The sequence below is a fragment of the Gorilla gorilla genome, chromosome 1, assembly GCF_029281585.2.
Source record: "Gorilla gorilla gorilla isolate KB3781 chromosome 1, NHGRI_mGorGor1-v2.1_pri, whole genome shotgun sequence".
Taxonomy (NCBI): Eukaryota; Metazoa; Chordata; class Mammalia; order Primates; family Hominidae; genus Gorilla; species Gorilla gorilla.
The window spans coordinates 101,598,742-101,733,733 of NC_073224.2; the positions used below are offsets into that span (position 1 = coordinate 101,598,742).

General features: G+C 52.2%; 10 protein-coding genes, 1 long non-coding RNA gene and 2 other non-coding genes across 51 annotated transcripts in view; 5 read left to right on the forward strand and 8 right to left on the reverse strand.

The window, feature by feature from the left end:
* The first annotated feature begins 1,766 nt into the window (after positions 1 to 1,766).
* Positions 1,767 to 8,949, forward strand: LOC101127437 (lysosomal acid glucosylceramidase). Its single transcript, XM_063694461.1, is given in 13 exon segments — positions 1,767 to 3,930; positions 4,299 to 4,386; positions 4,730 to 4,789; positions 4,792 to 4,815; positions 5,405 to 5,538; positions 5,749 to 5,921; positions 6,157 to 6,394; positions 6,989 to 7,124; positions 7,127 to 7,212; positions 7,612 to 7,645; positions 7,648 to 7,720; positions 8,090 to 8,206; positions 8,301 to 8,949. Coding segments are annotated over 13 exon segments (1,296 nt in total). The 5' UTR covers positions 1,767 to 3,903; the 3' UTR covers positions 8,407 to 8,949.
* Position 8,950: 1 nt separating this feature from the next.
* LOC101151730 (metaxin-1) lies at positions 8,951 to 13,950 on the reverse strand. The gene is made up of 8 exons (XM_019023756.4): positions 13,423 to 13,950; positions 12,354 to 12,423; positions 12,142 to 12,221; positions 10,550 to 10,642; positions 10,202 to 10,384; positions 9,999 to 10,075; positions 9,383 to 9,537; positions 8,951 to 9,290 (listed from the first exon to the last, which is right to left on the reverse strand). The coding sequence occupies exons 1-8, from the start codon at positions 13,948 to 13,950 to the stop codon at positions 9,076 to 9,078; spliced, it is 1,401 nt and encodes a 466-aa protein (XP_018879301.4). The 3' UTR covers positions 8,951 to 9,075.
* A 604-nt stretch (positions 13,951 to 14,554) lies between these two features.
* THBS3 (thrombospondin 3) lies at positions 14,555 to 27,148 on the forward strand. Of its 8 annotated transcripts, none has more exons than XM_004026872.5 (23): positions 14,626 to 14,939; positions 16,338 to 16,544; positions 17,426 to 17,682; positions 17,783 to 17,885; positions 19,197 to 19,223; positions 19,431 to 19,513; positions 19,598 to 19,649; positions 19,775 to 19,923; positions 20,334 to 20,474; positions 20,701 to 20,778; positions 21,166 to 21,318; positions 21,531 to 21,641; positions 21,731 to 21,838; positions 22,125 to 22,284; positions 22,622 to 22,740; positions 22,879 to 22,931; positions 24,131 to 24,324; positions 24,513 to 24,691; positions 24,805 to 24,853; positions 25,074 to 25,270; positions 25,520 to 25,692; positions 26,610 to 26,749; positions 26,837 to 27,148. In XM_004026872.5, exons 1-23 carry the CDS (start codon positions 14,861 to 14,863, stop codon positions 26,893 to 26,895), a joined length of 2,871 nt encoding a protein of 956 aa, XP_004026921.1. In that variant the 5' UTR covers positions 14,626 to 14,860; the 3' UTR covers positions 26,896 to 27,148. The 8 variants fall into 8 exon arrangements, with proteins under 8 accessions (XP_055217162.1, XP_004026921.1, XP_018879272.1 ...); XM_019023727.4 differs by having other exon boundaries at positions 14,701 to 14,939; positions 22,622 to 22,753; positions 22,883 to 22,931; XM_055361194.2 differs by lacking the exon at positions 14,626 to 14,939 and adding an exon at positions 14,978 to 15,766.
* Positions 17,880 to 28,408, reverse strand: LOC101127792 (uncharacterized). Of its 2 annotated transcripts, XR_010129447.1 has the most exons (7): positions 27,364 to 28,408; positions 24,115 to 25,885; positions 22,424 to 22,563; positions 21,909 to 22,035; positions 20,850 to 21,016; positions 19,465 to 19,612; positions 17,880 to 18,537 (listed from the first exon to the last, which is right to left on the reverse strand). It is a non-coding gene; the product is annotated as an uncharacterized lncRNA (long non-coding RNA). The 2 variants fall into 2 exon arrangements; XR_002005288.3 differs by lacking the exons at positions 17,880 to 18,537; positions 19,465 to 19,612; positions 20,850 to 21,016; positions 21,909 to 22,035 and having other exon boundaries at positions 22,163 to 22,563; positions 27,364 to 28,407.
* On the reverse strand, positions 27,453 to 27,560 carry MIR92B (microRNA mir-92b). Its single transcript, NR_106333.1, is given in 1 exon segment — positions 27,453 to 27,560. It is a non-coding gene; the product is annotated as a microRNA mir-92b (primary transcript).
* Positions 28,409 to 28,505: 97 nt separating the features above from the next.
* Positions 28,506 to 34,595, forward strand: MUC1 (mucin 1, cell surface associated). Of its 12 annotated transcripts, none has more exons than XM_055361240.2 (8): positions 28,957 to 29,955; positions 30,460 to 30,560; positions 32,139 to 32,261; positions 32,361 to 32,416; positions 32,566 to 32,702; positions 32,848 to 32,969; positions 33,050 to 33,199; positions 34,210 to 34,595. In XM_055361240.2, the coding sequence occupies exons 1-8, from the start codon at positions 29,898 to 29,900 to the stop codon at positions 34,282 to 34,284; spliced, it is 822 nt and encodes a 273-aa protein (XP_055217215.1). In that variant the 5' UTR covers positions 28,957 to 29,897; the 3' UTR covers positions 34,285 to 34,595. The 12 variants fall into 12 exon arrangements, with proteins under 12 accessions (XP_055217191.2, XP_055217199.2, XP_055217215.1 ...); XM_055361250.2 differs by having other exon boundaries at positions 28,958 to 29,955; positions 32,193 to 32,261; XM_055361246.2 differs by having other exon boundaries at positions 29,739 to 29,955; positions 30,469 to 30,560.
* An 854-nt stretch (positions 34,596 to 35,449) lies between these two features.
* On the reverse strand, positions 35,450 to 47,098 carry TRIM46 (tripartite motif containing 46). Of its 7 annotated transcripts, none has more exons than XM_055361155.2 (11): positions 46,391 to 47,098; positions 45,149 to 45,235; positions 44,774 to 45,035; positions 44,190 to 44,533; positions 43,344 to 43,487; positions 43,129 to 43,224; positions 42,164 to 42,417; positions 41,806 to 41,927; positions 40,485 to 40,787; positions 38,270 to 38,567; positions 35,450 to 36,624 (listed from the first exon to the last, which is right to left on the reverse strand). In XM_055361155.2, exons 1-11 carry the CDS (start codon positions 46,451 to 46,453, stop codon positions 36,231 to 36,233), a joined length of 2,367 nt encoding a protein of 788 aa, XP_055217130.1. In that variant the 5' UTR covers positions 46,454 to 47,098; the 3' UTR covers positions 35,450 to 36,230. The 7 variants fall into 7 exon arrangements, with proteins under 7 accessions (XP_055217130.1, XP_055217115.1, XP_063550542.1 ...); XM_055361140.2 differs by lacking the exon at positions 46,391 to 47,098 and adding an exon at positions 45,339 to 45,691; XM_063694472.1 differs by lacking the exon at positions 45,149 to 45,235 and having other exon boundaries at positions 46,963 to 47,098.
* Positions 47,092 to 51,022, forward strand: KRTCAP2 (keratinocyte associated protein 2). Of its 2 annotated transcripts, XR_010129450.1 has the most exons (6): positions 47,110 to 47,199; positions 47,528 to 47,682; positions 47,792 to 47,855; positions 49,743 to 50,410; positions 50,562 to 50,628; positions 50,870 to 51,022. XR_010129450.1 is itself a non-coding variant. In XM_055361160.2 (5 exons), the coding sequence occupies exons 1-5, from the start codon at positions 47,118 to 47,120 to the stop codon at positions 50,988 to 50,990; spliced, it is 489 nt and encodes a 162-aa protein (XP_055217135.1). In that variant the 5' UTR covers positions 47,092 to 47,117; the 3' UTR covers positions 50,991 to 51,022. The 2 variants fall into 2 exon arrangements, 1 of the variants encoding a protein (XP_055217135.1); XM_055361160.2 differs by lacking the exon at positions 49,743 to 50,410 and having other exon boundaries at positions 47,092 to 47,199.
* Positions 51,023 to 75,219: 24,197 nt separating this feature from the next.
* On the reverse strand, positions 75,220 to 75,281 carry LOC129529566 (U7 small nuclear RNA). The gene has a single exon (XR_008675112.1). It is a non-coding gene; the product is annotated as a U7 small nuclear RNA (small nuclear RNA).
* Positions 75,282 to 77,946: 2,665 nt separating this feature from the next.
* On the forward strand, positions 77,947 to 78,656 carry DPM3 (dolichyl-phosphate mannosyltransferase subunit 3, regulatory). Of its 2 annotated transcripts, none has more exons than XM_055361124.1 (2): positions 77,947 to 78,056; positions 78,302 to 78,656. In XM_055361124.1, exon 2 carries the CDS (start codon positions 78,307 to 78,309, stop codon positions 78,583 to 78,585), a length of 279 nt encoding a protein of 92 aa, XP_055217099.1. In that variant the 5' UTR covers positions 77,947 to 78,056; positions 78,302 to 78,306; the 3' UTR covers positions 78,586 to 78,656. The 2 variants fall into 2 exon arrangements, with proteins under 2 accessions (XP_055217099.1, XP_055217105.1); XM_055361130.2 differs by having other exon boundaries at positions 77,977 to 78,056; positions 78,276 to 78,656.
* Positions 78,657 to 79,693: 1,037 nt separating this feature from the next.
* Positions 79,694 to 82,757, reverse strand: SLC50A1 (solute carrier family 50 member 1). 8 transcript variants are annotated; one of them, XM_055361047.2, is made up of 6 exons: positions 82,558 to 82,757; positions 82,172 to 82,249; positions 81,596 to 81,719; positions 80,825 to 80,986; positions 80,449 to 80,568; positions 79,694 to 80,367 (listed from the first exon to the last, which is right to left on the reverse strand). In XM_055361047.2, the coding sequence occupies exons 1-6, from the start codon at positions 82,635 to 82,637 to the stop codon at positions 80,266 to 80,268; spliced, it is 666 nt and encodes a 221-aa protein (XP_055217022.2). In that variant the 5' UTR covers positions 82,638 to 82,757; the 3' UTR covers positions 79,694 to 80,265. The 8 variants fall into 8 exon arrangements, with proteins under 8 accessions (XP_055217022.2, XP_055217027.2, XP_055217036.2 ...); XM_055361052.2 differs by having other exon boundaries at positions 79,694 to 80,385; positions 82,558 to 82,740; XM_055361061.2 differs by having other exon boundaries at positions 82,577 to 82,724.
* A 934-nt stretch (positions 82,758 to 83,691) lies between these two features.
* EFNA1 (ephrin A1) lies at positions 83,692 to 90,723 on the reverse strand. Of its 2 annotated transcripts, XM_055361099.2 has the most exons (5): positions 90,490 to 90,718; positions 86,926 to 87,221; positions 84,964 to 85,029; positions 84,752 to 84,802; positions 83,692 to 84,577 (listed from the first exon to the last, which is right to left on the reverse strand). In XM_055361099.2, the coding sequence occupies exons 1-5, from the start codon at positions 90,579 to 90,581 to the stop codon at positions 84,465 to 84,467; spliced, it is 618 nt and encodes a 205-aa protein (XP_055217074.1). In that variant the 5' UTR covers positions 90,582 to 90,718; the 3' UTR covers positions 83,692 to 84,464. The 2 variants fall into 2 exon arrangements, with proteins under 2 accessions (XP_055217074.1, XP_055217085.1); XM_055361110.2 differs by lacking the exon at positions 84,964 to 85,029 and having other exon boundaries at positions 90,490 to 90,723.
* A 38,735-nt stretch (positions 90,724 to 129,458) lies between these two features.
* EFNA3 (ephrin A3) overlaps positions 129,459 to 134,992 on the reverse strand; it is an 8,738-nt gene continuing 3,204 nt past the window's right edge. For 2 of the 4 annotated variants that reach the window (XM_031010586.3, XM_063694544.1), the window contains exons 2-5: positions 131,598 to 131,911; positions 131,060 to 131,125; positions 130,797 to 130,874; positions 129,459 to 130,583 (exon numbers count right to left, since the gene is read on the reverse strand). In XM_031010586.3, the coding sequence (XP_030866446.1) occupies positions 130,453 to 130,583; positions 130,797 to 130,874; positions 131,060 to 131,125; positions 131,598 to 131,911 (589 nt within the window). In that variant the 3' untranslated portion in view covers positions 129,459 to 130,452. The remainder of the gene's footprint in view (positions 130,584 to 130,796; positions 130,875 to 131,059; positions 131,126 to 131,597; positions 131,912 to 134,992) is intronic. The other 2 variants (XM_031010587.3, XM_063694546.1) reach the window with 1 other exon arrangement.

Here is a 134,992-nt window from a genome sequence, read left to right on the forward strand (position 1 = left end):
GTCTCTCTATGTTGCCCAGGCTGGTCTTGAACTCCTGCCCTCAAGGGATCCTCTTGTCTCAGCTTCTTAAAATGATGGGGTTACAGGCATGAGCCACCGTACCAGGCCTTAGCAAACTCTTTTTCAAGTGCTATACAAAGGGGACAGAGGAACATGATTGTGGCCACCTAGTATGCCCCTATTGGCCACTGCAGTGAGGCCTAGGTGTTTGAAGAGAGGCACCTAAGGTAGTGGCTCTCAGGCACACCCTAGGGGCATTTTGGAAATTTTGGGGCATCTTTAATAGAGACAATGATTAGGAGGCACTTTGAGAATTTAGTGGATGGAGCCCAGGAAAGGTAGACATTCTGCAACATGTAGTACATTCATACACAAGGAAGAATTCACTCATTTCACCTGACTTACAAATATAAAATCAAATATAAATCAGTAGGACTTTATTATAAAATATTGCAGAAAAGTTTCACAAGAATTTTTTGTAGAAGAAGCCCAATCAGGGACGGGCATGGTGGCTCATGCCTGTAATCTCAGGACTTTGGGAGGCCGAGGCGGGTGAATCACCTGAGGTCAGGAGTTTGAGACAAGCCTGGCCAACATGGTAAAACCCCGTCTTGACTAAAAATACAAAAAATCAGCCAGGCATGGTGGTGTGCGTCTGTAATCCCAGCTACTCGGGAGGCTGAGGCAGGAGAATCGCTTGAACCCGGGAGGCGGGGTTTGCAGTGAGCCAAGATCAAGCCACTGTGCTCCAGCCTGGGTGAAAGAGCAAGACTCCGTCGAAAGAAAGAAAGAGAGGAAGGGAGGAAGGGAGGGAGGGAGGGAGGGAAAGAAAGAAAAAAGAGAAGAGAGGGGAGGGGAGGGAAGAGGAGAAAAGAAGGAAGGAAGGCAGGAAGGAAGGAATCCAGTCGAGATCGTTAAATTTGTTGTAATTTTGTCTTTGGCACAATAAACATTAGTCCTTATTAAAACTAACTTTACTTAGAAAATAAAATAGAAAATCCTCAAGGACAAATCACATTGTACAGGAAATATGAAATGTGAAATAATATCCACCTTGGAAATTTTTTTTTTTTAAAACAGAGTGTTACTCTGTCTCCCAGGCTGGAGTGCAGTGGCACAATCTTGGGTCACTGCAACCTCTGACTCCTGGGTTCAAGTGATTCTCGTACCTCAGCTTCCCAAGTAGCTGGGATTACAGGTGTGCACCACCACACCCAGCTAATTTTTGTATTTTCATTTCAGATGGGATTTTGCCATGTTGGCCATGAACACCTGTCCTCAAGCTATCCACTACCTCAGCCTCCCAAAGTGCTGGGATTATAGGCATGAGCTACCGTGCCCAGCCACCCTGGAAAAATTTTACAAAATGAAGTATAAAAAGAAGAAAAGAGGGGCGGGCATGGTGCCTTGTGCCTGTAATCCCAGAACTCTGCAAAGCCGAGGCAGGAGATCCTTTGGGTTTAGGAGTTTGAGACCAACCTGCGCAACATAGCAAGACCCTATTTCTACAAAAAATACAGACACTAGGCTGGGCGTGGTGGCTCACGCCTGTAATCCCAGCACTTTGGGAAGCTGAGGCCAGCAGATCACGAGGTCAGGAGATGGAGACCGTCCTGGCTAACACAGTGAAACCCTGTCTCTACTAAAAATACAAAAAATTAGCTGGGCGTGGTGGCAGGCGCCTGTAGTCCCAGCTACTCAGGAGGCTGAGGCAGGAGAATGGTGTGAATCCGGGAGGCGGAGCTTGCAGTGAGCCGAGATCGTGCCACTGCACTCCAGCCTGGGCGACAGAGCAAGACTCCGTCTCAAAAAAAAAAAAAATTTTGCTCAGTACCTGGCCAAAAAAGAAGCAGCTCACTCCCTGTACACAGAGGGTAAGAGAAAGGAGATGGTTGAACTTCTAAACTCGCTAAAGCAGGAGAGGCAAATGTGGAATGTGCTCAGGAAATATCTGTGAGATGAATGAATTTGAGGGAAGTAAGGTACTAGATAATTACCTGCCCTACCCAGAACAAATCCTGTGCAACGTTTCCTTGAAGAGCAGGAAGTCAGGCTGGGTGGTGTGGCTCACGCCTGTAATCCCAGCCCTTTGGGAGGCCAAAGCGTGTGAATCACCTGAGGTCAGGAGATTGAGACCAGCCTGGCTAACATGGTGAAACCCTATCTCTACTAAAATACAAAAAGTAGCTGGGCGTGGTGGTGCGTGCCTGTAGTCCCAACTACTTGGGAGGCTGAGGCAGGAGAATTGCTTGAACCTGGGAGGCAGAGGTTGCGGTGAGCTGAGATCGGCCACTGGACTCCAGACTGGGTGACAGAGTGAGACATCATCTCAAAAAAAAAAAAAAAAAAAAGAAAAGCAGGAAGTTTGGAAGGGGTGGCTACTGACATAGTGAAGCAACTAGTTCAATTCTACAACTTGACAACTACCCCTGTGCCGGGCTGTCTACAAGGATATTTAGAATGTGTGAGACATTCCTTCAAGGAACTCCAGGAACAGAGGCCTGACATGTTGCAATGTTTAGTGTCAAGCAGTGTACTAGAGACACATTATCACACTCAAACCTCACAACAGTTCTATGAGGTAGGAGTTATCACTCCCCTTTTATAGATGAAATAGAGGCTTAGAGTGATTGATTTACTGAAGGTCAAACAGCCAGTAAATGGTGTAGCAAGGATTCCAACCTTGCCGTCTCACTAAAACTGTACAAAAAAAGATACAAACAACAGACAAATAGTTCCCAGGCGCCTCCCAAGTTGCCAGGCACTGCGTTTACCTCACTGACTCCTTTGAGGCTGTGGCATTGCCTCCATTTTCTAGGCGAGGAAATAGGCTGAGAGCTGGGGTTAGTCTGGTCATGACTGTGTGTGCCACTCCCACCAAATCTCATTTGATGTGGTTCATGAGGCAAATGGCATGGACAACTTCCTTCACATGTCCACTGAGCATATGGCCTTTTACAACACTTTCTGGTTTCTGAACTACTTTACAAACCTCGCTGTCCTGTGAGGAAGGAAGAACAGTTATTACAATCTGCATCTGGAAGCCAGTTGCCCTTTAGAGATATGGCTGCAATTGCCTCACTGCCTATGTCATGTGACTCTCCGAGGCCCTTAATGAGTAAATGAGGGGTGCTGCAGGGGAGTCACGCTGACCACTCCCCTCCCTCCAGGCCTGCCACCCCACTGCCAGTGTCCCACCCTCCTTGCGCCCTACACTTCACTGGCTAATAACCCCCCTCACTTTTTCCTGTGTTGAAGCCATCCTGGATAATTCCCCACCCACGAATGGTCCCTCCTCATCTCAGAGAGCTCTCCATGCACACCTGTTACTGTTTCTGTTTTTACCTGTAAATATCTGTGTCTGACTTCCATGCCTCATGCACCTCTATAGGGCAAAGACTGTGTCTTAAACATCACGGTAGCCTCAGCATGTTGTGCAATGAAGGTTTTTTTGTTTTTGTTCTTTGTTTTTTTTTTGGTATTAGCTTTATTTGTATCATTTTGAAATTTTTATCAAAAAAGCAGTGTGCCTGCTGTGGTTCCCATCCTCTGGGATTTAGGAATCTTTACCCGATTCTCCATCCAAGTCTGTCTTTCATATTCTAGGCTCTTCCTAAAGTTGTCATTCACATATACCCTCCAGAATTTTATAGGGTGTATAATTTGTAACAACTCGGAGGAAGCCAATTGCCCTTTAGCAATTGCCTCACTTCCTGTGTCATGTGAGTCTCCTAGTCATCACATGACCCATCCACATTGGGAAGCCAGAATTACTTGCAGGACTAACCTAGTGCCTATAGCTATGGCAGGTACCTGCATCCTTGTTTTTGTTTAGTGGATCCTCTATCCTTCAGAGACTCTGGAACCCCTGTGCTCTTCTCCTCATCTAGTGACCCTGAGGTGATGGAGTTTTCAAGTCCTTCCAGAGAGGTAAGAGAGAGAGCTCCCAATCAGCATTGTCACAGTGCTTCTGGAATCCTGGCACTGGAATTTAATGAATGACAGATTCTCTTTGAATCCAGGGCCATCATGGCTCTTTGAGCAAGGCACAGATGGAGGGAGGGGTCGAAGTTGAAATGGGTGGGAAGAGTGGTGGGGAGCATCCTGATTTGGGGTGGGCAGAGAGTTGTCATCAGAAGGGTTGCAGGGAGAGCTGCACCCAGGGGTCTGTGGGCCTTGTCCTAATGAATGTGGGAGACCGGGCCATGGGCACCCAAAGGCAGCTAAGCCCTGCCCAGGAGAGTAGTTGAGGGGTGGAGAAGGGCTTGCTTTTCAGTCATTCCTCATTCTGTCCTCAGGAATGTCCCAAGCCTTCGGGTAGGGTAAGCATCATGGCTGGCAGCCTCACAGGATTGCTTCTACTTCAGGCAGTGTCGTGGGCATCAGGTGAGTGAGTCAAGGCAGTGGGGAGGTAGCACAGAGGCTCCCTTCTGCCTCATAGTCCTTTGGTAGCCTTCCAGTAAGCTGGTGATAGACTTTTAGTAGGTGCTCAATAAATCCTTTTGAGTGACTGAGACCAACTTTGGGGTGAGGATTTTTGAAACCGTCTTCAGTCTCTCCAAACAGCTGTGTCCGTTCTCCACATCCTTGTCAGACCTCACCTCTGCTTGTGCTCCCTCCCTCCCAGGTGGTGCCCCTGCATCCCTAAAAGCTTCAGCTACAGCTCGGTGGCCTGTGTCTGCAATGCCACATACTGTGACTCTTGACCCCCCGACCTTTCCTGCCCTAGGTGCCTTCAGCCGCTATAAGAGCAGAAGCAGTGGTCATCGGATGGAGCTGAGTACAGGACCATACAGGCTAATTGCACCGGCACAGGTAAACATTACACCCTTCACCCCCCCGGGCCAGGCTGGGTCCTCCTAGAGGTAAACGGTGTCAGTGATCACCATGGAGTTTCTCCCCTGGGCACTGATAACCCTGTGGATGTCCTCAGGCCTGCTACTGATCCTGCAGCCAGAAGTTCCAGAAAGTGAAGGGATTTGGAAGGGCCGTGACAGATGCAGGTGCCCTCAACATCCTTGCCCTGTCACCCCCTGCCCAGAATTTGCTACTTAAATGGTACTTCTCTGCAAGATGAGGAGGAAGGGGACAAGATGACATAGAGCCACTGACAATTTTCTTTGCCAATTCTTTGGACCCTGACTTCTGCCCATCCCTGACATTTGGTTCCTGTCTTAATGCCAGTGAAATAAGATTTCGCTGCCTATCATCTGCTAACTGCTACAGACTCAGGCTCAGAAAGGCCTGTGCTTCACACAGGTGCCAGCCTCCACAGGTTCCAACCCAGGAGCCCAAGTTCCCTTTGGCCCTGACTCAGACACTATTAGGACTGGCAAGTGATAAGCAGAGTCCCATACTCTCCTATTGACTCGGACTACCATATCTTGATCATCCTTTTCCGTAGGAATCGGATATAACATCATCTGGGTACCCATGGCCAGCTGTGACTTCTCCATCTGCACCTACACCTATGTAGACACCCCTGATGATTTCCAGTTGCACAACTTCAGCCTCCCAGAGGAAGATACCAAGCTCGAGGTAGGCATTCTAGCTTTTTCAGGCCCTGATGGCCCTGATGTCTGGGGGTTGAGAAACTGTAGGGTAGGTCTGCTTGTAGAGACATTTTGTCCCCTGCTGTTTTGTCCCGGGGGTGGGAGGGTGGGGGCTAATGGCTGAACCGGATGCACCAGTTGGGCTAGTATGTGTTCCAACTCTGGGTGCTTCTCTCTTCACTACCTTTGTCTCTAGATACCCCTGATTCACCGAGCCCTGCAGTTGGCCCAGCGTCCCGTTTCACTCCTTGCCAGCCCCTGGTCATCACCCACTCGGCTCAAGACCAGGGGAGTGGGGAATGGGAAGGGGTCACTCAAGGGACAGCCCAGAGACATCTACCACCAGACCTGGGCCAGATACATTGTGAAGGAAGGGATCAGCAAGGATGTGGGATCAGGACTGGCCTCCCCTTTGGCCATGCTGATCTGTGTCCCAACCCTCAACCTGGTTCCACTTCCAGATCTGCCTGTCCTCAGCTCACCTTTCTACCTTCTGGGCCTTTCAGACTTGGATCTGTCAGTCTTGCCCACTCCATCAGGCTTCCTGTTCTCTCGGTCTGGCCCACTTTCTTGGCCGGATCATTCATGACCTTTCTCTTGCCAGGTTCCTGGATGCCTATGTTGAGCACAAGTTACAGTTCTGGGCAGTGACAGCTGAAAATGAGCCTTCTGCTGGGCTGTTGAGTGGATACCCCTTCCAGTGCCTGGGCTTCACCCCTGAACATCAGCGAGACTTCATTGCCCGTGACCTAGGTCCTACCCTCGCCAACAGTACTCATCACAATGTCCGCCTACTCATGCTGGATGACCAACGCTTGCTGCTGCCCCACTGGGCAAAGGTGGTAAGGCCTGGACCTCCATGGTGCTCCAGTGACCTTCAAATCCAGCATCCAAATGATTGGCTCCCAAACTTAGAGGGATTTTTCTACCCAACTGTGGATCCTAGAGCACCATTCCCCGGGACCTCCAGGGTGCCATGGATCCCACAGTTGGGACTTGAAACCTCTCTAGGCTGGGGGTGGTAGCTCATGCCTATTATTCCAGCACTTTCGGAACCCAAGGTGGGTGGATCACTTGAACCTAAGGAGTTCAAGATGAGCCTGGGAAACATGGTGAAACCCCAACTCTACAAAAAAAAATAGAAAAGTTAGCCGGGTGTGGTGGTGGCACGCCTATAGTCCCAAGTATTCTGGAGGCTAAGGCGGGAGGTTTAGTTGAGCCTAGAATTCCAGGCTGCAGTGAGCTATGATTGTGCCACTGTACTCCAGCCTGTGTGACAGAGTGAGACCCTGTCTCAAAAACAAAAACAAAAAATCCCTCCCAAAACCTCTGTAGTTGCATTCTTCCCACCACCTAATTCAGGATTCCTACAAGAGGAACTAGAAGTTCCAGAAGCCTGTGGGCAGGGTCCAGGGTCACTTGTTCTTCCTTTGCAGGTACTGACAGACCCAGAAGCAGCTAAGTATGTTCATGGTATTGCTGTACATTGGTACGTGGACTTTCTGGCTCCAGCCAAAGCCACCCTAAGGGAGACACACCACCTGTTCCCCAACACCGTGCTCTTTGCCTCAGAGGCTGTGTGGGCTCCAAGTTCTGGGAGCAGAGTGTGCGGCTAGGCTCCTGGGATCGAGGGATGCAGTACAGCCACAGCATCATCACAGTAAGCCACCCCAGTCTCCCTTCCTGCAAAGCAGACCTCAGACCCATTAGTAGTCTCACCAAAGACTGAAAGAAGCCCTTCCTGTCCAGCTTTCCCCAGCTAGCCTGCCCTTTGGGCAACTCTGGGGAACGATGATTCCCTGTCTTGCCTTTCCTTCACAGGTCTGCAAACCTCATTGCCCCTTTTGCAACTACTGAAGCACTTGCAGTTGCCTCAGACTTCTCAGCTCCCCTTGAGATGCCTGGATCTTCACACCCCCAACTCCTTAGCTACTAAGGAATGTGCCCCTCACAGGGCTGAGCTACCCACAGCCGCCTCTCTCACATGTGACCCTTACCTACACTCTCTGGGGACCCCCAGTGTTGAGCCTTTGTCTCCTTGCCTTTGTCCTTACCCTAGAACCTCCTGTACCATGTGGTCGGCTGGACCGACTGGAACCCATCATTGTAGACATCACCAAGCACATGTTTTACAAACAGCCCATGTTCTACCACCTTGGCCACTTCAGGTGAGTGGAGGGCGGGCACCCCCGTTCCATACCAGGCCTATCATCTCCTACATCGGATGGCTTACATCACTCTACACCACGAGGGAGCAGGAAGGTGTTCAGGGTGGAACCTCGGAAGAGGCACACCCATCCCCTTTTGCACCATGGAGGCAGGAAGTGACTAGGTAGCAACAGAAAACCCCAATGCCTGAGGCTGGACTGCGATGCAGAAAAGCAGGGTCAGTGCCCAGCAGCATGGCTCCAGGCCTAGAGAGCCAGGGCAGAGCCTCTGCAGGAGTTATGGGGTGGGTCCGTGGGTGGGTGACTTCTTAGATGAGGGTTTCATGGGAGGTACCCCGAGGGACTCTGACCATCTGTTCCCACATTCAGCAAGTTCATTCCTGAGGGCTCGGAGAGAGTGGGGCTGGTTGCCAGTCAGAAGAACGACCTGGACGCAGTGGCACTGATGCATCCCGATGGCTCTACTGTTGTGGTCGTGCTAAACCGGTGAGGGCAATGGTGAGGTCTGGGAAGTGGGCTGAAGACAGCGCTGGGGGCCTTCGCAGGATCACACTCTCAGCTTCTCCTCCCTGCTCCCTAGCTCCTCTAAGGATGTGCCTCTTACCATCAAGGATCCTGCTGTGGGCTTCCTGGAGACAATCTCACCTGGCTACTCCATTCACACCTACCTGTGGCGTCGCCAGTGATGGAGCAGATACTCAAGGAGGCACCGGGCTCAGCCTGGGCATTAAAGGGACAGAGTCAGCTCACACGCTGTCTGTGGCTAAAGAGGGCACAGCAGGGCCAGCGTGAGCTTACAGCGACGTAAGCCCAGGGGCAATGGTTTGGGTGACTCACTTTCCCCTCTAGGTGGTGCCAGGGGCTGGAGGCCCCTAGAAAAAGATCAGTAAGCCCCAGTGTCCCCCCAGCCCCCATGCTTATGTGAACATGCGCTGTGTGCTGCTTGCTTTGGAAACTGGGCCTGGGTCCAGGCCTAGGGTGAGCTCACTGTCTGTACAAACACAAGATCAGGGCTGAGGGTAAGGAAAAGAAGAGACTGGGAAAGCTGGGCCCAAAACTGGAGACTGTTTGTCTTTCCTGGAGATGCAGAACTGGGCCCGTGGAGCAGCAGTGTCAGCATCAGGGCGGAAGCCTTAAAGCAGCAGCGGGTGTGCCCAGGCACCCAGATGATTCCTATGGCACCAGCCAGGAAAAATGGCAGCTCTTAAAGGAGAAAATGTTTGAGCCCAGTCAGTGTGAGTGGCTTTATTCTGGGGGGCAGCACCCCGTGTCCGGCTGTACCAACAACGAGGAGGCACGGGGGCCTCTGGAATGCATGAGAGTAGAAAAACCAGTCTTGGGAGCGTGAGGACAAATCATTCCTCTTCATCCTCCTCAGCCATGCCCAGGGTCCGGGTGCCTGGGGCCCGAGCCGGCGTTGCCCGCTGGATGGAGACAATGCCGCTGAGCAAGGCATAGCCCACCATGGCTGCCAGTCCTGCCAGCACAGATAGGATCTGGTTCCGGCGCCGGTATGGCTCCTCCTCAGTCTCTGGGCCTGCTGGTGTGTGGCGTTGCGGTGGTACCTCAGCTGAGGGTCAAGGAAGGAAGGTGTGTTAGGAGAACTAGTTCTTGGATCCCTGCCCACTCTCCCCAGGGCTGCCCCTCCCATCTGCCCCTTACCTCCATCCCAGGGGAAGTAGAGACTGAGAATGTGGGTACAATAGGCACAGAGGTTGTGCAGCCCACGCAGGTGGACCTGCAGCTTCCCACTGGGCAGCTTTGCTTGCAGCAGCAGGGCCAAGTAGCTAAAGACGAAGGCGTCCAAGGAGGCAGGGCTGGAGCAGAGAGAGAAGGGAGGGATGGAGGAGAACCACTGGGGTAGAAGGGGTAAAGATGGAGCTGGAGGAAGAGTCAGCCCTGGGAGGTGGGCTCTGGGCAGCAGGCGGCCACCAGGGAAGGACAGGACACACAGTTCTAGACGTGGTATGGGGAGAGATCCCCAGGTGGCGCCAGCCTGGCCCTGAATAGGGCTCTATCCCAGGGCTGCATAAAGGGCACACTTAGTGCCCCACAGCTCTTCAGGCCCCTCCTGTGCCTGGCTGCCCTCCCACCCTACCCTTTTGTACCTCTGAGAAGGCTATGGCCCCACACACAGTAACACTGTCACTAGGGCCAGTTTCTATCCCAGGAACCTGCTATCCAGAGCCTAAGCCAGCCCCAGCCCCAGCTTCAGCTGCTCCATATGAACCTGTATCTTCTTCCAAGCCACCCATTACCCTCTTGGAGTCAGACTCACGCATCTCCAAAGAAGAACTTTTGAGAGCCCAGGCGCTGAGAGAGCAGGGTCAGACACTCCCGAGCCTCTCGGTACAGCTGTAGGGGTGACACAGGTAGGCTTGCAGCTGCGGGAACAGTGCCACCTCCCCACCTAAGCACTCCCATTCCTGGCCAGCATCCTTGGGGCTCATCTCATGCAATAGCCCCCGGTCTCAGAGCTACCTCCTTCTCCAGCTCTTCCTCGTCCTCAGGCCTGTGCTCCCCAGTCAGCAGCTGTAACCATTCCATGTACTGCCGCTGCATGCGGCCAGGCAGGAAGAAGTTGAGAGGAAAGGGCATAGCCTCTGCATACCACTTCCGGGTCACTTCCACGTAGTTCTTGGTGTCTATCCAAAAAGTATGTACCTGGATTGGGTAGGCAGGAAGAAACAGGCAGGTCTGAGCCAGTGCACCTGTCTGATTCAAGGTGGGCTTCTGACCCCCATGCTGTCCTGAGCCTGTGTGTGGGTCTGTGTGTTCCCGAACCCTCCCCGGCTGGCCATGGATGCTGGGAGGTCTGGGCACACTCACCAGCACCGGGAGCAACTTCTCCTCCAGGAGAGACATGAAGGCCAGGGTATCTGCCCCTTGCCGAGCTGACAGATCATAATCAGCATTGTATTTCTGTGGAGGAAATATCCATGGCGTGGACACTGGGGAGCTGCAAGGGCACTTCACCAGGGAGGAAGGAGTCCTGTCTGGTACCCCCCTCACTGGCCTCTGAGTGCAGTGGAGGTACAGCAAGGAACTTTTCCTGCCAAGGCCCCCTTGCCTGGGCCCAGCCAGTAGCCTGTTGCTGTTGGCAAAAAGCCTGGGCCTTGGAGCCTCCTGGCCGTCAAGGTCCAGCGCCCAATGCAGGGAAGGAAGGAAGGCTCCGCCGCAAACTAGGAGCAGCTCCCAGAATTTCCATGGAAAGCTGGAACAACGCCTGCTGACGGCAACTTTCTAACAGTAACTTCCCCGACCCAGACACCACAAAGCTAGCACAACGGAGCTCAGATGCAGGCTAGGACTCGGTCCATGCCTCAGGAACCAGGGAAAGCCATCCTCACACTCCCTGGATCCAGGGAACCCACGCCCAGGGCCCCCCAGCTTGTTCCCTCAGTGCCCAGCTCTTGGCTATTTCTTTCACTTCATTCCATCGCCCAGACACCATTACCACATACACATTCCACCCATACCCCCAGGTCTCAGCCTGCCCTACCTTCCCAGGCTCCAGTCCCTGTTCCTCAGCATCCCCCTCCACATCCTGAGTAAGCTTTGTCCCCAGATAACCTCTTCAGCATGATCCTTAAATCTCCCTAAGCCTCAGTTTCTCCCCTGTGGAATGGGGGTAAGAATCTCTTTCTCTGAATGCCCCTGTGTTAGGAAATAATTTAGAATACTTCGGAGACAAAAAGCTCTGTTCACACCTAAGGAATCAGGGCAGTGGCCCTGGCCTTGCCAGGAACTTTGGCTTTTATCTGGATCCTCTCTTTCCAGGCCTCTCAATTAATTCCCCAGGTCCTTAACCTTTGGGAAATTAGAAATGAGGAAGAGTGTCCCACTTCTGACACTGTGTTCCCTCTTGGAACCTGACCGTCAATGCTAGAAGAACCCTTGGAAAACATGCTGGCCCAGCCCTCTAGTTTTACAAATAAGGGAGTGCACAGCCCTGAGAGGTTACATGGCCTGCCCAAGATCACATAGTCAATGGCAGAGTAAAGAGCATAGCCTAGGCCTCCCCACTCCTCTAGTAATGCTCTTTCATCTTCTCCAACTTGGCTGTAAGCCTTGTCCATCCTGAGCCCCATATCTAGCCCAACCTAGTCCCTGAAAACAGGAAGTGGCCCTTAGAAATCTCTCTCCAGTCCCACCATCAGAGGCCAACTGCTGTCCTCCACTCTCCTTCAGCCTGTGCTCCTCCCCCTCCCTGCCTCACAGTGCCCTAAGTTTCATCTCTTGCCCACTGCTTTAATACATCACAGTGACATTGTGTGTGTCTCTGCCACGAGACTGTTGCTCCTTGATGCTCTGGGTCACCTGCATCTAGCATGGCATATATCTGGTGCTCAATAAATGTGTATTGTATAGAATTGACTGAACTTCTCTCACTGGCAGCCCCCTCTATCCAAGTCACCTACCTCTTTTCGAAGGTGGGTGATGATCTTGTGTGGAACTGAGATGACCTCTCCATGACTGGTCCGAAGGGCAGGCAGAGTTCCTGATATTGAGAGAGAAGTATACCAACCAGACCCTTAGCTGCCTAGTCATACATAGTTGCAACACATTCCTGCCTATTTCTTGCTTCTCCCCTTGTACACACCCTTCCTTACCCCCAAGGGATACTGGGTACCTGAAGGGCTCTGCCAGGGGTTGCTGATCTTGTGCACCTTCAGTGGAGCACCAGTAAATCTGGCATAGGTCTGCAGGGAAGGAAGCAGAAGTCAGAGAGGCAGGGCCATGTCCCCCACAGTGGTATCAAGAAGAGAAATAACATTTATTGAATACTTTATGTGCCATTCCCTATACTTAGTATCTTAGTCTCGAAAAAAAAGAGGGAGTCACTACCATTTCACTACACAGGGCTCAGAGAGATTCCGGACATGTCTGTGATTACAGGACAGCCAGGAAAATCCTTTCCTCTATCTCCTCTCTTGCCATCTACCTGGTGAACATCTATCCTCAGAAGCTTTTCCTAACCAGTATCCCTCTTCTTGGAAGCACTGATAATGCCCTTCTCTTTGGCAGTATCTGTGGTCTGTTCCTACTTTAACTTATATGTGAATATTTTATTATATTTATTTGCTTACCTATCTGCCTTTCTGTAAACTCGAAGGGAGGAAACAAATTTTATTCATCTTTGCCTAGCAATGTTTAATATTTGGAAGAAATCTAATAGATCCTCTTTGAAGCAAGGAGTCAATGAATAAATGAAGCAAAGGAAGTCTGATTGCTAAGCTCTTTATACAAAGCCTGGCTGTGAGTCGTTTGGTCTAACAAACAATAGCCTCAGTAAATGCTGTTAAGTGAGGAGGAAGAGGAGAAGGGGGCTGAGGAGAAGGCAGGAATTCCAAGCTAGAGTAGGTCCCTGAGACAGTCCAGCCTAGTAAACCTCAGAATGGAGGAAAAAAATGCCCAAAGAGAAAGGATCTCCGCAAGGTCACACAGCCAGTGAATGGATGAGCAAGGACTAGAACCCATCACCTGAACTCCCAACCAGGCTTCTTTTCATTGCTGCATTAAGCCTAGAAAACTACAGCATAGGGCACTGAGGCCATATCGGCCACGTACGCTCTTTGACTGCCTCAGTTTCCCCCACTGCGCCCGTGCTGAGTAGCCCTGGCAAAGTTTGGATGCTTGGCTAGTTCGGCCCCCTCCCCAGTCATCAGGGCACAGCAGAGGGCGCCGGCGCCACCCCTCACCAGCACGGCCAGGCAGTCCAGGTCCACTGACGGCAGCCCCCAGCCCCCTGACCAGCAGAACAGCTCCATGGGCGCCGCCATCTTGCCCACCCTCTGTCCCGGAAACACTTCCTTGTGTGCTTCTGCCCTCCCCTGCCTGGGCCCGCCCCCCGCCACCGCCCCTCCGATCGTTGCGGTCAGGGGGCCTGGGGAGGTCCCCGGGGAGGCGAGGCTTCTTCTGGCCCGACTGGCAGCTGAACTGCGGGGGACTGGGCCGCGGGCCTCGGGGGAGGGCGGCCGCCGGCCCATCCAGAGGTGGCCCACGTAGCGGGACAGCGCTGTCGGCCCGGCGCGCCTCGGAGAGTCACGGCGCTTCGGCCAAGTGGAGCCCCGAACCCCTGAAGGTGCGGCAGGCTCTGGAGAGCGGAGCCTTGTGCGCCTGGGCCAGGTCTGGGGGCTCTTGCCAAACTGCACGTGGCCTGTACTGCTCCGGGGCCCCTTGGGGCTCGTCCCCGAGCGAGGACTGCGGGGGGGTCCCCCGAGCAGCATGTTTTCCACAGCGCGTTATGTTTGGAGCGGGCCCTGCGCCGCCTGTCGCCATGGAAACAAAACAGGGGCGGTGGCGGAGGCCGGGCTGGGGCTTGGGTGGGGGAGGGGAAGAGAGGCTCGCAGGCTGTCGCTTAGGTGACGGGAACTCAGGCGCCCCTCTGCTTCATCCGGGTCACGGCCCGTCCGCTAGTACCCACAGTGTTCCACAGTCTGGTCCTTGGCTCCTCGCCTGTACCCCTGGTCTTCTGCGCCTGTCCCTGGTGTCCCTTTCCTCTTTTTTGGTTTCTTCAATCTGACCTCACTGACCACTGCTTTAGATTCTCCCTTCAGTTCCCGTCAGACGCTTCCAGACTCCCAAGCTTTCCTAGGAATGAGGGAAAATGGAGAAACAGGCACTTGTCAGGGGACCTCCCACCCTAATAAAGAGCACTTGCTCCGCCAGAACAGCAAACTTCATGCCATGTGGGCATCCCTGGGCACTATAGCAAGCTAGTTGCGGCCACTCCCTTGGCATCCTTTCCTGCCAGCTGTGGAATAATGCCCACTGTCTAGCACTGCCAGGGGTTCTTGCCTTCCACAATCGTGGCTTCCAGAAAACAGTGGCATTCGGTAGCGCTGTATGCCGAGACCCCCAACAATGATGACTGCGGAGAGGGAGGCACCTGGGGGAGGATCATTAGGGAGAGGTAGAAAGCAGGGAGGCCTCCAGGATTCTTTCCCAGTGCCCCTAGTTCCCAGAGCTGATGATGCCTCCAGGGTGATTGGCAGCTCTTTGTTTCAGCCCCCCCTCACCCGCCTGCTGGCCCCCCCTCCAACTCTGTCCCTCCGCCCCCCGGCTCCTGCTCTCTCCGCCTAGCCTTTTCCCCTCCCAGCTGCCTGCCTGCCAGGGGTAGTGAGCCGGCTGAGAGGCATGGAGACGCAAGAACTTCGGGGGGCCCTGGCTCTTCTCCTCCTTTGCTTTTTCGCATCTGCCAGTCAGGATCTGCAGGGTAAGCCTGTCTCCATCCTCTTAGACCGCTCTCTGCCTCTTCCCCATTTGCCCTCAGCCCAAGTAGCAGAGAACATGTGGGCAAGGGGAGAGGGGAAGAGTCCAGAAATTGAGCCAGACGAAAACTTAAGACTGCCTAGAGTTGGTGAAATTATGGCCTGGTGGAGAGGAGTGGGCACCGGAGAGTAGTGGGGGAGTTGGAACAGGACAGGGTCAGGCATGAGGCCAGGGCAGAGGACTCAGGAACTGGATGCTCAGGCTGCCTGGCTGGGGTGGTTCCTGAGCATCTGTAGGCACCCTAGGGTCTGGGAGAGCAGCCTGAAGGTGGGCGTACTGTAGGTCCCTGGGCTTCGTCCCCCTGGGCTCCTGGCTGCCCAAGGACAGGGCGGGGGTGGGGACCAAGAAGCCCGGGCTCTCCCGGAGGTCTGGTGGTGGGATGGGCCGATGGATGTGGGAGAGGTAGCTGGAGCAGATGACACAGGCATAGATTCTTTACTGGCTGGAGGGAAAACCACAGATTGGCCAGGACACAGGAGGCAGAGGAGCTGGGTCCTACATTCCCGTGGGAGATAGCCCAGATGGTGGGAGGGTCAGAGTCCTCAGTGGGCAGCTGTTCTTATCCAGAGCGAGTGTGCTGCGCCCCTAGGATGGGAGGAGGGGAACTAGGGTGTGGAACGAGCCAAATCCAGGAGTGGAAAGAGAAGCTGCCTCCCATTTCTACGTTGTGGACACCAGGTGCCACTCCTGTGGGGGATCAGCACAGCATCTCCTTTGCGCCACCTGGTGGGGGCATCTCAAATTTGCGGGGTGCTGTTTCTGTGTTTCCAAGTGAGTCTCAAACCTGCAGGTTCCCGGAAGATAGTAATAGGCAATAATGGGGAAAGGAAGGCACAGTGCCTCTGTCCTCTGAGAGCAACAAGGGTTGAGGTTTTTTTTTTTTTGTTTTCGTTTTGTTTTTTTGAGATGGAGTTTCACTCTTGTTGCCCAGGCTGGAGTGCAATGGCGCGATCTCGGCTCACTGCAACCTCCACCTCCCAGGTTCAAGCGAGTCTCCTGCCTCAGCCTCCTGAGTAGCTGGGATTACAGGTGCCCGCCACCACGCCCGGCTAGGTGGTTGTTTTTTCTTTTTTGTTGTTGTTGTTTTTGTATTTTTAGTAGACACGGGGTTTCACCGTGTTGGCCAGGCTGGTCTCGAACTCCTGACCTTAGGCGATACACCTGCCTCAGCCTCCCAAAGTGTTGGGATTACAGGTGCGAGCCACCATGCCTAGCCAAGGGTTGAATTTTGAGGTGACTAACGCTGCCTGGTGGTGGGGGTAGCGGGTGATGTGGGCTCAGGGTAGGGCATACCTTAGCATTTGATCCTATTCTCTAACCTTGATAACCCCTGCCTGACCAGTAATTGACCTGCTGACTGTGGGCGAGTCTCGGCAGATGGTAGCTGTGGCAGAGAAGATCCGGACAGCCTTGCTCACTGCTGGGGACATCTACCTCTTATCCACCTTCCGCCTGCCCCCCAAGCAGGGTGGTGTCCTCTTTGGCCTCTATTCTCGCCAAGACAACACTCGATGGCTGGAGGCCTCTGTTGTAGGCAAGATCAACAAAGGTGACTGGTGGGCATCTCCTTTCTTGTAATGGTGACCTCCTTAAGCACTCTCCCTCATCCCTACTTCCCAAGTGCTTCCTCATTCTCCTTGGCCTCCACTAGGGACCAAGATCCCATCAGGCTGTGCCCAGACATCAGGGGCACCTGGTATGGGGTGCTTATAAGGTGCTTTAGGAGCCCATGTACCAAACAATAGGGTGAGGCTTGAGTCCTGATATTTATAGGGATGGGAGGTTGTACTTGGGGATGCCTGGAAGGAAGGTGAGGCATGTCTCTGCCTCAGCGGTAATACAGAAAGGTCTTTCAGATCCCTGGAACAGGTCAGTGGCCACAAAACCAGCTGTCACCCTAGGAGAGGATACAGTCATCTGATACCAATGAAGACTAAGAAAGTATTTGTCTCTAAACCAATTATTTTTTTAAATGGAGTCTTGCTTTGTCACCTAGGCTGGAGTGCAGTGGTATAATCTCAGCTCACTGCAACCTCTGCCTCCTGGGTTCAAGCAATTCTCCTATCTCAGCCTCCTGAGTAGCTGGGACTACAGGTGCCCACCACCATGCCTGGCTAACTTTTGTATTTTTAGTAGAAACGGGGTTTCGCCATGTTGACCAGGCTGTTCTCGAACTCCTGACCTCAAGTGATCTGCCCACCTTGGCCTTCTAAAGTGCTGGGATTACAGGTGTGAGCCACCGTGCCTGGCCTCTAAACCAATTTCAAAAACATTTATTGTGTACCTATTAAATACAAGGTGTTGAGAGCCACATAGTAGAATTAGGGATAGGGGCCCTAGAGATGTGATATCCAGCAGAGTTGATCCAAGGCTCAGCTGGGAGGCAGGGGGTGGGGGGTAGCGCCCATACTGATCTCCCCTCCTGGGCAGTACTGGTGCGATACCAGCGGGAGGATGGCAAAGTCCACGCCGTGAACCTACAGCAAGCAGGCCTGGCTGATGGGCGCACACACACAGTTCTCCTGCGACTCCGAGGTCCCTCCAGACCCAGCCCTGCCCTACATCTCTACGTGGACTGCAAACTGGGTGACCAACATGCAGGCCTTCCAGCACTGGCCCCCATTCCTCCAGCGGAGGTCGATGGGCTGGAGATTAGGACTGGACAGAAGGCGTATTTGAGGATGCAGGTGAGCCGGGAGGAGCCTCTGAGTTCTGTGGAAATAGTTTGCACCAGCTGGGGAAGGGGTTGGTGGACCTTCCCACCTTACTCTGCTGCTATCCCCCCAGGGCTTTGTGGAATCTATGAAAATTATTCTGGGTGGGTCCATGGCCCGGGTAGGAGCCCTGAGTGAGTGTCCATTCCAAGGGGACGAGTCCATCCACAGTGCAGGTAACACAGAGACTTGTTTGCTGACATTGGACCACGGATCCTGTGGCCTTTGGTGACTCCTGTCTTCTTGATCTCCCTCTCCCTTAAAACCCATTCCTTTGGCTCACCTGTTCCTAGGGTTTCTAACCCTGTTATTCCAAATCTTTCACCTGACTCCACAATCTCCAATACACCCATCCCAGAAAAAAAGCGATCTAAGATAATTGGTTAATTGCTTGGCCTTGGCTGACCAAGAGATACTGGTCTCGAGTATTTTTTTTTTTTGGTGATGGAGTCTTGTCCTGTTGCCCAGGCCGGCGTGCAGTGGTGCAATCTGGGTCACTGCAGTCTCCACCTCCTGGGTTCAAGTGATTCTCCTGCCTCAGCCTCCCAAGTAGCTGGGATTACAGGCGCCCTCCACCATGCCTGGCTAATTTTTGCATTTTTAGTAGAGATGGGGTTTCACCACGTTGGCCAGGCTGGTCTCAAACACCTAATCTCAAGTGATGCACCCACCTCGGCCTCTCAAAGTGCTGGGATTACAGGCGTAAGCCACCGCGCCCGGCCTGGTCTCGAGTCTTTTATAGTTCTCACTGGCAGCTGTCACCAGCAATTTCTCTGAGCGTTGCCCATCTGCCTGGTCTCTCTGACAGGGATGTTCAGAAGCTCTCACCTAAATAAAAGACCCACCTTTCCCAGATATTTGAGGGAGAGCTCTTGAAGAAGGGAATGGGATGGCTGGGTGTGGTGGCTCACACCTGTAATCCCAGCACTTTGGGAGGCTGAGGTGGGCTGATCACTCAAGGTCAGGAGTTCAAGACCAGCCTGGCCAACACTGTGAAACCTCCTCTCTACTAAAAAATACAAAAAATTAGCTGGGCATGGTGTGGGCACCTGTAGTCCCAGCTACTCGGGAGGCGGAGGCAGGAGAGTTGCTTGAACCCGGGAGGTGGAGGTTGTGGTGAGCAGAGATCACGCCACTGCATTCTAGCCTGGGCAACAGAGCAAGACTCCGACTCAAAAAAAAAAGGGGGGATATACTGGGTCCCTGGCCCTGCTTTGGGTCCATCCCTTCTGCCACTACCATGCCTAGGAACCACGAGGATTTGGATTTTAACTTCCTGTGAAGCAACTCCCTTAGAGGGCCTTTTGCCCCATAGAAGGAGCTGGCACTGCTTGTCTGCCAGCTCTGCCCTCCCAGCATCCAGCACCCCATCTTTATTCTGGGGCTCCAGCCCTGTCCCTGTCCTCACCTTCCTTCCTCCTTCTCACCAACCAGGCCTCTCTTCACTTCACCTCACCCCTCTGACTATGTTTTCTTCTCCTCTCCAGTGACCAATGCACTGCACTCCATTCTAGGTGAGTAGGCCACACTGAAGTGGAAGTGGGGAGTGGGGAGGAGACCCCAGGCTCTGGCAGCTGCCTGAAACTAAGTCCTCTTCAGTCAGGAATGTAGTAGGTTTAAAGGCAGGGGTGGGCAGCCGTGGCAGGTACTGGCTTATTGCCCATGGAGGGCCCAGGACTGGTGCTCCAGTACTGAGCCCCTCACACCCTGGGTCCCGACAGGGGAGCAGACCAAGGCGCTGGTCACCCAACTCACCCTCTTCAACCAGATCCTGGTGGAGCTGCGGGATGATATACGAGACCAGGTTTGGGTGGGCTGGCGAAGGGTGGCACTGATTCTGGGGTAGGGTGCAGATGTCAAGTGCTGACTCCTCCCCATCCTTCTCCAGGTGAAGGAGATGTCCCTGATCCGAAACACCATTATGGAGTGTCAGGTGTGCGGTGAGTGGGAGAGCAGGGGAGGCTCCACATGACCATGCCACGTTCCCCACCCGATGGCTTTGGCTTTCCCTTCTGGTGGCTTAAATAGTGACCACCGGGTAGCTCTGACTGTGTCCACCCCTCAGGCTTCCATGAGCAGCGTTCCCACTGCAGCCCCAATCCCTGCTTCCGAGGTGTGGACTGCATGGAAGTGTACGAGTACCCAGGCTACCGCTGTGGGCCTTGCCCCCCCGGCCTGCAGGGCAACGGCACCCACTGCAGTGACATCAATGAGGTGGGGGAGGGCAGAGCCCAGAAGGGTACAGAAAACTGGGGTGAGGATGTCAGGAGGCGCCCAAGAGGGTGGGATAAATGCTGGTCCGGAGGAGAGGAATCTGGAGTTTAGGAGAGGTCAGAGGCAAGAGAAATGCAAGATGGGAGAGACAGAAGGCCTGGGGCAAAGACTGAAGGCCATACAGGGAAGGAGCTGGGGAAACTGCAGGGGAGGCTTGAGATGGCGACCAGTGGCATGGGGAGGGACAGAGGGAACCCCGAGGGAAGCGGGGTGGGGACCAGGAGCACAAGGCAGTTGTGTGGGGAGAGCTGCACAAAGGGGAGACCTGGAGCAATGGTTCCTGGATCACAGGCAGGGACCTGAGTTTCCCAGAGGGCGGCCTGACCTCTGCCTTCTCATCTGGTCCCCAGTGTGCTCATGCTGACCCCTGTTTCCCGGGCTCCAGCTGCATCAACACCATGCCCGGCTTCCACTGTGAGGCCTGTCCTCGAGGGTACAAGGGCACACAGGTGTCTGGTGTGGGCATTGACTATGCCCGGGCCAGCAAACAGGTCAGACTGGGTAGTGTGTGTGGACAAGGGATCTTGGCCTTGTAGAGGCCAGGGGCTTCTGGGTTGGACATGGGACCCTTGTGATGAATGGGACATGGATGGCTTTGCATCGGCTTTGGGTCTGGGCTTAATGTTGATGTTCACAGATAAGGCCATACCAGTGTCCTCTGCTGTATCTGAGGAGACCCACCATAGGTCTGGTTCCACCCAAAGTCTGCCCCTTCAGGTCTGCAATGACATCGATGAATGCAACGATGGCAACAATGGTGGCTGTGACCCAAACTCCATCTGCACCAACACTGTGGTGAGCTGAATATCCTGAGTGTATTCTGGGGTGGTGGGAATGGTAAAACCCCAACCCCCGCCCCTTCTTACCTTCAAATTTCCTGCTGCCTTTCCTCCTCCCCAGGGCGCTACACAGATTAGGTGTTCACATGGACTTGGTTTGGAATACTGGTTTGCCTCTTGCTAGCTCTTTGGCAGGTTATTTAACTTTTCTGAGCCTCAGCTTCCTCATCTGAAAACTGAGGCTGTTATCCACCCTGAAAGGTTGTCATGAGAACCTAAAGGAGATACTGATATGCCTGGCATAATTGAGTGCCCAGCCCACACCCCGCAGGTGGAGCAGTGCTGGTCCTGGGTGCCTGGTGGGCTCACCCTCCTTCCTAAGATGCTGCCTCTCCACTCTTAGGGCTCTTTCAAGTGTGGTCCCTGCCGCCTGGGTTTCCTGGGCAACCAGAGCCAGGGCTGCCTCCCAGCCCGGACCTGCCACAGCCCAGCCCACAGCCCCTGCCACATCCATGCTCACTGTCTCTTTGAACGCAATGGTGCAGTGTCCTGCCAGGTGAGCTAGGCTTCAGGCGTGGAAGGAAAAGGGAGGGTCTGGGGAAAGGAGTAGGGCTATGTTTAGGGCCTGGGTTGGGGGCCTTCATAGGAGAGAGGTGGGCCTGGGCCCAGGAACTGTTTGGTGGGGAGAATAGGACCTGAAGCAGGGAAAATAGAGGGAGGAGGGGAGCCAGACCAAACTGCTAGCTCCTACTCTTTGTGTTGCCCTAGTGTAACGTGGGCTGGGCTGGGAATGGGAACGTGTGTGGGACTGACACAGACATCGATGGCTACCCAGACCAAGCACTGCCCTGCATGGACAACAACAAACACTGCAAACAGGTGCAGGGAGCAGGCGGGCAAGGGGGCGTAGTGGGGAGCCCAAGCTGGGTCAGGCCAGAACTCATCCATCCTCTTCCCCTGAACTTTAGGACAACTGCCTTTTGACACCCAACTCTGGGCAGGAAGATGCTGATAATGATGGTGTGGGGGACCAGTGTGATGATGATGCTGATGGGGATGGGATCAAGAATGTTGAGGTGACTCCCAGACTGCCCTGCCCCTTGAAGCTCCTCTCCCCTCCTCCTGTCCTCTCAGTGCCTCACTTACCTCATCTGGCAGCTCTCTAGTAAGGGCCCAATACTCCAAATCAGGGAGGCAAAAACCTCGTGCCCAGGACAAGGAGGCTGGGTGGGTGGGACTGTACTGAGCAGTTTGTCCATCACAAGGGTGTGATCTTAGAAAAGGATACAGAGACAAGGTAGGTGCAAGATGACAAGTGATTTAGGGGAGACCTGACCCTTCCCCTCCCACCCCTCTGCCCAGGACAACTGCCGGCTGTTCCCCAACAAAGACCAGCAGAACTCAGATACAGATTCATTTGGTGATGCCTGTGACAATTGCCCCAACGTTCCCAACAATGACCAGAAGGACACAGATGGCAATGGGGAAGGAGATGCCTGTGACAACGACGTGGATGGGGATGGTGCAGGCCTGGGGCTGAAGGGGTGGCTGGGGGACCTGTGAGAATTTGGATCAGGTGGGGATGAAGCAGGGAAGCTAGGAAGTCTCTGTGAAGTAGGGAGGCAGGCTTGTGGACGTTGGCCTGGGTGAGGAGAGATTACCTGCAGCAGATGTCAATAGGAATGTGAGGTAGGGCGTAGCGTTAGGCAGAGTGTGGACTAGAGGGTGAGACAAGAAACAGGCAGATTTCCTGGCCAGTTGTCCTCTGGGTGGGGAGACAAAGTTCGGGACTTTCACCAACCTAGAAGAGAGAATATGGCATGTTCTAGTAACAACCTTGTGCTACCCATGTCTTCTAGGCATCCCCAATGGATTGGACAATTGCCCTAAAGTCCCCAACCCACTACAGACAGACAGGGATGAGGACGGGGTGGGAGATGCTTGCGACAGCTGCCCTGAAATGAGCAATCCTACCCAGGTACAGGGAGATGGTAAGGACAGGGGAGGGATGAGGGTACTGATGGATGAAGCCCCAGCCCTTTGGATGGAAAGTGGTCAGATCACCCTCTTCAGAGTTATCAAGAGGAGATGGTGAGAACAGGTCCCTCTCTCTCAGACAGATGCAGACAGCGACCTGGTGGGGGATGTCTGTGATACTAATGAAGACAGGTAAGGTCTTGGTCAAGAGATGCAAGGTCTTTCTTTTTTTTTGTCTTTCTGAGACGGAGTCTTGCTCTGTCACCTAGGCTGGAGTACAGTGGCACGATCTTGGCTCACTGCAACCTCCGTCTCCCAGGGTCAAGTGATTCTCATGCCTCAACCTCCCTGAGTGGCTAGGATTACAGGCGTGTGCTACCAAGCCCAGCTAATTCTTGTATTTCAGTAGAGACAGGGTTTCACCATGTTGGCCAGGCTGGTCTCGAACTCCTGACCTCAGGTGATCCGCCAGCCTCTGCCTCCCAAAGTGCTGTGATTACAGGTATGAGCCACTGTGCCAGCGAAATGCAAGGTCTTATAGGGGATATTTTACTTTCCTCTAGTATATCCTTTTTTTTTTTTTTGAGATGGAGTCTTGCTCTGTCGCCCAGGCTGGAGTACAGTGGCGTGATCTCGGTTCACTGCAAGCTCCACCTCCTGAGTTCACGCCATTCTTCTGCCTCAGCCTCCCAAGTAGCTAGGACTACAGGCGCCTGCCACCACGCCCAGCTAATTTTTTGTGTTTTTAGTAGAGACGGGCTTCACTGTGTTAACCAGGATGGTCTCGATCTCCTGATCTCGTGATTTGCCTGCCTCGGCCTCCCAAAGTGCTGGGATTACAGGCGTGAGCCACCGCGCCCGGCCTCCTTTTTTTTTTTGAGATGGAGTCTTGCTCTGTCACTCAAGCTGGAGTGCAGTGATATCGGCTCACTGCAACCTCCACCTCCAGGGTTCAAGCAATTTTCCTGCCTCAGCCTCCCGAGTAGCTGGGATTACAGGCGCGTGCTACCAAGCTCAGCTAATTTTTGTATTTTTAGTAGAGACACGGTTTCATCGTGTTGGCCAGGCTGGTCTCGAACTCCTGACCTCAGGTGAATCTGCCCGCCTTGGCCTCCCAAAGTGCTGGGAATACAGGCATGAGCCACTGTGCCCAGGCCATAGTATATTCTAAATTCCTTCTATGATTTAGCCTTAATTCTCTATTGCTATTGAGCAGGAAGTTATTCTTATAGTCATCCCTCCATTCCTACTGCCAGACCTTCACCTCACCTGGCTGACTGCCAGGGGTCTGATTGTATGCAGAGTAGGCTCCAGAGACTCCCAGGCAGAAGCGAAGGGAAGGACAAGGAGTACCTTTAAATCCTTTATTTGGTACCTGTTCTTCTGATTAGCGATGGGGATGGGCATCAGGACACCAAGGACAACTGCCCACAGCTGCCAAATAGCTCCCAGCTGGACTCTGATAACGATGGACTTGGAGATGAGTGTGATGGGGATGATGACAATGATGGCATCCCAGATTATGTGCCTCCTGGTCCTGATAACTGCCGCCTGGTACCCAATCCCAATCAGAAGGACTCAGATGGTAAGCCTGGGGACCCAGAGCACGTTAGACTGGTGTTGCCTTTGCCCCGGTGGAGGCAGCAAGCCCTGTTGGGAAGTGAGGAAGGGCAAGGTGGGGAAAGATGTCAGGAATGCAGGCCCAACAGATGGTATTGTTGCCTAATGGCAGTGGCCGGGGCCTTCCTGAGCACCCAGCCTCACTCTGCCCAGGCAATGGTGTTGGTGATGTGTGTGAGGATGACTTTGACAATGATGCTGTGGTCGACCCCCTGGATGTGTGTCCTGAAAGTGCAGAGGTAACGCTTACGGATTTTCGGGCCTATCAGACCGTCGTCCTGGATCCTGAGGGTGATGCTCAGATTGACCCAAACTGGGTTGTGCTCAACCAGGTAACTCGGGGCAGTGGGCTGGGCAGGTGCTATCAGACAGGGCTACTGGGGCGGGGGGCCTGGGAGCGATAGCACACCTGCATCACAGCTTTTTCTTTACTATACAACCCCAGGGCATGGAAATCGTTCAGACCATGAACAGTGACCCTGGCTTGGCAGTTGGTATGTAAGGGATATGCAGTTCAATCACTTCCAAATGGAGGAATCCTATAGGGGCAGAGGGTAGGGGAGGAAACAGACAGGGAGAATGGGCAAAGTGGCGAGAGAGAAGGCAGTGGCACAAGCTGGCCACATACATAGCAGGCATCCCTTCCCAACTTCACCCCATGATGGGCTGCCAGTAGCTTTGCTGCCCCTGACCTTTATCCCACCCCCACCCCAGGATACACGGCCTTCAATGGTGTGGACTTTGAAGGCACCTTCCATGTGAACACAGTGACTGATGATGACTACGCAGGCTTTCTCTTCAGTTATCAAGACAGTGGCCGCTTCTACGTAGTCATGTGGAAGCAGACCGAGCAGACCTACTGGCAGGCTACACCCTTCCGGGCGGTTGCCCAGCCCGGGCTGCAGCTCAAGGTCCCCAGCTGCTCAGATTCCCCAACCCAGGGCCCTTTCCCAAAGCTCTCCTCTGCAGCCCCAGGGCCTCCCCCACTGCTTGACTGGGAACCCTCTTACCCAGACATCTGGCTTGGAGGCCGGCTCTCTGGGGCCCCAGGGCATTTTCATGACCGCCTTGACTCCCTTTCCCACCTGCACTTACCGACCTGTTGTCTCCCCTCACTCCAGTTCTGCAGTTGACCCACTGTCTTTGCCAATGTCTCCTAGGCAGTGACATCAGTGTCTGGCCCAGGTGAGCACCTCCGAAATGCCCTGTGGCATACTGGCCACACCCCCGATCAGGTACGACTGCTGTGGACAGACCCACGAAATGTGGGCTGGCGGGACAAGACCTCCTATCGCTGGCAGCTTCTGCACCGGCCTCAAGTTGGCTACATTCGGTAAGGAGAGGGGCTGAGCCCACCTGTGGGACTCAGGCCGGGCCTGTCCTTCCTCTTTAGCTGGGATTCACCAGTGACCTCTCCATGGGTGGGGACTGCAGCCACTTCTCTCCATCACCCTTCTCACCAGGGACACAAGCACCTATGAGTGATGTTGGTGAAGTCACTCCTCCTCCATGACCCATTTTCCTGTCTGTAAAATGAGGGCATTGGGTTAGATGCCCTTTACAGTTCTCCAGAAGCCTCCAAACCCAGGCCAATCTGTGAAGGGGCACATCACATCTGGTCCCTTAGTTGGTATGACCTGGAACCTGTCTTATCAACCTGGATAGGGATCATCTGACCTGGAAGGGATCATCATTTACAGAAGAGAAAACCAAGGCCCTGACTTCACAGGCCTCGGTTCAGCACTTTGTCCACAACTTTGCATTTCTCTCCAACAAGTAGCCCTAGTTGGTGGAGATGAACAGGAAGGGAGGGGAAATGGGTCTGCTTAGAGGCTGGACTTTCCATGGCCAAGAGCCCAGAGTCCAGGAACCTGGGTTGGTTCCCCTTTAAGGTGCCTGGGGCTGTGGGGTGCCAGGACAGGGGATAAAAGGGGGTGGACTAGAGCCTGGGAAGCGGGTGACTTCACCCCCCAGCCCATTGTGCTTATTGTCATGGCAACCCAATCCTCGCTTGGAATGCGGCTGGTGCTTTGAGATGCAAAAGGAGCCGGACAAAGAGCTAGGGGCCCCAGGCCTGAGAAAAGCACCCCCCTTCCCTCTCCTTCCTGCCTCCCTTTCCCTCCCTCCCTTCTCTCTCAGGCCTGGTGAGCTCAAGGGGGGCTAGGGAAAAGCAAGGCCCCAGGCATGGTGGCACAGTGCCCACTGGCACCCTAGCACCAATGGATACTCCTATCCTGGAATCCTGGACAGGGTGAAGCTCTATGAGGGACCCCAGCTTGTGGCGGATTCTGGGGTGATCATTGACACATCCATGCGAGGGGGGCGTCTTGGTGTATTCTGCTTCTCCCAAGAAAACATAATTTGGTCCAATCTCCAGTATCGATGCAATGGTGAGGTGGCTGATTGAGATCAACCTAATCCTTCATGCCTTGTGGGAGAGCCACATCCTCTGACCTTACTTATTTCCCCTTCTTCAGACACAGTGCCTGAGGACTTTGAGCCATTCCGGAGGCAGCTGCTCCAGGGAAGGGTGTGAGGAGGAGGCCACCAGATTCAGAATTCAGAATTTTAGACCCTTTGGCCTTGGGGTCCATCCTGGAGACCCTGAGGTCTAAGCTACAGCCCCTCAGCCAACCACAGACCCTTCTCTGGCTCCCAAAAGGAGTTCAGTCCCAGAGGGGTGGTCACCCCACCCTTCAGGGGATGAGAAGTTTTCAAGGGGTATTACTCAGGCACTAACCCCAGGAAAGATGACAGCACATTGCCATAAAGTTTTGGTTGTTTTCTAAGCCAGTGCAACTGCTTATTTTAGGGATTTTCCGGGATAGGGTGGGGAAGTGGAAGGAATCGGCGAGTAGAAGAGAAAGCCTGGGAGGGTGGAAGTTAGGGATCTAGGGGAAGTTTGGCTGATTTGGGGATGCGGGTGGGGGAGGTGCTGGATGGAGTTAAGTGAAGGATAGGGTGCCTGAGGGAGGATGCCCGAAGTCCTCCCAGACCCACTTACTCACGGTGGCAGCGGCGACACTCCAGTCTATCAAAGATCCGCCGGGATGGAGAGCCAGGAGGGCGGGGGCTGCCCCGCTAGGGGTAGCGGGGAGGCCGGGGGGCCGGGGGGGCCGGAGGCCGGGACGAGTGCAATATTGGCGGGGGAAAAAACAACACTGCACCGCGTCCCGTCCCTCCCGCCCGCCCGGGGCCCGGGATCCCGCTCCCCACCGCCTGAAGCCGGCCCGACCCGGGAACCCGGGGCGCGCTGGGGAGTTGGGTTCACCTTGGAGGCCAGAGAGACTTGGCGCCCGGAAGGCAAAGGGAATGGTAAGGGGGAGGGGGGAGGGAGAACGGGAGTTTGCGGAGTCCCGGAAGGCCGCTTTCCGTCGCCCGGGCGTTGCGCGCGCTTGCTCTTTAAGTACTCAGACTGCGCGGCGCGGAGCCGTCGCCATGGTGACGCGTGTCCCAGCAACCGAACTGAATGGCTGTTGCTTGGCAATGCCGGGAGTTGAGGTTTGGGGCCGCCCACCTAGCTACTCGTGTTTTCTCCGGCCTGCGAGTGGGGGGGCTCCCCGCCTCCCCGGCCCGCGCTCCCGGGCGCGCTGACGTCAGATGTCCCCACCCCGTCCAGCGCCTGCCCCAGGGTCTCACCGCGCACAAAGCTGCGCCTCGGACGCCGCGCGGCGCGCGGGCGAGAGCGGTGGTCTCTCGCCTGCTGATCTGATGCGCTCCAATCCCGTGCCTCGCCGAAGTGTTTTTAAAGTGTTCTTTCCAACCTGTATCTTTGGGGCTGAGAACTGTTTTCTGAATACAGGCGGAACTGCTTCCGTCGGCCTAGAGCGCAGCCTGCGACTGCGGGACCCAAGTTCCATGTGCTGCCGCGGCCTGGGATAGCTTCCTCCCCTCGTGCACTGCTGCCGCACACACCTCTTGGCTGTCGCGCATTACGCACCTCACGTGTGCTTTTGCCCCCCGCTACGTGCCTACCTGTCCCCAATACCATTCTGCTCCCCAAAGGACAGTTCTGTGTCCGTAAATCCCATTCTGTCACCCCACCTACTCTCTGCACCCCCCCCCCCCTTTTTTTGTGTTGAGACGGAGTCTTGCTCTGTCGCCCAGGCTGGAGTGCAATGGCGCGATCTCGGCTCACTGCAACCTCCGCCTCCCGGGTTCAAGCGATTCTCCTGCCTCAGCCTCCTGAGTAGCTGGGGTTACAGCGCCCGCCACCACGCTCGGCTAATTTTTGTAGTTTTTAGTAGAGACGAGGTTTCACCATCTTGGCCAGGCTGGTCTTGAACTCCTGACCTTGTGATCCACTCGCCTCGGCCTTCCAAAGTGCTGGGATTACGGGCGTGAGCCACCGCGCCACGCCCGATCTGCGTCTTTAGTACATAACGGCCCACACAGAACGTGTCCAACTCCCCCGCCCACGTTCCAACGTCCTCTCCCACATACCTCGGTGCCCCTTCCACATACCTCAGGACCCCACCCGCTTAGCTCCATTTCTTCCAGACGCCACCACCACGCGTCCCGGAGTGCCCCCTCCTAAAGCTCCCAGCCGTCCACCATGCTGTGCGTTCCTCCCTCCCTGGCCACGGCAGTGACCCTTCTCTCCTGGGCCCTGCTTCCCTCTCGCGGGCTCTCGCTGCCCCACTTAGGCAGCGCTGCCCTTACTCCTCTCCGCCGGGTCCGAGCGGCCCCTCAGCCGGCGCGGTCCAGCCCCGCAAGGCTCCCGGTGACCACTAGAGGGCGGGAGGAGGTCCTGGCCAGTGGTGGACAGTGGCAAGGAAGGACCCTAGGGTTCATCGGAGCCCAGGTTTCCTCCCTTAAGTGGAAATTTCTTCCCCCACTCCCTCCTTGGCTTTCTCCAAGGAGGGAACCCAGGCTGCTGGAAAGTCCGGCTGGGGCGGGGACTGTGGGTTTCAGGGTAGAACTGCGTGTGGAACGGGACAGGGAGCGGTTAGAAGGGTGGGGCCATTCCGGGAAGTGGTGGGGGGAGGGAGCCCAAAACTAGCACCTAGTCCACTCATTATTCAGCCCTCTTATTTCTCGGCCCCGCTCTGCTTCAGTGGACCCGAGGAGGGCGGGGAAGTGGAGTGGGAGACCTAGGGGTGGGCTTCCCGGCCTTGCTGTACAGGACCTCGACCTAGCTGGCTTTGTTCCCCATCCCCACGTTAGTTGTTGCCCTGAGGCTAAAACTAGAGCCCAGGGGCCCCAGGTTCCAGACTGCCCCTCCCCCCTCCCCCCGGAGCCAGGGAGTGGTTGGTGAAAGGGGGAGGCCAGCTGGAGAACAAACGGGTAGTCAGGGGGTTGAGCGATTAGAGCCCTTGTACCCTACCCAGGAATGGTTGGGGAGGAGGAGGAAGAGGTAGGAGGTAGGGGAGGGGGCGGGGTTTTGTCACCTGTCACCTGCTCCGGCTGTGCCTAGGGCGGGCGGGGAGTGGGGGGACCGGTATAAAGCAGTAGGCGCCTGTGCCCGCTCCACCTCTCAAAGCAGCCAGCGCCTGCCTGAGTGTGTTCTGCCCCCTCCCCACCCATTTCACCACCACCATGACACCGGGCACCCAGTCTCCTTTCTTCCTGCTGCTGCTCCTCACAGTGCTTACAGGTGAGGGGCACAAGGTGGGGAGTGGGCTGCCCTGCTTAGGTGGTCTTCCTGGTCTTTCTGTGGGTTTTGCTCCCTGGCAGATGGCACCATGAAGTTAAGGTAAGAATTGCAGACAGAGGCTGCCCTGTCTGTGCCAGAAGGAGGGAGAGGCTAAGGACAGGCTGAGAAGAGGTGCCCCCAACCCTGAGAGTGGGTACCAGGGGCAAGCAAATGTCCTGAAGAGAAGTCTAGGGGGAAAAGAGTAGGGAGAGGGAAGGCTTAAGAGGGGAGAAATGCAAGGGCCATGAGCCAAGGCCTATGGGCAGAGAGAAGGAGGCTGCTGCAAGGAAGGAGGCGGCCAACCCAGGGGTTACTGAGGCTGCCCACTCCCCAGTCCTCCTGGTATTATTTCTCTGGTGGCCAGAGCTTATATTTTCTTATATTTGCTCTTATTTTTCCTTCATAAAGACCCAACCCTATGACTTTAACTTCTTACAGCTACCACAGCCCCTAAACCCACAACAGTTGTTACAGGTTCTGGTCATGCAAGCTCTACCCCAGGTGGAGAAAAGGAGACTTCGGCTACCCAAAGAAGTTCAGTGCCCAGCTCTACTGAGAAGAATGCTGTGAGTATGACCAGCAGCATACTCTCCAGCCACAGCCCCGGTTCAGGCTCCTCCACCACTCAGGGACAGGATGTCACTCCAGCCCCTGCCACGGAACCAGCTTCAGGTTCAGCTGCCACCTGGGGACAGGATGTCACCTCGGTCCCAGTCACCAGGCCAGCCCTGGGCTCCACCACCCCGCCAGCCCACGATGTCACCTCGGCCCCGGACAACAAGCCGGCCCCAGGCTCCACCACCCCCCCAGCCCACGGTGTCTCCTCGGCCCCGGACACCAGGCCCGCCCCGGGCTCCACCGCCCCCCCAGCCCACGGTGTCACCTCGGCCCCGGACACCAGGCCGGCCCCGGGCTCCACCGCCCCCCCAGCCCACGGTGTCACCTCGGCCCCGGACACCAGGCCGGCCCCGGGCTCCACCGCCCCCCCAGCCCACGGTGTCACCTCGGCCCCGGACACCAGGCCGGCCCCGGGCTCCACCGCCCCCCCAGCCCACGGTGTCACCTCGGCCCCGGACACCAGGCCGGCCCCGGACACCAGGCCGGCCCCGGGCTCCACCGCCCCCCCAGCCCACGGTGTCACCTCGGCCCCGGACACCAGGCCGGCCCCGGGCTCCACCGCCCCCCCAGCCCACGGTGTCACCTCGGCCCCGGACACCAGGCCGGCCCCGGGCTCCACCGCCCCCCCAGCCCACGGTGTCACCTCGGCCCCGGACACCAGGCCGGCCCCGGACACCAGGCCGGCCCCGGGCTCCACCGCCCCCCCAGCCCACGGTGTCACCTCGGCCCCGGACACCAGGCCGGCCCCGGGCTCCACCGCCCCCCCAGCCCACGGTGTCACCTCGGCCCCGGACACCAGGCCGGCCCCGGACACCAGGCCGGCCCCGGGCTCCACCGCCCCCCCAGCCCACGGTGTCACCTCGGCCCCGGACACCAGGCCGGCCCCGGGCTCCACCGCCCCCCCAGCCCACGGTGTCACCTCGGCCCCGGACACCAGGCCGGCCCCGGGCTCCACCGCCCCCCCAGCCCACGGTGTCACCTCGGCCCCGGACACCAGGCCGGCCCCGGGCTCCACCGCCCCCCCAGCCCACGGTGTCACCTCGGCCCCGGACACCAGGCCGGCCCCGGGCTCCACCGCCCCCCCAGCCCACGGTGTCACCTCGGCCCCGGACACCAGGCCGGCCCCGGACACCAGGCCGGCCCCGGGCTCCACCGCCCCCCCAGCCCACGGTGTCACCTCGGCCCCGGACACCAGGCCGGCCCCGGGCTCCACCGCCCCCCCAGCCCACGGTGTCACCTTGGCCCCGGACACCAGGCCGGCCCCGGGCTCCACCGCCCCTCCAGTCCACAATGTCACCTCGGCCTCAGGCTCTGCATCAGGCTCAGCTTCTACTCTGGTGCACAATGGCACCTCTGCCAGGGCTACCACAACCCCAGCCAGCAAGAGCACTCCATTCTCAATTCCCAGCCACCACTCTGATACTCCTACCACCCTTGCCAACCATAGCACCAAGACTGATGCCAGTAGCACTCACCATAGCACGGTACCTCCTCTCACCTCCTCCAATCACAGCACTTCTCCCCAGTTGTCTACTGGGGTCTCTTTCTTTTTCCTGTCTTTTCACATTTCAAACCTCCAGTTTAATTCCTCTCTGGAAGATCCCAGCACCGACTACTACCAAGAGCTGCAGAGAGACATTTCTGAAATGGTGAGTATCGGCCTTTCCTTCCCCATGCTCCCCTGAAGCAGCCATCAGAACTGTCCACACCCTTTGCATCAAACCTGAGTCCTTTCCCTCTCACCCCAGTTTTTGCAGATTTATAAACAAGGGGGTTTTCTGGGCCTCTCCAATATTAAGTTCAGGTACAGTTCTGGGTGTGGACTCAGTGTGGTGGTTGGAGGGTAGGTGGTGGTCATGACCGTAGGGAGGGACTGGTGCACTCAAGGTTGGGGGAGGAGTGCTAAGCCAGAGCTGGGACCCATGGCTGAAGTGCCCATTTCCCTGTGACCAGGCCAGGATCTGTGGTGGTACAATTGACTCTGGCCTTCCGAGAAGGTACCATCAATGTCCACGACGTGGAGACACAGTTCAATCAGTATAAAACGGAAGCAGCCTCTCGATATAACCTGACGATCTCAGACGTCAGCGGTGAGGCTACTTCCCTGGCTGCAGCCCAGCACCATGCCGGGGCCCCTCTCCTTCCAGTGTCTGGGTCCCCGCTCTTTCCTTAGTGCTGGCAGTGGGAGGGGTGCCTCCTCTGGGAGACTGCCCTGACCACTGCTTTTCCTTTTAGTGAGTGATGTGCCATTTCCTTTCTCTGCCCAGTCTGGGGCTGGGGTGCCAGGCTGGGGCATCGCGCTGCTGGTGCTGGTCTGTGTTCTGGTTGTGCTGGCCATTGTCTATCTCATTGCCTTGGTGAGTGCAGTCCCTGGCCCTGATCAGAGCCCCCCGGTAGAAGGCACTCCATGGCCTGTCATAACCTCCTATCTCCCCAGGCTGTCTGTCAGTGCCGCCGAAAGAACTACGGGCAGCTGGACATCTTTCCAGCCCGGGATACCTACCATCCTATGAGCGAGTACCCCACCTACCACACCCATGGGCGCTATGTGCCCCCTAGCAGTACCGATCGTAGCCCCTATGAGAAGGTGAGATTGGGCCCAACAGGCCGGGGGAAGCAGAGGGTTTGGCTGGGCAAGGATTCTGAAGGGGGTACTTGGAAAACCCAAAGAGCTTGGAAGAGGTGAGAAGTGGCGTGAAGTGAGCAGGGGAGGGCCTGGCAAGGATGGGGGGCAGAGGTCAGAGGAGTTTTGGGGGACAGGCCTGGGAGGAGACTATGGAAGAAAGGGGCCCTCAAGAGGGAGTGGCCCCACTGCCAGAATTCCTAAAAGATCATTGGCCGTCCACATTCATGCTGGCTGGCTCTGGCTGAACTGGTGCCACCGTGGCAGTTTTGTTTTGTTTTGCTTTTTTGCACCCAGAGGCAAAATGGGTGGAGCACTATGCCCAGGGGAGCCCTTCCCGAGGAGTCCCAGGGGTGAGCCCCTGTGCCCCTAATCATCTCCTAGGAATGGAGGGTAGACCGAGAAAGGCTGGCATAGGGGGAGGTTTCCCAGGTAGAGAAAGAAGTGTCAGCAGACCAGGTGAGTGTGGGTGCCAGTGGGGTTCTTGGGAGCTTCAAGGAAGCAAGGAACGCTCTCCCTCCTTCCTCTCCTGGTCTTTCTCTATGGGACCTAGTAAATAATTACTGCAGCCACCTGAGGCTGGAAAACCACTCCAGGTGGGGGAGGAGAAAGGAGTTTAGTTTTCTTGCTCCTATTTTCCTTCTCCTGGAGACCTCCCTCTCTCGGCTTTACAAAGACACAGATACACCCCGCCCCCCAAAACACACACACACACCTCCTTAGGCTGGAACAGCAGAGAATGGAGGGACAAGGGGGCTGATTAGAGCCAAGGAGAGGGAGTGAAGGAGAGCAGAGGGAGGAGGGCAGCCCTGTTTACAGTCACCTGGCTGGTGGGGTGGCAGGTGCTCTCTCTGAATTAACCCTTTGAGAGCTGGCCAGGACTCTGGACTGATTACCCCAGCCTGGGGTGGCATCCAGGGGCTCTAGGAGGTACCTTCTGCTCCTCACCCTGGATCTCTTTTCCTTCCACCCAGGTTTCTGCAGGTAATGGTGGCAGCAGCCTCTCTTACACAAACCCAGCAGTGGCAGCCACTTCTGCCAACTTGTAGGGGCATGTCGCCCGCTGAGCTGAGTGGCCAGCCAGTGCCATTCCACTCCACTCAGGTTCTTCAGGGCCAGAGCCCCTGCACCCTGTTTGGGCTGGTGAGCTGGGAGTTCAGGTGGGCTGCTCACAGCCTCCTTCAGAGGCCCCACCAATTTCTCGGACACTTCTCGGCGTGTGGAAGCTCATGTGGGCCCCTGAGGGCTCATGCCTGGGAAGTGTTGTGGTGGGGGCTCCCAGGAGGACTGGCCCAGAGAGCCCTGAGATAGCGGAGAACCTGAACTGGACTGAATAAAACGTGGTCTCCCGCTGAGCCAACTTCTGATCTTTCATCTGTGACCCGTGGGCAGCAGGGCGGTCAGAATGTGTGTGAGGGGGCTAGGGGAGGAGACAGGGAGGCCAGGAGGCAGTAAGGAGCGAGTCTGTTTGAGAAGCAGGAGATGTGAGGAGGAGCTGACGTTGGGGAGTAGGGGTGGCCTGAGGAGCCACCTCTGGCTAACCCTGGCAGCACAAGAGGAAGGAGGAAACGAAACCCAGGCGGGCTTTGGAGGGCTAGCGTGACTGGGCTTCGTGACTGAGCTCTGTATGCCAGTGGCTCTCCCCTCTCCTCGCCTGGCCCACGCCCTCCTTGCCCCCTGGCATGGTGCCCTCCAGGTGGCTCTATTCTTAGCTGTCCGGGTGTGAAGTAAATCCTTGGGCAGTGATAACAGCCCAGAGTCAACAGGGTTGAGATAAGCAGAGGCTGGGTCAGATCCGGGCGCTGGCACCAGGCCCAGCCCCCTCCCTGACCCCGGCTGCCCCACCAGCCTGCTGCCCCTGGGGTGGGCTCCACAACACCCTGGGAATGGGGAAGTGGTTCTGGTTCCCTGACCCCTTTGGGCCCAGGCACGTTGCCTGTCCCCTCAACCACATTCCCCCAGGGCCTGGTGCTGCAGGCCTGGAAGCCCTGATTGGGGCCTGCCACCAGCAGCCAGAGAGCTATGTCCCCTGGCAGCTGTGATGGGCTCAGGCCGGGCCAGGACACGTGTGGCAGGAGGCTTAGAGCACCTGGCCTGGGGCCTTCCTCTCTCAGGCACCAGATCCATTGGTTGCTCCTGCCTAGAACCACAGCGTAGCACCCTGCTCCCTCCCGCCTACCACACCCAGCACAGAAACTAACAGGAATGATTGCGCTCAGGGAAGGCAGAGATGTGCCTGGCATCACAGTTTATTGTTTATAAACCATGACAATAACAGCTGTTGCTCAGCACAGGCCTAGCAGAGCCCACTGCAGGGGGACGGCAGCGGGCACCAGAGGCCTTGCCTGGCCCAACCCAATGGGAACACCCAGACTCAGCTGGGTCCCCAAGGGAGACTTGGCACATTGGCATGGGTACGGGACAGGTAAAGCATGCAAGAGGGAGAAGAGGGACATAAGGGGCATGCGGCTGCGGGGCGTTGGGACCCAAATAAATAAAGCAGGATGACAGGGTCCCCTTCCCCTCACCAGGAATGTCTGGACAGCGTCCAGCCCCAAAGCCTGCCTGTCCCAAGGCTGTAGTTCAGCATTAACAGGGCAGGGAGCTTGGCAGGGCAAGGGCAGAGCTGGAGATCACGCCCAGTGTTCCAGGTGCCCTCCCTCCCAATCAGCCTGAGGGGCACAGGACAGGGATGGAGAAGGGGCTCTCTCCATGGCTTGGGTAACATGCCAAAGGCAGGTCATAGGGCAGACTCAGTGGGGGTGGGGGCCTGGCTAACAAGCAATGGAGAGAATGGGGGCCATCCAGAGAGGTGGGCAGAAGACAGCCCCTGGGTCAAGAGAAAACTGTGGGAAGACAGACACGGGAGAAGGAGCAGGGCCACATGGTAGGAGAGTTTGGGGGAGAAGCTGCCAGGGGGTAACAACTGGGCGCCAAGAGGTTTGGGGGCCAGGGCCCAGGAGGACCCCAGGTCTGCCTGAAGGGCCTGGAAGGCTCAGTCCAGCTTGGCGAAGCCCCCAATGGTGACTTTCCTCTCAGGCTTAGTGCCCACTGGCTCCTGGAGCTGTACTGCGCCACCCCCGATGAAGCAAAAGGCAGGGCACACAGGCCCTGAGCAGTCCAGGGGGCACTCCAAGAGCCCACGGAAGGAAACAGCATCCAGGAAGGAAACCCGGCCCCGCTCATAGTCCAGGCAGATGCCCAGGCGGGGTGGCAGGGGCACTGTGCAGCCGGCTGTGGGGCCATCCCTCCCTGTCAGCCCTGCGTTTGAGCTTGCCCCCGACCCCAGCAGGATCTTGCCCATGCCAATGGTTAGGAAAGCGAAGGGTGGCGACGCCTCCACTGTGGCATCCTCGGCACCGCTGTCGTGCCCGCTGTCCGGGTCGTACCTGCAGAAGCGGGTGTTGGGGACGAGATTGTTGAGGGATGGAGTGACAGATGAGGTACCAGAGGGAGACGCTGGAAGGATGGAATGTTAAGGAGCAAGAGGTTGAAGGGATGGATTTTGGGTGTTGAGAAGAAAACGCTGAAGAGGCAGGGGTTAGAGTGTAGGGTCAGGGGTTTGGGTTTGGTGGAAAGAGAGCACTGAGAGGAAAGCACATTGGCAAGAGAGGGGCAGGGGGACAGGAAAGACATGGCATTGGTATAGCCCGCGGAAAGGCATTGAGAAAAATGGTCTTGGGGAAATCATGCTGGGGAGATGGTTCTGAGGATTAGAGGACATTGGAAGAATCCGAGATTAGTGACTAAGAAGAGAAAGGATGTTGGGAAGGTGGGTGTCGGGAGAGAGATGAGGGTGGATTGGTGTCACAAATGAAGGGTGTTAGAGGTATGCGGGGTTGGGGACAATGGGGTTTAGGAGGGGATTTGTATTGGGGAGAAAGCATTTTGAAGAAATAAGGTGTTGGGGGATAGAGTGCTGGGGAGAAGGCTTAGGATGAAAAGCATTAGTGGGAGGGTGTTAAATAGGGAGTTGGGGCCAGGCGCGGTGGCTCACGCCTGTAATCCCAGCACTTTGGGAGGCCAAGGTGGGCAGATCACGAGGTCAGGAGATTGAGACCATCCTGGCTAACACGGTGAAAGCCGGTCTCTACTAAAAATACAAAAAATTAGCTGGGCGTGGTGGCGGGTGCCTGTAGTCCCAGCTACTCGGGAGGCTGAGGCAGGAGAATGGTGTGAACCCGGGAGGCGGAGCTTGCAGTGAGCGGAGATCGCGCCGCTAGACTCCAGCCTGAGTGACAGAGCGAGACTCCATTTCAAAAAAAAAAAAAAAAATAGGGAGTTGGGGAGAGGAGGGTTATGGAGGTGGGATGTTTAAGTGAAGAATTTTTTTTTTTTTTGAGAAGGAGTTTTGCTCTTGTTGCCCAGGCTGCAGTGCAATGACACAATCTTGGCTCACCGCAACCTCCACCTCCTGGGTTCAAGTGATTCTCCTGCCTCAGCCTCACGAGTAGCCGGGGTTACAGGCATGCGCTACCACGCCCAGCTATTTTTTTTGTATTTTTAGTAGAGATGGGGTCACTCCATGTTGGTCAAGCTGGTCTCGAACTCTCGACCTCCAGTGATTTGCCTGCCTCAGCCTCCCAAAGTGCTGGGATTACAGGCGTGAGCCACCGCATCTGGCTAAGGGAAGAATTTTAAGATACGGGTGAAGGAGGTCTTGGAGAGCAAAGGTTTTATGGAGAAGGTATGTTGGAAATGGAGTGTTAGGAAGAAAGGACACAGACGCTTGGAGAGATGGTGTGTTGATCCAGAGTGACAGATGGTTGGAAGGAAGTAGAGATGGCTCCCTCTTCTATCATCCCTTTCCCTGACCACACGACATGCTCTGAAAATCAGTCCTCAAAAGCCCTTTTGCTGAGCCCATGCCTCTCCTGGACACAGGCCTCCCAGCCTGGCTTCCAGGCTCCTACTACTTCCTCCTAATCCCCTCCCAGCCCCACCCTAGCAAGTCTGTGCTCCACTTGCCACCCCTTCTGTGCCCCTCACTCCCACCAGGACCCCCACACCCCATCCCTTCCAGAGGGGTCTGACCTGGGGCTGATCACATCGGGGGCACCCTGGAAACTTTCTTGAAGCTTGCTCTCCAGCCCGACGCCCACCTTGACCAAGTAGGAGGCTGGGTCTACGGCGCAGGCCCAGTAGCTGCGGCCCTGGGTCACAGCCACGTCGCCCAGGACCACATCCACACTCAGGTGGCAGCCGGTCAGCAGCCGGTCAGCAGCCAGCAGCAGGGGCAGCCCTGGAACACTCCGTACTGCTCGCTGGTCCTTGCTGATAGCCAGCCGCTCTCGGCTTGTGCCCCAGCGGCTATCGAGGAAGAAGTGCAGGACTGGAAGGAGGGAGAGGGTTGAGATGGAGCAAGAACTTCAGGGACAAACACTGGCACTGGGGGCTGTGAGACTGCAGAACAGGGAACGCGTTGCAAGGGGGTTCAGTCACCAGGAACAGGCAGGGGGTTCAGGAGAACAGGACATGGGAAACTGGAATGGGGGGCATAAGGAAAAAAGAAGGGGGCATTCCAAATGGGCGTGGGACCCCAGAGAGTTTTTGTGATGACAGTGGGCACAGAAGTCAGTGCTCCGGACCTGGCTGACTCATGGGGCTTCCTCGAACCCCTTACTTGTGGCCAGCCCCATGGACAGTTCCCACTATTCTGTTCCACCTGGTGACATTCCCATCACCATCAATCTGTGCCTTCCAGCCCATACTCTGGGTTCACACCTGGCCCTTATACCCAGCCCCTATTTAGGTGGCAAGGCTTCCCTCTTATGCCCACCCCCTGGAGTCCGAACTATTTTCTAGTCACTTTAGTAACATTCTTGAGCCCTAACCATGAGCCGGACACTGTACTCAGACTCCCATTGATCGTCTCAAACCAGTTGAATTCTTGCAACCCTATGAGGTAAGCATTATCATTTTTTAAAAATATATATATGTTTTTGAGACGGAGTCTCACACTGTTCCCTGGGCTGGAGTGCAGTGGCGCAATCTTGGCTCACTGCAACCCCTGCCTCCCAGGTTCAAGCCATTCTCCTGCCTCAGCCTTCCAAGTAGCTGGGATTACAGGCGCCTGCAACCACACCCAGCTAATTATTTTCATTTTTATTTTTAGTAGAGACGGGGTTTCACTATGTTGGCCAGGCTGGTCTTGAACGCCTGACCTCGTGATCCGTCCACCTCAGCCTCCCAAAGTGCTGGGATTACAGGCGTGAGCCACCGTGCCCAGCCAAAAATAATTTATTTTTTACGTATTTTATTTATTTATTTATTGAGACAGAGTTTCACTCTTGTTGCTCAGGCTGAAGTGCAATGGCGCGATCTCGGCTCACCGCAACCTCCGCCTCCTGGGTTCAAGCAATTCTCCTGCCTCAGCCTCCCAAGTAGCTGGGATTACAGGCATGCGCCACCACACCCGGCTAATGTTGTATTTTTAGTAGAGATGGGGTTTCTCCATGTTGGTCAGGCTGGTCTCAAACTCCCAACCTCAGGGGATCCACCCACCTTGGCCTCCCAAAGTGCTGGGATTACAGGTGTGAGCCACCTTGCCTGGCCTTTATTTATTTATTTATTTATTTATTTTTCCGAGACGTTGGAGTCTTGCTCTGTTGTCCAGGCTGGAGTCCAGTGGCGCGATCTCAGCTCACTGCAACCTCCGCCTCCCGGGTTCAAGCGATTCTCCTACCTCAGCCTCCCGAGTAGCTGGAATTGTAGGCACGCACCACCACGCCTGGCTAAGTTTTGTATTCCTAGTAGAGACGGGGTTTCACCATGTTGGCCAGGCTGGTCTCAAACTCTTGACCTTGTGATCCGCCTGCCTCGGCCTCCCAAAGTGCTGGGATTACAGGCATGAGCTACCTCGCCTGGCCTATTTATTTTTTTAGAGATCGGGTCTCGCTGTGTTGGCCAGGTTGGTCTTGAACTCCTGGCCTCAAGCAATCCTCCCTCCTTGGCCTCCCAAAGTGCTAGGATTACAGGCATGAGCCGCTGCACCTGGCTGGTATTATCGTTATCCCTACAGAAAAGGACTCTGAAGTTCAGAGAGGGTAAAAATTTGCCAGAAGCCACCCACACAGTTGGCAAGAGGCAGAGCTGGGATTTGAACCCAAGCAGTCTAGCTCCAGAGCTAGTGTGTGTGAGACCTACTATGTTATATGGCCTCTCTAGCGGCCACCGGAACCAACCGTCAGGGCCTGGGCCCTGGCATATCCCATGCCCTTTGCACGACCACCTGTGCCTGCTCACTCACCAGGTGCTGGGGGCGTGTGCAGGTGCACATCTTCACTGTATTCGCCGTAGCCAGCCTTGTTGCAGCCGCGGACGCGCAGCACATACACAGAGCCCGTGTCAGGGTTCTCAAGCAGGGCACTGGTGCCCCTCACCTCCTCCCGCCGCTGCCAGCGGGTGGGGCCTGGCTGAGCAGGCACATCCGTGCGCCGGAACTCAACGGTATAGTGCCAGGCAGGTGGTGAATGGGGGGGCAGCCGCCAGCACAGGAAGATCTGATCATAGGCAAAGGTGCGCTGGGTGTCAATGACGGGGGCCTCAGGCACTGTTGGAAGAGACAGCGGGGGTCAGTCAGGGCCTGGCCACTGGCCTGGCATGGAGGGCAGGGGCAGGCAGGAAAAGGGAAAGCAGCGGGAGCCGGGGGGGTGAGTGTGGGTGAGAGGGAGCTGGGGAAGGGCTCATCTGGGAACTGGGCACAGGAGGGGCAGGGCAGGGCCCAAGAGAGAACGAGGCAGGAAAGCGCTGGGCTGGGGGTCAGGACACCTGTGTGCTAGTTCTGGGCTGCTGCTACCTCACTCTGGCCTGGAATAAGTCACTTCCCCTTTCTGGGCCTCAGTTTCCTCCCCTGTCAAATGAGGGTATCAGATCAGGTAAGTTCTGGGGGCCCTTGCAGCTCAGATATTCTATGAATTAAGAGGAGCCCCAGGGAGGGGCAGGCAAAGGCCACTGGAGCCCACAGGCAAGAGGGTGCCGAGCAGGAAGGAAGGGGACCAGGCTCAGAAGAGAGATTTAGGAGGCAGCGAGGTGGAAAGTGGGGACAACAGAGGGACAGCAAAAGCTGAGGGCAGGGGTTGGAGGTCAAGGGAAAGGAAGTGCAAGGCCAGAGGGCAAGGGTCACAAGGACAAAAGGTCAGAAGGGCCAGGATTACGCAAGCGCCTGAAGAAGGCAGAAGAGAGACAGGGCATTGGTCCAGTGGGAGGACCACAAGGTCGGGGCAAGGCAGGAAAGAGAAGGAAGCAATGAGTGGTTGGCTGAGATGCGTGGGAGCAGCGGGGTGGGAAGGGGGCCCGGCGGCGGGCAGGGCCCCCGGGGCAGGGCCGCTGACTTGCCTGGGGTGCTCCGGAGCAGAGTCCGCGGTGGCCACAGCCTACAAACAAAGAGAGGGAGAAGCAGCGCTGAGCGCGGTAGGACGGTGTGGCAGGGTGGGCTGGGTGGGAGGAATGGCTGGCCAGGCCGGGCAGGAGGCCGGGGAGGTCCCCGGTAGGCACTGCCCCCCGGGCCCGCTGCTGGGGAGGAAGGGAAGAAGGCTCTGGTTGGGCATGGGGCCTGGCCATCTCCTTACCTCGCAGGAAGTTAAGCTCTGTCAGCAGCTTCATCTCACGTCCCACGTCGAGCTGGCAATGGCGGAAGGAGGAGCTGGCAGCTGGCCGGAATGTCTGGAGGGCTTCAGTGGCTCGGGCAATCCTGGGATGGGGGCAAGAAAGGGTCAGGCACTGCCATGTGGGCAGTCACCCTTCCCCTCAATTCTGTCTTGCTTGCCCCTAGAGCCTTGGGAACTGCTTTGGGAGCTGGTATCAGTTTGGCCTCATGAGAATCCTTAGAACGCCAGTTCTCCACCTGGCAGTACTGTAGACATTGTCCTAGATGTTGGTCACATCCATGATGTCCCTGCCCCCCTAGGAGCCCATGCCCCTGAGTACCTGTTGTGCAGCTGCTTGGCGGCTTGCACAAAGCAAGGCTGGTCTGTTTCCTTAAGTACTTCCTGGGCATAGCCCACCAGACCTGAGCCATCCAGCAGGCTCCGGTGCTCCTGGATCTGGGCGCTGAGACGGGCCAGCCGCTCCTGCTGGCATTCTTCAATGGCCTGAAGCAGTGATGCCCGCTTCTCCTCCAGCACAGCCCCCAGCCCCCGCACCAGCTGCGACACCTCCTCCTTGGCCTGCTGACCACTCACCTGCCCGGGGAGCAACACCCAAAGGATGCGTGACTTACTGTTTTCTTTTTGGAGGCAGCACTTGTGCTGGCCTCCTTGGATGCCACAGCATGGCTAAGGTCACAAGGGATCTGGGGAAATCCTACTCACCCATTCCTACAGGGCCTGGGCTCATGGCTGCAAAGGCACCTCTAGATGGACTCAACTCCTGGTCATTTGTGCCAACCTTCCTGGAACCCCACATCATAATCCCTGCCCCTTAGTGACTCATCCAAATGAACGAGGCCATGGCTACCCTAATGTCCACTTGGACTGCACTAATTAATGTCCACTGGCATCTATGCCATCCTTAGTTGTCCATCCCCATGTCAGCCAGCTCAAGCAACCTGGCAGAAGGTATCAGTCATCACCTCACTCTAGCACTGGGAATGCGTGCCATCCTCGGTAGGCACCTGAGCCTGAGAGCATCTGAGCTACGCGTGGGGTTTTTTGAGCTATGCATGGGGTTTTTCGAGCTCTCTCCTGAGCTATAGCCACCCTGCCCCCTCCTGCAGCCCAGGTACAGCCTGGCCTGGGGCACTGTTGTTCCTGCAAACCTGGTTTAACCAGAACCTGGACACCTCACAGGCTTCCTGAGCTAGCAACAAGGTGATTGGGTCATGACCACCCACACCCCCTTCCTGCCCCTACTCCCAGGCAGGGCCCAGGGCCTACCTCTGTGCCCTCCCTCACCTCGGTGTGCCTCACGGCCTCCTCCAGCTCACAGATCTGGGTCTGTACCGTGTCCTGGTTTCCCAGGATGTATGTCAGGCTCTTTGTCAGCTTGTCCTGAGGGGGAAGAAAGAGGTGGGCATCAAGCCCAGCTCTGCAGAAGCCAGCAGTTGGGAGGAGGTGCAAGAGGGTAAGAGTGTGAGTTAGCACTAGGGTTGGATAAGGGGGGTCCTTACCTTGAGGGCCTGGTAGGCACTGAGCACTGGTGTGATCTTGTGCCCGCTGTGGGTGCGCCGCACCCGGCAGAGTTGACATACCAGGCGTTGGCATGTCTTGCAGTAGTGGGTCACCTCTTCCTTGTGGTCTGGGCACATAAGGCCCTAGGGACACAAAGAACAATGTGATGGTCAGACAATGGTGTGGGTAAGGGTGCTACGCTACCACTACAGCAGTTTGGTGCCCTCCTCCACTGGCAAGATGGGAGTGGAGACATCCACTGGTGGTGCTCCACAGTGCCACCTGGTGGTACATACTGGCATCAAAGAGAGCCTTTCCTGCAGTCTCCGGGCGGTGCCCATTTCACCAGCATTGCACCTCCCTTCATCTCTCTCATTGGGATATGTGGTAATAACAGTAATAATGATGCCAATTAATCTTTGCCTGGTAGTTAATAACTAACCTTGTCCATCTTGTTTACTGCTGTATCTCCAACACCTAGAATAGCACCATGCACATAGGTGCTCAATAAATATTTGTTCAGTGAGTGAATGCACACAGACCTTTTTAGTGTGCAGGTAACACTTTTTAGTGAACAAACATTATCTCACGCCATCCTCTCAGCAACTCTTTAGGTATGGACATTGCAGGGCAGATACTACCATCCCCCTACAGGGATGTAAATGAGATGGAGGCCCAAAGTTGTTGAATGATTTGTCCAGTGACTTTGTTACAGATTACAGAGATAGGTGCTTAGCATTGGAAAACCCTTCCCACTTCCTTTTGGAAACCCACAATGCCAGGCACCCCCACCCACCTGCAGGAGCATGTCCCTCCCTCCCCAGGCCTTGGAAGGGCTGGCTCACCTTGGGTCGGAAGGAGAGGGTAGGCAGGGTGGGCTCATGCTGGGCCTTCTGGGTGCCCCAGGGGTGGAAGAGCTTGAAGCATTCATTGCAGAAGGTGGCACGGCACTCTGTGCAGCCCTTGGTGGCCTCTAGTGGTGGGGGCTTGCACAACTGGCACAGGATGGCGCCTCCCACACTCACACTCTGGCGGTACCGCTCCACCACACGCTCCAGGGTCAGGTTCCGGAAAAGCCCTGCCAGACCCCGCTCCCCAAGCTCCACATCACCTTGGCAGGCTGGGCACGGGAACATGATCACTTGGGGGTGCAAAGCACCTCGCTTCCTCCCAGGGTATGTCCCAAAGCCTGTGGGTGAACCAGGGAGGTAGAGGACATGAGAGTTACAGCTGGCTGGGTGTGGGGAAGCCTGTTTAATTAAATTAGATTTTCATTGTGCCAGAGCTCAGCTCTCATTAGAGCCTGCGTAAGCAGTATCTCCACCCCCCAGAAAGACAGACAGATGCCTCTGACCAGTGATGGACTTCTTCCATCTTCCTGATGAATAGCTCAGCGTTCCCATCCCCACCCTACAGGCCCCAGTCCCACCTGACTTAAGCAGCCGGTCCAGGCGGTCTGGCTTGGGGAGAGTTCTGCGGGAGAGGCGGGGGCTGCGGGTGGAAGGGGTGGAGGCAGGAGAGGTGGGCTCGGAGCTGGGGTCCCCACCATGTCCTATGTAGCCCTGCTGGCCCAAGACCTCTCGGGCACAGGCCTGGCACACGTTGTGGGTACAGGGCAGCACCAGTGGCTGCTTGTACATCTCTTGACACACTGGGCACAGCAGTTCCTTCTCCATGTTCTTCATGCTGGTCTGTGGAGGGACCAGGAGGCTAGGTCAGCGCTTGGACACTTAGGCATACCTCAGCAGCCCCTTGGCTGCCCTTGGATACCCTAGGGGTCTGAAGAAGGAGCAAGACAAGCTACCTGAAGCTTTTCCACAGCACCTGCCTTGGGCTGGTTCACAGACCTTCCCAGACCTCTGTCCCTTGCTTCTCTTTCCCCGCTGCAGAGCTAAAGGCCCAGAGGAGGGACGGTTGGAGCTTGTGCCTGCTCCAGCCTCAAGCCCAATCCCCATTTCTCCAGCTGCAGTAGCCCCAGCTGGCAGCCCCCTCACCTGCCTCCATCCCCCATCTCTCGGCAGCTTGCCCCTGGCATTTTTCTCAAGGACACCGCCCATTCTGCAGCTCCATGCAGACCCCCACTCCCTTCTCTAGCAGCACCCCCATGCCGTGATTCCTCCCGATAGCCAGGCGAGGTTGGCACTCCATCCTGCTCGCTCCATACGTCCTCCTGCCGCGGCTCCGGCCTGCGGCCACTCCAGCCTCCATTCTCCATCCTTCACTTCCCCATCCGTCTTACCAACCCATTCCCCTTCGCCCCCATCAGGCCCTCCCGCCCTCTCCCGCAGCGCAACCCGGTCAGCGGCACCCCCTTCTCCGAACTAGCGGGGGAATCAAGAGCCCCGCCTACTCGCCCCCTCCCCACCGGAAGTCCCCTCCCCCTCTTGGTGGCGAGAGTGGGGGTCCTCAGGCTATGCCCCACCCCCACACCTCACCTTGGTCCCTCTCTTCGCAGCCATCCCGGTCAGGGGCGCAGCTGACACAAAGGAGGGAGGAACAAGGAGGGGGGGAGGAAGTGGTGGGGGGAACACGGTTGGCACCGCCCCTGGGAGAGCCAGGCACGGGTTGCCATGACAACCGCAGGCTCGGAAGCAGCCCTGAGTGGGGGTGCGTGGGGTGGGGTCTTGGGGAGGGGTCCAAATTGGGAACTGCACTGTGGGGCGGCTCCTACATCATCCCCCACCTGTCCTCAGTTTTCTTGGAAAATATCCAAGCTCACACGTCCCTCTTCTCATAACAGGGCCTTTCCCCTGAAGCCCAAGCCCCGGTGCACTGCTGGAGGCCACCCCAGCCCACCCGCTGCGTCTGGGCTGCTCCTAGCTCCTCCTCACGCTCCAGCACACCGACGCCTTCACGGCACTCACCTCCGGGCTGCTCCCGGGATTACCCTCTCATACCTGCATCCCGACCCTCCCAGCCGTTTCTGCCATCGCTAGCCCCCTGTCTACATCCCAGCATCTTCCTGGATCCCCACCTGTTCCAGGTCCCAGCTTGCCCCAGAACCCTATACGCCCCCTCCCCTTCCCTCGACCCCACCTTAACTCACACTGATGCGGACCAGTGCGTCCATGATGGAAGTGAAGGTCTGCATATCCTCACCCTCTGCCATGGCCCTACCGTGCCCGCCCGCCCCTGGGTGCCCGATCCCGGCTGCGGCTGCGAACCCCGGGCTTAATGCAGGAGCCCAGTGGGGGTGTGAGGAGGGCTGGGGGGTGAGGTGTCACTGCGCATGCTCCCGGGACCAGCCTCGAACAGCGCCCGTCGGGGTAGGGGGTGGGAAATAGTTCTCCCCACGTGGTTCTCGAAAGCCGGTCGGGGGGTTGGGGAATATGGAAAGGTATTTGACGGGGGAGCCATTTCTTACATTCTCATTTTTCATTGGCTCCTAATTTTACTCATATAAAGCGGGAGATTAGTTTCGGAGGAAAATGGGTTCCTGGTTGGGAGCACTAAATTTTAGGTTGGGAGATGTTGAGGCATGGGGCAGGGAGGTTTGAGGAACGTGCACTAGAGATGACAGAAATGGCAAAGAAGACAGAGATGGGATAGATGCCACAGGCATGGGCCCAATGACTTAAAGAGATAAGTGCAGCTTGTACAGAGTGGCAGCAGACGCACCAGGTACGAGGAAAGCCTGAGGACCAGGGCGGTGGCCGAGGATGCCCCCTCGACGCATTATTTCCTCCCTGTCGCAAGAGGGCGCTGCGTCCAGGCACTGAGAAGAAGAAAGAGGAGAACGCGGGGAGTAGCAAGTGCGCGGTAAGCGCTGACGCATGCGCATAGCTAACCGCACCCGGTTCAGCTCGCCTTTCTTGGCCAGAGGCGCCGGTTGGACTCACGGGCGGGGCATGATGGGTAACAGGACCGGTGGGGTCCCCAGGAAGTCCTAGAGGGGGTCGGGGTTTGGGTGGACAAGCTTTCCTCGTCCTCTCCCGACAGAGCTGACGTGTCCTGGGTTCCACTGGGAGCGGGCATTTCCACCGGACGGGAGGGTTCAGGGTGTCCGGGGCTGGGGAATACGTAGGGGTTGCCGCGCGGTGTGGGGAGTTGGGGCGTGTGGCTGCAGTCCCGGGAGTTCTTGGAGGGGGTCGGCCCACCGAGCTTCCGGACCGGCTGATCTGCCCGTAGCTTGCCGGAGGGAGGGCGGAGCCTGACTCTCCGTCCCTTCTCCCATCCCCTCCAGTGGTGGGTACAGGCACCTCGCTGGCGCTCTCCTCCCTCCTGTCCCTGCTGCTCTTCGCTGGGATGCAGATGTACAGCCGTCAGCTGGCCTCCACCGAGTGGCTCACCATCCAGGGCGGCCTGCTTGGTTCGGGTCTCTTCGTGTTCTCGCTCACTGTATCCTCCCTGCAGTTGGAGGGGGCGGGCCACGTAGGCATGTGCCCTTCCCCTTCCCCACACAGCTCTGTCCCCGTTGCACACCCTACTCCTTAACTCCCTCAACCAGGCCTTCAATAATCTGGAGAATCTTGTCTTTGGCAAAGGATTCCAAGCAAAGATCTTCCCTGAGAGTAAGTCAATATTGGAGCTTGAGTATTTGAACTTTCTCCTCTTTAACCTCCTGAAACATGATATTGAATTTCCAGATGCTTAGGTGAAAGGTTGTTAAGGAAAAATATATTTACTGAAGCTGTCTGAAGACAGATGACGCTTTTCGATTCTGCACCTTGTATAGCTCCTGGAGTTGGACCTGGAAGAGAAGGCCTTTGAAAGCAAGAAACTTTGGTACCTTCTGGCCAGCTTCCAGGGAAGGTTTGAGGGGAACAGGCAAATTTGGGCTGATGTTTTGCATCTATTCGCTGGGAGGCGGTCCTTGTTCCCACCAGAAGAAGCAGCAGGACCAAGTTCACTATGGAGTTCTGATGTGAAATTAACTCAATATTAGAGAATTCTACTTACTTGAGGGAATTGTGAAGAGCCTAAATACTAGAGGCACCAAATTTCTATGGCAGCAGGAATCCTGACCAAATCAGAATAACTGTTAGATTATTTCCTGTTTGGAATAATTCTTGTTCAATTGCTCATGTAATCAAGAATTGATGATTCAGTTATTTATGGAGAATTAAGTTTATAAAGCAAATTAAGTGTCAAGGCCAGATTACTTAAGGAATGCCATGTGCTCAGAAATTCACAGCAGATGCAATCTCATGTAAAACCTTCATGTGGTAAAACAAAGATCTATCATGGTTGCCCTTAATCTTTTCTCTTTTTTTTTTTTTTTTTTTTTTTGAGACAAGGCTTTACTCTGTCGCCTAGGCTGGAGTGCAGGGATGTGACCATGGCTCACTGAAGCCTTGACCTGGTCTCAAGCAATCTTCCCTCCTCAGTCTTACCAGTAGCTGGGACTACCAGTGAGTGCCACCACACCCAGCTACTGTTTTAAGTTTTTGTAGAGATGGGGTTTCACCACATTGCCCAGGCTGGTCTCGAACTCCTGGGCTCAAGTGATCCTCCTATTTCAGCTTCCCAGAGTGCTGGAATTACAGGTGTGAGCCACTGTGCCTGGCTGCCCTCATTTCTTTGCCCCCTTCTAGGACTTGCTTTCTCCGCATAGCCCTTTTGCAGGCTTCAGAGTTCTTTCCATCCAGTAGCCCCGGGACTTCTCTCTGTTACATTTTGTTTCCATATGTATTACCTTCACTTGCTTCTTTTTTTTTGAGATGGAGTCTCGCTCTGTCGCCCATGCTGGAGTACAGTGGTGTGAACCCAGCTCACTGGAGCCTCTGCCTCCCAGGTTCAAGCGATTCTCCTGCCTCAGCCTCCCGAGTAGCTGGGATTACATGCGTGCGCCACCATAACTGGCTAATTTTTGTATTTTTGGTAGAGATAGGATTTCACCATGTTGGTCAGGCTGGTCTTGAACTCCTGACCTTAAGTGATCCACCCGTCTTGGCCTCCCAAAGTGCTGGGATTACAGGGGTGAGCCACTGTGCCCGGCTTTTCAGTTGCTTCTGAAAGAAACCATTGGCTGGGTGGGATGGCACACGCCTGTAATCCTAGCACTTTGGGAGGTGCAGGCTGGCAGATAACTTGGGCCCAGGAATTCAAGACCAGCTTGGGCAACATAGAGAGACCCTGTCTCTCCAAAAAAATACAAAAATTAGCCGGGCATGGTGGTACGCACCTATAGTCCCAGGTACTCGGGAAGCTGAGGTGGGATGATCGCTTGAGCCCGGGAGAATCAAGGCTGCAGTGAGCTGAAACTGCACCATTGCACTCCAGCCTGGGCGACAGAGTGAGATTCTGCCTCAAAAATAAAAAAAAAAAAAGAAAAGATGCCATTGTGGTGGAGCAAAGTTCTTGGCCCACTTTGCCTTCTCTGCCCTCTCCACCTGGGCAGGTGGGGCCCTGTTTGTCTTTGCTTTTGTCCTCTCACCTTCTCTCCCATCATATTCCAGGTAACCTAAAATCCTTTCCTGCCCCCATGAAGAAGTGGATCCAAGCACTCTGCCCTCCAACCTGTGTCCAGGGAGCAAGGCCTTCAACTTCCACCACTGGTCACCCAGCTTAATGAATTGACTCTCATTGTCTGGCTTCTTTTGGAAAGGGTTTAACTGGGTTCCCCAAATGGGAACACACCTTGCCCTTCAGACTCTGTTGTCCATCACCTTTCCTTTTCCCTTTTATGGGAGGAAAGCCAGGGTAGGGAAGTTATGTGAGATTTGGGGCAGAGCTGGTAAAAAAAAAAGCATACATCTACATCCATGTTCTTTTTTTTTTTTTTTTTTTGGAGACGGGGTCTCACTCTGTTGCCCAGGCTGGAGTGCAGTGGTGCGATCACAGTTCACTGCAGCTTTGAACTTCCTGGCTCAAGGGTTCCTCCAACTTCAGCCTCCTGAATAGCTGGGACTACAGGCATGTGTACCACTGTACTACCATGCCTGGCTAAATTTTTTTTAATTCAATTTTTTTTTTTTTTAAGAGATGGGTCTCACTTTGTTGTTCAGGCTGGTCTCAAACTCCTGGGCTCAAGTGATCTGCCCACCTCAGCCTCCCGAAGTGCTGGGATTCCAGGTGCAAGCCACCACACTCAACCTCGTACCTCCATGTTCTGGGTATCATTAAGGTAATCAGAATCCTCCTGCTGTAGTCATGCTTACCCTTCTAAGCAGGTTCCCCAGGATTCAGAGAGCCCCAGATTTCTCCTGGACTCCATGTGCAGATGCCTAGTATTTCCATTCTGACCGTTGCCCTCCTTGTTCTTCTTGCCTCCCTAGTTCTCCTGTGCCTCCTGTTGGCTCTCTTTGCATCTGGCCTCATCCACCGAGTCTGTGTCACCACCTGGTATGTTCTTGACAGCTGGGTAAGGGGTGTAGCATTCCGTTCTTTGGCATTGGATCCTACTGTGATGGTGCCAGAGTTTTTCCTTCCACACCTACCTCTCTCTCTGTTCTCCCTCCTTTGTCCTTCCCCGTTTTCCTAAACTTGAACTTGGATTCTTTCCTTGATGCTAGTGTCTTCCCTAGGAGGCACCAGGCTGGCAGATGCCCACTGGTGCCATGACCTTTCTGTCTTCACCATATAGCTTCATCTTCTCCATGGTTGGTCTGTACTACATCAACAAGATCTCCTCCACCCTGTACCAGGCAGCAGCTCCAGTCCTCACACCAGCCAAGGTCACAGGCAAGAGCAAGAAGAGAAACTGACCCTGAATGTTCAATAAAGTTGATTCTTTGTAGCTCTGTGAGTTGTGATATGTTGTGGGTGTCATCTACCAGTACCCAGCTTAGATGTACAGAATGTTAAGACATTTGGGCACCTTCTGTTTTCAGACCTTGGGAATAGTGAGGCTTTCCTTCCTCCCACATTAATTTTTACCAGTTATCTGTTGAATACTTGTCAGTGCCACTGGAGTGGCATATACTTGTGTGAGTCTCATCATGGAAGAAAAGTACATGAATGTTCTGCAGTCGTGTTCTTTGGGGAAAGGGATAAAGGCTGCAATGCAGGAAGTCCTGTCCGTCAGTACCAGAAGGGATCTTGGAGCAAAAGAGTAAAGGAAGGAAAGGTCCCGTAAACCTACACTGTTTCATGGGGTTCCACGTGGTATCTTTGCCACTCCAGCTCCCTGCCTTGAGCAAATCAGCCCCCTGCTGCAAGTGCATAGGTGGGACTTCTCTCCTGATGCTGTCCCTGGGACCTATCTGTTCTACTCCAGCATGAACATATGCCTGTGTTTAGAAAGACTCCCCAGGTGGTCAACTGCTCCTAGCCTGTTTGTTCTGGTGCCTTCATTTTTTCCCCATCTTGTAGCCAAGACAATGGGAACTTCCTAAGTTGTAGCGAAGTATATAAAACAATAGGAGCAAGGACACCAACCTCTGAGCCCACCTTGATGGAAATGCAGGTGGCTACTTGCACCCTGCCCTGTCTGTGCTCTGTCATGAGGAACAACTCTATGAAGAGTGCCTGTCCTAGGTGCCCTCCCTCGTGCTGAATGGCGTGTGTTTTAGGGTACACACCTCATCTTGGTCAGCTTTGTTTTTTCCAGAGCCTGATAATGGACAATAAAGACTGGTGGGTTGGGCCAGCCATGGTGGCTCAAGCCAGTAATCCCAGCACTTTGGGAGGCTGAGGTGGGTGGATCACTTGAGGTCAGGAGTTTGAGACTAGCCTGGCCAACATGGGGAATCCCATCTCTACGAAAAATGCAAAAATTAGCCAGGTGTGGTGGTGTGTGCCTGTAGTCCCAGCTACTTGGGAGGCTGAGGCACGATAATCACTTGAACCCAGGAGGTGGAGGTTGCAGTGGGTGGAGATTGCGCCACTGCACTCCAACCTGAACGACAGTGAAACTCTGTCTCAAAAAAAAAAAAAGGTGGGTTAGTTGAATGAAATAACCTGCCCTGACAAACAAAATCCTGTCCATAGGTGCCTGAGTTAGGGAATAAGACTCAGTGAAGATGAAGAAGTGAGTAGAGGAGTTTTGGTCAAGGATTAGAGGCCACCCCACTCCACTCCCATCTTTGGCTACAACACTTGCCCGTCCGTAACCTGCCCAAGGAGGATGTGCTAGGCAGTTTATCCAAAACGCCTGCAGGGGGCGCTATGGACTCACGTCTCCCTCCTGGAAGCTAGCGGCACCCTCCCAGGCAAGCTATCCCTGAGGGCCGGGAGTGGCGTTAGGTGCTGCTGGGTCCGTCAGTGTGGAAGCCAGCCTTCTTGGAAGACTCGGAAGACTGGTCCATTTGGAAGGACTGAATCCTGAATTAAGCCTCTTCTCCCCCTAGGCTGGGAGTGGAGGCGGAAAGTTCAGTGGAGACCAGAGAGAGCCTCCCTGAGAGGATCTGGCTCTGACTCACCTGTACTGAAGGTTGGGGAGGGCGGTGGGTTGTGATATATGAGACCCTCTGGGAGAGGACGAGGCTGTCCAAGTTGGTCTCTGGGCCTAAGGGGAGGCTGGATTGGCTCTAAGTCTCACTGTCAAACCTCGACTTTGTCCTAACCCATGGGAGCACTGGGCAGAGGGACAGGTCCCAGTCCAGGTGAGCACAGACACAGCCTAGGGCGGGGAGGGGGGAAGGGAGTGGCGGGGGGCGGGATGGGGGGAGACTGGGGATCCGGCCACCAGAGGGCACCATGCCTTCCACAACGAGAGCTGGCTTTGGTGGGGACCAGCAGCGAGCATCATCTCTATGGCTAGAGGAGGGTGGGGAAGAGCCGGAGAGCAGGTGCCAGGGCAGTGCCAAGGGATCTGAGCACCTACTGCCACCCACTGCGTAGGCACCACGGGCAGCATGTGGCCCAGGAATAATGACGCCTTCCTCAGGGAATGAGTACATTTACAAGGCAGGTTGGCGCCAACGTCGCAGCTCTGCACCCTGCCTGGTTGCAGGCTGCCTGCACCTGACCTGCCAATTAACCCTGGCAGGGGTATCACAGTCACCTAATCACCATCATTAAGTAAGGGGGCGTGAGGACTCCATGGCTGCCAGAGCCCTGAGGGTGAGAAGGGCAAAGGTGCTAACCTCTTGGCCCCTGGACTTCTGGGGCTCAGTTCCACCCCAGAGGAGGCGGTAGGCCTGAGGGAGAGAGAGGCGGTAGGCCTGAGGGAGAGAGAGGCGTCCCCGCCCCTGGGGGACAGAGGGAAGCCAGATGTTTCCTCCTGCTCCCTCACACGTGGCCCTAACACCCGCCGGCGCCCGCAGCCAGCTCCGGAAACAGGAGTAAATAATGCAGGGGATGGGGCTGCGGGGAGTGCGGGAGGGCGCTCGCTCTGCGGGTTCCTGGGGGCAGAAGGGATGCCTCCAGAGAAAAGGGAGAGCAGTAGGAATGTGAGACCAAGGGCAAGGAGGCTGACTCCCTGAGGACTGGCACTTAGGCCGTGCTGGCGGGTCAGGGCGGGAGGGTGGGGGCGCCCAGGGCAGGCAGGGAGGGGGAGTTCTGCGCCAGGCCTTGGCTCCAGCCCTTTCCGGCCCTTATTGTCCTTGGTGAGAACAGGACGCTGTCCCGTTCCCACTGCCGGGCTCCCCCAGCTCTGCTCCCCAGGGGCTCGGGAAGGATGTTGGGAAACAAGAGAGAGCCAGAGACCCGTAGAGACAGAGATGCTGAGAGACACAGAGACAGATACAAAGGGGAAGGTTCAGTCAAAAGCGGGCATTGAAGCTTATTATGAGCCCAGTGGGGCCTGAGCGCTGTGGGAACTGCGAAAGAATGGGAAGCCTGGAGGCCCTGCCCTCGGGGACCTCCGGGCTGGCCTGCCCTGTGCGCACTCCTCCTTGACTTAGGCTTACTAGGATCTGCCTCCCAAGCAAACAATGGTGGGAGTCTCACATAGGCACAGTTGGGGCACTTAATAGCTCTGCTTTAGGTACCTTTCTTTGCTTTTCTCCCAGCAGCCTGGAAGCTTCTCAGGGGGCAGTGCCGAGATCGGGATCAGGTTCCCAAAGCCACTCCCGCACCTCCCACCCCCAGGGCTGAAAACCAGCAGGCCACATAGAGGTTGCTCTGTAAATGCTATTTGGTTGAGTTCCTGCAGAGGCAGAGAGAGAAGCCCCCCAGCTGGCCCTATGGTTAGGCATCCCATCACCTCGGGTGAAGGGTCAGGTGGAGGAGGCCTGACCACTGGCAGGAGGCAGAGTTCAGAGCTTTGGGCAGGGTTTGAAGAGCCAGCTATTCCCACCCCAGCCTCTGCAGGGGGCCAGGGGCAGGGTGGGAAACGACCCACAGATCTCAGCAACTGCTCCCTTGGAGACACGACTTCTGAAAGATGGAGAGAAGTCTAGGTCCCTACTGTCTGTGGAGGTTTCAGATACACTTGGAAATGAGAAAAACAGGCACGTTTACGTTTGATAAATTAACACTTTTTTTTGGCAGAGTGTTTTTCCCAGGCTGGTCTCGAACTCCTGGCCCCAAGTAATCTTCCTGTCTAGGCCTCCCAAAGTGCTGGGATTATAGGCGGGAGCCACTGCACCCAGCCAGATTAACACTTTTTCACACAAAATTACAATACAATTATGCTATCCACAAGATTTATTTTTGTTTTTATTTTTTTTTGAGACGGAGTTTCGCTTTTGTTGCCCAGGCTGGAGTGCAATGGCGCTATCTCGGCTCACCGCAACCTTCGTCTGCCTCCTGGGTTCAAGTGATTCTCCTGCCTAAGTCTCCCAAGTAGCTGGGATTATAGGCATGCGCCACCACGCCCGGCTAATTTTGTTGCATTTTTAGTAGAGACGGAGTTTCACCATGTTGGCCAGGCTGGTCTCGAACTCCTGACCTCAGGTGATCAGCCCATCTCGGCCTCCCAAAGTGCTGGGATTACAGGTGTGAGCCACTGCACCTGGCTATCCACAAGATCATTACAGAATTTATAGAAAATTTTCCTTTACAGGGTACTGCAGGTCCTATTTTATAAAGTCTTGTGACAGGAACTTAAACAAATTTACAAGAAAAAAACAAACCACCCTATTAAAAAATGGGCAAAGAGGCTGGGCTTGGTGTCTCACGCCTGCAATCCCAGCACTTGGGGAGGCTGAGGCAGGCGGATCATGAGGTCAGGAGTTCGAGACCAGCTGACCAACATGGTGAAACCCTGTCTCTACTGAAAATACAAAAATTAGCCAGGCATGGTGGTGCGTGCCTGTAATCCCAGCTACTCAGGAGGCCGAGGCAGGAGAATCGCTTGAATGTGGGAGGTGGAGGTTGCAGTGAGCCGAGATTGAGCCACCGCACTCCAGCCTGGATGACAGAGCCAGACTCTGTCTCAAAAAAAAAAAAAAAAAAGCCTCCAAAAGTGGGCAAAAGACATGAACAGACACTTCTCAAAAGAAGACATACATGTGACCAAAAAACATATGAAAAAAAGCTTAACATCACTGATCATTAGAAAAATGCAAATCAAAACCACAATGACACCATCTCTTGCCACTCAGAATGGCTATTAAAAAGTCAAAAAACGTCCGGGCATAGTGGCTCACGCCTGTAATCCCAGCACTTTGGGAAGCTGAGGCAGGTGGATGTCTTGAGGTCAGGAGTTCCAGATTAGCTTGACCAACGTGGTGAAACCCTGTCTCTACTAAAAATAAAAAAATTAGCCAGGCATGGTGGTGTGCGCCTGTAATCCCAGCTACTCGGGAGGCTGAGGCAGGAGAATCGCTTGAACTCAGGAGGCAGAGGTTGCAGTGAGCTGAGGTCGTGCCACTGCACTCCAGCCTGGGTGACAGAGCGAGACTCTGTCTAAAAAAAAAAGAAAAAAAAAAAGTCAAAAAACAACAGATGCAGGCAAGGTTGCAGAGAAAAAGGAACGTTTTTACTCTGTTGGTGGGAGTGAAAATTGGTTCAACCATTGTGGAAGACAGTGTGGTTATTCTTCAAAGACCCAGAGGCAGAAATACTATTTGACTCAGCAATCCCATTACTGGGTATATACCCAAACGAATAGAAGTCATTCTGTTATAAAGATACATGCACGTGTATATTCATTGCAGCACTATTCACAATAACAATGACATGGAATCAACCTACATGCCCATCAATGATAGACTGGATAAAGAAAATATACACCATGGAGGTACATATACACCATGGAATACTATGTTTGTATACGCCATGGAATACTATATACACCATGGTACATATACACCATGGAATACTATGCAGCCATAAAAAGGAATGAGATCATGTCCTTTGCAGGGACATGGATGGAGTTGGAAGTCATTATCCTCAGCAAACTAACACAGGGACAGAAAACTAAACACCACATGCTCTCACTTATAAGTGGGAGCTGAACGATGAGAACACATGGACTCTTGGTGGGAACCACACCACTGGGGTCTTTCAGAGGGATAGGGGTAGGGGAGGGAGAGCATCAGGAAGAATAGCTGATGGATACTGGGCTTAGTACCTGGGTGATGGGATGATCTGTGTAGCAAACCACCACGGCACACATTTACTTATGTAACAAACCTGCACATCCTGCACATGTACCCCAAACTTAAAATAAAAGTTGAAAAAAAAGAAATGTCTTCTGATAATAGGCATACCAGATTCATTGTACTATTCTTTCTACGTGTGTGTGTGTGTGTGTGTGTGTGTGTGTATAGCTATTCTCCTGCCTCAGCTTCCCAAAGTGCTGGGATTACAGGCATGAGCCACCGAACTTGGCCCTCCTTTTGTATATATTTGAAAATTCCATAATAAAAGTTAAATCAATTTTATGGTAAGTCCTTACATTCTGTTCTATCAGAGTAACAGCGTGACTGTAACCACACTTGGAGATAACATCAGAAGTCTGAATTTGAGGCCTTATGTGTCAATAAGGCCTGAGCCAAATGGCCCTCATGGTCTGTGAGGAGCCCTTCTCTGAGAACTCCTCTTTTTTTTTCTTGAGACGGAGTCTCCCTCTGTCGCCCAGGCTGGAGTGCAGTGGTGCAATCTCGGCTCGCCACAACCTCCACCTCCCGAGTTCAAGCAATTCTCCTGCCTCAACCTCCTGAGTAGCTGGAATTACAGGCGTGCACCACCACACCCGGCTAATTTTTGTATTTTTAGTAGAGATGGGGTTTTACCATGTTGGCCAGGCTGATCTCGAACTCCTGACCTCAGGTGATCCATGTGCCTTGGCCTCCCAAAGTGCTAGGGTTACAGGCGTAAGCCACCACGCCCAGCTGAGAACTCTTATATCAGGTAAGTTGGGAGAGAAGAGCTGGCAAAGGTTACCCTATCCATTTTAGGAAGAGGCTGCACTGTCAGGAGGAGCTGGAGGGCAGGATTCCTGTCCATAGAGGCCCAGATCCTACAGAAATAAACCCTTCCACATTCCCCTTTTCTGGGTTAAGAGTTACTATGGGGGCCAGGTGTGGTGGCTCATACCTGTAATCCCAGTACTCTGGGCGGCCGAGGCGGGCGGATCACCTGAGGTCAGGAGTTTGAGACAAGCCTGGCCAACATGGTGAAACCCCATCTCTACCTAAAATACAAAAATTAGCTGGGTGTGGTGATACATGCCTGTAATCCCAGCTATTCGGGAGGTTGAGGGAGGCGAATAGCTTGAACCCAGGAAGTGGAGGTTGCAGCAAGCGGAGATTGTGCCACTGCACTCCAGCCTGGGCTACAGAGGAAGACTCTGTCTCAAAAAAAAAAAAAAAAAAAAAAAGAGTTACCATGGGGCCTCAGGATTTTTCAATGAAATTACTGAAACCGAGGTATGTGTATGTCTGTGTGTGAGGGTACTAGGAGTGACACCCCAGGGAGACCCCTCCTTTCTGTTTTCAGCCTCCGGCCCCAGGGGGAAAGAGCCCACTTCTTGAAATCAGACTTAATTTCTAGTTTTGGCCCTGACACTTACCAGGTGAGTGGTAAGTGGGCAAGGTGAGTGATCCGTCTGCACATTAAGTTCCTTAACTGTAAAATGGGGATAATAATACCTACCTCAGTGTGTGGTAAGGTGGATTTTAATTAAATAACAGTGCAGAAGAGCCTAGCATTGCACTTGACATACTAGGCATTTGACAAACATTATTTCTTCCCTTTGTGATGACAACAACCACCTTTAATTGAACATTTACCACTTGCCAGTCACTGTACTCATGCTTTATAGATATCCTCAATTTTAACCCTTCCACCACCCTCATAAGAGCAATATTCTTACTTCATGTGATGGTTAATTTTATGTGTCAAGTTGGCTGTCACAGTGCAGTGACAGAGTGTGGTCAAATATTCTTTTGGATATTTCAGTGACAGTGTTTTGGGATGAGATTAGTATTTAAGGCTGAGTGAGGTGGCTCATGCCTATAATCCCAGCACTTTGGGAGGTGTGGGCGGGTGGATCACCAGAAGTCGGGAGTTTGAGACCAGCCTGGCCAACATGGTGAAACCCCATCTCTACTAAAAATACAAAAATTAGCCGGGCATGGGCCGGGCGTGGTGGCTCATGCCCGTAATCCCAGCACTTTGAGAGGCCGAGGCAGGAGTATCACGAGGTCAGGAGATCGAGACCATCCTGGCTAACATGGTGAAACCCCGTCTCTACTAAAAATACAAAAAATTAGCTGGGCATGGTGGTACGCGCCCGTAGTTCCAGCTACTTGGGAGGCTGAGGCAGGAGAATGGCATGAACCTGGGAGGCGGAGCTTGCAATGAGCCAAGACCACACCACTGCACTCCAGCCTGGGTGACAGAGCAAGACTCCGTCTCAAAAAAAAAAAAAAAAAAAATTAGCCAGGCATGGTGTCGCAGGCCTGTAATCCTAGCTACTTGGGAGGCTGAGGCAGGAGAATCACTTGAACTGGGGAGGCGGAGGTTGCAGCAAGCTGAGATTGTGCCACTGCACTCCAGCCTGGGCATCAGAGCAAGACTCTGTCTCAAAAAAAAAAAAAGAGAGAGAGCGAAAAATTAGTATTTAAATATTTAAATTGGTAGGGTTTAGGTGAAGCAGATTGCCCTCCATCCATGATGTGGTTGGGTCTCATCCAGTCAGTTGAAGGTTCAAACAGAACAAACGACTGACCTTCCCTGAGCAAGAGGGAGTTTAGAAGCATGTAGCATTGAGACTTGAACTGCACCTTGACTCTTCTCTGGGTCTTCAGTCTGCCCACAACCCTGCAGATCTTGGATTTACCAGCCTCCATAATGGTGTGAAACAATTCCTTTTTTTTTTTTTTGGCAGAGATGGGGTCTCACTCTCACTTAGGTTTGAATGCAGTGGCACTGTTATAGGTCATGCAGCCTCACACTTCTGAGCTCAAGTGATCTTCTTATCTCAGCCTCCCGACTAGCTGAGACTACAGGCAAGCACCACCAGGCCCAGCTAATTTTTTATTTTTTATTTTTTTGTAGAGACGGAGTCTTGCTATGTTGCCCAGGCTGGTCTCAAACTCCTGGGCTCAAGTGATCCTCCCACCTCGGCCTCCCAAAGTGCTGAGATTACAGGAGTGAGCCACTGTGCCTCTCCCTCTCTTTCTCTTGCCAAATACATACACATGGAAAGAGAGAGAGTTCCTGAGGGGCAGCACCAGGATCACATACACACACACACACACACACACACACACACACCCTATTGGTTCTGATCATCTGGAGAACCCTTGACTAATACACCCTGTTTCAGTAAAATGAAATGGGGTTAAATGAAAGAAAGGCTAATCTGCTCAAGATTATACACAACTGATAAATGAAGGCGGAATTGGAGTTCACATTCAGATCCATCTGTGCCCACCATGTTGCTTAACCAGCATGACTACAGTGCATGGTTACAACACACCATCTGGCTCCTGCCACCTCTCTGACGTCACCTCCTTGCTCTCTTCCCCACACTCACTCCATCCTGCCCCCAGACCCTGCATGTCCCCTGTGCCAGGCACGTTTCCACCTCGCGGCCTTTGCACTTGCTGTTCCTGTGCCTGAAACGCTTTCTCAGCAGATATCTACACTTCTCTCTTCTGTATGTCATTCAGGTCTCTGTGCAAATGTCTCCTTCTCAGACAGGCCTTTCTGATCGTGCTATATGGCACAGTACAGCCTGTCACCCTCTAGCCCCTTACCTTGCTATACTTTTCTTCATAGTACTTTTCACTACTTGGTGAATATATGTTATTTTTATTTTTAGTAGAGATGAGGTCTATGTTGCCCAGGCTGACCTTGAACTCCGGCCTCAAGTGATCCTCCCGCCTTGGGCTCCCAAAGTGCTGGGATTACAGGTATGAGCCACTGGGCAGGTTTAGTTGGTATATTAAATGTTTATTTTTGTCTTGTCTGTCTCCCATCACTAGAGTATACGGTTCATTGAAGGCAGAGAATTTGTCTATTTTGTCCACTAGAATGCCGTTTGGCATAGAGTAGGTGTTCAACAAATGTTTATTAAAAGAAGAACCAAGGGCCAGGTGCCGTGGCTCACGTCTGTAATCCCAGCACTTTGGGAGGCTGAGGCGGGCAGATCAGCTGAGGTCGGGAGACCAAGACCAGACTGACCAACACGGAGAAACCCCATCTCTACTAAAAATACAAAATTAGCTGGGTGTGTTGGCACTTGCCTGTAATCCCAGCTACTCAGGGGGCTGAGGCAGGAGAATCACTTGAACCTGGGAGGTGGAGGTTGTGGTGAGCCGAGATCGCGCCATTGTACTCCAGCCTGGGCAACAAGAGCAAAACTCTGTCTCAAAAAAAAAAAAAAAAAAAAGAAGAACCAAGAACCCCACTGGCAACACACCACTCTTGTACTTTGAGCCCTTTGTTGAAACTCAACTTCTACCCTGCATCAACTCCAAATTGCTGAATCCTCAGAATGATCCAGATGTTTTTCTCAGCTGCTCAGACCTGTTCCTGAGTCTGTCCACCTTCAGGCTATCATATTTTCCCATCTTCGTCTCTTGTAGCTTACCTTCTTTAGGAAACCCTGACTCACCCAGCCCCTTCTCCACTACTCCCCTTTTAAAAGTTTGTCTGTGTCTTTGTTAATTGCATGTGCTTTTGTCCTGTTGCCCTATGGAACTGTGGGTGCCCTGAGGGCAGGGATGAAGTCAACACAACCTGACTACCTGAAACCTTCCCCAAGGACCTAGTAATTACCTTGACACCTGTGGACATCCAGAAATCCCTACTGCCTGACAGGCATACAAGGGGGGCTGCCCACCCCTCTAAGGGGTGGGGCCACTACTCAGGGACCAACTCGGTTCACACCGTTCTCCTGCCTCAGCCTCCCAAGTAGATGGGACTACAGGTGCCTGCCACCACGCCCTGCTAATTTTTTGTATTTTTAGTAGAGACGGGGTTTCACCATGTTAGCCAGGATGGTATCAATCTCCTGACCTCGTGATCCACCTGCCTCGGCCTCCCAAAGTGCTGGGATTACAGGTGTGAGCCACCGCACCTGGCGGTTTTATTTGTTCTTATTGGATAGATGGTCCCCAACTTATGATGTTTCAATAAATGATTTTTTGATTTTACAATGGTGTGAAAGCGATACTCATTTGATAGAAACCCCAACTTGAGTACCCATACGGCCATTCTGTTCTCACTTTCAGCATAGTATTCAATAAATTTTATGAGATATTCAACAATTTATTATAAAATAGGCTTTGTGTTAGATGATTTTGCCCAACTGTAGGCTAATGTAAGTGGGTTTTGTTTTGTTTTGTTTTTTTGAGATGGAGTCTCGCTCTGTCGCCCAGGCTGGAGTGCAGTGGCACGATCTCGGCTCACTGTGAGCTCCGCCTCCCAGGTTCATGCCGTTCTCCTGCCTCAGCCTCCCAAGTTGCTGGGACTACAGGCGCCCACCACCACGCCCAGCTAATTTTTTGTACTTTTAGTAGAGACAGGGTTTCACCATGTTAACCAGGATGGTCTCGATCTCCTGACCTCGTGATCCGCCCGCCTTGGCCTCCCAAAGTGCTGGGATTACAGGCATGAGCCACCGTGCCTGGCCAGGGTAATGTAAATGTTTTGAGCATGTTTGAGGTCGGCTAGTCCAAGCTATATGTTTGGTGGTTTAGGTGCACTAAACTCACTTCGACTTACAATATTTCCAACTTACGATGGACTTATGGGGGTGTAGCCCCATCAGAAGTCAGTCGAGAAGCATTTGTATAATAAAGTGTCAACATGTTGGAAGATTAGCATCACTCAGTGAGTCAATATGAATATCTTCAAATATTACAAAATTATGCAAGAGTAAAGGATCTATGCAAAGTGCAAGAGAAACCAATGAATCATAATGTAACAGAGTATGAAAAGTCCATTGATACAGTTTTATTTATTTATTTATTTATACTTATTTAAAATTGTGGCCAGGTGCGGTGGCTCATGCCTGTAATCCCAGCACTTTGGGAGGCTGAGACAGGCAGATCATTTGAGGTCAGGAGTTCAAAACCAGCCTGGCCAACATGGTGAAACCCCATCTCTACTAAAAATACAAAAATTAGCCAGACATGGTGGTGGGCACCTGTAATCCCAGCTACTTGGGAGGCTGAGGTAGGAGAATTGCTTGAGCCTGGGAGGTGGAATTAGTAGTGAGCCGAGATGGTGCCACTGCACTCCAGCCTGGGCGACAGAGCGAGACTGTCTCAAAAAAAAATTGTTTTATTTTTAATTTTTGTGGGTACATAGTGGGTGTATATATTTATGAGGTACGTGAGATATTTTGGTGTAGGCATGCAAGGCATAATAATCACATCATGGAAAATTAGGTATCCATTCCCTCAAACATTTATCCTTTGTGTTACAAACAATCCATTTATCATCTTTTAGTTATTTTAAAAAGTACAATTAAATTATTATTAACTATAATCCCCCTGTTGTGCTATTAACTACAAGGTCTTACTCATTCTAGCTATTTTTTGTACCCATTAACCATCCCTACGTCCCCCTACTATCCTTCCCAGCCTCTGATAACCATCCTTCTATTCTCCATCTCCATGAGTTCAATTGTTTTTATTTTTATTTTTGTTTTTTTACTTATTTTTATTTTATTTTATTTTATTTTTATTATTATTTTTTGAGATGGAGTCTCGCTGTGTTGCCCTGGCTGGAGTGCAGTGGCGCAATCTTGTCTCACTGCAACCTCCGCCTCCCAGGTTCAAGCGATTCTCCTGCCTCAGCCTCCCGAGTAGCTGGGACTACAGGTGCGTGCCACCATGCCCGGCTAATTTTTTATATTTTTAGTAGAGATGGGGTTTCACCGTGTTAGCCAGGATGGTCTCGATCTCTTGACCTCGTGATCTTCCCACCTCAGCCTCCCAAAGTGCTGGGATTACAGGCGTGAGCCATCGTGCCCGGCCTGTTTTTAATTTTTTATGTATTTTTTGAGACAGAGTTTTGCTCTTGTCGCTCAGGCTGGAATGGCGTGATCTTGGGTCACTGCAACCTCCGGCTCCTGGGTTCAAGTGATTCTCCTGCCTCAGCCTCCTGAGTAGCTGGGATTACAGGTGCCAGCAACCATGCCCAGCTAATGTTTACATTTTTAGTAGAGATGGGGTTTCACCACGTTGGCCAGGCTGGTCTTGAACTCCTGACCTCAGGTGATCCACCCACCTCAGCCTCCCAAAGTGCTGGGATTACGGGCATGAGACACTGCCCCCGGTCTGTTTTGATTTTTTAGAACCCACAAATAAGTGAGAACATGTGATGTTTGTCTTTCTGTTCCTGGCTTATTTCACTTAACATAATGACCTCCAGTTCCATCCATATTGTTGCAAATGACAGAATTTAATTCCTTTTTTATGGCTGAATAGTACTCCATTGTGTATATGTGCCACATTTTCCTTATCCATTCATCTGCTGATGGACACTTAACGTGCTTCCAAATCTTCACTATTGTGAACAGTGCTGCAACAAACATGGGAGTGCAGATATCTCTTTGATATACTGATTTCCTTTCTCTTTTGGTATACACCCAGCAGTGGGATTGCTGGATCACATGGTAGCTCTATATTTAGTTTTTTTGAGGCATCTGTAAACTCTGCTTGCACTAATGTACATTCCCACCAACAGTGTAGGAGGGTTCCCTTTTCTCCACATCCTTGCCAGCATTTATTATTAATTGTCTTTTGGATATAAGCCATTTTAACTGGGGCAAGATGATATCCCATTGTAATTTTGATGTGCAGTTCTCTGATGATCAATGACGTTGAGCACCTTTCCATATGTCTGTTTGCCATTTGTATGTTTTCTTTTGAGAAATGTCTATTCAAATCTTATGCCCATTTTAAAATCAGATTATTAGATTTTTTTCCTAAAGAGTTGTTTAAGCTCCTTATATATTCTGGTTATTAATCCCCTATCAGATTGCAAATATTTTCTTCCATTCTGTGGGTTGTCTCTTCACTTTGTTATTTCCTTTGTTATGCTTTTTAACTTGATGTGATTTCATTTGTCCATTTTTGCTTTAGTTGCCTGTTCTTATGGTATATTACTCAAGAAATTTTTGCCCAGACCAATGTCCTGGAATTTCCTCAATGTTTTCTTGTAGCAGTTTCATAGTTTGAGGTCTTAGATTTAAGTCTTTAATCCATTTTGATTAGATTTTTGTATATGGTGAGAGACAGGGGTCAAGTTTCATCCATTTTTTTTTCCTGTGCAATCTGCCTCCCTTGTTTCATTCTTCTGCATATGAATATCTAGTTATCCCAGCACCATTTATTAAAGAGAATGTTTTTTCCCCCAATGTATGTTCTTGGCACCTTTGTCAAAAATGAGTTTACCATAGGTGTATGAATTTGTTTCTGAGTTCTCTATTCTGCCATTGGTCTATGTGTTCGTTTTTATGCCAGTTCCATGCTGTTTTGCATACTATAGCTTTGTAGTGTAATTTGAAGTCAGGTAATGTGATTCCTCCAGTTTTGTTCTTTTTGCTCAAGATAGCTTTGGCTATCCTGGGTCTTTTGTGATTCCATACAACTTTTAGGATTGTTTTGTCTATTTTCGTGAAGAATGTCATCGGTAGTTTGATAGGGATTTCTTTGAATCTGTAGATTGCTTTGGGTAGTATAGACATTTTAAAAATATTGATACTTCCAATCCAGGAATATGGAATATCTTTCTATATTTTTGTGTCTTCTTCAATTTCTTTCATCAGTGTTTTATTCTTTTTCTTTCTTATTTATTTATTTATTTATTTTTGAGATGGAGTCTCACACTGTTGCCCAGGCTGGAGTACAGTGGCATGATCTCCTCTCACTGCAACCTCTGCCTCCTAGGTTCAAGTGATTCTCCTGCCTCAGCCTCCTGAGTAGCTGGGACTACAGGTGCGCACCACCACACCTGGCTCATTTTTGCATTTTTATTAGAGACAGGATCTCAGCATATTTGCCCAGCTGGTCTTGAACCCCTGGCCTCAGGTGATCCACCTGCCTCGGCCTCCCAAAGTGCTGGGATTATAGGCATGAGCCACCGTGCCCAGCCTTTATTTCTTATTTATTTTTGTAGAGATGGGATCTCACTATGTTGCCCAGGCTAGTCTCAAACTCCTAAGCTCAAGCAATCCTCCCACTTCAGCCTCCCAGAGTGCTGGCATTACAGGCATGAGTTACAGCTCCTGGCCTCATCAGTGTTTTATAGTTTTCATTGTAGAGATCTTTCACTTCTTTGGCTAAGTTAATTCTGAGGTATTTAACTTTATTCATGGCTATTGTAAATGAGATTACTTTCTTGATTTCTCTTTCAGATTGTTAACTGTTGACATGGAGAAATGCTACTGATTTTTGTATGTTGACTTTGTATCCTGCAACTTTACTGAATTTGTTTATCAGTTCTAGTGCTTTTTTCGTGAAGTCTAGGTTTTTCCAAATATAAGATCATATCACCTGCAAACAAGGATAATTTGACTTCTTCCTTTCCAGTTTGGATGCTCTTTATTTCTTTTTATTTTTTATTTTTTGAGACAGAGTTTCGCTCTTGTTACCCAGGCTGGAGTGCAATGGCGTGATCTCAGCTCACTGCAACCTCTGCCTCCTGGGTTCAAGCGATTCTCCTGCCTCAGCCTCCCAAGTGGCTGGGATTACAGGCATGTGCCACCACGCCCGGCTAGTTTTTTATTTTTAGTAGAGACGAGGTTTCTCCATGTTTGGTCAGGCTGGTCTCGAACTCCTGACCTCAGGTGATCCGCCAGCCTCAGCCTCCCAAAGTGCTGGGATTACAGGCATGAGCCACCATGCCCAGTCCTCTTTATTTTTTTTCTCTTGTCTGATTGCTCTAACTAAAACTTTCAGTACTATACTGAATAACAATGGTCAAAGTGGGCATCCTTGTCATGTTCCAGATCTAAAAGGAAAGGCTTTCAGTTTCTCTGCAGTCAGTATTTTACTAGCTATGGGTCTGTCATATATGGCATTTAATATGTTGACGTATGTTCCTTCTATATTCATTTTTTGAGGGTTTTTATCATGAAGTGATGTTGAACTTTATCAAACGTTTTCTTAGCATCAATCGAAATGATTATATGGTTTTTGTCCTTCATTCTGTTGATATGATGCATCACATTGATTGATTTGCATAAGTTGAACCATCCTTGCATCCCCGGGATAAATCCCACCTGGTCATGATGAATGATCTTTTTAATGAATTATTGAATTTTGTTTGCTAGTATTTTGCTAAGAATTTTTGCGTCAATATTTATGAGAGCTATTGGTCTGTAGTTTTCTTTTCTTCATGTGTCTTTGTCTGGTTTTGGTATCAGTAACACCAGCCTTGTATACTGAATTTGGAAGTATTCCCTCCTCCTCTATCTTTTGGAACAGTTTGAGTAGGACTGGTATTAGTTATTCTTCAAAATTTTTTTCTTTTTTGAGACAGAGTCTTAGGCCGGGCATGGTGGCTCACGCCTATAATCCCAGCACTTTGGAAGGAATCCCAGCCTGGGCAACAGAGTGAGACTGTCTTGGTTTTTTTGTTTTTTGTCTTTTATTTGGAGATGGAGTTTCGCTCTTGTTGCCTCCAGGCTGGAGTGCAATGACCCAATCTCTGCTCACTTGCAACCTCCACCTCCTGGGTTCAAGCAATTCTCCCGCCTCAGCCTCCCGAGTAGCTGGGATTACAGGTATGCACCGCCATGCCTGGCTAATTTTGTATTTTTAGTAGAGACAGGGTTTCTCCATGTTGGTCAGGCTGGTCTCGAACTCCCAACCTCAGGTGATCTGCCCACTTCGGCCTCCCAAAGTGCTGGGATTACAGGCGTGAGCCACCGTGCCAGGCCTAATTTTTGTGTTTTTAGTAGAGATGGGGTTTCAGCATGTTGGCCAGGCTGGTCTCGAACTCCTGACCTCACGTGATCCACCTGCCTTGGCCTCCCAAAGTGCTGAGATTACAGGCGTGACCCATCATGCCTGGTCTCTTTCTTTCTTTTTTTTTTGTTTTTGTTTGAGACAGACTCTTGCTCTGTCGCTTAGGCTGGAGAGAAGTGGCACAATCTCTACTCACTGCAACCTCCGCCTCTCGGGTTCAAGCTATTCTCCTGCCTCAGCCTCCTGAGTAGCTGGGATTACAGGCATGCACCACCACGCCTGGCTAATTTTTGTAATTTTAGTAGAGACAGGGTTTCGCCATGTTGGCCAGGCTGCTGTGGAACTCCTGACCTCAAGTGATCCACCACCTTGGCTTGCCAGAGTGTTGGGATTACAGGCGTGAGCCCCTGCACCTGGATTTTTTTTTTTTTTTTTTTTTTTTAAATAGAGACAGGGTCTCTCTATGTTGTCTAGGTTGGTCTCCAACTCCTGGGCTCTAGCAATCCTCCCACATTGGTCTCCTAAAGTGCTGCGATTACAGGCATGAGCCACCATGCCCAGCCTACTGGGAGACTGCATTACAGCTCTGATCTCATGACTTGTTATTGCTCTATTTGGGTTTTGGATTTCTTCATGGTTTAATCCTGGTAGGTTAGATGTATCTAGGAATTTATCCATTTCTTCTGGATTTTGCAATTTATTGGCATATAGTTGCTCATAGTAGCCACTAGTGAGCCCTTGAATTTCTGCGGTATTAGATGCACTGTCTCCTTTTTAATCTCTGATTTTATTTATTTGGGTCTTTTCTTTTTCTTTTCTTAGTCTGGCTAAACGTTTGCCAATTTTGTTTATCTTTTTAAAAAAACAACTTTTTGTTCGTTGATCTTTTTTATTTCATTTATTTATTTTTTTTTGAGACGGAGTCTCACTCTGTTGCCCAGGTTGGAGTGCAGTGGCGCGATCTTGGCTCACTGCAAGCTCCACCTCCCAGGTTCAAGTGATTTTCCTGACTCAACCTCCCGAGTAGCTGGGATTACAGGCACCCGCCACCATGCCCGGCTATTTTTTTGTATTTTTTGTAGAGATGGGGCTTCGTCATCTTGGCCAGGCTGGTCTTGAACTCCTGACCTCATGTGATCTGCCCGCCTGGACCTCCCAAAGTGCTGGGATTACAGGTGTGAGCCACTGCACCTGGCCTGATCTTTTTTATTTTATATTTTTATTTTTATTATTTCTTTTTGAGATGGAGTCTCACTCTGTTGCCCAGGATGGGGTGCAGTGGCATGATCTTGGATCACTGCAAACCCTGCCTCCCAGGTTCAAGTGATTCTCTTGCCTCAGCCTCTGGAGTAGCTGGGATTACAGGTGCATGCCACTACTACCAGCTATTTTTTGTATTTTTAGTAGAGATGGGGTTTTCTTCATTTCAAATTCATTTATTCATTTCTTTTTTTCTTTCCTTTTTTTTGGGGGGGTGGGGGACAGAGGGGACAGAGTCTTACTCTGTTGCCTGGGCTGGAGTGAAGTTGTGTGATCTCAGCTCACTGCAATCTCTGCCTCCCGGGTTCAAGCAATTCTCCTGCCTCAGCCTGAGTAGCTGGGACTGCAGGTGCATGCTGCCACAGCCAGCTAATTTTTTGTATTTCAGTAGAGACAGGGCTTCACTGTGTTGCCCAGGCTGGTCCCGAACTCCTGAGCTCAGGCAATCTGCCCCGCTTGGCCTCCCAAAGTGCTAGGATTACAGGCGTGAGCCAATGTGCCCGGCCCAAATTCATTTATTTCTGATCTGAACCTTATTATTTATTTTCTTCTCCTAATTTTGGGTTCAGTTTGCTCTGCCTCTTCAAGTTCTTTAACATGCATCATTAGGTTATTTGGTTGTTTTTCTTCTTACTCTTTTTTTTTTTTTTTTTTGAGAGGAGGGTCTTGCTCTGTTGCCCAGGCTGGAGTGCAGTGTCGAGAATCATGGCCAACAGCAGCCTCGACCACCCAGGCTCAAGTGATCCTCCCACCTCAGCCTCCCAAGTAGCTGGGACTATAGGCACACACCACCCCGTCTGGCTAATTTTTGTATTTTCGTAGAGGCAAAGTTTTGCCATGTTGCCAAGGCTGTTTTTCCTCTTTTTTGATTTAGGCACTTATAGCTATAAATTTCCCTCTTAGTACTGCTTTCACTGTATTCCATAGGTGTGTTAGTACGTTGTGTTTCCATTATCATTTGTTTCAAGAAATTTTTCAATTTCCTTCTTAATTTCTTCATTGACCCACTGGTCATTCAGGAGCATATTGTTTAATTTCCATGTATTTGAATAGTTTCCAAAATTCCTTTTGTTATTGATTTCTAGTTTTATTCCACTGTGGTCAGAGATGTTTGATATTATTTCAATTTTTTTGAATTGAATGTTTTAAGACTTATTTTGGGAGTAACATATGGTCTACCCTTGAGAATGATCCCTATGCTGAGGAGAAGAATGTGTGTTCTGTAGCCACTGGATGAAATGTTCTATAAGTATCTGTTAGGTCAATTTGTTCTGTAGTGCAGATTAAATCCGATGTTTCTTTGTTGATTTTCTATCTGGGAGTTCTGTCCAATGCTGAAAGTTGGGTGTTGAAGTCTCCAGCTGTTTATTCTTTTTTTTTCCCCCAAGCCTAACTGTATCCAGTTTTATTAAAGATACTTTGCATAAACAATCATGGTATTTCAGGCAGGACATGGGCAGACAATCATTAACAGTATACAACAACTTTCAAACTCCCTTCTTCAATGGACTACCAGAAATCAGAAAGCCACTATAAAACCCAATGAAGTCTTCATCTGATGATCTGAACAGGGAAAGTTTAGAGTGAGAGTTGACATTTCACATTTAGCATGTTGTTTAACAACTTTTCACAAGCCAACCCTGACTTTCAGGAAGTGAAATTAAAATGGCAGAATTTATCTGAAGATCTACAATCTAGAAACAGAACCACTATTTTTTTTTTTTTTTTGAGAGGCAGTCTCACTCTGTCGTGCCCAGGCTGGAGTACGGTCGTGTGATCTCGGCTCACTGCAACCTTCGCCTCCCAGGTTCAAGTGATTCTCCTGCCTCAGCCTCCAAAGTAGCTGGGATTACAGGCATCCGCCACCACACCCGGCTAATTTTTTGTATTTTTAGTAGAGAAGGGGGTTTCACCATATTAGCCAGGCTGGTCTCGAACTCTCGACCTCAGGTGATCTGCCCGCCTCAGCCCCCCAAAGTGCTGGGATTATAGGTGTAAGCCACCATGCCCGTCCATTTTTAATATTTTTTTTAATAGAGACAAGGTCTCACTATGTTGCCCAGTCTGGTCTCAAACTCCTGGCCTCACACGATTCTCCTGCCTTGTCCTCCCAAAATGCTGGGATTACAGGTATGAGCCACCATGCCCAGCAAAAGCCCCAATTAAAAAAAATTATTATTATTTTTTAACCATGACACAGCCTCAGGAGGTCCTGATGACATGTTCCCCAAAAGCCCCAATTTTTAACTCCCAAGCTTCTCTGCCTCTTATATCCTATTGTAATCACATGTACTTCATCCTGAGGTGGTAGTGGAAGGGTAATGATCTGCAGAAAGATTGAAGAGAAAGGAGTTGGACTGTAAGAATATTCTGTCTCTTGTCCAGTGCTATCCAAGGCCAAACACCCTGTGTCTGGCAGACTGGGGTCTCTGGAGTAGTTGTATTTCCTGGGACCAGGAAAGCTAGCTTAGTTTTTCTGGAGACCATCTAATGCCAAACTGTCCTTCTGTCTCTCGCTCACTCATCATACATTTATAGAAACCCAGCTACATTTCCCACACTGTGCTTGATCTTGGGAATACAATGGTCCTGGGGGCAGGACAGGCAGAGAAAGAAAACCCCTACAGCTCAACATGGTTATTGCCATCTATAAGAGAAAGTCAGTGAGAGCAGGAGGAGGGAGATGGGGGCCAACCCTGCAGGACAGAATCAAGGCACAGGAAGGCTGCCTGGGAGACATGATACTTCAGCTGAGCATTAGAGAAACATGCACCACATTTGCTTGCAGCATATTTAGAGATTCACTTTTTACATTAAAATTGTTTTGGGCTGGGCACGGTGGCTCACACCTGTAATCCTAGCACTTTGGGAGGCCAAGGTGGGCCATCACAAGGTCAGGAGATCGAGACCACCCTGGCCAACATGGTGAAACCCTGTCTCTACTAAAAATACAAAAATCAGCTGGGCATGGTGGCGTGTGCCTGTAATCTCAGCTACTCAGGAGGCTGAGGCAGGAGAATCGCTTGAACCAGGGAGTCAGAGGTTGCAGTGAGCTGAGATCATGCCACTGCACTCCAGCCTGGCGACAGAGTGAGACTCCGTCTCAAAAAAAGAAAAAGAAAAAATTGTTTTATTGCTCTGGGTCTTTGTTTTGGTATAAGATGTGAGGTTCAAATCTACCTTAATTTTTTTTCAAATGGTAAGCTAGTTGCAAATGCTTTTCAAACAATCCATCTTTCCTCACTCACTCAAGATGGTGCCTCTATTATATGCTACATTGGTTTATATGCCTGATCTATTTTCTCTTTTTATTATGTTCCGTCAATCTAGGGAAGGAGGCGCTAGATGGCAGTGGTAAAGTATGCAGGCTCTGGAGGAAGATCGGCTGGGTTGTGCCTCAGTGTCCTCATTTGTGAAACGGAGATAGTAGTACCTATTTCTTTTTTCTTTTTCTTTTCTTTTTTTTTTTTTGAGATGGAATCTCACTCTGTTGCCCAGGCTGGAGTGCAGTGGCATGATCTCAGCTCACTGCAACCTCCACCTCCCGGGTTCAAGCAATTCTCCTGCCTCAGCCTCCCGAGTAGCTGGGATTATAGGCATCTGCCACCACCCCTGGCTAATTTTGTATTTTCAGTGGAGACCTGGTTTTACCATGTCGGCCAGGCTGGTCTCCAACTCCTGACCTCAAGTGATCCACACACCTCGGCCTCCCAAAGTGCTGGCATTACAGGCGTGAGCCACCGCGCCCGGCCAGTAGTACTTATTTTGCATGGTTGCTGTGAAGATTGACTGAGATAATGCACATAAAGCACTCATCACAGTGCCTGACACATAGGAATCATAGTGACATAGAGCTGACACATAGTGAATGTCAGCTGTTGTGATGAACCCTAACTGCCCATTCGTGTAGCAGCAACACAGTAGAATGAAAGTGCTAAGAATATAGTTTTGGGTCCAATGGAACAGCTTTGCTGTTTACTATCTGCACAACCTTGAGCTAGTTACTTACCTTTTGCCCTCTCTGTGTCATGGTTTCCTCATTCATACATGGGAATAGAAAAGTACCTACTTCATTCGGCTGGGTGCAGTGGCTCACGCCTGTAATCCCAGCACTTTGGGAGGCCGAGGCGGGCGAATTGCCTGAGGTCAGGAGTTTGAGACCAGCCTGGCCAGAGTGGTGAAACCCCATCTCTACTAAAAATACAAAAATTAGCTGAGCATGGTGGCAGGTGCCTATAATCCCAGCTACTCGGGAAACTGAGGCAGGAGACTCGCTTGAACCTGGGAGGCAGAGGTTGCAGCGAGCTGAGATTCTACCACTGCACTCCAGCCTGGGTGACAGAGCAAGGCTCTGTCTCAAAAAAAAAAAAAAACCCAAAAAACAAAAATACTTTATAATTTATTATCTATCCTTATATGTGGTGGTGTAAGCCCCTAAAATGTTCTGGGGAGTTTCAGGGCCAAGTCTACTGTGTATGAATAAAATGGACTTTCTGGATCTGCATCTGCAATGCTCGTGTCCAGCCCCTGTAAGTATGCCAATATTTGAAAGTCATTGTGACCAGTGAGTCCTTGATTGAGAAACCAGAAAGATTTGGTGTGGAAATGGAAATGTGGCTAGGGCTCTGAAGGTCGTATAGCAGGTTTAAAATTTTTTTTTTTTTTTTTTTTTTTTTGGAGACAGAGTCTCGCTCTGTCACCCAGGCTGGAGTGCAGTGGCACAGTCTCGGCTCACTGCAACCTCCGCCTCCGGGGTTCACGCCATTCTCCTGCCTCAGCCTCCCAAGTAGCTGGGACTGCAGGCACCCACCACCACGCCTGGCTAATTTTTTTTTTTTTTTGTAGTTTTAGTGGAGACGGGGTTTCACCGTGTTAGCCAGGATGATCTCGATCTCCTGACCTCGTGATCCACCCGTCTCCGCCTCCCAAAGTGCTGGGATTACAGGCGTGAGTCACCGCACCCAGCCTAAAAAATGTTTTTGGCTAAAAACACATGAAAAACTGCTCATCATCACTGGCCATCAGAGAAATGCAAATCAAAACCACTATGAGATATCATCTCACACCAGTTAGAATGGCAATCATTAAAAAGTCAGGAAACAACAGGTGCTGGAGAGGATGTGGAGAAATAGGAACACTTTTACACTGTTGGTGGGACTGTAAACTAGTTCAACCATTGTGGAAGTCAGTGTGGCGATTCCTCAGGGATCTAGAACTAGAAATACCATTTGACCCAGCCATCCCATTACTGGGTATATACCCAAAGGACTATAAATCATGCTGCTATAAAGACACATGCACACGTATGTTTATTGTGGCATTATTCACAATAGCAAAGACTTGGAACCAACCCAAATGTCCAACAATGATAGACTGGATTAAGAAAATGTGGCACATATACACCATGGAATACTATGCAGCCATAAAAAATGATCAGTTCATGTCCTTTGTAGGGACATGGATGAAATTGGAAACCATCATTCTCAGTAAACTATCGCAAGAACAAAAAACCAAACACCGCATATTCTCACTCATAGGTGGGAATTGAACAATGAGATCACATGGACACAGGAAGGGGAATATCACACTCTGGGGACTGTTGTGGGGTGGGGGGAGGGGGGAGGGATAGCATTGGGAGATATACCTAATGCTAGATGACGAGTTAGTGGGTGCAGCGCACCAGCATGGCACATGTATACATATGTAACTAACCTGCACAATGAGCACATGTACCCTAAAACTTAAAGTATAATAAAAAAATAAGTAAATAAAAAATGTTTTTGGCTAGGGGCGGTGGCTCACGCCTGTAATCCCAACACTTTGGGAGGCCGAGGGGGCGAATCACCTGAGGTCTGGAGTTTGAGACCAGCCTGGCCAACATGGTGAAACCCCATCTCTACTAAAAATACAAAAATTAGCCAGGCATGGTGGCAGGTGCCTGTAATCCCAGCTACTCGGGAGGCTGAGGCAGGAGAATTGCTTGAACCCGGGAGGTGGAAGTTGCAGTGAGCCAAGACCATGTCATTTCACTCCAATCTCAGCGACAAGAGCAAAACTCCGGCTCAAAAAAAAAAAAAAAGTTTGGGCTGAGCGCGGTGGCTCATGCCTGTAATCCCAGCACTTTGGGAGTCCGAGGTGGGAGGATCACAAGCTCAGGAGTTCGAGACCAGCCTGACCAACATGGTGAAACCCTGTCTTTAATAAAAATACAAAGATTTGCTGGGTGTGGTGGTGCATGCCTGTAGTCCCAGCTACTTGGGATGTTGAGGCAGGCTAATCGCTTGAACATGGGAGGCAGAGGTTGCAGTGAGCCGAGATCATGCCACTGTACTCCAGCCTGGGCCACAGAACGAGACTCTGTCTCAAAAAAAAAAGAAAAGTTTTTGTTTGTTTTAATTTGTACTTTAACAAAGGAATTTGTATAGTTTTAAAAGCCAACTAGTTCAACAGATATTTTTCGGGGTGGCGGGGCATTTTCAAGTGAAAACTGGGAAACCTGCTAAACAAATTCTGAAAGCTGTAACTTCGGTGGGCGCCGTGGCTTACGACTGCAATAGCAGCACTTTGTGGGGGCTGAGGTGAACTGCTTGAGCCCAGGATTTTGAGACCAGCCTGGGCAACATAGGGAGACCCCGTCTACACACACACACACACACACACACACACACACAAACACACACACACACACTAGATGGGCGTGGTGGTGGTGGCCCACTTCTGTAGTCCCTGCTACTCCGGAGTCTGAGGTGGGAGGATAGCTTGAGTCCAGGAGGTCGAGGCTGCAGTAAGCCATGTTTGCACCGCTGCTCTCCACCCTGGGCAACAGAGCAAGACTTTGTCTCAAGAAAAGAAAAAGAATAGAAAAAAAAAGAGCTGTAACTCTACAAGGCTTTTAATGAAAAATAACCATCCCCTGCTCCTCTTCTTTAACCCTTACATATACAACCTACATATACAACTATGCTCCAGTTTCTAGGCTACTTCTTCTGGTACTTACCTGTACATTTCTTCAAGCAACCCTCCTACCTAGGCCTCCCAAAGTTCTGGGATCACAGCTCCACTGTCCTCAGCTCCAATTTTCAGTTAAATCAATACTTAGTGTTTACATCGTTACGGCTGTGAAAATTTTCTTCACAGCTGAGCCATTTGTGTTTGTGCTAAGACTGTGAATCTGTAAAAACTGCTTTTGTTAATTAACATCAAGGACATAAGGCTGAGAAACTTCATTTTCTAAAATCACAGTCACAAACTTTGCTATTTGAAATCAGTCAGTGCGAATGGAACATCCTACTCTTGCCAGAAGTTCTGAGCCATGTGGATTACTTTGGCCTCCCAAAGTGTTGGGATTACAGGCATGAGCCACTGTGCCCAGCCTAGATAGTGGGTTTTTGGACACTATATTCTATATTTATCTTGACTTTGTAATTTCCAAGTGGTCCCTCAGCTTGGACTTCTTGATCCCTTCACTTAAAGTTATGCTTACCTCGAACCTATCAAAACACTGCTTCATTTAAATTTTAGCTAGCCTATAGTATCAGCTACTTGGGAGGCTGAGGCAGGAGGATCACTTGAGCCCAGGAGTTTGAGCTTAGCCTGGGCAACATACTGAGACTTCAACTCTAAATAAATAAGTAAATAAATTTTAAAATATAAATTTTAAAGTCAAGCCTTTCCCATATCCTGTTGTATTAGTTCATTTTCACATTACTGATAAAGACATACCTGAAACTGCAAACAAAAAGAGGTTTAATTGGACTTACAGTTGCACATTGCTGGGGAGGCCTCAGAATCATGGCAGGAGACAAAGGCACTTCTTACATGGCGGTGGCAAGAGAAAAATGAGGAAGAAGCAAAAGCAGAAACCCCTGATAAACTCATCAGATCTTGTGAGACTTATTCACTCTCATGAAAATAGCACGGGAAAGTCTGGCCCCCGTGATTCAATTACCTCCCCTTAGGTCCCTCCCACGTGGGAATTCTGGGAGATACATATCAGCTTGAAATTTGGGTGGGGACACAGCCAAACCATATCATCTGAATGACCATATTTCTTCCTTTTTAATGAGTTGCCCCACAGTTCCTCTAGTGTGTGATCTCTCTGTTGCAGCAAGTTAATAAACCTGTCAAACTACAGATGTGGTCTTTATAAGACAGGCTTATCAATTGTCTTTCCTTTCTTATATAACTCTTTGTTTCCTCTGAAGTTGATAATTGCCTAACCTTTTCTCTTACTTGGTTTTCTCTCTCTCTTTCTCTCTCTATATAATAAATTCATCCCCAAAACTGTTCTAAAGAATTATACTCTTTCTTTCAATGCCTTCACCACTTCAGGTAATTCTTCTGGTCTTTCTTTTCTTTTCTTTTCTTTTTTTTTTTGAAACACAGCCTCCTGGAGCCCTTCTTCCTCTGGCTCCAAGTTATATTGGTTGTTGTCCTTGTAAAAATATGACTACCTCTGTTCTAACAATAATCTCAAGCCTTCATGGTTAGTTGTCAATGCAACCGCTTCACTGACTCCTGCTTTCCCCCTCCACCTGAAGGGGGTCGAGTCTCTTGACATCTCTGTATCTCCAAAGTCTATCATGGTAATCAAGAAATGTTCTGGCCGGGCGCTGTGTCTCATGCCTGTAATCCTAGCACTTTGGAAGGCTGAGGTGGGCCAGTCACTTGAGGTCAGGAGTTTGAGACCAGCCTGGCCAACATAGTGAAATCCCCGTTCTCTGCTAAAAATAAAAAAATTAGCCCAGAGTGGTGGCGCGCCTGTAATCCCAGCTGCTCGGGAGACAGAGGTTGCAGTGAGCTGAGATCGAGCCACTGTACTCCAGCATGGGCGACAGAGCGAGACTTCGTCTCAAAAAAAAAAAAAAAAAAAAAAAAAGAGTTCTGTCCCGCCTAGGCACTATAGAGAGACCCTGTCAAGAACGGAAAGAAAGAAATGTTCGAATGAATGAACTAGTGAATGAAGGAATGGATTTCAGCGCTGGAGAACTGAGTTTAAGGGGAATGGTATTATATTCCCATCTTGTTGCAACATTTAACGATGTCCTCAAGCCCCACGCCAGCCTGGAGCGTAGCCCAAGGTGGGAAAGCAGCGCCGAGGCCTCTCCAGACCCGGCCTGCTCCGGTTTGCAGAGCACAGCCCACCGGACCCCGCCTAGATTGAGGCGCCAGCCAGGAGTACACCAGGCGCCGCCATGTGAACTGCAACTCCCAGAAGGCCGCGCGGAAGCGGAACGTGAGCCAGGGAGGACTTCCGGACGCCAACATCCGGGCCGCGCGGGGAAGGGGAGACTTGGGGTAGAGGTAAGTGTAGGTTGAAGGCTGAATGGAGAGGGCGAGAGATGGGGAGTGGGTCTCAAATATAGAGGGGGTAGCAAGGTGGAAGGGGCCCTTCCACCTTTTGTGGGCACTCAAGTTCGGACCTCTGGGATCGGCGATTCCCCTCTGGCCAGAGCTGGTTTAAATGCTCTCCGTGGGCGGGCTTCGGTTGAATTTGGTCCGCTTTTCCTTTCTGCTCCTCAGGGGAGCACTGCTTCCTTTTTTCGCAGTGACCATGACGAAATTAGCGCAGTGGCTTTGGGGACTAGCGATCCTGGGCTCCACCTGGGTGGCCCTGACCACGGGAGCCTTGGGCCTGGAGCTGCCCTTGTCCTGCCAGGAAGTCCTATGGCCACTGCCCGCCTACTTGCTGGTGTCCGCCGGCTGCTATGCCCTGGGCACTGTGGGCTATCGTGTGGCCACTTTTCATGACTGCGAGGACGCCGCACGCGAGCTGCAGAGCCAGATACAGGAGGCCCGAGCCGACTTAGCCCGCAGGGGGCTGCGCTTCTGACAGCCTAACCCCATTCCTGTCCGGACAGCCCTTCCTCCCATTTCCCATTAAAGAGCCAGTTTATTTTCTAACTTCGTTTAGTTTCAGTATGGAAAATGGGTATTGGGGATTCTATGTACTAACGGCCGAGAAGTGAATGTGAAAGAACCACCTTCTTGAGGCCATCTCAGCCTTTATCTTTGCATCTTGATGGTGTTCCCATTTTTGCTCCCAAGGAGGCAAAGACCCCTTCTCAATATTTCTCAGGATGGAAATGACATTTCACTTTCCTGGTCCTTTCAACCCCGTAGGAAGTACTTCTTTTTTTTTTGAGACGGAGCCTTGCTCTGTCGTCCAGGCTGGAGTGCAGTGGCGTGATCTCGGCTCACTGCAAGCTCCGCCTCCCGGGTGCACGCTATTCTGCCTCAGCCTCCCGAGTAGCTGGGACTACAGGCGCCTGCCACCACGCCTGGCTAATTTTTTGTATTTTTAGTAGAGTCGGGGTTTCACCGTGTTGGCCAGGATGGTCTGATCTCCTGACCTCGTAATCCGCCCGCCTCGGCCTCCCAAAGTGCTGGGATTACAGGCGTGAGTCACCGCGCCCGGCGTACTACTTCTTTTTTTTTTTTTTTTTTTTTTTTTGAGACAGGGTCTCACTCTGTTGCCCAGGCTGGAGTGCAGTGGTGCAATCATGGCTCACTGCAGCCTCACCCTCCCAGGCTCAAACAGTTCTCCCACCTCAGCCTCCAGAGTAGCTGGGACTACAGGCATATGCCACCAGGCCACCAGGCTAATGTTTAATTTTTTGTAGTGACAGGGTTTCGCTGTGTTGCTCAGGCTGTTCTCAAACTCCTGGGCTCAAGTGATCCTCCTGCCTGGGCCTCCCAAAGTGCTGTGATTACAGACATAAGCCACCTTACCCGGCCAGAACTACTTTCTTGAAGCCTAACTTCCATTCTTCATAACATCCAAGTTTTGTTATTTTTAAGGCCTTCCTGGGTCTTTCCAACCTTTTGGTTCTTTGAGGTACCTTTTCTGAGCCTACCCTACCAACCTGAGAATAACTGTGGATCTATCCTTCACCAAACCAGGCAGGTTTAGAATTATGAGTAGAGAATGAACCATCGTGGGCAGGGGTGGGGAACACTTTATTTTAAGGCATATTCACATCAGCATATAAGGCATATTCATATCACAATGGCACGATCTCAGCTCACTGCAACCTCCACCTCCTGGGTTCAAGCAATTCTCCTGCCTCAGCCTCCCAAGTAGCTGGGATTACAGGCATGTGCCACCATGCCTGGCTAATTTTGTATTTTTAGTAGAGATGGGGTTTCACCATGTTGGTCAGGTTGGTCTTGAACTCCTGACCTCAGGCGATCCGCCCACCTTGGCCTCCCAAAGTGCTGGGATTACAGGCGTGAGCCACTGCGCCCGGCCTTTTAAGGCATATTCTAAAGATAGCACCCCAACCTCCAAAATTAAAAAAAAAAATCTCTAAAAAATAAAAAGTGATTTCATCTCCTAGGCCCCAATCAATCATCGAAGTAAAGCTTTTTCTTTGGTCCCTTTATCCTCAAAGTCATCTCTTGTTCCCACAACCCACTGCACCTGGGAAGCTGGACAGCAGGCCCAGCTGAAACAAGGAGGTCTCTTTGGTTCAGGTTGGCACTAAGGTGCCCAGTGGTCAGATGAGCAGCCTCAGGTTTGCAGGAGCCAATAGTTCCTGTCTTGCTCCTGGGGGTACTTCCAGAAAAGCCAGAAGCGGATAAAGCTGGTGACGATTCCTGGAAAGTTGGACACCTGAAATCACAAGAACTGCTATAAGGAGAGGAGCCAGTTTTCCATCTTGCACCCCTGTCACCCCATCCCGGCTGTGCTTACCATGATATAGGGATCTCTGAGTCGAAACCCATAGAGGCACCAGGAGGCAGAGGTGAGAAGGGTAGCAATGGTGAGTGGGTAGGAGAGACATTGGGTTGATTTAGTTTGAATCACCTTAGCCTGTGGGAAAGAATGGAAGACTCTCTTGGCCCAAGCACATCGTAAAGCTTCACTTGCCTAAGAATTTCCTCAAGAAAAAGGTCAGACACCCTCCCTGATCTGTCACCCAACCTTTCCTGCCTCCCACTCGCCCACTTCTACTGCCTTGTCTTCTTCCAGGGTTTGGATCTCCCTTTCCTCGGGACTGTAAGCCATAGTATTTGGCTCTGAGAGCCTGACTCTTATCTCTCCTACCTCCTTGGACACCCCCACTCACCAAGTCAGCCAGTGGTGAGAGGTACATGCTGATGGTGAAGACACTGCAGAAGAGGCCCAACTGCTGAAGCCGGGCCTCAGGGTTGGGTACCAGGAGCCAAAAGTAGCCATAACCCAGGAGAAGGACCCCTAGCAGGGTTGCAGTCTGTAGGAGCACAACACGCTGCAGGGGAGAGAGTACCCTTACTTCCAGATGTGCACTCTGACTTCCCTGCTAGAGTTAATTCATCCTGCCTTCTCCCATGCTCCAATGGGGAAGCCAAACTGTCTAGGCCTCCAGCACTGCACTGTCACAGCTTCTTTCCCACCACCAACTTGATAGGAAAGTCTTATCCACCCACAACACTGGAGACTTCTGGGGGAGATAAAGATGTGTTTTTTTCTGTGTGCTTGGCACACACAGTAGGAGCTTCATAAATGCTTGTGTGATTTAGCAGGGACGCAGAGCTAATCATCTCATTCTCCCCCACAGGCCCTGGCTCTGAAAGAAGTATCAGAGACAAAAGCCCTTTCCCCTTAGCTTGTTGGCTGAAGCCCAGGGCAGGCAGCATAGGCATCTCAGGCTAGGCAGAGCTACCAGCCTTGCCTAAATGGGGGCAATGTGTTCATCTCTGAAGGCTGGCTTCATAGAGGAAGGGGACCTGCAAGGCTGGAGAGGCCTTCCTGGAAAGGGTGGCAGTGTCAGCTGTTACAGTCTTCTAGGAAATAGTGTTTGCCCTGCCAGCAAGGCAGGGCGTGCAGCAGATAGGTGGGTCCAAGGGAGGGCCTCTACCTTCCGAGGGCAGTAATGCAGATATGCCAAGATATACAGGATCTGAAGCGCAGCACCCACTGTGTTGACGACGATGAGGATCCCGTCTCCCTTCAAAGCCCCATAACTCAGCCAGCCCAGGTTGCTGCAGGGTGGAGGGGATGGACATGGCTCAAAGGGTTCAGTGTGAGAGGAGGACCCAAAGGGTCTTTCACTCTTTTTTTTTTTTTTGAGACGTAGTCTCGCTCTGTCGCCCAGGCTGGAGTGCGGTGGCACGATCTCGGCTCACTGCAAGCTCCGCCTCCTGGGTTCACGCCATTCTCCTGCCTCAGCCTCCCGAGTAGCTGGGACTACAGGCGCCCGGCACCACGCCCGGCTAATTTTTTGTATTTTTAGTAGAGACGGGGTTTCACCGTGTTAGCCAGGATGGTCTGGATCTCCTGACCCCGTGATCCGCCCGTCTCGGCCTCCCAAAGTGCAGGGATTACAGGCGTGAGCCACCGCGCCCGGCCAAGCCTCTTTCACGCTTGCTCCTCCTGCCCCGCCCCCACCTCCCTCTGGTAGCCTTTCCCACTGCCGCAGCCGTCGGCCCCTCACTTGACTTCCGTGGTGAGAAAGGGCAGGAACTGGACGTTGTCCACACTCCGGGTCATTCGCATGTGCCTGAGGTCCGAGCTGTAATGGGGCCCCGAAGGGAGGGGTGAGGGGTGGGAAGGGAGAAGCAGAGTGCTAGAGGGGGATGCCCAATGCCTGTCATCCTTTCCGGACCACCGCAGACCCCGCCCCCCTCTCACCCCGCCAGCTATCCTGCTTTCTCCTTCAGGCCTAGTGACCAGCCTCGCCCTTGTACCCCGGTCCCCTCGACCCGATCCCACTTTGATCCAGGTTCCGGACGAGCCAGGTGCTGTGGCCACGTCTCTGTCCCCTCTCTCTCCTTTCCTGACTGCCTAGTCCTCCCCAACCCAGCCCGGCCGCACTCTCACAGGCCGGCGGAGAACATGCCAAGGGTGAAGACCACGCATGCTCCGTAAATGAGCGAGTCCAGAAAGCCGCCCGCCTCCATTACGACTAGAGTCGGATCCCGCGCCCAGCGCCCGCCGCGAGCCTGCGGTTGCCGGGACCTACTGCAGCCCTGACCTGCGGCGCTGGAGCCCCGCCCCGCGTACTCGGCTCCGCCCCCGCGCGCTCGGGCCGTCCCTCCGGAAACTGCGCCGAAGCCCCACCCTCCCTCCGACGCCGAACCGGAACTCGCGCCCGTCTCCTCCGAGCGCCTTCTCAGTGCCCTGGTCCAGACCTCCTCCATGTCCGGGTCAGTCCCCTTCCTAGGGCTCCGCGGGTGTGTCCCCGATACCTGCCGCTGCTCACACTCTGCCTACCCCTTGGATCATCTAGACCCCCCAGTCTCAACGCTCGTGTTCCCACAGGTCTGTGCGCCTTCGGCGGTGGACCTCCAAACAAAAGCTTGCTAGTTTAACCAGACTTCAGCACGCTTTCCATCCAGAGCTCCACATCAGAACCTCAGTTGCCCAGGGTTTGGGAAATTTTTTTCTGGAGTTTGCTGCCGAAGCCTTTTCTCAAAATAACACATTGCCAGGAATCACCAAGCCTTCCTCTTTTGCCCTCCCTCTCGGGTCAACTTTACATGACGTGGCCAATCCACTGACGCCTCTATCACTGACCCCCCGGTCCAACCCACTTGTTACTGGGAACTTTCCCTCCCAGCCTCCCACACGTCTCTGCTAGTCTGGCTGTGGGGCGGGGCCGCATGCCTCAGCTGGCGTTCCCAGCTTCCCTGACTCACCCAAACAGCATGAGTACCTGAATGGTAGTATGCCAAAGCCCTGCGGTGAGGGGGTGGGAGTGGGGTAGAGGTTGGATAGGAAGAACTTCCAGAGTGGAGTGCAGCTCAGAACCCGAGAGACAGCTGTCAGGAGCACTCCAGTCCTGGACAGCCCTCAGAGGAGGAAACACCCCACCCTTTTGGCCTGGTGAGGGGCACACATTCTTTGGAGAGAAAGAAATTCAAACCCAGTTGCTACTGTTGTAGCACAGAGAGCCTCGCACTTAGCAGGGACTCAATGGTCATGTGTTTTAATATGGAGTGGCAGAAAAGCATGTCCGAAAAAACACATTGCTTTATTTTGAGACAAAGAACATTGTATAAAAAAACTCCAGTTGTAGAAATCAGGACAGACACACAGCAACTTATATACAGATACTGTACACGTGGGCCCTGCCCTTTAGGCTACACTCTAGGCAGAATGTACACATGGGCACTGCCCTTACAGCTACACTCTAAGAACAGGTTGGCACAGCCCCCCTGCTGGCACAGCTCTGGGGAGTGCTGCCCCAGGATGGGAGAGAATGCAGTACCTGGCTACAAACTTCTCTGTGGCAGCTCCACAGATGAGGTCTTGCTGGGAGATGCTGGGTCAGCCCAAGCATGCTGCCTCTCCTGTACCTGGCTCCCAAGCAAGAAACTGTTTCTTGCTTTTCCTTCAGTCAGTTCATCTGGGCATCCTGGCTCTCTCCTGGAGGGGGCATCTTTGACAAGCTTTGCCCATCCACGTGGCCCCTTCCAGCTCAGCTCCCACTGTGCCTTAAGGGACCATGTCTGCACAGCTTGTTTCTTTGGCTTAAAGGCAGGAATGGTGGGAAAGGACTGTCTCCACTTCTTTCTCCATCCCTCCGAGGTGAAGGTGGGGATGGCACTGCCGGGCTGGTTGGCCTCCTTCCGGTTGAAACCCTTAATACTGACCCGTTTTGAGGCTGCTAGGTGATAGCTTATGCCTGTGGTGGGAGTGGTTCCCAGGGCTGGGGGCTCTGAAAGTGGCCCCAAGACAGGTTTGGAGTGCCTGTCCCTCTTTAAGGCCAGGTGTGGCATACACCTTCACGGGGTTTGCAGCAGCAGAAGTGGAAGGAGCAGCACAGTCCAGGCAAGTGGGAAGAGGCGTGGGGCAGCACTGTGACCGATGCTATGTAGAACCCGCACCTCTGGGTCATCTGCAAGGTGAGAGGGCAAAGGCCACCAATGTGAGTGGCTCCACTATTTGCACTGGCCCTCAGCCCAACAGGATTCCCTCAGCCTCAGCCTGGTAAAGGAGCCACCTCCTGTACCCAACCTCTTCAAGCAGACCCCTTCCTGTGCCCCAGGCCCAGTTTGCTCCAGCTACCCACCTGCTGCAAGTCTCTTCTCCTGTGGATTGTCATGGGCCTGAGGACTGTGAGCTGAAAGACAAGAGTGGTAGTAGATCAGGTACTGTATCAAAGAGGCAGAGGGCTGTAAGTATGAGTGGGCTGGGCTGCAAGACTTCTATACCATCCTAGATCACTAGACCACACCCAGCATAGAGATGGAGGAAGGAGGCCCACAGGGCTCTGACACTCACTGATTTTGCCACTGACAGTCACCTTCAACCTCAAGCAGCGGTCTTCATGCTGGTGGATGGGTTTGGCTGCAAGATAAGCCCACAGGGGTTAAATAAGAAACCTTTGCTGGAAGAAAATGTAAGTCCAAATGCCCCTCGCCCTGCTTTCTCAGCTCCCTACTCAATTTCATTCTTCTCTTCCCTCTAACCTTGATTCCTACCCTCCTTAGTTTTTGCTAACTTCCTGCCCAATGTTCAGCCCAGCCTCTCATTCTTTGGAAATAACCCTCAGCTTTGGCAGTGGTGACAAAAAGAACATAGACACTGCCCCTCCCCACATTTCATCCTTCATTCCTCCGAGTCTGAATATGTTCCTCTTGCCTGGGCCACTTAATACTACTTCTAGGCCAGGCGCGGTGGCTCACACATGTAATCCCAGCACTTTGAGAGGCCGAGGTGGGCGGATCGCGAGGTCAGGAGTTCGAAACCAGCCTTGCCAATATGGTGAAACCCCGTCTCTACTAAAAAGACAAAAATTAGCCGGGCATGGTGGCACATGCCTGTAGTCCCAGCTACTCGGGAGGCTGAGGCAGAAGAATCAATTGAACCTGGGAGGTGGAGGTTGCAGCAAGTCGAGATCGTGCCACTGCACTCCAGTCTGGGCGACAGAGCAAGACTCCGTCTCAGAAAAAAAACAAAAACAAAAACAAAAACTACTCCTGCCTAGCCCCCACTGACAGAGTCCTAGATCCATCTTACACAAAGCTGATCTCATAACTTTCTTTTTGAAACGGAGTCTCACTCTGTCACCCAGGCTGGAGTACAATGATGTGATCTTGGCTCACTGTAACCTCACACCTCCTGGGTTCAAGCGATCCTCCTGCCTCAGCCTATTGAGTAGCTGGGACTACAGAGGTGCGCCACCACACTCGGCTAATTTTTGTATTTTTTTAGTAGAGTTGGGGTTTCACCATGTTGGCCAGGCTGGTCTTGAACTCCTGACCCTAGGTGATCCGCCCACCTCGGCCTCCCAAAGTGCTGGATGATCTCATAACTTTTAAAATCCATCAGGCCATGCACAGTGGTTCATGCCTATAATCCCAGCACTTTGGGAGGCTGAGGCGGGCAGATCACTTGAGGTCAGGAGTTCGAGACCAGTCTGACCAACATGGTGAAACCCCATCTCTACTAAAAATACAAAATTAGCTGGGCGTGGTGGCAGGTGCCTGTAATCCCAGCTATTTGGGAGGTTGAGGCAGGAGAATTGCTTGAATCCGAGAGGTAGAGGTTGCAGTGAGCAGAGATCACACCACTGCACTCCAGCCTGGGCGACAAGAGTGAAACTCCATCTCAAGAGTAATAATAATAATAAAATAAAATAAAATAAAACCCATCAGTGGCGAGAGCCCTCAGGATAAAGTCCAAACTTCTTATCACCTTTTAGTTCCCCCATGGTCTGTTCTGTCCACCTCTCCAGGCTCACATCTCCTCACTTCCTGTGTCCCTCCAACTCCAGCCAGGCTGAGCCACAGGAAGTTCCCTGAAGATGTCATGCTCCCTTTGTACGTGTGCCTTCATGCCTGGCCAGCTCCTCTGCTTGTCCTGAGCTCTGGGACCATCTTCCCCACTGAGCCTTCTCTGAGCCCCATAGCCTGGCAGGTGCCCAGGTCATTTTCCCAAGGCCCCTGTGTTCATGTCTACTGTAGCACACTGTTGTAAGGGTCTCTTAACCTATGTGTGTTTCTTCCCAGCTTCCTTGAGGACAGGGGCTCTGTAGTGTTTTATTTATCTTTGTGCTCATAGCGCTAAACAGAGTGCCCAGCACATAGTAGAAGCTCACTCACATTGGGATGTAGATGAATGAAAATAGAATTCAAGATCGGAAGGAGCCCTCTGCTGCTGGACTCTGCACCAAGCATGTACCCAAGCATGTATGTGATGGCAAAAAAGAAACACAGACACTGTCCCCTCACAGGCACTCACAGATGTAGTAGTAGCTGTGTCCTTCTTTGAACTCCTTGCCCAGGGTGAAAGGTGTGAAGCGCTGGAACTTCTCAGACAGCTTCTCCGGGCCATGCTTGGCACTGGGCCGGTTGCACTGCCAGCGGACTTGGTCCTTGGACTGGGGCTGGCACAGCTGGTACTCCTCATGCTCCACCAGGTACAGTATGTACTGCTCCATGGCAGCGTCTGCCACAGAGTGATCCTCATAGTGTGGACAGATGATGTCCACGTAGTCATTCAGCTGCACATGTATGGTGTAGTCCTCATTCCGGAACCTGGGGACACACACGGGGAAGAAGCAGGTGGTCATTCAGAAGCCAGGCCAGATCCTTGGGCCTCTGAATGTTTACATGACCTCTCACATTTCACACTGGACCCCAAGAGATTTTTCCGAAGTTTCAACTCCCAATACGTACTGATCTTGATGTCTTACATTTCTCTCTGCCATCTCTAAACATTCCCCTGCACCATCACTGTCTCCTGTTGGTCCTTCAAATAGCATCCACTCAGTATCTTTCGGGTACCAAAGCATTTTCCATAACCCCTCTGATACTTACCTGATATTTAGATGGGCTTCTACCTATTTCTGTAGCTCACTTATCATTCTCTTCTACCCATAAATATTTCCCCAAATCTGTTCTACCAGTTGCTCCTTTTAAATGCTGTTAGGCCTCAATCTGAGACCCCCACAGGTCCATTCTGTAATCAGAATCCAGGAAACCCTTTCTCTTTACCATGCTAGCCTGGAGCCTCCAACACATCTGTGTCTTCACTTTCCTTACTCCTCTCACATTTCCCCGGACCCACTGAGTAGATCTCACATTTCCCAGCTTCACTTTTCCTCAAAAGTGAAGCTAGTATACCCGGGCCCACAGATAATGCCCCAGTCCTTTAAGTTAAATCACTCTCATCAATTCATTCAGCCCCCTCAAATCTTCCCTTTCTAGCTACTCAAAGTTATACACTGGTCTCCTTTTCCCCTTCTCAGAGCACCCCAAAACATCCCTGTCCTTTTATCTCTAAAAGCCACACTTCCACCTCCCCCTAGATGAAATGCTAGAGCTCTGAGCTTGAGCTTGAGATGGCCTCTCCCCTCTCCCCTCTCCCCTCCTCGCCCCTCCTCTCCCCTCCTCTCCCCTCCTCCCAAGGTGGAGCCAGCACCCCTCCTCTAGTTCATTCCCCCTGGCCCCACCGGCTCCAGCCTGACTGCCCACCAGCCCCTCCCCACCAGCTCCAGACACCTGGCTCCAGCCTGGGTGGGGTCCCAGTAGGGGGAAAAGTGCTTCCCCCCACCCCGCAAGCTGGTCAGTTTCTCTAATTCCCCCAGGCACTGCCAGCTAGAGACTCAGCAGAATTAGCGCCAACTTGCTTCGAACTGAAAGACCTGGCCATGGCTGGGAGGGCGAGGAAGGAGTCAGGCAGAGAGGACTCGGAGGTGGGCACCCACTGCCCAATCAGCATGACCCCTGAGAGGCCAGGCTTTGCAGCAGCGTGCCAGCGCCCAAACTGGGCTTACCAGGCCCCTCCCCCACCCTGGGGAAAAGAGAGAGAGGAGCAGAGAGAGGCTTTTAAAATTCCTCTCTGGAGAGATAAACATAGAAGCCATTTCAGAACAGGTATTTCAGCTCTGGGCCTGGCGTCTTTCCCTCATTCCCGTGACGGGCACTGACTCATTCCTCATCCACCTCTGCTACCCGCCCCAGCACTCATGAGAACCTGTGAAAACTTACCTTGTCAAATGTGCACAGCCCCCAGGACCCCAGGAGGGCACAGCGCCCACTCACCCCCAAACAAAGGGGTCCTCCAAACAAAGGGAGCTGGCAGGTCAGAATGAGGGGCCTGCCCTCCAGCATGAGGGAGGCTGGCGCCCTTCTCAGCATGCTGCCCCCGCCTGAGGCCTGGAGATCCCCGGGCTGCTGCCCACTGGCCTGAGTCACCCATGCCAGCCTCACCTACCCCGTTCATTGTAGCCTCATATTTGCCCCCACGCCGGGCCCAGCTTGGCTGCCTACGGACTCTACTCTGGACTGGCGTCTCTTTAGTCCTGGGTGTGATAGGGTGTGCATGTGTGTGTGTGTGTGTGTGTGTGTGTGTGTGGCCAGAGGGTCACCCATCAGCCCCCTCTCCTGGGGGTACAGTCTGCGGTACTTAGCCTTCATTTGACTCTTGCTCCCCATCTGGGAAAGGGGGGCAGCGGCGTCAGGGAAGGCGGGGAGGTGGGTAAGGAAGAGGCTCCTTCCTGAAAGAGAGGAAACCTGGGAGCTTGGGAACGGAAAAGGCCAGGGTCCCCCCCTCCCTACTCATGGCTTCCTGTCCCCTCCTCCTCCTTCAGTCAACACCTGGCATGGGCATAAACAGGGACTTTGCTCTCTCCCATACTAGGGCGAGATGCATCAGGTCAAGGAGGCAAAGCACAGGGAGCGGGTGGCGGAGTGCTGGCTGAGCCTCCCCAGCGTCCATGGGCAGGAGGGCATTGCCCTCTGGGGTTGGCAGCTGGCTGTTCTCTCCCCCACCCTAACAAGCCACAGACAACAGACTGCCTCACCAGACGATGACACGGGGTCAGAGGAAGCTGGCACAACATATTTCTCAAGGGGAGTGGGGGGCAAGCTTGCTAGGGCCGAGAGTGGCTAAGCTGGTGAGATGGCTTTCGTGATACCAAGCTGCCCACTTCTCTCCCTGCTCCTCCCTACCACCCTCTCCTATATTCCCTCAAATATTGTTCCCATAACTTCAGAAAACTCAAGGGCAAGAACAAAGGGGCCGACAGAGTCTTCCTCCCAGTACCATTTGCCTCACAGCCCTAAACCTGCCCAGGAGAAATTAACTCCTTCCTGCCCAGAGCCTTCTGTAACCCCTTTAACCCCTTCTGTTCCTTCTGAAGCTTTCCCATGATCTCCCTCTCCCAGCTCTTCGCTTTTACTACTTGAGAGCCCCATAAACAGGTGATTCCCTCAGCCTACCCATGCACAGCATGTGCCTCACTCATGCCACCCCAAAAGACCCCTAGTGAGGGACTTTCCAGGTTTGCTTTAAATACAGGGTGAATGCATAATGAATGCCTACAGCCCAGCTCTCTCCTGAGAGGTCCTTCCAGGGTTACCTTGAGCATTCTGTGCACTCTTGATGTCACACCAGGTATCTGTCAGTGTGGTCAGATACCCAAAGGACACACAAGGAGAGGCGTGGAGGCTTTCACAGTGGGTGGGGGGGGGGGGCCTGGAACAAGGGCCCTGGCTGCCAGGGGCGAAGTCTATGCTGAAGGCAGGAACTGCCCAGCATGAGTCCCTCACTTTAGAGTAATAGGGGTGCCAGAGAGAAGGAAGGGAAGGGCAGATATAAGCCCATGCAAGTAGACACGAGCATGCCCCGGGGTGGGGTGCTCCCAGATATGACGGAGAAGTGAGGGGAGGAAAATCTACAGCCGCCCTCCTACCTCGGTCATCTACTCTAGGCTCAGCTCAGGGGTTGGCCGGGACAGTTATCCCGGTGGGGTAGTGCCAGCCGGGAGCCCAGGCTGCCAGCGGGAGTCTCGAGGCTTACTTGGGATTTGAACTGTTCCAGAAGACGGTGTGGCGATCAGCAGCGGCCAGACTGCAGCACAGACCCAAGAGAGGGGCCCAGAGGAACTCCATAGCGCGGGGCCTGGCCAGGCCGAGCGGGGACGCGGGTCTCCTATGGGTCTGGGTTCCCACTGGCTTTCTCCGCGGCGCAGACAGCGCTGGGCTCACAGATCTGGCCCCTTCGCCTAGCGACTCCGCCTTTTGGGCCGGCGCCGCCCGACACCCCGCCCCGCCCTCGCCCCGCCCGGCGCGCGGCTGCCCGGGGGCTTGGGGGCTGGGGAGGTGGAGGAGGGGCGGGGTGGGGAGGGGAGGAGGCTGGGGGTGCAGGAAAGAGCGAAGCGCGCTCCTCTGCCCCCGCAGATCTGCTCAGAGATGTGTGTTCGCTCACTTGTGGGTCTGCGTGGAGCTTTGTGAGCCTGTCCGGGTGGTGGGCTTGCGTCCCTGGGCGCAGTCGCGTGCGGGAGAAGGGAAGAACTCGCAAGTGCGAGTCTGCGAAGGCGGGGATGCGGGACACGGCTTTGCTGCTTCGCGCGCGGACCTTGCAGGGTGCGAGGTTGTTGACATGCCCCGCACCTTTCCGAGCCTCGCATGCCCAGGCTCGGGCGCCCGCGTTCCCACACTCTCCTCCTCCCCCATCCCCTTCCCGGACTCTGCGCTCGACTGCCCCTCCCCACACACACGCGGCTGTTTGTTTTTGTTGGGTTTGTCAATGTTGTCTTTGTTCTGGAGATTGTGTCATCGCCTAGATGCCGGGAATAAAGTGCAACGCTTTGTGTGATCGAGTGTGTAACGTGTGCGGCCGGGGCTAAGGGCGCCTCTGTCCATCACATCAGTGCCTGCGCGCAGGAGCGACACGCGGGACCCTGGGCTCGAGAGGGGGCCGTTCTTATTTTAGATAAGTCAAAGAGCACTAATAACCTGAGTATATGTAACAACACACGCGTACACCGTGCGAACAGGCTCTTGAATATGGACTGTGAGAATCTGGGCATGAAGGGTGACAAACTGTAACCACACATGAAATACGTGTGATGGCGCGCTAGCATGAAAGCATTTGTGAGTAGTATCACAGCCGCGTGTGTGGAAGCGTGTGAAACTCTTTGACAGACGTATGCTAATGTTTGTGAACAGCGTGTGAAGAGGAGGGGAGATGCGTACCGGCGTGCAGCGGGGGTGGGGTGGAACGGAGGGGCGTTTGTGCGCAGTCCTCAGGCTGCACAGCTGGAGCTGGCCCAGTCTGAGCTGGGGCTCCCAGTCAGTCGGGCCCCAGTACCCGGCTTGGGCCCCCTCCCCCGCGCTGTGTAAACAAACCCGCTGGAATTTGCCTCTCGGGGCTCTTCTCCCCGCCTGGATCTGCTGCCGTCTGGAGAGGGCTTGGCGGGCGGGTGTCAGCTCCTGGGGTGGAGAGGGCGGGCAGGTGTTTGATTAGGCTCACGAGTGAGCCTGGAGTGGGAGAGCCGAATGCTGTGTGTCTGCGTGCGTTTGGTGGTTTACGTGTGTGGTTGTGTGGCTGTGTGCGCGCCAGGTTGGTGTTGTGAGTGTGTGTGCGCATCCTCAGCCGGCCCTTCCCTGCGGCTGCGCATCGCGGGAAGCCACGGACCCGAGGCCCCTGGCCAGCTCCGGCCCAGCTTCTCCAGTTCCCAGGCCGTTTCATCCTCCTATTTTACGGCCAGGCCTGGCTACAGCCCCTGTAATTACGCGGGGCCCGGACGCCGCAGCAAGTCTGGCGCTGACCCCGCCGGGGAGGAGCCTGGAGCTGGGGAGGGCCCAGCCGGCTCCCCACTGCACCACCACGTGCGCTGAGGCCGCTGGAGGCCCTATTCGCTGCGTTTACAATAAATACAGAGTACCAACGGCCTCTAACCCCGTGGCCGGGTCAGGGCCGGGTTTTGCGCACGGCCAGCGCCACCCCCCTCTCCCTCGGGCACCTGCCCCAGGCGACGTGCCCAGCCAAGCGTTTGTCCGAGGTGCGGCCCGCTCCTCTCGCCCAGGACGAAGTCCACCCGCCGACTGCTCCCAGGGCGGCACCTCACGCGCCTTTTGCTCACCTAGGAGGACACCTGGGTGTCGACCTCCCACGTGGCCCCGGCGAGAGTACTGCCTCCCAGTTCGGGCATTCCATAGAGTCAAAGCTCCAGGAGGACATGGGTTTTTGTTTTGTTCATTATCTTACTGCCAGCACCTGGCACAGCATCTAGCACATACAGTAGATGGTCAGTAAATATCTGTGGAGTGAGTGAAATCACTCACTGTTCAGTGAAGGAACTTAACTTCTGCTGGACATAACTGTTCTGAAAAGGAGCCAGCAGGGGGGTTGAAGAGGGGAGGGATGCTGGTAGCTCTTTAGAGCAGGTGGCCCGGGTTGCCTCCTGGAGGAGACAGCTTTGGGCCGGATTCCCTGGTTTCTCTGACCATTGGGACTGGGCGGGGACGCGTGAAGTCCCACGCTGCAGCTGCTTGGGCCAGGCAGGTTCGGGCTCGCTGGGCCCAGTCTGGCGGGGCCACGTCAGCTCTTGCCTGCGTCTAGGTCTGGAGCAAGCTGGGTGCAGAAGCGTGCATGGAAATTCTGCGCACCGACAGGACCCGGAGCCCTCTTTCCCTGCTTTGGTGCTGTCCCCAGTATTCTCATCTCACTTCGGGCATTGATCCCATCACTCTCTATCCACTCCCTTATCCATATGGGGGTCGATCATCCACCCTACTGGAGCAGCCCTAGACACTGAGTGTTGTGATGAGCTGGGTGTTGTGATGGGCACCGAGAGTGTAAGGATGGGTTTAAGATAAAATCACTACCTTGGGGAGCCCCCAGGCCGGTAGGGGATATTGACAAGCCACCAGGACAGCAAACTTGCTAAGTGCTCAAGCCCAGACTGCGGCCCTACCACTCACAGTCACACTACCCTGACCCTTCCTGGAGCCCCTGCAATGCCTGCTGTACTGAGAGGAGAGTTGCAGGCACTGTGCCATTCAGACAGAGATAATAGTAGGGACTTCTGTTCCTGGAGACTCGATCTGCTGACCAACTCTGGGGCCCCCTCCCAGTCCCTTCCTCATGCCAGCCCCCAGCCTGCCCGGGTGGGTCTGCTCTCCATTCTTGCTTCGTGCTGCCTCTCGCTGCAAAATTGTGTGCTTGTGTTGGCTCCCAGCACATCACCCGCAGGCAAACATCTGCGCTTAGTGACGAGAGCTGCCTGAGGTGTCTGTCTGTCTGTCTGCCTGTCTGCATGTCTAGGAAATTCCTCCATGAGTCCTTTCTGGAAATTCCTGGGAGGGCAGGAATTTCCTCAGAGGAAATTCCTCTGAGGTCTTGGGGTAGGCCCTGGCTGCCTGGAGGCAGCATTTCCAGTTGGGAACAGGTGCAGGTACTGGATTGCGACTCCTTTGCTGGGTGCCCTGCAGTTTGGGGAGGGGAAGGCCAGAGCTGCAGGGCCCTGGGGCAAGTGAAACCTGGCTCAGCCCCAGGGGCATCTCTGGGCAATGGGGTGAGGCAGCAGGGGGAGGAGGAGAACCTGGGCTGAGAGCAATCTCTGTCGTACTCCCTCAAGGTCATTTTGAAACATAAAGTATACCCTTCCCCACTTTATTAGTAATGTGCACACATTTTTCAGAAGTTGGAAAATAGGCCGGGCACGGTGGCTCACACCTGTAATTCCAGCACTTTGGGAGGCTGAGGCGGGTGGATCACTTGAGGTCAGGAGTTTGAGACCAGCCTGGCCAACATGGTGAAACCCCATCTCTCCTAAAAATACAAAAATTAGCTGGGTGTAGTCGTGGGTGCCTGTAATCCCAGCTACTTGGGAGGCTGAGGCAGGAGAATCACTTGAATCTGGGAGGTGGAAGTTGCAGTGAGCCGAGATCGCACCACTGTACTCTAGCGTGGGTAACAGAGTGACACTCCATCTCAAAAAAAAAAAGAAAAAAAAAGTTGGAAAATAGAGAACAGGAGGATAAGGGGAGGGGAGGACCACCGGCTGCTGTTAACATTGGCCTCCCTGCCCTGCCAGCTTTTTGCTGGGGAAGAGATTTTGCTTGCTTTTAGACAATGTGATAAATATGACTCATTTCAATTGTGTGCTTCTTTTTTTCCCTTTACAACAGAAGACATTTTCCATGTTATAAACCCTTTGTAAACAATGTTTTAAAGGGAGTGTAATGCTTCATTACGTGAGTGAGTATTTCAGAGTTTGCCATTGCAATGAAAGCAGGACAGAAATAAACATATCCATGCACATTCAAACATCCCTCAGTTGCTGAGCAGTTGGGTGGATTGGCTTTTAGAATTTAGGACTATTGGCCGGGCATGGTGGCTCACACCTCTAATCCCAGCCCTTTGGGAGGCTGAGGCGGAAAGATCACGAGGTCAGGAGTTCGAGACCAGCTTGACCAACATGGTGAAACCCCGTCTCTACTAAAAACACAAAAATTATCCAGCCATCGTGGTACACACCTGTAATCCCAGCTACCCAGGAGGCTGAGGCAGGAGAATCACTTGAACCCGGGAGGCGGAGGTTGCAGCGACCCGAGATCGTGCCACTGCACTGCACTCCAGCCTGGGCGACAGAGCAAGACTCTCAAAAAAAAAAAAAAAAAAAAGAAAAAGAAAAAGAACTTAGGACTATTGGGAGGCTGACCTGGGAAGATCGTGTAAGGCCAGGAGTTAGAAATTAGCCTGGGTGACATTTTGAGAACCCGTCTGTACACAAAATAATAATAATAATAAGAAGAAGTTAGCTGGGGTACATAGTGCATGCTACTCTGGAGGCTGAGGCAGGAGGATCACTTGAGTCCGGGAGTTGAGGTTACAGTGAGCTGTGACTATGCCTCTACACTGCAGCCTGGGTGACAGAGCTAGACGGTCTCTAAAAAAGAACTTAGAAATAACCTTGCAATTGCCAGGTGCAGTGGCTCATGCCTGTAATCCCAGAACTTTGGGAGGCCGAGGCGGGTGGATCACCCGAGGTCAGGAGTTCGAGATCAGCCTGGGCAAAAAGGTGAAACCCCGTCTCTACAAAAAATACAAAATTAGCCGGGCGTGGTGGCACATGCCTGTAATCTCAGCTACTCAGGAGGCTGAGGCATGAGAATCGCTTGAACCTGGGAAGCAGAGGATATGGTGAGCTGAGATAGTGCCATTGCACTCCAGCCTGGACAACAAGAGCAAATCTCCGTCTCATGAAAAAAAAAAAAAAAAAACCCTGCAATTGACTTAACAACAAACACTTATGGAGCACCTACTGTGGACCGGCTTACATTTGGGCATACAGATGTGTGAAAAAGCTTTTGATATTGCCAAACCAAAGCCAGATCTTTTGATACTAGTCCAGTTATCTTCTTGAGAATCGAGGTGACTATAACTAAAAGATCTGTTTCTACTTAATCATCTATGGGCTACAGAGTAATTTCAAAATCCTTTAGTGTGGCACTTAAGGCCTTTGGCAACATGGCCCCCACACCACCTCTGTCTCATCTCCTGCCACTCCCCTGGACATATTCTATAAAATTTCCTCCCCACATCCCACTCAGAAGGGGGCCAGACTCTGTGGGAGAAGGTGGAATTCTCCCCAGAAGTCCACTGCAGAGAAGAGGAAATTGGATAGGATGGGAGAGTGGGAGGGAGATGAGAGAGGCAGAAACTCAGAAGGATGGGACTCAGGTTCCTGCACAGAAAGCAGCAGAAGGTGGTTTATTTTTATTTATTTATTCATTTTTTTGAGACAGAGTCTCACTCTGTCGCCCAGGCTGAGTGCAGTGGTGCAATCTAGGCTCACTGCAACCTCTGCCTCCTGGGTTCAAGTGATTATTTTGTTCCAGCCTCCTGAGTAGCTGGGATTACAGGCGCACGCCACCATGCCCAGCTAATTTTTGTATTTTTAGTAGAGACAGGGTTTCGCCATGTTGGCCAGGCTGGTCTCGAACTCCCAACCTCAGGTGATCAACCCGCCTCGGCCTCCCAAAGTGCTGGGATTACAGGCATGAGCCATTGTGCCCGGCCAGAAGATGCTTTATATTGGGGCCTTTTCCACCAGAAATTTACTAATCATTTAAGCCAAACACTACACTGGGAGGCACTAGGGACTCTGAAATACATCCTTGTCCTAAAGAATGTATAATTCTGGGGCTGGACGCAGTGCCTCATGCCTGTAATCCCAGCACTTTGGGAGGCCGAGGTGGATCACGAGGTCAGGAGTTCAAGACCAGCCTGGCCAACATGGTGAAACCCCCATCTCTACTAAAAATACAAAAATTAGCCGGGCATGGCGGTGCACGCCTGTTGTCCCAGCTACTCAGGAGGCTGAGGCAGAGAATTGCTTGAACCTGGGAGGCGGAGGTTGCAGTTAGCCAAGATCGTGCCACTGCACTCCAGCCTGGGTGACAGAGCAAGACTCCATCTCAAAAACAAAAAAAAAGAAGGTATAATTCTGGCAAATGTATAATTAAAATACATGATAAGAAGTATAATAGAGGTATAAGTAGTATAACAAGCTGTAGACTCACAGAGGAAGGAATGTTTATCTGGGGTGGGGAGTGCTTCATAGAAGAGGGTCTATTTGAAATGGGCTTTGGAGAATAAGTAGGCATTCCCATTCAGGGAGGAGGGAACAAAGAACGCAGGTAGAGAGGTGAGAGCTTGTTCAGTGAATACTCTGGCTCAGCTCTCTGTCCTCTGCTCCCCTGACTGTTGCCACTGGAGGAGATGGGGGGAGCAGAGGAGTGGCAGAGGAGGTGGGGAGCAGATAACAGAGATAGGTGAGAGCTGAGCCATGAGCGTGAGTCTGGGAGAAGTCCGGGGTGGCTTGGTGGGCAGGAGTGCTCCTTATCGATAGGAAATGCACGGGAGGAACAGGCCTAGGAAGGATGAATGGAGAGTTCAGTTTGGGACATTATATACATTTCTGGCTGCAAATAACAGAATACCAGCTACTCGAAGTTTAAGTAAACGGCTTACTTTCCCTCCATAACAAGCAGTCTGGAAGTGAGACAGGAACTCAACAGTGTCACCGAAGGTCCAGTGCTTCCCCACGCCCTGCTGTCCTCAGGACCATGGTCACAAGATGGCTGCTTCAGCCAGAGAGCTCCATTCAAGCTACAGGAGCCCCAAGAAGAAGGAGTGGGAGCAAAGCGGTCCTATCCTCCCATGGTGCTCTCCCTCTCTTTTTTTTTTTGAGTCGGAGTCTTGCCCTGTTGCCCAGGCTGGAGTGCAGTGGCGTGATCTCGGCTCACTGCAACCTCCAACTCCTGGGTTCAAGCAATTCTCCCGCCTCAGCCTCCTGAGTAGCTGGGATTACAGGCGCACGCTACCAAGCCCAGGTAATTTTTTTGTGTTTTTAGTAGAGACTGGGTTTCACCGTGTTGGTCAGGCTGGTCTCGAACTCCTGATCTCGTGATCCGCCCACCTTGGCCTCCCAAAGTACTGGGATTACAGGCGTGAGCCACTGCACCGACCACCCCCCCTTTTTTTTTTTTTTTTTTTGAGATGGAGTCTCGCTCTGTCGCCCAGGCTGGAGTGCAGTGGCGCGATCTCGGCTCACTGCAAGCTCCGCCTCCCGGGTTCACGCCATTCTCCTGCCTCAGCCTTCCGAGTAGCTGGGATTACAGGTGCCCGCCACCACGCCCAGCTAATTTTTTGTATTTTTTGGTAGAGACGGGGTTTCACCGTGTTAGCCAGGATGGTCTTGATCTTCTGACCTCGCGATCCACCCGCCTCGGCCTCCCAAAGTGCTGGGATTACAGGCGTGAGCCACCGCGCCCGGAACCCCTCTCCCTTTTTAAAGCCTAGTCAAATGCAGCTATGAGAAGGGAGAAAAGAGTAGAGCAAGGAGTTCAATCTGTAACTGACTGTGAACAATTGAGATAACTCACTACCTTCTGACCAGCCCAAGGCTCTCTTTTTATCTGGGACCAGCCCAAGGCTCTCTTTTTATCTGGGAAGAAAATCTTTTCTAGCAACTCCCCAGACAAGGAACAGAACCAGTTCGTGTGTCCACATGTCCGTTGCTACACCCATATCTACAAAGGAGAAGGGAGTGCTCTGACCGGGGCTGGGGCAGGGACCTGTCCACCCCTGAATCTGTTCTGCTTCCCAAAGACACTGGAGTTCTATCAGCCTAGAAGCAGGGATTACATGGCTTTTGGGTAAGCAGTGAATAGTATCTGCTGCAGACATGTTGCATTTGAGAAACCAGTGGAACTTCTAGAATGAGGAGTCCCAGGGGCGGTTGGAGGTGAGGGTCTGGAGCTCACAGGAAGGTGAGAAGCTCAGAACAATTGTTGCTTGTGAACTCTGAGGCTCATGGGAAGGGTTTCTCCTAGACTGCAATGCTTCAGGCAGGGGAGAAGAGCAAAGAGACATAGCGCCAGGAATCCCTTCCTTGTGATTTTGGCTGGGGAGAAATCTGTCCTTTCCAGCTCCTCAACTTTGGCATCCAGGGTGGGAAAACTGGGTGAGGGACTGGCAGGAGGACATTCACTCTTGGTACAGCTGATAAACATCTTTTCCACCCCTGGCTAAAATCTTTCACTATAACACAGTATATAAGACCAGGAGTTAGATACTTTTATTTCAGAAGCATTGCTTTTATATAATTTTTTTCTCTTTTTCTTTTTTTTGAGACAGAGTCTCACTCTGTCACCCAGGCTCGAGTGCAGTGGCATGATCTTGGCTCACTGCAAGCTCTGCCTCCCATGTTCACACCATTCTCCTGCCTCAGCCTCCTGAGTAGCTGGGACTACAGGTGCCCACCACCATGCCCAGTTAATTTTTTTTTTGTATTTTTAGTAGAGTTGGGGTTTCACCATGTTAGCCAGGATGGTCTCGATCTCCTGAGCTTGTGATCCACCCCACTCGGCCTCCCAAAGTGCTGATATTACAGGCGTGAGCCACCACTCCCAGCCTCTCTTTTTCTTTCTTTTTTTCTTTCTGAGACAAGGTCTTTCTCTGTCACTCAGGCTGGAGTGCAGTAGCCAGATCTTGGCTCATTGCAGCCTCAACCTCCTGGGCTCAAGCAATCCTCCCATCTCAGCCTCCAGAATAGCAGGAATTACAGGCGTGCACCACCACACCCTGCTAATTTTTGGATTTTTAGTAGAGACGTGGTCTTACCATGTTGGCCAGGCTGGTCTCAAACTCCTGTCTTAAGTGATCTGCCCACCTTGGCCTCCTAAAGTGCTGGGATTACAGGCATGAACCACTGTGCTCTGCCTTTTTTTTTCTAATTCCAAAAGGAATACATGATTAGTGCAGAAAACGTAGAGAAACACAAATGCAGAGAGAAAAAAATCACCCATAGAAGTTAAGGCTCAGGAACATGCACATTTCTTTATTCTTTTCCCATGGCTCTGTAAGTTTTATGGTCAATATCTTTGAGAAGTTATAGTTTAATGCCTATGTTACAACCAACTTGGAATCCCTTACATTTGTGTAACATTTTATTACAGTCCAGTGTTTTCAGTTGTACATTTTATCACATACTATTTCCTTTTTATAGACTCCTACACATTGCGAGGTGGGCAAAGGCAGGAATTATGTCCCCACTGACCAGGTGAAAAAACTAAGGCTCTGAAAGGTGATGGTATTCAGAACTCAGATGGGGAGCCAGGCTCAGTGGCTCACGCCTGCAATCCCAGCACGTTGGGAGGCTGACGTGGGCAAACTTGAGTTCAGGAATTCGAGACCAGCCTGGGTAATGTGGTGGAACTCCATCTCTCTCTCTCTCTCTTTTTTTGTTTTTCTTGGAGACTGAATCTCACTCTCACTCTCAGTGTGCATTTCCCCTCGCATGGTTCCCGCACAGGCCGACGGGGGCAAGCCCAGGAAGTGGAGGCTACAGTGAACCGAGATGGCATCACTGTGCTCCAGCCTGGGCAACAGAGCGAGACCCTCTCTCAAAACTCAAAAAAAAAAAAAAAAAAAAAAAAAAAAAAGGCCGGGTGAGGTGGCTCACTCCTGTAATCCTAGCACTTTAGGAGGCCGGGTGGGCACATCACCTGAGGTCAGGAGTTTCAGACCAACCTGGCCAACATAGTGAAACCCCAGCTCTACTAAAAATACAAAAATTAGTTGGGCATGGTGGCGCGTGTCTGTGGTCCCAGCTACTACTCGGGAGGCTGAGTCAGGAGAATATGGCTTGAACCCGGGAGGTGGAGGGTGCAGTGAGCCAAGATTGCGCCACTGCGCTCCAGCCTGGGCAACAGAGCAAGACTCAGTCTCAAAAAAAAAAAAGAACTCAGGTGGGGTACATTTGATGGGGCTTGGATCTACACCATGCTATTCCTTCTACGCCCCACTTGCCTGGTTCTCCTGGGGATAAAGGAGATATGGCACCAAGTGCTATATCTGTATCTGCTGGGAGCAAATGGGGGGTCAGTAGAGAAGGTAAAGGAAAGAGCTAGAGAAGGGGCTGGGTGTGGGACAGTCTCAGAGGGAACCTGAGGCGGTTTGTGGGACAGGCTCTGAGATGCAGTCCCCCAGGGCTTAAGCTCACCCTGGCCTGTCCCTGCAGGCAGGTGGGAGATGTCCAGATAATGGACAGCTCATTTGTTTGTTTGCATAACAGGTGCTCTGCCTAAGTGCTGCAAGCCACATCCAATAAAGGCAGCTGGTGAACAGGGAGACAGTGCAGAGAGGGGTGGGGTCGGGGGGCCCAGCTGTGGAAACCTGGGAAAGTTACCTAACCTCTCTGAGCCTCACCTTTTCTTCATCATAAAATGGGGTCAAGACTACTTTCTCTATGCAATTATTATTATTATTATTAATTTATTTACTTTGAGATGGAGTTTCACTCTTATTGCCCAGGCTGGAGTGCAATGGCGCGATCTCAGCTCACCACAACCTCCGCCTCCCGGGTTCAAGTGATTCTCCTGCCTCAGCCTCCGGAGTAGCTGGGATTACAGACGCCTGCCACCACGCCCCACTAATTTTTTTTTTTTTTTTGAGACGGAGTCTCACTCTGTCACCCAGGCTGGAGTGCAGTGGTGTGATCTCGGCTCACTGCAAGCACCGCCTCCCGGTTTCATGCCATTCTCTTGCCTCTGCCTCCCAAGCAGCTGGGACTACAGGCGCCCGCCACAATGCCCAGCTAATTTTTTTTGTTGTTGTATTTTTAGTAGAGATGGGGTTTCACTGTGTTAGCCAGGATGGTCTCGATCTCCTGACCTCGTGACCTGCCCGACTCAGCCTCCCAAAGTGCTGGGATTACAGGCGTGAGCCATCGCGACTGGCCTCCATGCAATTATTGCAGGGATCGAATGAAATAATAGATGTGCGGGCCTGGCACTTAGCCTGGGGAGTGGGTTGTGCATAAGCACGGAGTGAATTTCCCCTTGCATGGTTCCCGTACAGGCAGAAGGGGGCAAACATGCTGATAGTGAGGGTAAGGATACAGGGAAGTGGGGAGGAGTCCCAGGATCACGAATGGGATGGGTATGTGGTAAATGCCTTAGGATGAGGTGGCCAAGAGTGCTGAGGTTCTGTGAGGGCAGAGTGATGAGTGGGGGAAGTGACTTTTGAGGGTTCTCAGGTGAGGTTGGTGGGCAAGGGCATTCCATGCCCAAAGGAATCCTATGGGCCACACTGCCCTGCCCCTGCATGGGCGAGGGGAAGGTGACAGGGAAGATCTGTCCCCCAGAGCTCCTTCTTCCCTCCTTCCTGGTCCTTTTTCCTCCCCTGGCTCCACTGTAGTCTCCCCCACCCTCCCCTGCTCTCCTTCTTCCTCTTGGCTCTGGCATCATCAAGTCCACCAACCTTGGCCGGGCACTGTTTGGTCTGAGCTTCGTCTTAAACAGGAGTAGGACTTGATTAAGTAATGGTAGGGGGAGGGTACAAAAAGCACTGAAGAGACAGAGTTTGGGCAGGGGGAATAGGGAGGAGGCCAGGAACCACCCAGAGAGGTGGGGCAGGAGAAAACAGATAGCTGGAATGCCAGGTGGAATGCAGTAAATTCCTTGGGGGTGGCACACTGCACTGTGGCACTCAAAAAAGAGCTCCTCTCCTGGCACAAATCCCCATGTCTGGGGAGGTGTTGGATGTCCTAGGGGAGGTCCTTTGGAGACTGGGCTTATCAGGAAATTGGTTTTAAATGGGCTGAGGGCATACCAGATTGGGCTGGAGAAGGGCCCTTGGGCAAACCCAGGTTGGCTTCAGAAGCAAGCTGAGGGGATTGTATTTAATTGGGAAGTTGCCCTGGGAATAGTCACAGCATCAGCTCATGTTTATAGAACATGTTCCTTATTCCAGGCTCATTTGAAGCACTTTGTGTACATTAATGCACTTAATCTTCACAGTCACCGTAAGAGGTAGGTAGAATTATTATCTTTATTTTATTTTATTTTATTTTTTTGAGATAGGATCTCACTTTGTCGCCCAGGCTGGAGTGCAGTGGCACCATCATAGCTCACTACAGCCTCGACCTCCTGGTTCAAGTGAGCCTTTCCCTCAGCCTCTTGAGTAGCTTTGACTGCAGGTGCACGCCACCACCGCCCAGCTAATTTTCGTATTTTTAGTAGAGACGGGTTTTCCTCACGTTGGCCAGGCTGGTCTCGAACTCCTGACCTTAAGTGATCCACCTGTCTCGGCCTCCCAGTGTACTGGGATTACAGGTGTGAGCCACCATGCCCGGCCTATAGAGCTGTTCTCTTTCTTCTGGGATGACTGAGGTGATGAGATGGCAGTCGAAGACTATATTTTGCCTCCCTGACAAATATACTTGGCCTCCCTGCAGGCATTGCATTTGCAAGCCAGTTCTTCATCCTCACACATGACAATTCCAGGGCCTTAAATCCCAATTCCATGTTCTCTCTCCACTTCTCTATCTCAAAGCACTATTCCCAGGCTCTAATTTACAACTTCTCAATCCATTTTTCACCATGTTGGCCAGGCTGGTTTCGAACCCCTGACCTTAAGTGATCTGCCCACCTTGGCCTCCCAAAGTGCTGGGATTACAGGTGTGAGCACTTTAAATTTAACTTGCTGAAATAGAGCTCCTTGTCATTTCTTCAAAACACAGGTCTGCTCCTGATTTCCTTGGCTTGTTTATGGTTTGAGTGGGATCACCCCATCTCCCAGGTGCTGTAGCAGGCAATATCCTGAGACTGGCCAGTCCCAGCATAGCAGCCCCAGGCCACAGGGATTGGTTTGGGAAAGGGAATGTAGTCTAAGACAGGATAAACGGGAATCTCCAAAAAAATTGAGGGGAATGGAAGCTGGGCAAGCAAACAAGCAGATTTAACTAGAAGAGCCTGGTAGCTTGAGGTTGCAGAAAGGAGGGAAGGATGTTTTTGAGGGATGGGGAAACCCAGGCCCAGTTGTTGATAAAGAGGAAAGAATTCATGAGAGTCTATGCCCAGATTAACTGCCGCTTCCCCAGGCCTCACCTAGGTGAAAAGCTTAGTACTCAGGAGGCTGAGGCGGGAGGATCCACTAGAGCCCAGGGGTCTGAGGGTGCAGTGCACTCCAGCCTGGGCAACAGAGTGAGGGCCCTGTCTTTATTTATTTTTTATTTTTTTTGAGACAGAGTCTTGCTCTTGTTGCTTAGGCTGGAGTCGGGATCTCGGCTCACTGCAACCTCTACTTCCCGGGTTCAAGTGATTCTCCTACCTCAGCGTCCCAAGTAGGTGGGTTTACAGGCGTCCGCCACCACACCCATATAATTTTTGTATTCTTAGTAGAGACGGGGTTTCACCTTGCTGGCCATGCTGGTCTCGAACACCTGATTTCAAGTGATCCACCCACCTCAGCCTCCCAAAATGCTGGGATTACAGATGTGAGCCACTGCACCTGGCCTCAAGAGCCTGTCTTTAAAAAGAAAAAAAAAAAAAGTTTGGGCTTTGGAGAGAGATTGCAAAGATTTGAATCCCAGCTCCATCACTTATTTGGATATGACCCTGGGCCAATCACATCTGTGCCTGTTTCCTCATTTATGAAATGAGGATGATAATAATAGTGCCCACCCTTCGGATCATGATGAGGATGAAATGAGATAATGTATGTAAAGTACTTAGAACGGCTGGCCTGTTTGGCATATAGAAAAACCTCAGGATTAATATTAATATTGTTATTATTTTTTTCTTTTTTGAAATGGAGTCTTGCTCTGTCACCCAGGCTGGAGTGCAATACTGCAATCTTGGCTCACTGCAACCTCCACCTCCTGGGTTCAAGTGTTTCTCCTGCCTCAGTCTCCTGAGTAGCTGGGATTACAGGCATGCACCACCACGCCTGGCTAATTTTTGTATTTTTAGTAGAGACGGGGTTTCACCATGTTGGTCAGGTTGGTCTTGAATTCCTGACCTTGTGATCCACCCATCTCGGCCTCCCAAAGTGCTGAAATTACAGGTGTGAGCCACCATGCCCGGCCAGGATTAGTATTATGACAGCAATTATTAGGATTTTTATTGTAGAAGGCTCACAGTGACAGTAACAAGTTCTAAACCAACTGGCTCCTGCTTCTGCTTGCTGACATAGGACCTCCAGCCCCTTGCAAAGTCCCTCTGAAATATCACTGATGGTCCCCCTAGGGCATTTCACATGGGCTCAGAAACGGGTTTGGGCTGGCTGAGTGCTGCAGCTGTTCTGGAGGGCTCAGTGTTTTCCTGCTGGTGGGGGTTGGGGCACTGGAAATCTCTCCTCTCCCATGTCACCTCTGTTGGGGGTTCCCAAGAAAGGCCGCTTGTGCTTTCATGTGTTACAGATTGGCATGTCTGCTCTTCGATTTTTTTTTCTTTTTAAGATGGACTCTCACTGTCACCCAGGCTGGAGTGCAGTGGTGAAATCTTGGCTTGCTGCAAAGTCTGCCTCCCGGGTTCAAGTGATTCTCTTGCCTCAGCCTCCTGAGTATATGGGATTACAGGCGCATGCCACCATGCCTGGCTAATTTTTGTGTTTTTGTTGTTGTTTTTGTTTGTTTGCTTGTTTTTTGTTGTTGTTGTTTGTTTTTTGTGATGGAATCTTGCTCTGTTGCCAGGATGGAGTGCAGTGGCGTGATCTCGGCTCACTGCAACCTCCGCCTCCTGGGTTCAAGCAATTCTCCTGCCTCAGCCTCCTGAGTAGCTAGGACAACAGGTGCACACCACCACACCCAGGAAATTTTTTGTACTTTTAGTAGAGACGGGATTTCACCATGTTAGCCAGGATGGTCTCGATCTCCTGACCTCGTGATCTGCCTGCCTCAGCCTCCCAAAGTGTTGGGATTACAGGTGTGAGCCACTGCACACGGCCAATTTTTTGTATTTTAGTAGCGACAGGGTTTCACCATCTTGGCCAGGCTGGTCTCGAACTCCTGACCTCAAGTGATCCACCCACCTTGGCCTCCCAAAGTGCTGGAATTACAGGCATGAGCCACTTCACCTGGCCCAATTTTTTTTTAATCATCTGATTTTTAGATTCATCTTTAATTTTCATTCACAGTCACCTCTATCCACGGGGCCCTGACAGGCTTCCCTGGGGCTGGACTGAGGATGGATCTGCACACTTGCCGCCATGCTATGCTGCAGCGGGATTTCTTTTTTCCTTTTTTCTTTTTTTTTTGAGACGGAGTCTCCCTCTGTTGCCCAGGCTTGAGTGCAGTGGTGCCATCTCAGCTCACTTCAAGCTCCGCCTCCAAGATTCAGGCCATTCTCCTGCCTCAGCCGCCCGAGTAGCTGGGATTACAGGCGCCCGCCACCAAGCCCAGCTAATTTTTTGTATTTTCAGTAGAGACGGGGTTTCACCGTGTTAGCCAGGATGGTCTCGATCCCCTGACCTCGTGATCCACCCGCCTTGGCCTCCCAAAGTGCTGGGATTACAGGCATGAGCCACCCCGCCCGGCCTGCAGCGGGATTTCTAGTCCTCTGAGGATGAGGGCTTTGCCACAGAGCCATTTGGGAGCTTCCTCAGCTCCTTCCGCAGGCAGCCACGCAGTTCCTCCTGGCTGTGGCAATTTCCGACTCCCGTGTGCACACAGCCATCACACTCCCCATAGATGGCCTGCCATGGACCCTCCTGGGACAGCAGCCCAGGCGAGTCCTTCTGCAGAAAGCTTGGGCCAAGCAAGGGACCACCTGCCCAGGGTGAGGGCAGTCAAGGATAAGGGGGTGGGAGCTGAGGACACAGCCGTCAATTTACCACACTAGGTGGGGCTGGGTCCCTTGCACAGGTTAGGGGCGAGTCCTGTCTCCAACTCTGGGCTGTACTTAGTCACTAAATGTGCAGAGCCAGGCCCCCCAGGCCCCACGGCCCTCATCAAATCCATTCATCTGGCTCCTCCCCACACCCTTCCACAGGTCAAGAACACACCCAAGATCTTCCTTCCCTCTGCCTCATCACCATTTTTCTCCTGACAAACCTTTAAAAAAAGAAAAGAAAAAAAAGGCCAGGCGCGGTGGCTCATGCCTGTAATCCCAGCACTTTGGGAAGCTGAGGTGGGCGGGTCACCTGAACTCAGGAGTTTGAGACTAGCCTGGCCAAAATGGTGAAACCCCGTCTCTACTAAAAATACAAAAAATTAGCTGGGTGTGGTGGCGGGCGCCTGTAATCCCAGTTACTGGGAAGCTGAGGCACAAGAATTGCTCGAACCCCAGAGGCAGAGGTTGCAGTGAGCTGCGATTGCACCACTGCACTCCAGCCTGGGTGACAGAGAGGAAAAAAAAAAAAAGAAGAGAAAAATACAACAAACAAACATCAACAGCGGAAGTTAACTGGAGACCCCCGTTTGTGAACCAGTGAAAGGGACAATGGATGAGGAGGCTGGTGTGGTATCCTGAGGGCATCCTGTGGATAAGGCACCAGGCCAGGGGCTGGGGCCCTGAGGTTTCACTCCTCCCAGGTCTAGAGGGGTCCATCCTACCCCTGCTGCCAGAGGAGGGGCCTTTCCTCTGCCCCACAGCGCCTGGGTCTAGGAACTGTCTGATTCACTGCCAGGAAACCCTCTCCTTGAGATGTTTCTTCATAGGTCATCCCAGAGCCTGCTAAATGCTTTTGCCCTAGGCTGGCTGTGTGGCTGGTGGTCTGTGGAATGAGGAAAGTGTCTCCTCTCCACTGGCTACTGGGAGAGCATATAAAATAAACATGATTTTAAAAGCCAGTGCCCACAGAAGACACAGATGAAATACAAAAAAATAAAAAAATAAGAAAAATAAAATAAAAATAAACAACCCCCCAGAAACCCCAGGTCCCCAAGCTGGGTGGGATGTGGAGTAAGCCAGTTTGCGGTGACATTTATATAAGGGGCTTGGTTCCTCCCTCAGGCAAGTCAAGCAAGTTGTAAAATTTGAGGGCACATTTTAAAATTGTTTAAAATCCTCCAAATGTGTTTCCTGTCTGGCACGGTGGATGGCGCGTTGGTAATACATGTGCATGTGTGGCCTGGAGGACGTGTTAACGACCAGGTTTAGAGGCAGAGATGCAGAAGAGCCGGCAAGAACCAGGAGCGAGAAAAGGGGTCTGTTGTTGTCATGGTGTGTGTTCCCCGTGTTGGAATGTGTGTAAGGGGCCTCTGGTCCTGTGAGGGTGGTTTAGTCTGGGAAATTAGCATCTTTTTTAAAGCTACTCTATTATAAATCATTAGTTAAAGGCCTTCAGGGCTAATAATACAGGTATGTGGTTTTTACTTCTGAAGCAAGCAGGTGTGATAATATTTGACAACACATCATAATTAGAATAGAGCGACATGCAGTTTGGTAAATTAGATGGTGACGATTAGACCCCCGCACATCGTGGCCTCTACCTTTGCCTAAGCTTTTCCCTCTGCCTGGGACGCCTTTACCAGCTGTCAAATCCTACTCATCCTTGCCAGCCTGGCTCCGTACCATCTCCCCACAGAGCGAATTAATCACTCTCTCTTCTGGGCCCCTGTGACATTTTGTCTTTTACAATGTTTACTTTGTTCTTTCTCTTCTGAAATTTAGCCGAATATGTGTGCCTTCCCCATCACAAGTCCTTTGAGGACCAGAACTGTGTCTTGGCTGTTGTCTTCCCTGCAGTTCTGTGCCCAGTGTGGGATCTTGGTTAATGTTTATTGAATTAAACTTCTTCTTCTTTTAAGGGAATTACTTTGCAGAAAATTAAAAAACCCATATTGACATGGACCCAACTTGGTAAAAGCCATTACACTTAAGGTTTTTTTTTTTTTTTGAGACAGAGTCTTGCTGTGTCACCCAGGCTGGAGTGCAGTGGCACGATCTCGGCTCACTGCAATCTCTGCCTCCTGGGTTCAAGCAATTCTCCTGCCTCAGCCTCCTGAGTAGCTGGGACAACAGGTGCGCACCACCACACCTGGCTAATTTTTTATTTTTAGTAGAGACGGGGTTTCACAATGTTGGCCAGGCTGGTCTTGAACTCCTGACCTCAGGTGATCCACCCGCCTCGGCCTCCCAAAGTGCTGTGATTACAGGCGTGAGCCACCGTGCCTGGCCTACACTTAAATATTTTAAAATATTTCATGCTCTGAACTTTGCATCATTTGGAGTATAGATGTAGGCTGGTGCAGTGGCTCCAGCCTGTAATCTCAGCACTTTGGGAGAATCTTTTGAGCCCAGAGGTTTAAAACCAGCCTGGGCAACATAGTGATACCACCATCTCTACAGAAAATTTAAAAAATAGCCGGGTGTGGTGGTGCAGGCCTGTAGTCCCAGCTGCTTGGGAGGTTGAGGTAGGGGGATCACTTGAGCCCAGGAGGTTGAGGCTGCAGTGAGCCAAGGTCATGCCATGGCACTCCAGCCTCAGTTACAGAGCGAGACCCTGTCTAAAAACAGACAGACAAACAAACAATCACCAAAATAGAGTACAGAATTAATTGTGTTGAATTTAGAACTGATGGAATTCAAAATATAATTTGAAGAAAATATGGGTTTATTTCGTTGTTATGATACATAATGTCTATCTTGCAAGGAAATCTTTTGTTTGGCGATAGCATTTATAAGGGGTAAGAAAACCTGTGGCAAATTTGTCTTTACTATGAAATTTGCTGGCACTTGATTGATGAGGATGGTGCCACTCCAGCCACTGGGCACTATTCTCTGCAGTGGCTTCTGGGCTGGGTATCATGGAACACAAGACTGAGCATGGAAGGAACACAATTCGTATGAATAATTCAAAGGCACCCAAAATGCTGCTTCGTTAAGTGGGAATGTTAAAGGGGGTGGCAATCTGTAAGTCTAGCTGTTGTGTTCAGCTTTTGAAAATGAGAAAGAAAAAAAAAAAAAGAAAAGAAAAGAGAGAGGCCAGGTGCGGTGGCTCATGCCTGTAATCCCAGCACTTTGGGAGGCCGAGGCAGGTTGATCACCTAAGGTCAGGAGTTCGAGACCAGCCTGACCAACATGGTGAAACCCTGTCTCTACTAAAAATACAAAATTAGTTGGGTGTGGTGGTAGGTGCCTGTAATCCCAGCTACTTGGGAGGCTGAGTCAAGAGAATTGCTTGAACCTGGGAGGTAGAGGTTGCAGTGAGCCAAGTTTGCACCATTGCATTCCAGCCTGGGCGACAGAGCAAGACTCCATCAGAAAAAAAGAAGAAAGAGAGAAGGGAGGAAGGGAGGGAGGGAGGAAGGAAGGAAGGGAAGAAGGAAGGAAGGGGAGAGAAAGAAAGAGACCTTGTAGAACCTTAGTGTTAAATAGTGAGCCTGTATTGGAACAACACTGAGGCAGGTGCCTGCTGGGCTCTAACATGAAGGTGGGCATTCATGCCCTTTTGCTTTGCTTCCCTGTTGCCCCCAGGATGTGGTACATGGGAAGAAACAGGTGCTTAGGGACCAGGCAGACCTAGGGTTTAAATAGTAACTAGCAATGGTCTTGAGTCTCAGTTCCCTCGTCTGTAAAGTGAAAAGAATAATAAATACCTCACAGGGATTTGTGACACTTGTAAACTGCCCGGCACAGCACCTGGCAGATGTAAGTGCACAGGCATGTTAGCTCTCCCACTCAGCCTGGCAGACTCCCCTCCAACCTCTCCCCGCAGCCCATCTATGCCACCCTTTCTTTAGATTTAGGCTGGCTTCGCAAATGAAAATATGGGATACCCAGTTAAATTTGAATTGCAGATAAACAACGAATAGTTTTTTAGTATTAAGTATGTCCAATACAATATTTGGGAGATGTGCTAAGAAAAAATTCATTGTTTACCTGAAATTCAAATTCAACTGGGAGTTCTGTAGTTTATCTGGCAACACTATGCTAAGTTCCACATCCTCCGGGAAGGACAGCTTGGTGATGGCTCCACCCTCTGAACTCCTGTAGCCTTTCGTGACTTTGACACTTTGCTGACACCCAGGAAGCAACACAGTTTTACTTATTAGTAATAACAACTACGACTACTTGTCCAGCATCTACAATATACCAGACACGTGGGAGCTTTATACAACCTGTCACATTAACCCTCCAAGGCTGGAAGGAGCGTCACCTTGGGAGCACTGGAGGGTCAGTGCCGCCCAGCTGGCACACAGTGGCATTGTGCTTCAGGCTGAAGTCTTCAGGACTGGACTCCAAAACCCACACTGCAGCTCCTGATGGGCAGTGACTGAGACTCACCCAAAGGCCTCTGCCAGTGCCTGGCACACAGTGGCATCTGCTTGGGTTTATGGCTGTAGAGAGTGATGTTCCAAAGCAGCAACACCAGCATCAGAATTGATTTGGGGAATCTCGGGATTGTGATCTGTCCTAAACCACATTATGGCAAACACATGGGTTTTCAGACAAGAACAGGAATGTTTTTAAACTTCCAGAAATTTCTAGAGGGCTCACTGTTTGCTTTTGTGTGTGGATAACTCCAGCATTGCTGCCTGAAGTATTGTGACACCAGCCCCTGAGCAAAGTCCTCCTTGATATGGCTTGTGACATGGTGTAATGTGTGATGTGGCATGCACGTGATGTTTGACACAGGGCAGGGGCTGGTTGGGACTGAAGACATCCATATTCCTGTAAGATTTCTTGGTTCAAGTTTGGGAATCAGCTGCGTGCAGCTGTAGTCCTCTTTGGAGGGGATGTTCAGCGTAATTAAGCAGCCCTTTCTGATACCTGATCCCCGTGGATGTGCTTCACCTGGACACAGAGGACCTGGGCGTGAAGATCCCCCACTCCTGGGGTCGGGGGCAGGATAGGTTTATGGCCACCAAATGGAAATGCAGCTCCTTCTGTTGTTCAGACCTCACTTGTCATATTAATGTTACTTCCTTGCTTGGCTTCAAAGTTAGACAAATGCAGGATGGTCAAGCCCATTCAGTTCCCGGGAGAGAAAGAAGTGGCTGTGACAAGCAGGCCTGGGTGCAGCTAGTGATGCACCTGGGGTGGGCGTGGCCTTCCTCCCCGTTAGGCTGGCTGTCTCTTCCTCTCAGCCTTCTTTTGTCTCTTTTTATTCCCATTCTAATTTCTTTTTATTTTTACTTTAAAAAATTGTTTTTAGAGGCAAGGTCTCATTCTGTTGCCCAGGCTGGAGTGCAATGGTGTGATCTCGGCTCACTGCAACCTCCGCCTCCCAGGTTCAAGCAATTCTCCTTCTTCACCCTCCCGAGTAGCTAGGATTACAGGCGCATGCCACCATGCCCGGCTAATTTTTGTTTCGTTTTGTTTTGTTTTGCTTTTTGACACAAAGTTTCGCTCTTGTTGCCCAGGCTGGAGTGCAATGGCACAATCTCAGCTCACTGCAACCTCTGCTTTCCAGGTTCATAGAATTCCCCCTCCTCAGCCTCCCAAGTAGCTGGAATTACAGGTGCACACCACCACGCCCAGCTAATTTTTTTGTATTTTTAGTAGATACAGGGTTTCACCATGTTGGCCAGGGTGGTCTTGAACTCCTGACCTCAGGTGATCCACCTGCCTTGGCCTCCCAAAGTGCTGGGGTTACAGGTGTGAGCCACCACACCCGGCCTAATTTTTGTATTTTTAGTAGAGACGGGGTTTCACCACATTGGCCAGGCTGGTCACAAACTCCTGACCTCAAGTGATCCCCCTGCCTTGGCCTCCCAAAGTGCTGGGATTACAGGCATGCCTGGCCTAGTCCTATTCTTCACACACAGTTGAGATATCCTTTAATTTAATTTAATTTAATTTAAAGAGACAGGGTCTTGCTGTGTTGATGCTACAGTGCAGTGGCATAATCACAGCTCACTGTAACCTGGAACTCTTGGGCTCCAGTGATCCTCCCACCTCAGCCTCCCTAGAAGCTAGGACTACAGGTATGTACCACCACACCAGGCTAATTTTTTTTTTTTTTTTTTTTTTAGAGAAAAGCTCTCACTATGTTACCAGACTGGTCTCAAACTCCTGGCCTCAAGCAGTCCTCCTAGTAGAATTACAAAGTGTTGAGCCATCACACCTGGCCTCCAGAGATCCTTTAAAGTGTGACTCTTATCCTGTGCTCCCCTGGCCAAACCCTCCAGTGGCTCCCAGTCATGTTTACAGTGAAATTCGGATACACACTGTGGTCTCCCAATCCCCTGGCGCCCGCCTCCACCATTTCTCAATCCATTTCCCTCCTTACACATCATTCTCCAGCCACACTGGGCTTCTTCATGCTCCTCGACCTCCCCGGCCATGCTCCAGCCTCAGGGAATTTGTACTTTGAAACAGAGGAAGCAAAACTCTCCTCCAATATATAATTTGGCTCAATCAAATATTCCCTCCAGTGAGAGTCTTTCCTGATGGCTACAGCATGCACAATGGAGCATGCTCACACACACACACGCAGACACACAGATATACACGCCTCTTACTCTATCCTCTTTTTTTTTCTTGGCTCACTGCAACCTCTGCCTCCCAGATTCAAGCGATTCTCCTGCCTCAGCCTCCTGAGTAGCTGGGACTACAGGCATGTGCCACCAAGCCCGGCTAATGTTTGCATTTTTAGTAGAGATGGGGGTTTCACCATATTGACCAGGCTGGTCTTGAACTCCTGACCTCAAGTGATCCACCTGCCTTGGTCTCCCAAAATGCTGGGATTACAGGTGTGAGCCGCCGTGCCCGGCCCTATCCTATCTATCTATCTATCTATCTATCTATCTATCTATCTATCTATCTATCTAATCTTTTCTATTTTGTTTCTCCCCAGCTGACTATAAGCTTCATAAGGCAGGGACTTTGTTCCATACTGTAGAGAACATATCCAGAAAAAGGTTCTGAGCACAAAGTAGGATCTTAAAAAACAGGAAGGGCATTGCTGATTCTCAGGAACACCAAACAGAGTGGCTTTGAGGAGCAGATACATAAAAATGGCAGCCTGTATGCTGCTCCCTTCCCCCTAACTGTTTCCTGAGAGCCAGGTTTACACTTCCAGGAATAAGATTAGAGGACTCTTCTGGAAAACTTCCAGAGAATGGTCCCAGGCCAAAGATCTACATTTAGAACAAATGAGAAGCCACTAGATGTCCTTTTATTCTTGCCTTCCACACTTACTCCCTTCTGCACCTACTATTGAACACCTGCTATGCGCTAGAAAACATTCTAGGTGCTGGGACTCTATCTGTAAACAAAACTGCTGTAGATCCTCGCCTTGAGGAGCTTACATTCCGAAGAGTGTGCCTTCGAAACCCAGGTGTACACAGTCACCCAACAGCACTTTGTCCTGCTTCATGCAGAAATGTGAATGGAGAGCCACCAAGGGGAAAAACAGACCAAAGCACAGAGAAAAAGAAATCAAAGGGAAATAGGAATCATTCAGGGAGTAGAAGAAAACCTTTAAAATGGCAATTAGTATTTTTAGAGAGGTAAGAGATTATTCATAAAATGAGAACCAGGTTATATTAAAAAATAAAATAAGGCCAGGCTCAGTGGCTCATGCCTGTAATCCCAGCACTTTGGGAGGCAGAGATGGGTGGATTACTTGAGGCCACGAGTTCAAGACCAGCCTGGCCAACATAATGTACTGCCTTCTCTACTAAAAATACAAAAATTAGCTGGGCATGGTGGCACACGCCTGTAATCCCAGCACTTTGGGAGGCCGAGGCAGGGGATCACAAGATCAGGAGATCGAGACCATCCTGGCTAACACGGTGAAACCCTGTCTCTACTAAAAATACAAAAAGTTAGCCTGGCGTGGTGGCAGGCGCCTGTAGTCCCAGCTACTCGGGAGGCTGAGGCAGGAGAATGGCGTGAACTTGGGAGGCGGAGCTCGCAGTGAGCCGAGATCGTGCCACTGCACTCCAGCCTGGACGACAGAGCAAGACTCCGTCTCAAAAACAAAACAAAACAAAAAACAAACAAAAAATACATACATACAATACATCCCGGAGATCTTTCTTGGAGAAATTCCTTACTCCTTTGTCTAGTGGCTTATTCCATTGCGCGGATGTACAGTAGTGTATTTAGCCAGTCCTCCATAGGACACTTGGGTTGTTTCCAATACTTTACTATTGTCAGTGAATGCCACAATGAATAACTATATACCTACTTCGTTTCAAATGTGCATAGACATAGCTGCCGGACAAATTCCCAGAAGGAGGATTGCTAGGTTAAAGGGTAAACGCATTTGTCATTTTGCTTGGTATCTCCAAATCCCCTTCCATGTGAGTGATAGAGCTTTGCCCTCCCACTGGCAATGTATGAAAATGCCTGTTCCCTAAAGCCACGTCAACAGACTGTGTTGTAAACCTTTGGATTTTTGCCAAGCTGATAAATGAGAAGTGCTATCTTGGTGTGGTTTTAATTTTCATTTCTCTTATGTGTGAGATTGAACATCCTTTTAAACATTTAAAAGCCACTTGCATTTCCTTTCAGTAAACTGTTCATTTTCTTTGGTCATTTCTCTTTTTTTTTTGAAACAGTCTCACTCTGTTACCCAGGCTGGAGTGCAGTGGCGCAATCTCGGCTCACTGCAACCTCTGCCTCCCAGGTTCAAGCAATTCTCCTGCCTCGGCCTCCCGAATAGCTGGGATTACAGGCGTGCCCCACCATGCCTGGAGAACTTTTTTGTATTTTTAGTAGATACGGGGTTTCATCATATTGGCCAGGCTGGTCTCAAACTCCTGACCTTCTGATCCGCCCACCTCGGCCTTCCAAATTGGTAGGATTACAGGCGTGAGCCACTGCTCCCGGCCTCTTTGGCCATTTCTCTATTGGGTTATTGGTCTTTCCAGTTAGTTATTAATTCCAAGGAAAAGAAAAAGTTTTTAAAGAACTAGAATGAATCATAGTATATTATGTGAGTCAACTGTGAACAATTGTCACAGTTTAATAACCATCTAAATGCTAAATATTGATTTAACCAAAAATTTTGGATTTGGCTCTATTGAGAGGGCAGTGTGTGTGTTTCTGTGCATTGAGAGGCAGGACACAGAGAACTGAATCCTCATGTTTCATGAGAGGAAGTCGATAGAGCAGGTCTAACACTGAATAAAGAAAAAGAAAAAAGAGAAAAACAGCAGTGCAAGCATCTTATTTAGAAATATAAAGGTAAGGCCGGGCACGGTGGCTCACACCTGTAATCTCAGCACTTTGGGAGGCCGAGGGGGGCGGATCACGAGGTCAGGAAATCGAGACCACCCTGGCTAACACGGCGAAACCCTGTCTCTACTAAAAAATACAAAAAAATTAGCCGGGCGTGGCCGGGTGCTGCGGCTCACGCCTGTAATCCCAGCACTTTGGGAGACTGTGGCGGGCGGATCACGAGATCAGGAGATTTGAGACCACGGTGAAACCCTGTCTCTACTAAAAATACAAAAAATTAGCCGGCCTTGTGGCGGGCACCTGTAGTCCCACTGTAGTCCTACTGGGGAGGCTGAGGCAGGAGAATGGCGTGAACCCAGGAGGCGGAGCTTGCAGTGAGCCGAGATCGCACCACTGCACTCCAGCCTGGGTGACAGAGCGAGACTCCGTCTCAAAAAAAAAAAAAAAAAAAAAAAAAAATATATATATATATATATATATATATATATATATATATGTAAACTGGGCGTGGCGGTGCACACCTGCAGTGTCAACTACTTGGGAGGCTGGGGGAGGATTGTTTGAGCCCAGGAATTTAAGGGTACAGTGAGCTATGATTGTGCCACTGCACTCCAGCCTGGGCAACAGAGTGAGGCCCTGTCTCTAAAAATAAAACAAAATAAAAAGAAATATGGGCCGGGTGTGGTGGCTCACGCCTGTAATCCCAGCACTTTGGGAGGCCAAAGCGGGCAAATCACCTGAGGTCAAGAGTTTGAGATGAGCCTGGCCAACATGGAGAAACCATATCTCTACTAAAAATACAAAATTAGCCAGGCATAGTGGCACACAACTGTAGTCCCAGCTACTCACTGGGACTACAAAAAATGAAGGTAAATATCAGAAGAAACTAGAAGATTGGAGAGTGGTTGCCTATGTGATGTGAGATTGGGAGCTGGAGAAGGGTGTGGCAGGATGTGCCATTTTTCTTTCTTTCTTTTTTTTTTCTTTAGATGGAATCTTGCTCTGTCGCCCAGGCTGGAGTGCAGTGCCACCATCTCTGCTCACTGCTGCAACCTCCGCCTCCTGGGTTCAAGCAATTCTCCTGCCTCAGCCTCCTGAGTAGCTGGGATTACAGGCACGTGCCACCATGCCCAGCTAATTTTTGTATTTTTAGCAGAGGCAGGGTTTCACCATGTTAGCCAGGCTGGTCTCAAACTCCTGACCTCAAGTGATCCACAAGCCTCAGCTTCCCAAAGTGCTGGGATTACAGGTGTGAGCTGCCATGCCTGGCCTCTGTCATTTTTCATCAAAGCTGTTTGGTCCATTTGACTTTTTTTTTTTTTGGAGATAGAGTTTCACTCTTGTTGCCCAGGCTGAAGTGCAATGGCACGATCTCGGCTCACTGCAACCTCTGCCTCCTGGGTTCAAGCGATTCTCCTGCCTCAGCCTCCCGAGTAGCTGGGATTACAGGTATGCACCACCATGCCCACCTAATTTTTTTTTTTTTTTTTTTGAGACGGAGTTTCGCTTTGTTGCCCAGGCTGGAGTGCAGTGGTGTGATCTTGGCTCACTGTGAGCTCCGCCTCCCAAGTTCATGCCATTCTCCTGCCTCAGCCTCCTGAGTAGCTGGGACTACGGGTGCCTGCCACCATGCCCGGCTAATTTTTCGTATTTTTTTAGTATAGGCGGGGTTTTACTGTGTTAGCCAGGATGGTCTCGATCTCCTGACCTCGTGATCCGCCCACCTCAGCCTCCCAAAGTGCTGGGATTAGAGGCGTGAGCCACCGCGCCCGGCCTAATTTTGTATTTTTAGTAGAGACAGGGTTTCTCCATGTTGGTTAGGCTGGTTTTGAACTCCCAACCTCAGGTGATCTGCCTCCCTCAGCCTCCCAAAGTGCTGAGATTACAGGTGTGAGCCACTGCGCCTGGCCTCATTTGACTTTTTTTTTTAGAGACAGAGTTGGGCTCTGTCACTCAGGCTGGAGTGCAGTGACACGATCACAGTTCATTGCAACCTCAACCTCGTGGGCTCGAGCAATCCTCGCACTCAGCCTCCTGAGCAGCTGGGACTACAGGCGTGTGCCACCACACCCAGCTAATTAAAAAGTTGTTTTTGTAGAGACAGGGTCTTGCTATGTTGCCTAGACTGGTCTGAAACTCTTGGCCTCGAGCAATCCTCCTGCCTCAGCCTTCCAAAGTGCTGGGGTTACAGGTGTGAGCCACTGCACTTGACCCTATTTGACTTTTTAAACTATGTCATGATGTAATGTGTTACTATGATAAAATAAAATTAATTACATACAATTAAAAGGGATGATGTAGTCTGGGTGTGGTGGTTCATGCCTGTAATCCCAGGACTTTGGGAGGCTGAAGCCGGAGGATGGCTTGAGCTCAGGAGTTTGAGAATAGCCTGGGCAACATGGAGAAACCTGGTCTCTATAAAAAATATGAGTTAGCTGGACATGGGGGCATATGCCTATGGTCACAGCTACTTGGGAGGCTGAGGTGGGTGGACTGCTTGAGCCTGGGAGGTCGAGGCTACAGTGAGCCATGATCATGCCATGGCCCTCCAGTCTGGGGAACAGAGCAAGACTCTGTCTTAAAAAAAAAAAAAAAAAAAAAAAAAAAAAAGGATGGTGTATACATTACAACATAAAGCCCCTCCCCTGCCCTGTGATATACAGGAGTGTTAATGCTAGTTTTGAGGTTTTTGTTTTTGTCGTTTTGAGACAGAGTCTTTCTCTATCATCCAGTCTGGAGTGCAGTGGCACGATCTCTGCTCACTGCAACCTCCACCTCCTGGGTTCAAGTGATTCTCCTGCCTCAGCCTCCCAAGTAGCTGGGATTACAGGCATGCACCACCACACCTGGCTAGGTTTTGCATTTTTAGTAGAAACCAGGTTTCGCCATGTTGGCCAGGCTGGTCTCAAACTCCTGGCCTCAGGTGATCCACCTGCCTTGGCCTCCCAAAATGCTGAGATTACAGGCGTGAACCACTGCGCCCAACCACAACAAGGTCTTTTTTATTTATTTATTTTTTTGGGGAGATGGAGTCTTGCTCTGTCGCCAGGCTGGAGTGCAGTGGCACAATCTTGGTTCACTGCATCCTCTGCCTCCCGGGTTCAAGCAATTCTCCTGCCTCAGCCTCTCGAGTAGCTGGGAGTAGATGGCTGCATTTTACAGGGCAGAGTACTGGAGAGGAAAGAGCTGCACAGCGATCTGCAGGGTCTCCCTCAAGTCTTCAGCTGCGTGCTGAGCAGTATATGCATATGAGGAAAGGACAGGATTAGGGAAAGAACCACAAGAAAGATGCAGGAAGGCCAGGTGTGGTGGCTCATGCCTGTAATCCCAGCACTTTGAGACGCTGAGGTGGGCAGATCACCTGAGGTTAGGAGTTCAAGACCAGCCTGGCCAACATGGTGAAACCCTGTCTCTACTAAAAATATAAAAATTAGCCAGGCGTGGTAGTGCGAGCCTGTAATCCCAGCTACTCAGGAGGCAGGAGAATTGCTTGAACCCGGGAGGCGGAGGTTGCAGTGAGCGGAGATCGTGTCACTGCACTCCAGCCCGGGCAGGAAGAGCAAAACTCCATCTCAAAAAAAAAAAAAAAAAAAAAAAGCAAAAAATCTGAAGTGCTCACGCAGTGCCAGGAATACTTTGTGTTCCCACAAACCAGAGTGGAAAGACCTCCTCATAGTTATCAGTTTGTGCCAGTTATTAATGTATTGCCTCTCAGCTCTAAATTGATTTTTCATTGCCTGCTCAGTGAAAATGTAGCTGGGCCCTTTAATTACTTTTCTTTTGCCAGCCCAGCATGATGTTAAGCTTTGTCAATGCAAAGTGCTAGAGAGACACCGTGGGAGAAAGGAGCTTTTCTTCCTGATTCTGGTGTGCTCCATGGGTCCATAGCACATGCAGCTTCTCAGATGCAGAGAGGGGAGCTGGGAAACAAGGACCATCTTCTCACTTGCTTTTTTTTTTTTTTGAGACTGAGTCTTGCTCTGTCGCCCAGGCTGGAGTGCCGTGGCAAAATCTCAGCTCACTGCAACCTCTTCCTCCCAAGCAGCTGTGATTCCAGGCACGTGCCACCGTGCCCGGCTAATTTTTGTATTTTTTAAATTTTTATTTATTTATTTATTTATTTATCTATTCATTTTTTGAGATGGAGTCTCACTCTATCGCTGAGGCTGGAGTGCAGTGGCGCGATCTTGGCTCACTGCAAACTCCACCTCCCAGGTTCACGCCATTTTCCTGCCTCAGCCTCCCGAGTAGCTGGGACTACAGGTGCCTGCCACCGCGCCTGGCTAATTTTTTGTATTTTTAGTAGAGACAGGGTTTCACCGTGTTAGCCAGGATGGTCTCGATCTCCTGACCTCGTGATCCGCCCACCTTGGCCTCCCAAAGCACTGGAATTACAGGCGTGAGTCACCACGCCCGGCCAATTTTTGTATTTTTAGTAGAGAGAGGGTTTCACCATGTTGGCCAGGCTGGTCTCAAACTCCTGACCTCAAGTGATCCACCCACCTCAGCCTCCCAAAGTGCTGGGATTACAGGCATGAGCCACCGCACCCGGCCCCACCTGCTTTAAACAACTAAAACACCTGACAGACTATATGAAACAGTGATTCCAGACATAGGACAACAGGCAGAATGGGGAGGGCTGTTCCTGGGTGTTCGACCTTAGACCCAGGAATAGTGGTCGCTTCTTGTATCTGCTATTCCTGAATTTTTTTTTTTTTTTTTTTTTTTTTTTGAGACAGAGTCTCGCTCTGTCACCCAGGCTGGAGTGCAATGGCAGGATCTCGGCTCAGTGCAACCTCTGCCCTCCCCAGTTCAAGCAATTCTCCTGTCTCAGCCTCCTGAGTAGCTGGGATTACAGGCACCCGCCGTCATGCCCAGCTAATTTTTGTATTTTTGTAGAGACAGGGTTTCACCATGTTGCCCAGGCTGGTCTTGAACTCCTGACCTCAGGTGATCCACCCACCTCAGCCTCCTAAAGTGCTGGGATTACAGGCATGAGCCACGGCATCTGGCCCCCTATTCCTGTATTCATTTAGAGTTCTGTTTATTTCTTACTAGCCAATCCCTTCTAACCTCAATTCCTTAAGTTAATACCTTTTTACATTAGACTGCGTGTGGTGGGTCACACCTGTGATTCCAGCACTTTGGGAAGCTGAGGTGGGAGGATTGCTTAAGTCCAGGAGTTCCAGACCAGCCTAGGCAACATAGGGTGACCCTCTGTCTCTACAAAAGAAATGTAAAAATTAGCCAGGTGTGGTAGCACATGCCTGTGATCCCAGCTACTCAGGAAGCTAAGGCTGGAGAACCACTTCAGCCCAGGAGGTGGAAGCTATGGTGAGCCATGATTGCACCACTGCATACCGGCATGGGTAACAAAGCAAGACCTCGTCTCAAAAAAAAAGATTTTTTTTTTTTTACATTAAACTTTCCCTGTTCAAATTGCTGTGTGGTTTCTGCCTCTTGACTAGATATTGACTGATACATGGGACATCAGGTAGAGTCATCAGATGATACTGCCTCAGTGGTGAGAGCAAATTAGCCTTAGACCAAAGGCTATTCTCCTCTTGCCAAATGGTACCTAAAAGCACACCTTAAAAGGATCAATCTGTTTCCAAGGAACTTAACTAAGTCCCTGAACGAGGCTCAAATATATTCAAAGGAATACAAAAAAATCCAGCACAAACAACATAAAATATACAATGTCTGGCATCCAATCAATAATTACCAGGCATGCAAAGACACAGGCAAATAATGACACAAAGCTGACCCAGAAATGTCACAGAATTAGTAGACAAGGACCTTAGCTCCAATAGCTATTATTAAATACCATCCATATATTCAAACAGATATGGAAAAACATAAACACGATGTAAAGAGGTGTGAAGATATAAAATAAGACCTCAATTGAACTTCTAAAGATGAAATGTATAATATCTGAGATGAAAAGTATACTGGATGGAAATAAAAGCAGATTAGACCCTGTAGAAAACAGGTTTTTGAAGACTTAGCAATAGAAACTATCCAAGATGAAACACACAGAGGAAAAAAAGACTTAAAAACAAAAAACAAAAAACAAAAACAAAACCTCCAAAACCAAAATCCAGAAAATCAGTGAGTTGTGGAATAACAAGTAGCCTGTATACCTGTTTGGAGACCAGAAAAGTGGGTCTAACAGATTCACAGGAGAGATGACAGAAAAAATATCTGAAGGAACAATAATTTTCAAATGTGATGGAAACTATAAATCCCTATGTCGAAGAAGCTCAATAAACCCTAAGCAGAAGAAATATGAAGACAACTACACCAAGGGTACATCATAATCCGCCTTAATCACTGCTGAACACCAGTGATAAAGACACAAATCTTTAGAGCTGCCAGAGGAAAAAAACACATTGTGTAAAAAGGAAAAATAGAAGTGATTTCTCGTCAGAAACAATGCAACCCTGAAGACAGTGGAGTAATGTCTTTAAAGTACGAAAAGATAAAAACTGTCAACCTAGAATTCAGTGGAGATATCTTTCAAATAGGAAGATGGAATAAAGATGCATTCAGACATTCCAAAGCTGAAAGAATTCATCACCAGTAGACCTGCAGTAGAAGAACGGCTTTAAAAAGTCCTTCAAGCAGAATAAAAATGATACCAGATGGAAATCTCCGTCTACACAAAGGAATGAAGAGAGCTGGAAATGGTAAATATGTGGGTAGATAGAAAAGATATTTTTCTGGTTTTAAAATTCTCTTTAAAAGATACTTGAGGGTTTAGAGCAAATCTAATAATGTATTGTGGGGCTTATAGCATGTGTAGAAATAAATCCATGGTGACAATAGCACAAAGGCGGAGAGGTGGGGAATGGGAGGAAGGTGTTTGCGCTGAGTGGTGTGATATTACTTGATGGAGATAGACTATAAGTTAAAGAAGCATTGTGTAATCCTAAAAGAACCACAAAAAAATGTAAGTGTAGTATCATGAACCAATAAAGGAGATAAAATGAAGATCACAGGGGGTGTGCTGGCCACCCCCTTGGCACACAGAACAGTTGGGTGGAGTTCCCCAGCCCAGCAGGGTCCCATAGAGCCTCTGTAGGTGTTTGGGATAGAATGAGTACCGTCAGAAAGAAACTTCCTCTCCTGCCACCTTCTGGCAGTAAATCCAGCCTATTTTTAACTCAGGTCTCTGCTTAAGTGCTTTTGGCTAAAAGAGAATTGCTGCTTCTAAGAATCTCAGGCAGCCACAGTCTCCCCGGCTTCTCTGCTCGCTCCAGCCCTAAAAGGCTCAGGGACTGCTCAGATGTCCCCGACTTCCCAACCACTTGTCCCAGGAGAGGAGGCTCCCTCAACTCTGGGTGCTCACTGTGGGCACCCACAGACAGGCAGCCCTTCAGCAGGGTGCAGGTGTGAGAGGATCTCTAAGGGATGTCATCTCATGGATACTGAGGGGATGGTGCCACGGAGTGGTGTGAGGGCAGTCTGGAGCGAACAAACCGCAGAGTGTTGCTCCAGGAGGGTGCACATGTGTACAAAGGCGCCCTGTGTGAAAAGGGCGTGCTCTGTTGTGAGTGTGAATGTTTTTGTGACTGCTTATGCTGTGAAACATAAACACAGCAGCCTCCGTCCTTTTGATCATGCTGCCCCCTCTGCCGGCCTGTCTCCCCTCGTAGTCCCTCCCAGCCAACACCCACACCCTAGCTGGCAAACTGCCAATCATCCCTCAAGCTTCTCATCTCTTCCAAAGTCTTCCCTGACAACTCTGGCCAGAGGCCCAGCCAAATGGCCGCCAGACTCTGGGTTGTATACCCAGGGGTTAGCATGATGCCTGCTGTGTGCTTAGCCTGCAAGGAGGGAGGAAGGTTCTTAAGGCCTCTTTTGGGGGCCGTATTAGGAGGGCACTGAGAATATTTGCTTTTTCCACTGTCAGACCAGGTCCTGCCAGGCCCTGAAGGGCACCCAAGTGACAAGCCTGGGGTCACAGAGGGATGCGAGGGTCACCCTCCATGCCCAGTGTGCTTTAATGGTGCAGAGAGGCCAGGCCTGGGGTCTGTGCCCAGAGTGGGCAGTGCTGGTGTCCAGGTGGTCAGATATGGGCATGGCCCCACGTGGAGTTGGACAGCCTCTGTTGATTTCTCCTCAGGGCTCTCCCTGGAGGCTCAAGGTCTGGCATCTGTGTGTGTGTGTGCACATGTACGTGTGTGTGTGCAGCCATGTCTGTGGTGTGGGAAGAGGGCTTTCTCCTGTCTCAAGCTTAGCTCTTACTCTTCCCAGCCCCCTCTGCTCCCCACCATTGTCTTCTCCTTCACCAGCACAAGGCAGGAGTGGGTAGGAGGTTCCCAAGGTCCCTGGGAAGAATGTGGTGGGCACTGCGTGTGATGTTGGGTGTGGGCACGTATCTGTGGGTGCACATATGGATGTGATTGAGAAGCCCCTGCCTCTCCTTGTGTTTGTGTATGTGTCTGGGTATATCCTTGGGGTCCTAGAGGTTGTTTTTGTGTCTCCTGTGGCTGTTGAAATGACCTATCGGTTTCCAGAGGGTGTGAATGTGGCTCTGATCTACCCCCTCCCACCTCCTCCCTCTTCTGATTTTCTTGACTCTAGGGTTTGCCCAGTTGGCTTGGCTGGGATTGTCATTGGGTCCGTGTTAGAGAATTGTATCATCTGTTGAATGCCAGCCCTCAAGTGTGTCACCGTATGTGACCCTGGATGCAAGCGCGGCTAAGGGTACCTGGGAGCCCCTTGCCCTGTGTGGGGTCTGGTGCCTGCGTGAGTGTGTTATAGACAGTGGGGCGTTAGTATGTGCCTAATACCCATGAATGGCTTGAGTGTGACGGCCGCAAAACGGGTCGAATGTGCACACATGGATGTGTGTGCAAGTGATGGATGAGTGTGTGTGCGTGTTCCCTCCTGTGGGTGCCTGGACTGGTCCCTCAGTCCCGTGGGGGGCCTCTCCCGCTTCAGCGGTGTGAACAAAGCCCCTGCTTTCCTCCCTGCTTTGCCCCTCAGCCCCCTCTCCCTCAGCACTGAGTTTGACTGACTGTGTGTGGTTGCAAGGTTATGAGATTATATGATTGGTGTATGGCATATGAAGTGTATGCCATTGAATGTGAAACTCTAGTATCCCCTGACCAATGCCAGCCTCTCAGGGGCAGGCTGGTGGACCCCCGGTCAGTTGAACCTAGCTCTCCCAGGTTCCTAGGCTGGCCCATCCATCCTTTTATAGCCAGGCTTGGCAACAGCCCTGTAATTACCTGGGGCCAGATGCTGTGGTGAAGGCCAAGAGTTTGGTGCTAACACTCTGGGGAGGAGTCACATCTGCCCCTCCCCCAGGCCACACCGGAGGAGACTGGAGGAGGCCAGACCTCTTTGGAGTCAGATCACAGGCCAGATCACTGGGTTCAGCCTGAAGCTGCTCTGCTGCTCTGGGCCCAATGTGTCTCTGGCTGACCTGGCCCCAGCACATCTGGGCTATCCCATCCGCGTCACACTTCCCCAGACTGTCGTCCACAGGCTGCAGACACCGAGCCTGTGTTCCCATCACCTCCCACCTGGACCCCTCTTGCCAGTCCATGCCCCCAACCCAGCTCATGCCCCTCGTTCCCCCCCTCCATATCCTCCCGCCCCCCTCATCCTAGTCCTTGTCTCCTGGTCCCAGCTTGTGTCCTTCATTCCAATCCATGGCCCCCCAGCACCGTCACCACCACCTCCAGTCCACGCCTCTGTCCCCGCCACGTACCTCCAGCCCAGTCTGTATCCCTGGTTTGCCAGCTGGACGGAACATGGAGGTTGAGAGAGAATGGCGAGATTTGCGTGCCGAGTAGGTCTGGGCTGGACGGCTGTGGACTGAGCCCAAGTCCACTCCCAACCCCATGGCATCTACAACTAGGGGAGGAAAAGAAGAGAGTGGGGATAAGAGAAATGGACGGAGAGTGGGCTGGGCCTTAGCCCACCCTGCCCCAGGCCTGAGAACAGAGGGTCCTACGGCGCAGCTGCTTGAGTCCCCTCAAGGACCAACTCCTGCTCCACCGACCACAAACCCACCCCAAGCTCCCCTCACAGCTCCGGCGAGTCCCAGCCCAGGTGCTGCGCCACCTGGTGGATATCGGCAGACTTGCAGGCCCCGAGTGGCAAACCCACGTGGCAGCGAGGCTTAGACCCCAGCCGGGATTGTAAATAGCTCCTTCCCTGCTACCCACAGCGCTGCTGGAGTGACCTCTCACCCAGAAGGGAGGGGCGGGGCAGCTCTGAACTTTACTCTCCAAGCCAAAATCTCTGTTCAGTTGTTTGATGTTGCTGCTGTTTTTCACCCTGGGGAGGACGGGAAGAGGAGGGATGTGTGCGATCTCTACCTGTGTTGGGGGCATTAACCTGTGACAGCCTCTGGGAATGCCAGCGTGTCAGGTGGGAGCCCTCTTTGTGCCCGTGCTGGAGGGGGCCAACATGAGACAAAACAAGGGTGAAGAAGACCCTGCCCAGGGTGAGGCTGCTCTGCCCTCAGGCCATACCACTCTGCCTGGTGACATCTTACCACTGCCTTGGCCAGGACGCCCTGGGCTCTGCAGACCTTGGTGTCACAAAGTAGGGCCCTGTACCAGACAGGCTCAGGGTCATTGGTGTCTGGCCATCTAAGTGCAGACCTCTCTCCCCAGTCTTCCTTACATGCTCTGGGATTGAAAGCCTCGCTAGACGGGAAAATCCTCAGCAGAGCTCCGCAGCTTTTAAAACTGATTTCATTTATTTATTATTTATTTAGATATTTATTTTTGAGAGAGACAGAGTCTCGTTCTGTCGCCCAGGATGGAGTGCAGTGGCTCGATCTCGACCCACTGGAACCTCCGCCTCCCAGGTTCAAGCGATTCTCCTGCCTCAGCCTCCTGAGTAGTTGGGATTACAGACATGCACCACATGCCTGGCTAATTTTTGTATTTTTAGTAGATACTGGGTTTCGCCATGTTGTCCAGGATGGTCTCGAACTCCTGACCTCAAATGATCTGCCTGCCTTGGCCTCCTAAGTGCTGGGATTACAAGTGTGAGCCACAGTGCCTGGCCAATTTACTTATTTATTTATTTTAAAGACAGGGTCAGCTGGGCGCGGTGGCTCATGCCTGTAATCCCAGCACTTTGGGAGGCTGAGGTGGGCGGGTCACCTGAGGTTGGGAGTTCGAGACCAGCTTGACCAACATGGAGAAACCCCGTCTCTACTAAAAATACAAAATTAGCCAGGTGTGGTGGCACATGCCTGTAATCCTAGCTACTCGGGAGGCTGAGGCAGGAGAATCACTTGAACCCAGGAGGTGGAGGTTGCGGTGAGATGAGATCACACCATTGCACTCCAGTCTGGGCAACAAGAGCAAAACTCCACCTCAAAAAAAAGAGTCAGGGTCTTGCTCTTGCTCTGTCGCCCAGGCTGGAGTGCAGTGGTGTGATCATAGCACATTGCAGCCTTGCTCTCCTGGGCTCAAGCAATTCTCCCGTCTCAGCCTCCTGAGTAGCTAGAACTACAGGTGCCTGCCACCACGCCTAGCTTTTTTTTTTTTTTGTAGAAATAGGGTCTCACTATTTTGCCCTGGCTGGTCTTGAACTCCTGGGCTCAAGCGATCCTCTCACCTCAGTCTTCCCAGTAGCTGGGACTAAAGGTTTGTCACCACATCTGGATTTTTTTTTTTTATTTTTTGTAGAGATGGAGTCTTCCTATGTTGCCCAGGCCGGTCTCAAACTCCTGGGCTCAAGTGATCCTCCTACCTCAGCCTCCCAAAGTGCTGGGATTAGAGGCCTGAGCTACTCGGCACATAGGAGGTGCTCAGTGAATGGAAGCTGGCTTATTCTAGTTACTGCCCAAAGTGCCTGGCCCTTTCAGTCTTACTATTCCAGAATTTTTGAATCTGCAAGGCCCTCCTCCATCCCATCTGGCCAGCCCCTATCCTGCCTGGCCCGGGGAATTGAAGCAAGCCTGCAGCCCAGGCCCACTACTATGGGTCCTCGAGATTCTCCCCAGCAGTACCCGACCCCAGCTCTGTGTATCTCCTCCTGTCTGAAGCCTCTTTCCTCTGTCCCTAGGCAAGTGTGTGCTTTTTCTTGGCATTCCCACAGCTCCCAGGCATTTACCCACGAAAGAGCTGGTTATGTTGTCAGTTATGTATGTGTGTGTTACCAATTTCTGCTCATACATCAACACATACTAAAGTATGAGCTTATTTTGGGGTAGAGACTATATCTTGTGTCTCCAATACCCAGGACAGAGCCTGGCACTCGGCAGGTGCTCGATAAATGTGGATTGAATGCATGGACAATTGGATGGATAGGCCCACCTTTTCTGTCTTATCAGTCTGTAGGGAGTCTCAGACTGGTCTAGTGGCTGCCCCCAGTTCTTTCCCCACCTGCTCTCCCACCCCACACTCTTCCCTGTTCCGCTATTGGGAAACCCACCCACTCTGCAGAGTCTAGCTCAGATTCCATTTTCCATGTTTTATGGGTAGAGAGGAGCAGAAAACACAGTCCTTACCACCAAGGGCTCATTCTCACAAAGCAGCCGGCAAGAGCCACAGGGGCACGCAGGATCTGGCCTGCTCACACAGTGCCAATTAGAGAGCCTGGGTGGGATGGAGTCCCATGGGTGCACAGCTTGGCAATAAGGTGTCCCGTCCCTGGACCAGGCACTTGGCTCAGCAAGTGAAGTTGCAGGTACATTTCAGCCCCTATCCGCACTCCCTTATGCTGTGCTGGTCTGTAAACCCTGACCTTCCCTGGGGCCCCTGGGAAGCGGCCATTCTCCTGTCTTTTGCCCTTCTGTCCTCTCTACCCTCCCGAGTGATGCAGGGTGGTGTAGTTATGAGCAGCCCCAGCCCCAGCAAACTCCCAGCACCTTGGGCATAATGTTTGAAATGAGTAAAATTACAAAGGGTTATAAAGAAAGCTAATTATATTGAAAGAGTTATCAAAACATTTACATTTCTTCATATAGTAATATATATGCTTGCTTATTAACACATTAAAAATGAGGAAGGTCTAACAACTATGATCATTTCAAAGTACTGATGAGTGTAAATGGTATTTTGAGATATCTTCAACAACTATAATGCAGCCTGAAAACGTGTGATTTCTGGTTACAAAGTCACAGGTACTATTAATACTATTATGGCTTGCTGCCCAAGCACACAAGAGAGTGTTAAATTTTAGTTATAGGCAAGTGAAAATAGTTTTTTTTCTGTCTAGGTTCTCAAATCCCCTGAAATCCATAGACTCCAGTCAAGAACCTCAATTACAGAATGGAAGGGGAAGAAAAGGTGGAAACCATAATTGATGGAGCCTTTAACTCCCTGCGTCATTTAATCCCTACACCAACCCTAAGAGAGAGATACCACAACCAGTTTTTCTGGTGGGATACCTGAGAATCAGAGAGGTTGAGTGATTTGCCCAAAGTCAACCAGGCCCTGCCTGGAGGCCCCTCTTGCTCTTTCCAAGCAGCGCTGCCTTTGTAATGAAGATGAGCCCCAGAACAAGATTTGAACACCTCGTTGTGACTCTTTGGCCCCAGAATTCCCTCTCCTACTCAGGCCCTGTGCTCTGTGAGGTTTCACCAGTGTAACAGAAGGGTGATGGCCCCTTGAAATCACACACACTCAGTTATTTTTATCTCCAGTTTATTTTTTTTAGACTAAGAGCAGAGTATGAAAGTCACAGCCAAAGCACTTGAAAAAGGCCCAGGAGGATGGGTGGGACCACATAGGGTGAGCAGGGCAAGGTCCTGGGAGATGGTTCCCGGCTCAGGGCTGGAAGGGAGGGGGCGTTGTTGTTTTACGGTCTCCAAAAGTGTCTGTGCGTTGCATAGGTCCTGTCTTCACAGAAGACAAAAGAGGGGCCAGGGGGTCCCCCAGGTGTGGGGGGCCTAACCTGGTGGGGAAGGGGTCTGAAGCTGAAGGGGAAGTCAAGAAAGGTCAGGGGGTTAAAGAGGGAAGGGACTCTGTCTGTCTGTACATTATATATAGAGATATAGAGTCTGTACATGCCTGCCTGGCACCCCAATGCCCACCCCTTGCCATCCTTGTCCACTGCCCGCCCCCCCAGGGGTGTCTACTTGTAAACTTGGTTTCAATCCAAACCACAATCCTGGGAGTGGGAGTGGGGGAGGAGGACGTGCTTATTGCTGTAAACAGGGGAAGGAAGCAGCAGGCAGTGCTGCCCCTTGCCCATCTAGTCCCCTCCCCATGTTCTGTCCCTGGAGGAGAGCAATGGGGGTGCCTCCCACGCTTCGATTTGCTTTCTCTGGGGGCATATGTCTCTCTGGGGGGACAAAGGGAGAGGGCACCAGGAGTCAGGGAAAGGTACCAGGGGCCAGGGAGTCCTGAGCACTGCCCTTTTTGGCCCCCAAGTTTGGTACCAAACATTACCAGAGCCACAAGGCCGCCCGGGACCCATGGCTGTCCCCGTGCTTGGTCCACTACAGTGCCCTACCTGGGGGGAAGGGGTAGAGGGGGCGGACACAGATGTATGGTGCAGGCCCCACTTCTAGCCATGGGAGGAGGGGTCTAGGCCCACTAGGCTTCCCTTGGAGAGGCCAAAGGCTCCCTGCTCCTTCCAAGCCCCGCCCCATCTCTGCCCCCCAGGGGAGGGGGCAGAGCTAGGAGGCCAAGAACGTCATGAGGAAGAAGGCGATGCCCACGGCCAGGGGCAGGTGTTCCCGTTTGGGGCTGGTCCCGCTGATGCTCTTCTCAAGCTTGGGCACCTGAGGGTTCTCTCCCTCAAAGTCTTCTGTGGACAGAGGAACAGACAGACTGGTGAGGGCTGGGTTGCGCGCCAGGGCAGGGGCACGCGGCAGCGGCAGCAGCAGTGGAGCCAGGGACGTGACCACCCACGGGGTAGGAAGTATCAGTGCCCCCGGGGAAGGCATGCGAGGTGAGCAGGCACAGGGGCGGGGGGCTGCGGTTCCAGCAGTGGCCACCAGAGGGCGCTGCGCAGACTCACCCAGCACGTTGATCTTCACATTGGGGCCCATGGTGAACTGGGGGAGAGTGGGGACCGGCTTCTCCCCGGAGTGCGATGCTGCGGGGTGGGGTGCGGGTAGGGAGAGAGGAGGGGAGAGTCAGGGCCAGGATTCCCTCCCCTTGCTACGGCTGGGGAGCAAGCCCCCCTCACCTGTGCCCTCCGCCCCCACCCCCAGGAAGCCAGGGGAGCCCCAAAGCAGGGAGCTGAGGATTGGGGCGCGGCTCGGAGCCTATTCTACTCACTGGAGGCGCAGCAGACGAACACCTTCATCCTCAGACACTTCCAGTGCAGGTTGTGAGTGGGCGTGGCTGGGGAGGAGACCGGGCCTGAGTCACTTTCGCCCAATGTGTGCCTGTGCCCTCCCTCGACGGCTCTATTTCTCACCCCCTCCAAACTGTCCCCGTCGGGCGGTCTCCTTCAGGAGCTCCCCTACCCTTTGGACACGGGTCACTGTAGCTCTGCCGTCGGCCCTAGACGCCCCTTTGGTCCCACCCCTCAAGAAACTGGGATCCCTGATGTTCCAACCCCGGAATGTCCCTCACAGAAACAGCGATTCTCCGCAGCCCAAACTTGGGACTGTCACCAAACTCCTCTCTTGGCCCCACGACCTCGTCTGAGCTGAACCCCTCAGGCGCCCCGTGCCCACGCCTCCTCTCTGGTCTCAGCCGCGAGACCTGGCGCCCGCCGCGCCGGCCCCGCCCCGGAGCCTAGGGGCTCCACCCCCCGGCTGTCACTCAGACTCTCGCGTTCAGACCCACCCGCCCGGCCGCCGTCACTCACAGATGTAGTAGTACTCGTGGCCGGCGTGGAACTCGTAGCCCAGCGAGAAGGCGCTGTAGCGCTGGAACTTCTCCGAGAACTTGATGGGGCTGTGCGGGGCGTGCGGCCGGTTGCACTCCCAGCGCTTGAAGCCCTGGCTGGCGTTGCAGGTGCGGTAGCCGTTGCGGCTCACCATGTACAGCACGTACTGCTCTGCCCCGCCTCCGGGCCCCGGCCCCGCCCCGGGGCCCACCCCCGAGCTGTTGTAGTGCGGGCAGTAAATATCCAGATAGTCGTTCACGTTCACCTGCACGGTGTAGCCCTCTCGCCGCAGGCTGTGGGGAAGAGGAAGCGGCTCAGAGAGAAGAACCCCCAGAGCAAAGCCGCTTTCCATCTGACCGCTCCGCAGCCCCTCCCCAGGGTCCGCGTAGCCTCCCGACTTTTCCTCCGAGCTTCCTCGCGGCTCAGCCCTGTCTCTGCCCCCGGGGCCCTAGTGCCGCCGCTCCCCTAAGTCTCCTTCCGTGCCCTCCTTCTTGGTCTGTCCTTCTCCTGTTGGCCACCAGAGGGTAGCAAAGGCGCAGGGAAGCCCGGCCTGCCTCCAAAGAAAAGGAGGCGAGGGAGAGGGGCGGAGGGAAGAAGGGAACGTACGCTTTGGTTGCCACAGAAACGGCGCAGGCCCCAGCGACTCTCAGACCCCAGGCCCGGGTTTCCTCCGTCCATCCCCCATAATTCAGCAGCCGGGAGGAGGGATGGGAGGGATGGAAGCCAAGGGTGAACGTGGGAGGGATCTCCTCCGAGGGACACACACACCCTCCATCGCTTCTCCCACCATGCTTCCCTGCGGCTGCCAGTCCACCCCGGAGGCCAGTCCAACAGGACCTGCCCTTACAGACGCATGTATGGCGGCTTCATGCATATACATGCATAAGTTCTATGGCACACGCACAAATATGTCCACCGCCCACTCATAGGCAGCAGACACACAGAAAAGCTGGGCTGTATGTGTGCTGGCCCGCATGCCAGTATTGGTTGACCCCACCAATCTGGGGGTCTCTCCCTGCCCTCCCCATACTACAATATCACTGGCTTCTGTACCTTGAGTCCCGTGACAGAGACCCCACCCTGAGGCCAAGGACAGTTAGGCTCCCAGGAACTTTAAACACAGGAGGGCGCTAAGGGACTCAGTACCAAGACTCCACATGGCATCATGCCAACCAGCCCAAACTTCTGTCTCATTGTGCACCTCCTTCCTCAACCTGGCACAACCGCCCCCCTTAATGATGCTGGGCAGAGCAGTGGGCACAGGGCCTAGACAAGATGGCTGCGCCTCTTATTTCCCTGATCCCTCTTTGGGACAGAGAAGCAGATGCTGGGTCCCTTGTAATCCCCACCTGCCTTGCTAGTCACCATCAAAGTGTTGGTCTTAACACCCTCGATGGCAGTAGTGCGCGGTGTGGGGATGGAGAAACCTCTGAATGGAGAAAGAAACTCGGAGAGGGGGCAGGAGTTTTCCCTAATTTCTTTAGTGTAAGAATGCACATATCTTGGCAGTGCAAGGAGAGTGGTGGACACAGAAAGGCATGGGGTCCTTGGCAAAATGTCAAACCACGGGGTCCCTAGTCCCTGGGAGCTCCCTGGGGGGAGAGACTGGCTCCCTATGTCACCAGGCACCACCCAGTTCCCCAAACAGTAATTAGATCCATTAAAGAAATGAGCGTGGAGGCTTCTGCACAAGGTGGGGCCTTGGGGGTCCCTCCCCCCTGACCCCACTTCCTTGGCTTTGCTTGTGCTGTCCCCTCCACCCAGCAACCCATTCCGAGCCTGACAGTGAGGCAGGCAGAGAGCTGATGTTTGGGTACCCCAGTAAGAATTGGCACAGCCTCCTTTGGTCATCAGGAATGCTACCAGCCCCACTCTGTTCCCATGGGATTAATGGGTCACTCAGGCCCCTCCCTTGCCCTGGCACTCAGGTGGGCAGGAGCCTCGGCCTGGGGCACTGGGAGCAGGAAAACGGGTTAGACCAGGCCTGGCTCCAAACTGCCATCCTAGGCTTGCCTGTCCGTCACCAACCCACAGTCTGTTCCTCCCCTCAGGCCTTGGGGAGGGGGCCTCCAGTGGTGAGGGTGCCAGGTCTGGAGCAGCTGCACAGCCACACTGGGATCTCTGTCTTTGAGCCTCACCCATGTTTCCAGTCCCACTCTGAAGCAGCCCCTCCCTGCTGTACCGCCCAGTTCCCCCTACAACACACCCCATTCCAGCAGGGAGGAAGCCAACACCCAAGGTATTCCTACAGGTAATTCCATTTCCTCAACAGGGCAGGACTAGCCTTATAAAAAAGGTTGCAGGGCGACCACAGGTGAAGGGAAGCCATCTGTTATGTACTCCTGCGCTGGGTGGCAGGAACAGCCCCTGAAATGCCCCCCCAAGGCTGGGCATGTGAGAGAAAGACCTGCCGGTGGGGTGGCTGGGCCCAGTTGGTACACAGAGGGCACGGGGACAAACGGGGTGAGAGCCAGGAATTCCCAGCCACAACTCTTTGGAGACCCAACGTGTCTGCTTGGCTTGGGCACTTTAATTGAATCTGTCATCCTCCCTCCCTCTCCCTAGCAGTGCGGAGAGAGAGGTGCCGCTGGGCCCACGCGAAGCTCCGCAGCTAACCCCGCCTCTAGGGCCGCACCTCCTGCGGAAGGGTGGGGGTGGGCTGGGACCTGGGGACCGGGTTGTGCCCTGCCCCTTCGTACTGTTCTCTCTTCTTGCTCCACTTCATCCCCTATAGCCTCTCGCCTCTCTTGCAGAAAGGCGAATGCCGACACACCCCATTTGGAGGGGGTGTACCCTCACCCCGTTATTTCGGTCTCTCCCGGCTCTCACGGCCTCTGAGGCGCATCCCGACACCTCTCTCTCGCTTTCAGTGCCCTGCCGGCCCGCGCCTGGCTCCACTTAACCCGGAGTGTCCGCGGAGGGGGCAGGCGGGCGGAGCGGGGAAGGAGCAAACTTCTCCCCCAGCCCGGGGCAATTAGGGCAGGTAAACAGGGTGTCCAACAAGACCAGGGAGTAGGGAAAGGATCCCAGGGGGCCCTGAACTTGTCAAATCCTCGCCATCCTTCACCCCCGGCCCCGGTCTTAGACGCCGGGCTGCAGAGTTAAAGGGGTGGAGGACGAACGTAGACCCGGGTTTCTCTTCCCTCTAGCGCGCGCCCCCGAGGCTGCGCGCCGCCCGCTCCAGCAGGCGAGGCCGGGCCACGTGTGCGCGGCGTGGGGTCCGCGCGCCCGGGCTTTGAGGGTGGTGGCGGTGGTGGCGGGAACGCTCGGGGGGCGGCGGTTGCAGGCTGACACCTCTGCACCCCTCAGGCGCCCTGGGCCTCGGCGCCCCGCCCGTCCCAGTCTGGACAGCCCAGGTCTGGGCGCAAGGCTTC

Bases quoted from the DNA above. Each gene is read 5' to 3' on its own strand.
- LOC101151730 (XM_019023756.4), bottom strand. From the start codon at position 13,950: ATGCTGCTCGGGGGACCCCCCCGCAGTCCTCGCTCGGGGACGAGCCCC. The intron at 12,222-12,353 runs GTACCCAGTATC...TCTCAATATCAG, and splicing joins CCCCTGGCAGAGCCCTTCAG to GAACTCTGCCTGCCCTTCGG. The intron at 10,076-10,201 runs GTAGCTCTGAGA...TCACCCCTACAG, and splicing joins AGGAAGAGCTGGAGAAGGAG to CTGTACCGAGAGGCTCGGGA.
- EFNA1 (XM_055361099.2), bottom strand. From the start codon at position 90,581: ATGGAGTTCCTCTGGGCCCCTCTCTTGGGTCTGTGCTGCAGTCTGGCC. The intron at 85,030-86,925 runs GTGAGTGCCTGT...CTTATCTTGCAG, and splicing joins ACACAGCTACTACTACATCT to CCAAACCCATCCACCAGCAT. The intron at 84,578-84,751 runs GTGGGTAGCTGG...CTCACCTTGCAG, and splicing joins GGAGAAGAGACTTGCAGCAG to ATGACCCAGAGGTGCGGGTT.
- THBS3 (XM_055361194.2), top strand. From the start codon at position 15,517: ATGGTGGGAGGGTCAGAGTCCTCAGTGGGCAGCTGTTCTTATCCAGAG. The intron at 19,514-19,597 runs GTTTGGGTGGGC...ATCCTTCTCCAG, and splicing joins GGGATGATATACGAGACCAG to GTGAAGGAGATGTCCCTGAT. The intron at 22,932-24,130 runs GTAAGGTCTTGG...TCTTCTGATTAG, and splicing joins TGTGATACTAATGAAGACAG to CGATGGGGATGGGCATCAGG.
- TRIM46 (XM_055361155.2), bottom strand. From the start codon at position 46,453: ATGGCAGAGGGTGAGGATATGCAGACCTTCACTTCCATCATGGACGCA. The intron at 43,488-44,189 runs GTGAGCCAGCCC...TTGTGTCCCTAG, and splicing joins CCCTCTCCTTCCGACCCAAG to GGCCTTATGTGCCCAGACCA. The intron at 36,625-38,269 runs GTCAGACCCCTC...CCGCTTCTGCAG, and splicing joins CCCGATGTGATCAGCCCCAG to GTACGACCCGGACAGCGGGC.
- DPM3 (XM_055361124.1), top strand. From the start codon at position 78,307: ATGACGAAATTAGCGCAGTGGCTTTGGGGACTAGCGATCCTGGGCTCC.
- MUC1 (XM_055361202.2), top strand. From the start codon at position 29,898: ATGACACCGGGCACCCAGTCTCCTTTCTTCCTGCTGCTGCTCCTCACA. The intron at 32,703-32,847 runs GTGAGGCTACTT...TTTTCCTTTTAG, and splicing joins GACGATCTCAGACGTCAGCG to TGAGTGATGTGCCATTTCCT. The intron at 32,970-33,049 runs GTGAGTGCAGTC...CTATCTCCCCAG, and splicing joins TTGTCTATCTCATTGCCTTG to GCTGTCTGTCAGTGCCGCCG.
- KRTCAP2 (XM_055361160.2), top strand. From the start codon at position 47,118: ATGCGCATAGCTAACCGCACCCGGTTCAGCTCGCCTTTCTTGGCCAGA. The intron at 47,200-47,527 runs GTAACAGGACCG...CATCCCCTCCAG, and splicing joins TCACGGGCGGGGCATGATGG to TGGTGGGTACAGGCACCTCG. The intron at 47,683-47,791 runs GTATCCTCCCTG...TCCCTCAACCAG, and splicing joins TCTTCGTGTTCTCGCTCACT to GCCTTCAATAATCTGGAGAA.
- SLC50A1 (XM_055361047.2), bottom strand. From the start codon at position 82,637: ATGGAGGCGGGCGGCTTTCTGGACTCGCTCATTTACGGAGCATGCGTG. The intron at 81,720-82,171 runs GTGAGGGGCCGA...TCCACCCTGCAG, and splicing joins TTTCTCACCACGGAAGTCAA to CAACCTGGGCTGGCTGAGTT. The intron at 80,368-80,448 runs GTAAGCACAGCC...TTGTGATTTCAG, and splicing joins TCAGAGATCCCTATATCATG to GTGTCCAACTTTCCAGGAAT.